The following is a 144,179-nucleotide window of genomic DNA, read 5'->3' on the forward strand; positions in this document are numbered from 1 at the left end:
GGCTGGTAGTCAGGATGCTCACAGAAGTGATTCAGTATGGTCATAAAATAAAGGAAGAAATGAAGGCTATACAAAGTGAAATAAAGGAAAATATATAGAAAACCAACAGTGAAAAGAAGGAAACTAGGACTCAAATTAATGATTTGGAACAAAAGGAAGAAATAAATATCCAAGTGGAACAGAATGAAGAACCAAGAATTCAAAAAAATGAGAAGAGCCTTAGGAGCCTTGGGACAACTTTAAACATTCCAACATCTGAATCATTGGGGTGCCAGAAGGAGAACAGGAAGAGCAAGAAATTAAAAACTTATTTGAAAAAATAATGAAGAGAAATTCCCCAATCTAGTGAAAGAACTAAACATGCAAGTCCAGGAAGCTCAGAGAGTCCCAAAGAGTTTGGATCTAAGAAGAAACACATCAAGGCACATCAAAATTATATTACCCAAGATTAAAGACAAGGACAGAATCTTTAAAACAGGAAGAGTAAAGGAGATGGTTACCTACAAAGAGTTCCCATAAAACTAGCAGCTGATTTCTCAAAACAGACCTTACAGGCAAGAAGGGGCTTGAAAGAAGTATTTGAAGTCATGAAAGGCAAGGACCTACATCCAAGATTACTCTACACAGCAAAGCTATCATTTAGAATGGAAGGGCAGATAAAGTGCTTCCCAGATAAGTTCAAGTTAAAGGAGTTCATCATTACCCAGCCCTTATTACATGAAATGTTAAAGGGATTTATCCAAGTAAAATAAAATAAAAAACTATGAACAGTAGAATGACAACAAACTCACAACTATCAACAACTGAACCTAAAAAAACAAAAACTAAGCAAAAAACTAGAATAGGAACAGAATCACAAAAATGGAGATCACTTGGAGGGTTATCTGTGGGGAAGGTGAAAGGGACAATGGGGGGAAAAGGTTCAGGGAATAAGAAGCATAATTGGTAGGCACAAAATGGACAAGGGGAGATTGAGAATATATAGGAAATGGAGAAGCCAAAGAACCATGTACAACCCATGGACATGAACTAAGGGGGAAAATGCTGGAGGGAGGAAGGGTGCAGGGTTGGGGGGGGGGGGAAGGGGGAGAAAAAGTGGGAAAATTGCAATAGCATAATCAATAAAATATACTTAAAAATAAATCATTGACAAAATAAAAAGACAACCCATTGAATGGCAGAACATATTCACTAATACATCTGATATGAGGTTAATATCCAAAATTTATAAAGAACTTACAAAACTCAACACCAAAAATACTAACATCACAATTAAAAAATGGGTGAAGGATCTGAATAGACACCTCTCCAAAGAGGACATACAGATGTCCAATAGATGTATGAAAAGATGCTCAACATCACTCATCATCAGAGAAATGCAAATTAAAACCACAATGAGATACCATCTCACACCTATTAGAATGTCTATCATCAATAAATAAACAAACAAGTGCTGGCAAGGATGTGGAGAAAAGGGGACCCGTTTGCAATGCTGGTGGGGATGCAGATTGATGCAGCCACTATGGAAAGCAGTATGGAATGTCCTCAAAAAATTAAAAATGGATCTGTCTTTTAACCCAGTGATTCCACTTCTGGGAGTATATCTGAAGGAACCCAAAACACTAATGCAAACACTAACACTACATAAGTTCATTGCATCATTATTTACAATCACTAATATATAGAAGCAGCCCAAGTATCCATCAGTAGAGGAGTGGATAAAACAGCTACCCACTAGTTTTGTACTTTTGGGACATTTACACAATGAAACACTACTTGGTCATAAAAAAGAAGAAAATTTTACCCTTTGCAACAGTATGGATGGACATGGAGAACATTATGCTAAGTAAAATAAGCCAGTCAAAGACAAACAGCATATGATTTCATTCACATGTGGAATCTCATGAAGACATTGAACTAACAAGGAAAATAGAGACAAACTCAGAGATCGAGGGTAGGATGACAGCTAAGGGTAAGGGGTAGAGGTATTGAGCAAAAAGGAAAAAGGACTCATGAACATGGACAACAAGGTGGTGATTGCTAGGGGAAGGAGGGTATAGGGGGAGTAAATGGTAATGTGAAAAATACAGTAAAAATAAATAAATAGCTTTTTCAATATTAAAAGAAACTGACATAGAACTAACCCTTTTTCCATTTCTGACAGCAATAACTTTATTTTTCATATCCAGGACTTCATTATTGACTGGACAACAATTCTTTGACTGCTGATAACACCAGATTTCCATTTTACTCTTACCAGTTCCTCAATCTGATATTTTCCCCACCCCTCTTCCCACTTTCATCCATCCTAAAAGACATAAAAGGCCTCAACATTACTCTCTGCTCACATTCCCCTGGCAGATGTACAAATTGCTATAAACCTTCTGAAGGACAGTCATGCCATATTGATTTAAACAAAATACCCATGTCTATGACTAAATACATCACACCTACCCTACTAGTTATCTATTCTAGAGAAACTCCAATATATGTAGACAAAGAGAATTGTCCAGAAATGTTTGATTAAAGCTTTCTTCATAACAGCAAAAACCTAAAAGAACCTATTAGCCTTGAGCTTGGGTAATATCAGTGAAGACGGTGAGCAGTGGATGAATTCAGCTTGGTTCAATGGGCATTGTTTACAAGATGTGCTGATTGATGAGCTAAGGGTGGGAGATAAAGTGCAGAGACCTGGATGTCTCAAACATTTTTGGCCTAAGAAACTTGAGAGAATGGACCTGCCATTTACTGAAATGAGAAAATCTGTTGTTGGAGTTGATTTGAGAGTGGTAGTGGCAAATGAGAGAAATTGGAAGCTAGTTTTTGAATGAATTAAGTGTGAGATGCCTATTAAAAATATTCATAAAAGTGTCAAGTAGGTAATTGGATATATGAGTCCGGAACTGAAAAGAGAAGTTTAAGCTAATGGCGTAAATTGTGGAGCCACCAACAAATAATATTTATAGACATGTGATTGAATGAGTTTATCTAGACAGTAAATGTAGAGAAGAATTTCAGAATTTAGAGAAGAGAAAGGTAATCTGAATCAAACAGGCTTGGAGAAAGAACAGCCAGGTAAGGTGGAAATCCAGGAAAGGTTATTATCTTGGAAGGCAAGTAAGGAGTGAAATACAGAAAGGAGCTAGCAACCATGTGAAATCTTGAAAAGGCTAAAATGGTGTTAAAGATTGTTCAAATTTAAAAGCATCAGGGGAAAGAAGGAGAAGAGTCATCAAGGAGCAGGTATAAAGGATCCATGGACAAAAACAACAGGGGATGGGGGATTGAGTGTGGGAGGTGGAGTAGGTAGGGCAGGGGAGAGTAATGGGGGGGGGAATGGGGGCAACTGTAATTGAACAACAATAAAAATTTTTTTGAGAAGTTCTATCATATATAAAGAATTTGAAAAATCTGAAGCATTTAGGAGTGGAACCAGTTAATCTGTGTAGTTCATGGCCTTAGAAACTCCCCTATTTGCAAAGCAAAGTGTGTTGCTGGAATTTTACTAGGGCACTTAAAAATTCATAATTTATTATTAAGAAAAGAAAGTTTTCCCTAGATTTTCATGCAATGGTAGGACTAGTTCAGCAACTATAGATTTAAGTTTCCAGTCATTGTTCAGAATGGTTACATAAGTGAAATTCTGATAGCTTGGAGCATGTCTGACACGTGTAAACCTGCTTTTTAGGTAGTTGGGCAAGCTCTCAGTATCAGGAGCTATAGTGTTTTTCAAAGACTTCCAGTTTACCTGAATTGCATATGGGTTTGCACATGTCAACAAGGAGTCAGTGTACGTGTGTGTTTCAGGGTTTTTGTTTTTTGTTGTCTTTTTTTTCATATTTTGGTCCTGCACCAACTACTTATTTGCTTATTGCCACAGGAGGAAATCGCAAAACTATATAGCTTAATGGTACTATAAACTTATATTACCCAACTATAACTCTGTTCTCGATGTTGCTCACAAATCCTTCTGGGTTTCCCAGGAAAGTTATTGTTTCTATTTTCTGCAGTCTCCATTTGATTCAAATCTTTAATCCCTTTATGCCTCCACTATTACTTCTCAAAAAAGTCACCGCATGCAAACTTCCTTCCTTATCAATTCTACATGCTTACTTGCATCCTTATTATCCTTTCTTCCTTCCCTCCTACATGTGGAAATGATATCACACTTCTACATAGGTATCCTCTGACAACTGTATTCTGGATGTCCCCTCACTCAGAAACCTCAGTTTACTGATTTTTACTTATCTTCCCTATATCTTCAATACTTTTCTCTTTATTGCTTTATTCTCATCAACATTTAAATACTTTAAGTTTCATTTTTCCATCCTGAAGAAAATTCTCTATTTTCTTCTAGCATTCATGCTGCTGACCTGAAGTCCAAATCTCAGTCCTTTTTAGGTGATTTGTTTTAGGTTCAGGAAGTTTTAGAATGGTCTTTCTTTTCTTTTTTTTTTAATGTTTTGTGTTCTGAAATTTCGTGAGGTTCTAAAACTTAGATAAGTGTATCCTAAGTACTGATGACTTTTTAAAATTATGGAAGTTTTCATCATTAAGAATACTTTACTTTCTTACGTTTCTTCTTTTTGGAACAGCTTTTAAAAAATATAACTGCAATATATTTTCACATCTTTTAGAGAGTGCTACGTATAATCATTTATAAGTTCTCTTCTATTTCCCAGTATATCTCTACTTTCTACAATGTTATTAATCTGTTCCCATTGGACTTCATAGTTTGTGCTGTATTTTTTTGAAATAACACATGACCCCTGTTTTTCTGTTCTGTTAATAGTGAAGGACAAGGTTTATCAGTTCTGTGCCCTCTGTAGGGCTGTCTGCTCTGACGGCCGGACTCCCACTTGATTGAGAGCCCTGGCTTTGAATTTGTGTTTGTCGGTGGAGTTTATCTCCTTATCAGTCAAGGTCCAATCAGGAGACAAAACCAGCCCACTTACTTTTAACAAAGAGTAATTAATATAAAGAACTATCAGACTTCCAAAAGGTGGAGGCGTAGGTGGATGCACCGTACTTCCACGCACAACCAAGATTAGAACAACAACAATTTAGAGGTAGAATAACACCTAGAACTGATAGAGAATTTATCTGAATGGAAGTCAGACAGCCAAGAAGTTGAAGTAGACCCGTACATCCAGACCAGTAAGAGGGGAGGAGACGAGCGTGCGGGTCGCAGCGCAGCGCGCAGAGTTCAGGGAGAGCTGGGTGCCTAAGCCAACCGGGAGCGAGTAAGCCATCTGGGGCGCACAGTGGGTGGACCCTGAGTATGAAAGCGCCAACTGGCGGACCCAGTGAGGCTGCGATTGTGGACCAGGGCAGAGCATGCAGCCCAGGATCCCAGGGAAGGGACAGAGATACCAGGACAGTGGGGCTGCCGCCATTGTTCCCTCCTGCCCCCACCCCCACATACAATGTCACAACCTAGCAACTGGGGTGCCTAGCCCCAGTGAACACCTAAGGCTCCACCCCTCACCATAACAAGAGCGACCAGACTGGGGGGGGGGGGGGGAAGGAGAGAGCGATGGCTCAAATAGAAGAACAAATCAGTGCCCCAGAACTCATCCTTTTGAGCGACCAAGAAATAGCTAACCTATCAGATGCACAGTTCAAAATACTGGTGATCAGGAAGTTCACAGAAATGATTGATTTTGGGTGCAAATTAGATGAAAAAATTCAGGTTACCATAAAAGAGATGAAGGAAGATGCACGGAGAACCAACAGTGATGAGTAGGAAACTGGGACTCAAAACAACAGAGTGGACCAGAAGGAAGAAAAAAGAAACCAAACAAACAGGAAATAATGAAGAAATAAGAATTCAAAAAAAACGAGGAGAAGCTTAGGAACCTCCAGGACATCTTTAAACATTCCAACATCCGAATTATAGGGGTACCAGAAGGGGAAGAGGTAGAGCAACAGATTGAAAACCTATTTGAACAAATAATAAAGGAGAACTTCCCCATTCTGGTAAAGGAAATAGACTTCCAGGAAATCCAGGAAGCTCAGAGAGCCCCAAAGAAGTTGGACTCAAGAAGAAACACACCAAGGCACATCATAATTACATTAGCCAAGGTGAAAATGAAGGAGAGAATCCTAGAAGCAGCAAGAGATAAGGGGACAGTCACCTACAAAGGAGTTCCCATCAGACTGTCAGCTGATTTCTCAAAAGAGACCTTATAGGCAAGAAGGGGCTGGAAAGAAGTATTCCAAGTCATGAAAGACAAGGACCTATATCCCAGATTACTCTATCCAGCAAAGTTTTCATTTAGAATGGAAGGGCAGATAAAGTGCTTCTCAGATAAGGTCAAGTTAAAGGACTTCATCATCACCAAGCCCTTATTTTATGAAATGTTGAAGGGACTTATCTAAGAAAAGAAGATAAAAAAAAACATGTATAGTAAAAGAACAGCAAACTCACAATTATGAACAACCACACCTAAAGCAAAACCAAAAGAAACTAAGCAAACAACTAGAACAGGAACAGAACCACAGAAATGGAGATCACATGGAGGGTTATCAGTGGGGGAGTGGGAGGAGGAGAGAGGGGGAAATGGTACAGAGAATAAGTAGCATACATTGTAGGTTGAAAATAGATAGGGGGAGGGTAAGGATAGTATGGGAAATGTAGAAGCTAAAGAACTTATAAGTATGACACATGGACATGAACTAAAGGGGGGAATGTGGGTGGGAGAGGGTGTACAGGGTAGAGGGGAGTGAAGGGGGAAAATGGGACAACTGTAATAGCATAATCAATAAAATATATTTTAAAATATAAAGAACTATTAACCAGGTATTAGGGAACTAAAAATGCAAAAAGAAAACATTGAGTCATCACAAAGGTAGTAACTTAAGTAAGTAATTTATGACACCTAAGTTTAGGGAGAAGGGAAGAAATTGACACTATTATGACTTTGAAGCTTGCAGGGCATATCCTGTGGCACTCAGAGTTATGCCTCTCACAAAAGAACACTGCTCATTTAGTACAGGTGCCTGAGGAGCTCAGAAGTTCCCAGGAGCTGGGATCCAGCCCCCTGAGAAGGAAGCACTCCTCACCTCGTTCTGGGGCTGTAGAAGCCAAAACCCAGTGTCCCTGAGGAGGGGACTCACCACAGATGGTGTCACAATCTGAGAGGACACAAGAAAGCTGATTCTGTAAGTGCTGGAAAAACTGCAAATGAAAACCAACAGCTACTACTGGATGAACTGCTGCTGTCCAGGTGAAGCAGTGCTGCAGCTGATGTCATCAGGAAGCCTTCTAGTCTGTCTCTAGTGGCCCCTATTGGCAGAGCCCAACAGGAAACACACCAACAAAGGAGAAGTTTGTAATGTCCCAGCCCTGGTATCACAAAAGGGAGCACAGTTGGGTGGGTTGAAGCCAAGAGATCATAGCTCAATAAGCTGGCTAGTTTAGAGAAGCTGCTCCTTAGCAACACTCATCCACCTTAATGCCAAAATAAAAGGACTTTGTTTTAGATTCCAACACTCACAGTAGGTAGCCTAGTCCTCTTTCAAGTGTAGTTCTGTTATTTTTACCCCTAGGTTATTGTCACAAGTGTCCTCTGTGTGTTCACAAGAAGGGGAGTGGTGGACTGTATGCAGGACATTGCAGTTCAGTATATCATTTTTAAAATACTAACCTCAATTATCATCTCTGTCCTATACACAATCCCATTCTTCACACCTGTTAATTCTGTGTGGCCCCTCTGAGATACAGATTGGTTTTCATTCCTGCTCACGCAAGGTACACCCACTTAGTTTGCTCTTTCGCCTTCAAGTGCTCTAGCCTACTGATGTCCTACACTTGCCGTTCTCAATTCCCTTATGATTTGTTTCCTTCAGTGTATTTCCATATCCATCTCTAGGGTCCAGGAGGGAGGACCAGTAAATGCATGTGCTCCATTTGTCATAGAGAATTGAAATCGAAACCAATGTCTTTTCAAGGGCATAAACACTGGACTGTTTCACAAAAATATTTGCTTATGGTTGCTTATGTTATTATTTGTCATTTAAATGAGGTCTATTAGGAAAAATTTGAAGTGCTTTTTAAATTCTGAAAATCAATATTATGTAATACAATATTATGGTAATAGGCAGGCTAAGTCATAAAAGACACTAAACCTAGTTCATCATTTTTGGTTTTTAGCTTTTAGCTTTGCAAATAAAAGCTAAGCATGGGTAAGTAGCTATGTTTATCAACAATCATTTGTATATTTGTATTTGAGGATTGTATCAAATGTTATCACCTAATTTTTTACTGAATTCCAATATGCAGCAAATCCTCAAATAACATCTTTTGTTCAATGTCGTTATAACTTTGATGAGAAAAAAAATCAATTCCCAGCCAGAACCACTGTCTGAGTGGAGAGTGTACCTTCTCCCCATGTTCGTGTGGCTTTTCTCTGGGCACTCCTCTTTCCTCCCACATCCCGAAGCTGTGCACATTAGGTTCATTGGAATGTCCGATTGCTCCAGTCTGTGTATGTGTGGGTGTCTGTGAGTGGCCCCTTGTAGAAGGGCATCCTATCCAGGGCTGTTGCCCACATCGCATCCTGAGCTGCTGGAATAGGCTCCCACCACCAGCAACCCTGAACTGGAATGAAAAGGTGGGAAAATAATGATTTTACTTGTTTTTTATTAATCTTTCTTAAATGTATATACAGTTCACATTTATTTCAATGTTAAATATTAGAAGTGTTTGGAGTCTTTGTTTACAAGTTTGGTGATATTTTTGTCATCAGAAATGTCAAGAAACATAATTCTTGTTTATATCAATTAGCTTATGGTGAAATTTGTTTTGTTATACATTGTTTCACTTAAAGTCCCAGTTTCCAAGAATCCATTGACAATGTAAAATGAGGACTCACTGTAATTTGAGCAAATGAGTCTAAATCAGAAAATGAAACTACTACCCATTAAATAGCTAATGGTCCCCTCAATTCAATACAGGAATACAGAAAGGAGGCAAAATTGAGCATGCAATTGTGTAACAGAATAAAGCACAAAATGTGTTCCTTTACCTGATTATGGCAGATAAGTCGTTTGGAATTTTTTCTGAAAACTAGCCACATAAATCTGACCATAATTTATTGAAACTGTTTGTTGATCTTTCTGTTATCTGGGCCCTTTAAAAAAGCTTTCAGGATATTTAATTGATCTGTAAGAGTAATATGGGAATGAAGGAATATCAATAGATAAATTTTTATGTAAATTATAAAATTCAGCCCACACCACTATAGTCTCAAAAATTTTAACTTATTTGTCTATGGTTACATAAAACTTCTATAAGTGGTTATTATTTCAATTTTGCCTTAATTAACCTACTTTTAAACATTAATTACAGCTTTATTCCCCCCCAAAATAGAATATATTTAAGCAACTGGGCATTACAATTTGCCATGTAAGAAGATAAATATCTGGTTCCAACTTTTCCCTAGCAAGACAAAGGCAAAAACTAATATTAAGAAGTAAATTTTATGATAAGCAATAATTAATGTAATAGAATTAGAAACCAATGATGATTTCTACTAAAGAAATAAGTATATTTTTGGTGAATTCTGTTAGAGTTATTTTAAAGTTCCTGAATCCATATACTAAACTACCTGATTTTGCATCCCAACTTTGCCAGTGCTAATTATGTGTCCTTAAGCAAATTATTTAACATCCTTCTGTTCAGTATCCTCATCTTTAAAATGAGGATTATAATACCTAAGTCATAAGATACTGTGATGGCTGCTTTAGGTAATAAGTGTAAGTAATTAAAACAATACTTGGGAGATGGTGAGTGCAAAATAAATATCAGATGACTATACTGCTGCTGCTGATGGTGATATTAAATTTCAACCCATTAAACATTACAGTTCTACATGGTATGTTAGAAGAGTCTTAGAAAGTTGGATATCTTTTTTGAATTTAACTGATATTAAAATGTTGAAAGAAGAGTTGACCATTGTGACTAAGTACTGTGCAGGCAGCCCTGACCACTCACTACGTCAGTCATAATCCAGGCTGGAAAATTGTTTGTTCCTCTGTTTTTTTTTGTTTCTTTGAGTCCTCCAAGAGCCTCCTCTTATTTAAACATTTAACTTGCCAATTTAGTTTGGGTAGAATGAAAAAAAGAACTGCAAAGAACACATTGTAGAAAAGTGAAATTTAAGATAAGATGGGTTGGTTGAATTATTTAAGAATTTCAAACCTCAAAATTTCACCTTTATATAAGTAAAGTGAGGATGTGAATTATACTGACCCTACTTTGGATATTAAAATTTTTTCAAGTTATCTGTCTAAAAGTAGCCATAAATTAAAACCAAATTTTACCTAGGAATGTTGGAAAATTGGTAATTTACTTGAAAATTTACAGATTGTAGCCCTGGCTGGCATAGCTCAGTGGATTGAGCAGGGCTGCGAACCAAAGTGTCGCAGGTTCAATTCCCAGTCAGGGTACATGCCTGGGTTGCAGGCCATGACCCCCAGCAACCGCACATTGATGTTTCTCTCTCTCTCTCCCCCTCCCTTCCCTCTCTAAAAATTAATAAATAAAGTTTTTTAAAAAAATTTACAGATTGTAAAGTACTTGTGTTTAGGGATTGGGTATTATTCATTCACTAAGTATCAAGTGCTCTAGGTAAATGGTTTTCCTGACATAGAGAGATAGTCTAAATGACATGGGTTCACAGAAAAGGGAAATCAACATGGACAGCTACAGCCAGAAAAGAGGAAAGATGAAGCTTGATTTGTTCTCTAAAGGATGGGTAAAATTTACTAGTTGTACATGGTGACTGAATTTGAGGTCTTAAGACCAGAATGAGCAACAGGTCTGAATAAGTATGAGGAAGAGTGAGAAGTCTAGGGAGAGTTTGGAATGGTGTAGAGAGAGGTAAGGTGATGAGCAGTTGCTGAGGTTCTGGATCTAATCTTACAGGCAAGTCAGAGGTTCTCCAACAAGGAAATAAGAAGAAATAAACCATTTAAGAATATTCACTTTACTAATTGGATAGGCAAGAAATTGAAGACAAAAAGTCTAAGAATGTGAATCTAATAAAAAGTGTGATATTTTATAGGCTTTGAATAAGATAGAAAGTTTGCTGGAGGAAATAAACAGTGATTAAATATATGCTATCACAAAGTAGGAAGAAAGAAATCATCGAGTTGTGAGCATGGTTGTTATTAACATAAGTGTGGCAGTGTAAGAGAGAGGGAAATTTTGTGAGTACAGATATTAAGTTTTTTTTTTGAATCAGTGCCTATGGAAATACAGATACACCATGGAGAAAGGATTTTTTTCTTATCCTTCTCAGCATAGAGCTTAGTGCTATAAACATAAAAAATACTTATATAATATTTATTAAATGAACTAATTAAAGATTTTTATTTGAATTGCAACACTCTGTCATTATATGTGTAACAGATTTTGTATCCTCAGTAAAAGGATTTTCCTTTTTATGAAATTGGGTGGCTTATAAAATGACACTGAGGAGTCATACATTTAATTCCATATTTTTTATTAGACTGAGCTTCTTCATCCATATTCTTTGTCTGAAGCAGTTTCTAGAGATATCACAATTTATATCTAAATGAAAGGTTCTAAGATTTCATTCTAATCATTTTATTTCTGACCATGGAAGAGTAACTGATAAGTACCGGACTCAACCAGCATCTATAACATTTTATTAAACAATTCGCTAAACAATTTATGATATGTCTTAATTGTCTAGACATAGAATTGTTGCAGTGACAGTTTTTTTATTGCAGCTTAGTTTCCTTATCAGAGTATGGTTTTTAATAATTATATCTTATTAAAAACTTCAGATGACATCATTGCAACCTTCTGTGAAAAGGTTGCAATGATGTCAGACAGCATATAGCATTTGAACTCCATTTAGTTTCCTGGAAAAGAAACTTTTTGTTCAGAAAGCATCCTGTTGTCTTTCCAACATGCTGATGTTATGTATTACTAGTAGTCTAACATTCCTGCAGTACGTGAGCCCTTTGATCTTCTTACAGGTACTTAGCTTTGTAGTGCCAAAGAATATACAAAAGAAAAAAGAAAAACAAACCCAAACTACAACCTAAAACCTGTTGCTGCACGTGAAGAAAACTGTTTAGACAGTTAAGATGTCATAAATTTTATTAGTTGAGTGGCAGAAATCTCTCAATGGTGCAAGTAGAGTGTCATGTGAACAAAAACTTCACAAAATTTTTTTGCTGATATTACAAAATTGATGAATTATGTTAATAATTTACCCAATTCATCTGAAATTAAAGGTTAAAGTGCAAAGTCATTAAACCACTGCTTTGAAAATTCTCTGATTAGACCATTCAGTCTGACCTTACGTAAGTGCTTAAGTATATAGGAATCACAGTATGATTCAGATCCGTGGATATTCCAGACAAATGATCTATGGCCACTGCTAACCCCCAGGCCACGGATGTCTTTCCGGATGATGATTTCTAGTGAAGTATAGTCCCGAATCTTTTAAGAGAATGATTCTTTCATTTTTGATTTGACAAAACATTTTCATTAATGCATACTTTCTCTCTGTAGTAATTCTTTGATCAATTGTTTTTATTTGCTCATTATTTGAGACAAATAGTACTTTCATTGGTCAAAATTTACCTCACATAAGTTCCAAATGCTGTTTTGTGAATCATCTGATGACTTTCTGTTCACCTTATTTGTCTTATTGAGGTGTACAAATTTCGGGCACTGATACACGTCTCAGATTATGGCTGTTACAGAACATCAAGGGGGGGCCTAAGGGCAATATACTATTACTGAAAGGAACCCCCCAGGCTCGTTAAGTCTGCCACCAGAGGAAAGACATCTCTCTATGCCAGAGATTTGTGAAAAGGAAAGGAAATGTTTATTTAATGCTATACAGACTTAAATTAGTGACCTAATGTCTTCATCAAAATCCCAAAGTCCCTTAAAACACCCGCAAACACACACAGTCCTTCCTTCCCTCTGCCCAGTCTGGGGTACCATATCTCAGGAAAAGAAATAGAAGTCCAAGGCTCAGGCAGACCCTGGTTCTTCCCAGTAATCAATCCATGTCAGCTGGGAGGCCTCCCTCGGTTCCCAGCACCATCAGCGGTGTCTCTGGGATCTCTGCTAAAGCAAGGTGGTGGTTCCCCCTACTAAAGCTGTGGGGGTCCCCACTCTGGCAAAGCTGCGAGGTTCTCTCTCCATTGCCCCAGCCACATAGTCCTCCCAGCACAATGGCTGCTGGAGTCTCCACTCTGGCAAAGCCACATGGTTCTCCTCTCAATGGCTGCCGAGTCTGGGTTTTTAAATCCCGGAGCCAATCTTCCTCTGAAGCCCCATTTCCGACTCCTCCTACAATCAGTTACACCTGCCTGCACTCATATCCTTCCAGGTTTGCTGGGCTGCCATCCTGAGATGGGCAGGTGTAGCCCCATGTCATGGAGCCAATCTTCTTCAAGCTCCCATGCAGGCACTGTAACTCAGGGGACCTGCCTCCCAGTTACATCTTGGTGGGGAAATTACTTCCATTCCCCTGGTTCAGAGTATGGCCACAGCTATTTAACATATCTATGCAACCAGTTAAAGGTTATAGATATGTTAAATGACCATACCAGAGGTTAGCTGTAAAGCTGTTGCTGTGCAAAACAGCTCTCAAAGGCCCTGCTCCATTTGTCCCTTCCCCCAACCCACACTTGCCCGGGGGGGGGGGGCGGAGCGGTATGGCGGGGGGTGGGGAGGACATCCTAATATTTCCTGAACACCTTGAGTTCTGGACCCCATTTCAAATGCCTTTTTGGGGCCCCCCTCTTGGCTGCACCCTGTTACATGTCTACTGTACTAGGGAGGGACAGTATGAAGAGAAATTCAGGTGGATAATGTAGCCACAGAACATATTCTTCTCTCTTCTCATTATAGAAAAGCAGCCCTACTTCAGGGTCAATATTTCAGTATAAACAACCCCTACAAAAATGAGGTCTCCTTCAATTGCCAATGGTCTTGATCAGCAACTTGACCTGTCAGTGATGCACGAGGTCTGCATCTTTGAAACAATTTCAGTAGAAATTCCTTTTTCCTCTTCTGTAAAGTTTTGATTGCTTTACCCACAGAGACTATAAAGTCAAATGTGAATATCTTGTAGCCTCCTCTATTTTTGAGAGCTTGTGTAAGATTGTTATTTCTCAAAATTAGTGTAAACTCATTATTTCTTCCTTAATATTTGTATAAGATTGTTATTATGCAATAAAATTCAAAGTAAAACAGAACCTAGGGGCTACTTCTAAGCAAGGTTATTGGTTTTGAATTCAATTTTTTTTCATTGAATTTAATTTCTTTGATAAATATAGAGCTATTCAGATTGTGTATTTCATGTTGTGTTAGTTTTGGTTGCTGAGTTTCTCAAATAATTTATCCAATTCATCTAAGTTTTAAAATATATTGACAGAAAGTTGATTGTACTGTTTTGATTATCCTTTTAATATTATGCAAGGATATACCTTTATTACTGATACTTCTAATTTGTGCTTTTTTTCTGTTTTAGTAAAAGTTCAGTCACAAAGCAAAACCACTAGGAGTATTATAGAATAAGTGATTTATTTTCTAGCACAGTTTCAGGGGATTGGAAAAATAAAAGTACTGAAAGTTCTATTAGTGCGTCAGAGAAAACTCCAGTTGTTCACCCTCCTAAAGAACAGCCTTTAACTGGAACATAATTAACAAAAGAAAAAAGCAAACAAAATATAACCAAAGTCATTGAAATTAAGAACAATCTAACAATAGCCAGAGGGGATGGTGGAGGGGACAGTGGGGAGAAGGGTTTTCAGGAACTACTATAAAGGACATATAGACAAAACCAAGGGGGAGGGTGGAAGCAAAGGAGGGAAGTAGGTTTGGAGGGGTAGCGGGAAGGGTGGGGAGAAAATATGGGCAACTGTAATTGGACAACAATAAAATAATTTAAATTAAAAAAAAAAAACAGAACTGCTATCATTAGAAAATTTGGAGCTGGCAAGGGAATTTAGTGAGTCAAGCACTTTCAGCTGCCAGATCTGATGAACTTCAGAAAGTAATTTCTTTTCTGCTTTCCAAATTTTGTGTGAAATTCTCATTTGGCAACTCTCACTCAAAGACATGTATGGAAATAAATTATGGGAATTTATGTCAAAGACTTCATTGTGTCACGCTAATTAAAGCATGAACATAAAACACTTAATGAGTGTTCTTCACACCTGGTAAGTGCCTCAATAATTGTAAGCAGTCATCGAGATCTCCTGTTGAACATACCTTTGACATAAGGATACTTCTGTAGGACAGGAGGAAGTGAATCAAGGTAAAGGAAACTAGGGAGAATGGGGACTCACAAGGTGACAGATGCTATAACGTCCTTGAATATCTAAGGATGTCGTATGCCAAGTGTTATAAGAGGACCTAGTACCACCTCATACCACCATCTGAATCTTTTCCTCAACACAGCGATTTCAGTCAGGGCTGCATAATACTTGAACTTCCACATAAAACAGGAATAGAAGAAAGCAGGGTATAATAGAAATTCTGAAAAGAGGGGAAAGTGAGTATAATCAAGAATGCTTCCACAATAGGGTTGAAAACATTACAAAACAAAAACATTTCAAAACTTATGCTGATAAACAAAAATAATGATGAATTAAGACTGGCTATTAAAATCCATGGACATGAGTCAGAATATAGTCAGTCTACATGCATATACAAGAGAAAAATGAGAGTAGATAATCTGCTTTAAGCTATTAATGAATGCTTATTTTTTTCAAAGGAACTAATGTAAAGGATCATAATAAATACAGTAGCTACACAGATTATTGAACAATATCTCATGTCACTGCAGCTTTTCTACACATCAACGAAGAAAGCCCCCTACAGGCATAGGGATAGTGAAAGTACTAACAAAGTTCCTCCACACCAGCAAGAAAATTGTGATAGAGATACTGTTCCGTCAACTGTTTTTTTGTTTTTGTTTTTTTTAATAAGTGAGTCAGTTTTGTATCACTTGCAATCTGCCCCTCAGGTCAAGATGGCTGTCGGCTAATGATTTTCAACATAATTTTTAATTGTTTTCATTTCCTTTGGGTATACAAATAGAAGTGGAATTGCTAAATCATATAGCCACTCTATTTTTAATTGTTTGAGGACCTCCATACTGTTTTTCATAGGGGCTGAACCAATTTACATCCCCAAATTCAGCAGCACTTTAAAAAGATCATACATCATGATTAAGTAGGAATTACCCCTGGGATGCAAGGGTGGTTTAACCTATACAAATCAGTTGTCTATTTTGATTTGTTTGTCTACCCTGTATCAACACTATTTTAATTAATATATCTTTATTATAAGTCTTGATGTTCAATAGGGCATAATGCTTAAAACTCCCCATATCAAATTTATGTTCATCTTATATTTCACAAAAAGTAATATATTTTAATAAAATTAGAGGTAAATTTAGTAAAAGTTCATACTGTTACACCACTGAGTCTTTCTACTTACAAGCATTCTATCTCTCTCAATTTACTTGAGTCTTTTATATATTCCATACATTTTCAGATAGTATATTTATATATAAAAGGTTTGCTTTCATTGTCTTTGGTTAGGTTTATTTCACATATGTGGTATATATGATTTAAGAGACTATATGATCTAATTACTACTTTATAGAAATCTCCTTTTCTGCATTGACCTGGTATATAAAATATTTCCTTAAAATGAAATAGCTTGGCTCAGATTCTCCTCTGAGATTACTTTTATTTGTTCTTAATCATCTTATTATGTATTCATTGAGTTTTATAGCTCTCATTTCAGCATTTTCAGAGAGAATATTGACTTTATAGGGAAGTATTTCTATTTTTTACCTACTTCATGTGGATATTTTTATGGTTTGTATTATTCATCTTCCTTTTGTTTGGCATGTCTCATCTTTTTTTTCTTGTTGGTTTCTTTCTGCTTAGTGCTCATTAAAATGTTATCCATTTTATTATTATTATATTATTATTATTCATGCTGTTAACATTTTCCCCACTTTTTCTCCCTTTCCCTACCTCCACCCAGCCCTACCTTCTCCCCTCCCAAGTCAATCCCCATATTGTCTGTGTCCATGGGTAGTGCATAAATATTTTTTTGGTTAACCCCTTCACCACTTTTCATCCTCTCCACCCCCTTCCTTTCCAGCAGTTCCCAGTCTGTTCTATGTAGCTAAGCTTCTGTTACTATTTTGTTCATTAGTCTATTGTGTTCATTTGATTCCATGTGCAAGTGAGATCATGTGGTATTTTTCTTTCCCTGACTGGCTTAATTCACTTAGCATAATTTTCTCCAAGTCCATCCATGCTATTGCAAAATGTAAGAGTTTCTTTTTTACTCTTGCATCATATTCCATTGTGTAAATTTACCATGGCTTTTCTGTCCACTCATCTACAATTTAGGCTGTTTCCAAATCTTGGCTATTGTAAATAGTGCTGCTATAAACACAGGGGTGAATATATATTTTTGTATTGGTGTGTCAGGACCCTTAGAGTGTATTCCCAGAAGTGGAACCACTGTCATCCATTCTTAATAGACAAATTATCTGTTAAGGGATAGTATAGACTAGGTGCTAAAGAACTAAAGTAAGCCAACATACTTGAATGGTGTTATAGACAATACTATCCTGTGGGTAATCTATACTCTCTGAGATCAGGTATTCTTCCTGGCTAGAAGTGAAATTTTATATGTTAAGAGTTTATATAAGAAAATTTTGCATTTCTCCCAAAAATCATCAACCAAAGAGCTATTGCACTTGTTATACTTTACTTTTCCACATTGAAAATCTACGTTTTGCACAGATGGCAGGGTTATCTGTATATATTTACAGATTCTGCCATTCTTTGGAGTCAAGTGTGACTCAACCATACTATTTCAGGCTCCCTACCCTCCCAGATCCTGATTTGCCAAACGACAGATTGTTGGTTCAGACCCTGAGAGGGGCTATGTTCAGGGGCCTCTGTACCTTACCCAAGACCTACATGACTTAAATTTTCTTTGTTTTTCTCTAATTTTCTGCTATTCCCAACTCTCCTGCATAATTTTGATAGTGTCTTATTGCTACTTAGGTTATAGTTTTATTTTCTAACTTTTTTCTAGTTGTTTTTATTAGTTATTTATTGAGATTACTGAGGTGCTAATTTTATCAGTATATAAGCTTTAAATGATGTCAAAAATGTTTCTCCTCAAAAATTATGAGGGAATAATGGATTTGGTACTGTATGTATGCTATAGGTTGCTATTTTAAGAGGAATATATTTTCTTATAATGTTAATTAAATCCTAAAATTTGCTTCATTTTTCATAAGTAATGGAGCCTTATTTTTATGGTGAAATACATTTTTGGGTTAAATATAAATACATGGTCATTTCTACTATGTTCAAGTGTGTAATATTCTTGACCCATTATCATACATATAACTTACCTTTTAAAACATTTGAAATGTATGAATATTAAGAAGTTTGGAGAGAAGGTGCTAATCCTGTAAAGAGAAAAAACCTCTGATTGCATGGTTGAAATCATTTTCAGGAATTTCTGTTTCTCTGATGGTACACACTTACCCTTATTAAAATGGTACCTGCACTCCCATATTTATAGCCACATTATTCACAATAGCCAAGATATGGAAACAACTTCAATGCCCATCATTGGATGATGGATAAATAAAATAAATAAGTAAATATGTATTTATAATTATTTATTATTGTTGTTTATAGAAGGCACCCAGCCAGGTAATGTGAAAAATAGAGGCATGTATTGAAGAAGATACAAGATACAAGAAACATTTTTCATTGGACAATGATGCCCCTGTCCCCTTCGAAGTAGGCACCTTGGGACCTCACGCAGTTTTCCCAAGGGCCATCAGCTGCCCCATCGTATTTTCCGGAATCTCACCAATAGCCTGAAATCTCTTCTCTTTCAAAGGTGATTTTAGTTTTGGGAAAATCCAGAAGTTTCAGGATGCCAGATCTAGACTGCAGGGGCACTGAAGCACCTGGGTAATTTGATGTTTTACCAAAAAAACTTTGCACCAGACCTGATACATCAGCGAGCAGGTTGTTGTGATGAAGCTTCCAATAACTTCCAAGCCCATGGCTGCAGTTTTCTGAGTCATCTGAATAGTTTTGTGGAAGAATGTTCAAACTTAATGCAAAGTTTGTTGCTCTACTTGCTCTGTCATTTTTAATACAACAGCCACACAGTATACATGCTCACTTAATGGCATCTACTACCCCCACTGACTAATACGGTGAAGTCATCATCGTTCATGCATATGCATTACAGTCTACTCTCCTTGGCTGCCAGGTTACACTGATGCTGCACAAACCATTCTCATTATATTAACAATGGCTAGACTGCATATATATATATATATATATATATATATATATACACACACACACACACACACACACACACACAAAATTGAATGTTAGTCAGCCATGAGAAAGAAGGAAATCTTGCCACTTGAGATAACATGAATAGACCTTCAGGGCATTATGTTCAATGAAATAAGTGAGGCAGAGAAAGACAAATAACATATGCTCATACTTATATGTGTAATCTAAAAAAGCCAAACTCACAGAAACAGAAAATAAAATGATGGTTATTAGGAGCTAAGGGTGGGGGAAGTGAGGAAATGTTGATCTAAGTATACAAACTGGCAATTAGAAGATAAATAGTTCTAGAAATCTAATGCACAGTATTGTGATAATGTAATAAACACTTCAAAGTTTCTCAAAGACTACTTCTTAAAAGTTCTCACACAAAAAAAGAAATGATAATTATGTGGGGTAATGGAGGTGTTCGCTTACACTACAGTGGTAACCATATTGTAATAAATACATCAAATCAACACATTGTATACCTTAAACTTACACAATGCTATATGTTAATTATTTATCAGTTTAAAAAATAAGACTCAAAAATCCCTAAATCATAAAAAGATCAATAAATCTATCTATAATAATATTTAAAATTTCTGTATGACAAATACCATAAATAAAACAAAAAAGCAAATCATTAACTATAACAATAGGTCATCTTTAAAAATATATAATCTTTATTATATTTTTCCATTACTATTCAGTCCCCTTATAACCTCTTCCCCCAGCAATCACCACACTGTTGCTCATGTCCATGAGTCCTTTTTCCCTTTTTGCTCAATCCCTCCACCTGCTAACCTCCCCTTCCCACTAGCTCTCTTCTGTTCTCCATCTATGAGTCTGTCTCTGTCTTGCTTGTTTGTTCAGTTTGTTCATTAGATTCCACATATGAGTGAAATCATATGGTGTTTATCTTCCTCCAACTGGATTATTTCACTTAGTATAATGTTCTCCAGGTCCATCCATACTGTCGCAAAGGGTAAAACTTTCTTTTTAAAGTTGAATAGTATTCCATTGTGTAAATGTCCCATAGTTGTTTTATCCACATATCTATTGATGGACAGTGTGCTGCTTCATTATCTTTTCGATTGCAAATAATACTGCAATATAACAATAGATCTTTAAAAATATATAACTGTCAAAAAATTAATATTAAATTACATTTTTTAAAAATTAAAATAATAAAAAGCAAACAATCTAAACAAAATGATCAACATATATAAAAATATAACTCACAATAGATAAAAACTAATGGCCAATTTTAAAAAAATTCCATATGATTTCACTCATATGTGGAATCTGTCAAACGAACTCAACTAACAAGCAAAATAGAGACAGACTAGAGAGAACAGGCTGACAGCTATGTAGCAGGGGTGGGGGTTAGGGTTATCTAGCAAAAAGGACATAGGATTCATGGACATGGACAACAATGTGGTGATTGTGGCAGGGGAAGGGGATTAAGGGAGACAACTTATAATGGGGAAAAATACAATAAAAATAAATTTTAAAAAACAAGCCCCCCCAAAACATTTTATATTCAAACTCAGTCATACAAATCATGACCACATTGAAATTTTATCCACACCAATCAGAATTGATGTAAATAAATACATCTAGTAACAGGTATCAAGAAAGAGAATCTCATATCCTGATGATGGAAGTATGAGTTGGTATAAGCCCTTTGGAGAATCATTTGGTTATGCTTATCAGAGATGATATGTGCATACCCTATGAAACAGAAACACCTCTTCTATGAATCAACTCAGAAAAAGTCTCATACAAAAACATATTTACTAGGACACTCATAGCAACACAGTTTCTAAGAGCCAAAAAATTGATAAATCTAACTGTCCTTCTAAGGGTAGAGAATAAATATTTTTTAAAATGAAAAAACTATGCAGTAGTTAAAATACACTAAATGGTTCTACATGTATCATCATAAGTAAAACTTTTAAAGTAATTTCATTTTAAAAAGTCAACTCACTGAAAGAATCAATATGATACTATTTTTAAAAGTCTTGATTCAAAAAACAGTCTATCTTGCTTATGAAGACAAGTATTGATAGTCATAGTTCAAAAACATGCAAGGACATAAAATGCAACAATATCAGGATAGAAACTAACTTGTAATGCATGGGCTTCTCCAAAGGCTGTATTGTTAATATTTAATTTATCAAAAATAAATGGAAATGGAAAATGTCAAATACTAACCGCTTATTTAAGTGTCAGAGATATATTCACTAATATATTAGTTTCTGTGTTTATGAACCTTGCTGTAGGTTCGTAATTTATTTATTCATTTGTGTTCACAGTTTAAAATAAGCATTAGAAAGATTGTGCAACAAAACTGTCAAAAATCTTGACCAAATAGATCTTTTGGGGATCAAAGAACTTAAAGAATATGTGTTGTTTTCTTTGATCTCTGAAAAGAGAGATATGCAGGCTTAGGAAAGAAATGCTAGATTAATGGAAGGGGATTACATATGACTTGATGTATCTCAAAAAGCAAATGCAATAAAAAAGCAAAGAAATGTGAATTTGTAAATCACTAAAATATAAAATGTATATATATTGGGAAGTCAGATAGAGGGATTAATTAATACATATGAAGTAACATTGCCCAACAGAAATACAATGTGATTTTAAATTTTCTAGTAGCCATATTAAAAAGTAAAAAGAAACTGGTCTGATAATTTTATTGATATATTTTACTTAGCCTAATACACCCCAAATATTATCACTTTATCATATAATCAATATGAAAATTTTGAATGAATGATTTCACTTTTTTTCTCTAAGTCTTTGAAATGGAATGTGCATTTTGCACTTAGAGCACACCACTAGCACCTCACTAGACACATTTCACACATAGCATGAGAATTATGATAACAACCAATAGGTGATCTAAAAAATAGAAACAAGAATTTGTCATGTTTTTACTTAGCTGTTGAGCTTTTGTATTAAATTCATGTGCTCGCTAAATAGTTACTCAATACAAAATGTGTGTGAGAAGTTTTCATTTATTTAAATTATGCTTTTGTTTTCTGTAAATGTTCTTTGACTTTTCTGGGATATTATTTAATTTGGGGGTGGTGGCATCAAATATTCAAGAACTAATGGAACCCAATGCATCATATGACATGGCCACCAGCCTGCAGTGACCGCGGAATGCTGCGGATGGCTCATCGAAACACGAGAACATACACAGGGACTTCCAAGTCCTGTGGGGAAATAGGGACCAAACGGCCACTCTCTCTAGTGGAGAGCACCCCAAGCCCCAGCCTGAGTAGGCTTTTATTAAGAATACAGACACAGTTTGTGGATTCCAGTCTGGCAGGGAAGATCAAAAAGGAATAGGTGTTTTCAAAGGGTCTGACAGAACTCCTGCTGGAATTCTGGGATGAGAGTTTGTGTTTTATCACTTAAAAGGACTACAGGACCTAAAAGGCTGGTCTCGTTTCCTGCCCGAGCCTAATATTCTAATTCAATAGCATCTTCCAGCAAGCAGATCTCACAGGATCTTGCATATTCTATGTCCCAGGCCTGATTACCCCAGGGGTCTGCTGTCTCTGGTCTGGGCTGCACCACCCCTGTTATTTCTGCAGGTCTGAGTCAGGCAGAGGAGACAAAGGCAGCCAGGAGACTTGGATTTCTCACAACTAAGAACAAGGACTCAGGCTTTGACAAAGCCGAAGGGGCAGGGGTCAATGTCGATCACCCCTTCATTTCCACAGTTCTGAGTCTCTTCCCTGAGGTCCCCTCATGATCATGCCTGTCTTAGATGATCCCCACCCCCCGTGGGAAATCTTACCCATCATTGGCTAACTGATCAAGCATAGGAGGCCAGGCACAGAATAGGCAGCATTCATGCTGGGGAAATAAGTTTTGTCTCCTTAGTGGCTCCTGGTCCAGAGGTCTCTCACTCAGCCTAAATTGTGGGGGGTTACAGCTTCCTGAGACCAGGCAGGGCAGACCCCAACAATCATAAACTACATTTACTACACTTAAAGTGGGTACATTTTATTACATGTTAATAATGTGTTTCTTGGAAAAAAGTGCTTTGTTTAAATACATGAAAAATAAAGGAAGAATTAATACCTTCAAAGTATTAATACATTTCTTTAACTTCTCTTGCGTTTGCAATCCCTTAGGCCTAGAATGTGTTTCTTCCACTTCCTTCTGGCTTTTACTCAAGTGCAATCTTCACATAAAGCAAGCCTTCCTTGGCTCCCTAATCCAAAATGCCAATTCTACCAACAAGTCCTATCCTCTGAGTCATCTTCATTTCTTTATTGCCTACTATTTTTATCTATCATGCTATATACTTTATGATTTATCTTTTATATTATCTATTATCCCTGATGAATATAACCTCTGTACGGGCAAAGGTATTATTTTCCAGCCTGTTTGGTTTACTGTTGTATCTCTAAAAACTAGAATGTGTCCTGTGTCTGACACAGAATGCATACTTGTTAAACTTGTGAATGAATTTGCATATTTATTCTATCACTCTATTTTAGGAATTCATTTATTCATTTAACAAACCTTAATTATCTCCCTCTTAAGCCTGGTACTAGGTTCTGAAGAATGGGAGCTTGAATGCAAATACAAAAATAATTTAAACCAGTAGTTGGCAATCTATAACTAGCTCACTGGCCAAATCCAGCCTGAAATCCAATTTTGTAAATAAAGTTTTATTGGCTCATAGTCACACTCAGTCATTTATATGTTACCCATGACTGCTTCTACACTGCAATAATAGAGCTGAGTAGTTGTGGTGGAGACCAATGGCCCTCAAGGCCGAAAATATCTGATGTTTGATCCTTTATAGAAAAAACATGATCAGGGCCCTGGAACGGGCAATACATCCCAACTTCTAAAGTCTTTCTCCTTGCAGATCAAAATTTTGAAGGCCTTGGTTACTATGACAGCATTTTTAGCAAATAAATATTGCCTTGGGTTTACTATGAAACCAATCTTTGAATATATCAAACTAGAAGTCACACACTTTCTCGATGACTATATTCTAAATAAGTGCATAGTCAAACACTTATCTAAAACTCAGCTAAGAGTGCATGCTAACAGTAAATTTTAATGATTTATAAAGTAATTATTCACCCAAATCATTTAATGTCATGATTCTATTTCTATAACATGACAAATAACTACAACATTCTGGGAGATAATTTTGTGGAGTCAAAAGAAGTTTAGTCTAATAAACAGTAGTGAAACAAATTTTTTTTTAAATGTATTTTTTTCCCAATTGCTGGCCACATTTGTTGTTTACATTTTTCTCTACCGAAACAAATTTTGGATGACTTCTTTATCAGAATTAAGTACATGTCACTGGTTGATCTGATCTTGGCTCTCCCTGGAGCCTCGCACTGCTGGAAAGCAAAGTTTTGTGCTGTTAAGAATATTTCTGTACAGGAATTTGAGGAATAAATTGCATTTGTAGTGTGATAAAGAAATCATCACTTTGAGTGTTTTCCTCCATCATGCAGCAGTTCTCATTTTGCTATTATTACTCTCTCCTTTGTATTGTGTGTATGTGCGTGTTTCTTAATGGGAAACTTAGAATGAATCACTTATTGCGCAACATACCTGCATGAATGAGCACAAGTTGACGTTGGCCAGTAGTCCCTAAAGAGTGAAAAAAACTACCCGGCATTCGTGGCAGTGGTGAATCAGCCAGTTAACTGGAGCTCTGACTAAACAATGATCTGAAACTTGCCCTGAGCATACACACACTCTTTTCACTCTAGAAAAATCCTTGTAAAAGGAACTTTTTTTTCCATTTTCAAAGAAAAGTTGTATTTTAAAAAAGTGAGAGAAGAAACACATTTATATCTACAGATGGTATGAATCATTCAGGTTTTCTTTTTATAAACAAGGGTAAAGAATAAGTCAATCACCAAAGTTAGGGAAATTTTGGTGTTTTGTTTTGTTTTTTTCTGTTAGTGAACAAGCCTTATTTCAAATCTTTTCAAAGACTCAGTTTTTGGAGAGGGTTTCTTAGAGAGCTGAAGAAAGGCTTTAAAAATTTAGAAGGACTCTTAGTTGTCCTGAGCTAAAACTGTTTAGTATTGTTCTTCAGGGGGAAAGGTGAAATAACAGTAGAAATAACAATATTACTAATAAAACTTTTAACGAAATACAGTAAAAGGTAGAATGGGCAAGTTAGCATTCTAATCCTCCTTATAAATTATTTTTTGTGTTCTTCTTTACTATTGGAAGATAAACGCTTTTGCTAAATGCTGCCTCATATGTACAGCATTTATCTTATAGTTTTAATTATGAGGTTGTAATTACCAATGAAAAATAATTTGTCAACCCAATGAAAAACTGAGCATAACTTATGCAAAATCTATCTTCCAAAACCCAAAGCTACCTGAATTTTCACTGTCAGAAATTCATTCTTTGTCATCTGATTTATCTTACAAACCTAATTAATAATGTTTCCCTCTAAGTTCCTTCTCCAGAATCATATTTCAGTTAATTGAAATCATCTACCCATTTAAGCTATAAACCTCTGTGTCTTTTTAAAAATAATTTCATCTTTACCATATACTGCACTTCAAACCTCTGTTATTTTTCTCTTCTCTCTCAATTGTCATTACCCAGTCATTCCAAGCCCCTTAACAATAATCAGGTGGGTAACCACCATCATCTCAGAACTGTTCTTACTCTTAGATTGTTTCTGTCCAATACGTCATGCTGCTTCCAGATTGTACCTACCCTGGACCTGAGCAGGACATCTTAACCTAAAGGAAAAAGAAAAACAAAACATAGCAAACAAACAAACAAACAAACAAACAAAAAAACAGATGGTTTCTGATGTTATATTCAGAATAACTATAAAAAACTCTTCCTGGAGTAGCTGATGTTGGAATAAAGATGGAAAGATCATTGGTTTTACATAGTTTTTCTAGTATTTATTAGTTGTCTAATCTTAGGGAAATTATTTTAACTCTCTGGACCCTAATTTCTTTTTTACATATTTTTTATTGATTATGCTATTACAGTTTTCCCAATTGTCCCCCTTTATCCACCCTCCACCCTGCCCCCCCAACCCACGAGCACCACCCCCTTAGTTCATGTCCATGGGTTGTACATGTAAGTTCTTTGAGTCCTCTGTTTCCTATACTGTCTATTTTATGCCTACTAATTATGCTGCTTCTTCCTGGTACCTTTTCTCCCCTATTCCTCCCTTCCCCCTCCCCACTGCAATCCCTCCATGTGATGTACATTTCTCTGATTCTGTTCCTGTTTTGGTTGTTTGTTTAGGTTTTGTTTTCATTGTTTTTCTTTTCTTTTAGGTTCATTTGATGATAGTTGTGAGATTGTTGTCATGTTACTATTCATAGTTTTGGTCTTTGTTTTCTTAGATATGTCCCTTTAACATTTCATATAATAATAGCTTGGTGAGGATGAACTCCTTCAACTTGACCTTATCTAGGAAGCACTTTATCTGCCCTTTCATTCTAAATGAAAGCTTTGCTGGATAGAGTAATCTTGGATGTAGGTCCTTGCCTTTCATGACTTCAAATACTTCTTTCCAGCCCCTTCTTGCCTGTAAGATTTCTTCTGAGAAATCAGCTGACAGTCTTATGAGAACTCCTTTGTACATTACTGTCTCCTTTTCTCTTGCTTCTTTTAGGATTCTTTCTTTGTCTTTAATCTTGAGTTACTTAATGATGATGTGCCTTGGTGTGTTCCTCTTTGAGTCCAACTTCTTTGGGACTCTCAGAGCTTCCTGGACTCCCTGGAAGTGTATTTCCTTCACCAGACTGGCAAAGTTTTCCTTTATTATTTTTTCAAATAAGTTTTCAATTTCTTGGTCTTTCTCTTCTCCTTCTGGCAAAACTATAATTCAGATATTGCAATGTTTCAAGCTGTCCTAGAGGTTTGTAAGATCCTCTTCACTTTTTGGAGTTCTTGTATCTTCCATTTGTTCTAGATGGATTTTTTTTTTTCCTTTTGTTCCAAATCATTGCTTTGAGTCCTGATTTCCTTCCTGTCACTGTTGGTTCCCTGAATATTTTGCTTTATTTCATTTTGGGTATTTTTCATTTGTTCTTTGTTGGGAACCGCCCTGACTGGTATCAGAAGCTGTAACCCCCACCTAGGCTAAGGCTGAGGGAATGCCCTTGGAACCGTAAGCCAGCAAGGAGACAAAAGCTTATCTCCCTGGCAGGAGCACTGCTGCATTCATAACTGAACCCCAAAGCTCGGTCAGTTAGCCAAAGACGGGTAAGATTCCCCAAGGGGGGAACGACCTAAGACAGGCACGATCACATGGGAGGCCCCCCCCAAAAAGGACTTTGGGGGCTACAGCAAAAGGGGGTGATGGACCCTTGCTCCTTGGCTTTGACATAGCCTGAGTTCTCATCGTCTGGGAAAAAATCTCCTTATGTCTTGGTTGCCTTAGTTCCCGTGCTCCACCTAAGCCTGAAACAATGACAGGGTGGTGCAGCTCTGTGCTGAAAAGGGCGGATTCCCCGGGTGATCAGGCCTAAGAAAGAATATGTAAATTACTGTGAAACCTGCTTTGTTTAGAATGCTCTCAGTTGAATGAGAAAGGTCCAAGGAGCAAGTTAGTTTGATTCTCAAAGTCTTACAGCTCTTTGACCTTGACTCAAAATAGACCCTCAGACGTCCTTGTTTTCTATGGTTCCTTACTTCCTCGTAATGAGTAATGTACTTTACCTGAATTATTATGCAAAATGAGCCCAATAAAAGCAGGTTTGGACGGTAAATCAGCGCTCTCCCCATTAGAGGGAGTGGCCATTCCTCCCCTACTTCTCCACAGAAACTAGTCTATCTCTGTGCATGTTTTTTCTCGCATATCGTCAAGCCATCTGCAGCGTTCCGTGATCACTGCTGGCCGGTGACCCACTCATCAGTTCTTTCATTTTTCAACCAAGCTCAATCAGTTCTGTGAGCATTTTGATTAGGAGGGCTTTAAATTCTCCATCAGATAGGTTGGCAATCTTCTCACTTAGTTCTCTCTCTGGAGTCTTGCTCTGTTCTTTCATTTGGGCCATATTTCTTTGTCTTGGTGCAGCTGATGGGTTGTAAGGTGGTGGGACCTTAGGTTTTCACCAGGGCAAGGCAACCCTCTTTGTTTCGCTATGGTGCTGCCTGTGGGGGAGCAGCCAGAGAGGCGACAGTACAGCTTGCCTGCTCATCTCTAGTGTACTTTCCAACGGACTCTTGAGTGAGACTGGGAGTTTCTCCCACCACAGCAACCACTATAGTCCATAGTCAGCTCTGAGTCTCAGTTTCATCTTCATTCAGCCCCATCCACCCAGTCTGCCCAGGTTCTTCTGAGTCAGCCCTTGCCATTCACCTTCTTACTGCTCTGATTGTTCTGGTTGATTTTTTCTTTAATTCCTTCATTATTGGAGTTCCGTGCAGTTTGATTTTCTGGCACTTCTGGTTGTTTATTGATTTTAGATTAGTTGCTATCTTCCTTTTGGTTGTGTGAGGAAGTAAAGGGTTTCTAGCTACACTTCCATCTTGGCTGGAGCTCCTGGACCCCAATTTCTTCAAAAAAGCTAGTAATACCTACTTACGAAAGTTGCTGTGATAGTAAAATGAGACCATTCACGTGAGACTATTTAGCAAAGCAGAAACTCCTATAATCAGCTTTTCTTCTTTCTTTTCTCAATATATCCTGGGACTGTGTTTTAGATTATCTGCTGTCATGTCCATCACCTTGCAATCCAAGCTCTAGGGTTCCAGTTTCTGGCAAACACACATGCATCTGAAGTCTCAGCTTTCTTCCCTCAGCCAACTTTTACTCATCCTTTAAGACCCAGTCCAGGTATAACCTCTACAGGGACATTTCCCTAAACCATTGGCATTCCCCAATCAAGAGAGTATTTTGTGTCCACCACACTGCTGATAGTATATTTCTGTGTTTTCACATGCTCTTTGTCAAGAGCTGTAAATGATGTGAATTTCTATTTACTCTCAAGCTATTAAGATAGCACATCCCAGTTTCATGCTGACAGAAGACAACAGAATCCTGGATTTTACTACAGCACAGCAGACAGCATGAGCTTTAAATCTGAGTTTGGTTCTTCTTGATCCCCAAATCCCATGGTGTTGATGCCGAGGGGGCCCAGGTAGACACAGAGAATGAGATAGAAACCTGGGCTTAGAAAACCTGAATCTGTTAATTGACTAAGAGTAAACCTGCCCATCTTTGCCCTAGAGGGAAATATTATCTTTATTACACTGCACAACAAACAAATCTGTTCTTTACTCTCTAAGGAAAAACTGACTCTATCTTCAAGACTTTCACTCTTCAACTGTCTATGAAAAGATAAAATAGTATGAAAGGGCAGTTAGTAGTGCACGCTAATTTTGCAGAAACATAGAACCACGGAGGAATTTTTCCCAACAATTTCATGGGAGTTTCCTCTTTGTTTCCAGGTTTGGTTTGGGAAGGGGGTGCATTGAACTGTGTCCTCTTCCCAGTAGAACCTCTGTGCTCATAAAATGAACATCTGCTGTCTATTTCAAAATAGAAAATATATAAAGAGAAGTAAATTAAAGTAAACATCCAAAGTGAGGTAAAGTGAGCCCAACTTCTGGGATAGTTCCTTATGTACATTTTTTTCTTTAACAAAGGTGATTATAAAATTATTTAACTACATACTTTTAGACTTTTGTAAATCTTATAATATAAATGAAGTCACAAATCCCTAAAAAGTTTATTTTTGGTTAAAAAAAGTACAGGTTTCAAAAAATTCAGCTGAAAACTATCAGTAGAAACTAGATCTTAATGGCTATCTACTGTGAACCTTTCCCCTTATCCACATCATCTTCAATCTCACATCAACCAGGAGAGAAAATTTCTGCATTCCACATTTTGGAATGAGTGGCTAAGTGGCTTACCCAAAGTGACAGAACTAAAAAGTAGATGGCATATATTTTTAACCCAGTCTTTTTGGTTCCAAAGTTTATAAGCTAAAACTTCTCATGAGAATCCTCTTCTGAATTTACTTTTCTCAATGACCACCAGCTAAGACTGCAGAACTGAGGGAGGTGGAGTTAATTCTGGAGATTGGCCTGGACTGTGTTCAAGGAGTGACTATATGGGAAAGACTAAGGGGAACCACCAAGCAGAGACGGAAAAGACCCTAAGTCACACTTCACCTGCCTTTCCACTCTGACTGACATCCATTCTAACTGTCAATAAGATGGATCACAATGTTCTCTTTTCATGTCATGGGAAGCTTGAAGTGGGCTTTCTCTGGCAGAAGAGACATGGCTACTTAAAAATGCAAACCAATTTTTCGGCACTATAAATATATTAGTATATCTATTTCTCAGATTATCATTGTCCATAAAGCCTCAGATGATTGCTTTTCATTACTCATCCAGTCAGCTCTCCTCTTACTCAACAAATATTTGTGTCAGGCTAATGAAGGGCCAAACAACTTTGAAGAATTAAGAGATGAATTACCTTAGTGGAAGGAATGTTTAACTTGGAAATACTTAATTTGGAAATTAAATGGAGCTTATTTGAATTCTTGCCTCTTCCACTTGTAAGACAAATTATCTAACTTCTCTGAGCCTCTATTTCATTTCATGAAAAGACAAAAATAATAATCCCTATTTCTAAGACTGTGTAAGGATAAAACCAAAGAAGTATGTCTGTTGCCTGAACCAAGAATGGTGTTCCCTTCCTTTCTCATTCAAATATTAAAAGGCTATGATGTAATATATGCTACTCCTGGAAGACTCATGGATATCATAGATAAAGAAAAATTGGTCTCAGATAACTCAAATCTTTAATTTTAGGTGAAGCTGATTGTGTCCCAGATACGGACTTTGGATCAGAAATGAAAAAGCTAATCTTCTGCTTAAAAATATTATCAAAAGAACATCAAATAATTATGTTCAGTGCTGTTTTCCAGAGGAAATACAAAGATTGGCTGGGGAATTTTAAAAGTTGAATTATTTGTTTGTTATTGCTGGTCAAGTGAGTGGACTACATAGAGATGTTCAGCAGACTGTCAAGTTGGCTAGTATTCAAAGAGAGAAAAACTTGTAGAAATTCTGTAAAAAGTAGATGATAAAAAAAAAACTGTGATCCTTGGCGAAACTAAGAAAAAAGCATATTTTATTGCAACTTTTCTTTGTCTATAAAGAATGGCAACTACAAGTATTCATGGTTATCTGAAAATAAGAGAGAGAGAGAGAGAGAGAGAGAGAGAGAGAGAGAGAGAGAGAGAGAGAGAGAGCAGAAAGCACTTGGGGATTTTCACTACAGACAGTGCCCAGCTCTTACAACTACTTCAGTAGCTGCTATACAGCTGGGTATTGAAAATGTTCAATATGTTATTGATTTTGATATACCTTCTGCTATTGATGAATGTGTTCCTTAAGTTCAATATACTGGTCATTGTGGGAACACTGGCTGGGCTATTTCTTTTCCTGATGCTGAATCAGATAATCATTTAGCACAGCTTCTAGTGAAATTATTGTCAGATGCTCAACAGGTTACCCCCGTATGGTTGGAACATATGTTCCACATATGTTCCACATATGTTCCTGGCTTGAGTAAGAGTACAAAAGGAAATGTGTTTGTGTAAGTTGATACTCAAGTGAATTATCAGGGAAAGAGCTCTTTAAACATGGAAGGTTTTCTTTACAAACTTCCAAACCAAGGTGATAAGGATTAAAGCTAAAACATTTAAATTCATAGCACAGTTTTTAGTGCAGAGAAGAAAATAATTGCAGCCTTGGCTGGTGTGGCTCAGTGGATTGAGCACTGGCCTGTGAACCAAAGGATCACTGGTTCTATTCCCGGTTAGGGCACATGCCTGGGTTGTGGGTCAGGTTCCCAGTAGGGGAGTATATGAGAGGCATCCATATATTGATGTGTCTCTCTCTCTCTTTCTCCCTCCCTTCCTTTCTGTCTAAAAATAAATAAAATCTTTAAAAAAATAGTTTGATTTTTGAGTTTTTCATGCAAGTGTGAAACCTGATATCTTATGTGTCCTGTCCTCTTGTTCCCATGTCTACCCCTGAAAAAATAAATCCTTACTGACTAGTTATGTGAGATCCTAAAAGTTATAGTGTTGCAGTTACTAATACAAATTGTGTTAATTGGAAAGATTAAAGTATTCTAATTATCTTACCAAAAAAAAGCACTTTAAGAAGTGCACTTACAGTTTGAATGGAGAGACTACCAGTCAAGATAGAGGCATAGGTAAATATAGCTTGCCTCCTCACACAACCACATCAAAATTACAACTACGCTATAGAACAACCATCACTCAGAACCATCAGAAATCAAGTTGAATGGAAGTCCAACAACTACGGAATTAAAGAAATCGCATCCATCCAGACTGGTAGGAGGGGTAGAGACGCAAAATAGGCTGGTTCCACATCCATGCGTGGTAGATAAAAATTTGGGAGGGATGTGTCAGGAGTGAGAGGTCCAAAGCCAACATAAGTTTCCCCAGGCTAGGGTTCCAGTGCTAGGAAGATAAGTCCCCATAACTTCTGGCTGCAAAATCCAGCAGGTATTGAGTCAGTGGAAGAAACTTCTGGACTCCAAGCAGTTCTTCTTAAAGACCCTGCACATGGACTTACTCAGACTCACTCCCTCTGAACTCTAGCACTGGCACAGAAGCTTGAAAGGCACCAGTGGCATATGGGGAGGAATTAAAGTGTCTGGAATCAAGCTAAGAGCTTGGGGGCAGCTTTCTCTGAGACAGAAAAGTGGGCAGAGGCCATTGCTACTTTTCTGAACTCTCCCCACACAGAGCCACAGAGCTTATAGGCGTGTGTCAGGTATAATACTCCATCAACCTGGCTAACAGTGTTTGCCCAGCCCTGGAGATCCTCTGAGGCTCCATCTCATGCAACTTATGGGCCCACCCAAGCTATTAATAGTAGCTTTTCCATATGAATGGCTGGTATTGGCTCATGCTTTACAAACTTCCTAAATCCTCTTAAATAAGCAACAGCTGGCCTCAGTGAATTCCCAGACCCTATACCTCTTGCTAAGTGGCCCCAGGCCTAGCACTAGCAACAGCAAGCCTAGGTCACAAATGTGATTTACCTGAGAACCTTCAAACCCAGCACAAGTAGTAGCCATCTGCAGATTGTTTTATAGCTCATGCAGGGTGGCCCTGGGCAGAACACAAGTGGGAGGTGCTTGACCTGCACCACCTGCAAAATCCCAGAGCCTGCATACCCAATGGACAGCTACAGGCTACAAATGAGCACCACCACCCTGCCCCTGCACTGCTGATCCTCTATGGAGAACAGAGGTTGGTGGTCAGTGGTCACAGCCAGTTCTTACAGCTGACCGGCCTGGGTAAATCCCTCCCATTGACCTGACAACAGCAATCGAGGCTCAACTACATGAGGAGGTTGCAGTCAGGCCACACAAAGGGTGCACCTTGAGTACCCAGTTTGGGTGACAGGGGAGTCTGTGCCATTGGACCCTATAGGACACCTACTCTATTAGGCCATGCTACCAAGACAGGGAGTCATAGCAGCTCTACCTAATGCAGAGTAACAAACACAGGGAGGCTGTCAAAATGAAGAGACAAAGAAACATGATCCAAATAAAAGTACAGGTCAAAAATTCAGAAAAAGAACTAAACAATATAGAAATCAGCAATCTATCAGTTGCAGAACTCAATATACTGGTTATAAGGATGTTCAAGGAACTTAATGAGGGCCTCAACAGAAAAAAAAATCTAGTCAGAAATGAAGGATACACTAATTGAAATGAAGAAAAGTTATAGGGAAAAAACAGTAGAGTGGATGAGGCTGAGACTCAAAGCAATGATCTGGAACATGAGGAAGCAGAAAACAACCAATCAGAACAACAAAAAGAAAAAAGAATCCAACAAAAATGAGGATAGTGTAAGCAACCTCTGGGACAACTTCAAGCATTCCAACATTTGCAAGGTGCCTAAAGGAGAAGAGGAAGAGCAAGAAACTGGAAACCTCTTTAAAAATAATGAAAAAACCTCCCCTAATTTGGTGAAGGAAATAGACATGCAAGTCTAGGAAGCCCAAACAAGATGGATGCAAAGAGGTCCACTCCAAGATACATCATAATTAAAATGCCAAAAGCTAAGGATAGACTCTTAAAAGCAGAAAGAGAAAAGCAGTTAGTTACCTACAGGAGAGCTCCCATAAGACTGTCAGCTGATTTCTCAAACAAAACTTTGCAGGCTAAAAGGGATTGGCGAGAAATATTCAAAGTCATGAAAAGCAGGGGGCTACAGCCAGAGCTCTACCTAGAGATAGCTTTGCTCTACCTGGCTCTACCTGGCAAAGTTATCATTTGGAATCAAAGGTCAGATAAAGAGCTTCCAAGACAAGAAAGGAGTTCATCATCACCAAGCCATTTTTATATGAAGTGTTAAAGGGATTTATTTAAGAAAAGTAAGAAAACCAAAACTATAAAGAATAAAGTGGCAATAAATGTATATTTATCAACAGTAGAATTAAAGAAACTAGGAAAACAAGAAGAACAGACATTGAATCATGGATACAACATGGAGAGTGTTTTGATAGATGGGAGGGGTTGTAGGGGAAGAGGTGAGGGGATTAAGAAATACAAATAGGTAGTTACCAAGTAGCCATGGAGATGTAAAGTACAGTACAGGAAATGTAGTAGCCAAAGAACTTACACACATGACCCATGGACATGAATAATGATGGGGGGATTACCTGAGGGAGAAGGGGGTGCTGAGTAGAGGGGGGACAATCAAAACAACTGTAATAGCATAATCAATAAAATATAACTTAAAAAGTAAAAGCAATGGGAAAAAGCTGACAGTTTACTAGGGGAGAGAATAAAGGATAAAGAATAACTAGAATAGATGACAAAATATTCTTCAGGCCATCAAATGGAAAAAAATTTTGGTGCAATAAGAATATAGAGCTTATTAAATTCCTGTGAGTCTGAGAATTTCATTAGTGTGTACATGCCCCTCCTAAATCAATAGTAATGACCTATGGACATGCCCTTCCCACCATCTGGTTTAATTGCTCCCTCTTGGTCTCTTCATTGACTGCAGCATAATGAGAGGAAGAGAGAGGAAGCAGTTGGATGGAAACAAGAATAGGCACAACTTAAAAGAATCAACCTTTGTTGCTCTTTCCAGAGAGGAAGTTATTTTCTTCAGTCTTCACCCAAATTTCTGCCCTGTGATTTTGCCCAGTGTATATGTGGTATTTGCTGGATTTTTCTGTTGAGTATCTTTCCTATTTGAGGAAGCAGAATTTTATTTTACTCTTTTATTTCAAAATAATTACAGCTTCATGAATAGTTGCAATATATCCTTAACCCAACACTCCCCAATGGGTCTATAATTATGATTATCAAAGCCAGAAATTTGGCATTGGCAAAATATATGTATAAAGGCATATTTTTGCTGTCCTTACTGCTTTTTCTTTAAATACTTGTTGTAAGACTGAGAAGTTCTTGTTGTGGTTAATCTCCAGGTTCGGCTGAGAGTGTGCAGGAGTCACAGTGATGCCAAGCATATTCTGTGCCAGTTTTTCTGTGAGCACAGATTTTCCAATATAAACATGTCCCCAAGATCAGGAATCCTTTCTATGTAAACTTTGTCAAGATAGTTGAAACACACACAGTGCAAGCAAACAAAAAGAAAAATGTGTTGCTTAGGAAAACCTCACAAGATATTTGGTAAGCTTCAATCTATTTTCATTGTTATCATAGCCAGAAACTATGGAATATAATAAAAAATATTTCATTTTACTTTATTTGACTACTTTAAGCTATCTTTGTGAAATCCTTTGCAATTAACAAATTGCTAATATACCCATTTTCTCATTTTATTTTCACAATTACATTGTGTTGAAAAGTATATATGTTTTTTTTTCTATTTAACGAATGTGAAATTGTGTGGCTTAGAGGCAGTATGGAAAGTAGGTGGAATGGGGGGAAGATATCTCATGCTGTAATAACATTTGTCCTACCCCAAATAAAAGCATTTACCAATTCTATTTTTATCTGAAAATAAAAGCAGTCTGGTTAAAAATTGAGTTAAAGTAAACCAACTCCCCCCACCCCACCATACCACCCCACTCTTCTCATGCTATAGTAGCAACTTTTGGTCTGCAAGTAACATTTTCAGACTCTAGGTGAAGACTAAGAAGTAATTAAGAAAGACCTCCAGATTGACAGTTTTCTCTGGACTGACTGGCTCATTAGCTGTTTCCCACAGATTTGCAGATCATTGACTGCTATCAGGTCCAACTGTTTTCTTGGATTGACTTAGTCATCAGCTGATTTCCCTAGAATGAGGGCTTTCCCTACCATCTGGTCAGCAATTGCTTTCACTAGACCAACTCTGTCATGGACTCTGTTCTCTTGACTGACTCAGTTATCACTATTCTTCCTGAAGTGACTCAGGCATCCATTGTGCTCCCCAGAGTAATTGTCATCAATGGGCTTCACTAGACTGAAGGAATTATTTCCTGTCATCTCATCAATAACTGATTAGAAGGATGGAGGGAAGGATGGAAGGAAGGAAGGAAGGAAGGAAGGAAGGAAGGCAGGCCTCTGTTATGGACTGAATGGCTATATGTCTTCAAAAGATTCATATATTGAAGCCCTAACCTGCAATGTAATGATATCTGGAGATGGGGTTTTGGGAGGTAATTAAGATCAGATGAGGTCATAAGGGTAAGGCCTTCTTGATGAGATTAGCATCCTTTTAAGAAGAGACACTAGAGAACTCTCACCTCTCCGCTACACCTGCCAGGTGAAGACTCAGCTAGAAGACACTATCTGCAAACCAAAAACAAAGCCCTTATAAGATAATCCTAGCCCTGGCTGGCATAGCTCAGGATTGAGCAGGGCTGCGAACCAAAGTGTCACAGGTTCAATCCCCAGTTAGGGTACATGCCTGGGTTGCAGGCCATGACCCCCAGCAACTGCACATTGATGTTTCTCTCTCTCTCTCTATCTCCCTCCCTTCCCTCTCTAAAAATAAATAAATAAAATCTTTTTAAAAAAGATAGTCCTTACTAGAATCCAACCATGCTGGCAACCTGTTCTCAGACTTACAGCCTCCAGAATGATGAGGAAATAAAGTTCTGTTGTTTATGTCACCATTCTACGATATTTTGTTGTGGCAGCCCAACTTGACTAAAATAATCTCTGAGGCTTTGGAATAGATGTCTCCAAATGTATATACTCTAAAGCCCAATTAAAACCTCATGGATTTACCTGCTTATTGATGTCCATGGTAGTCACAATGCTAAATATTTTTTGTTCCTTGAGTTTGGGATATTAGAACTGCTGGCTGATACCATAATACCAATTGAAATGACCCCCAAATTGCTGTCTTTAGAGAACAGCATTATAAATAACATGCTCTGAAGAAAATAAGAAAAATTAAACTACAGATTTAAGTTTTAGTTCTTAAAGCAGAAAGCATTCTTTACCTGAAAATTTGTTTATTTGAATGTTTTATCTCTTAATAATGTCAAATGAATAACTTGTTTTTATATTATTAGGTTCACATTGCTCAGCCTAACACGGACAATAGTGTCATGCTGGCCACAGGGGAAGGGGAGCAGGGACTGGTGGGGGGGCCAAAGAGGCAAAATTGGGGACATCTGCAATAGTGTCACACTAAAAATAAAGAAAAAAGAAAGAAAGAAAAGAAAATATAATTACATTTTATGACCCTGAAGTATTTCTTATTAAGATTTCAATTATGCCCTGGCTGGTGTAGCTCAGTGGATTGAGCGCGGGCTGGGAACCAAAGTGTCCCAGGTTCGATTCCCAGCCAGGGTACATGCCTGGGTTGCAGGCCATAACCCCCAGCAACCACACATTGATGTCTCTCTCTCTCTCTCTCTCTCTCTCTTTATCTCCTTCTCTTCCCTCTCTAAAAATAAATAAATAAAATATTTAAAAAAAAAGATTTCAATTATAACATAAAATAGATGCATCCATTTTTCAACATTAAACAAATTTTTTTCATGTTCCATCACATCAAACTAAAAAATATGCTTGAGATATTAGAAAAATAAAAATCTTAAGAAAATGGCCCTACCACTAATTTGTTGGTCTTAAGACTTAGTCTTTTTGCATTTCAGTTTTTGCATCTGTACAATAGGAGTAATAATAGTATCTATCTCACAGGGTTATCATGAGGAGTAAGTTAATTGTAAAGTAGGGCATGTAGAACCAAGTCTGGAGTGTGGAAAAGTGCTGGCGACATAGCAGCTATTTTGAGGTCCTCAGGTAACAACTGAGTGGGTAAAAGCTATAACTAAAGGTAAAGCCAGAAAGATAGAAAGAGCCTGGGTGCCTCATGGCCTGGTGAATCTCCCTACTAGTCTTGAACTTTCTATTATTTGATGAAAATAAACGCTCATTTGGTTGTTATTTACTTTAAATACTTGCAACTAAAACTAATCCTAACTAATACAAACAATTTAATCTATATATAATGTATATTAGAGTAAAATAACACAGGAAAACATAAATGTCTGTATAAAATGGACCAAATAAATGACCAGCAAACTTGGAAATGTGCTTACCCTCAAGAAAGAAATTAGGCATGAGAAGGAAAATGAAAGTATACATAAAAGGGGAAATGCTCTCATTTTGTTTATTCTATCTTGTACTTGAATCTTTTACAGTGAAGGTATTTATGTAATTTTAAACAAAAAATAGCATTTTTTTTCAATCCCTTTATTTTCATGTGTGTGAGGGTGCATTTTGTTTTTCAAGTTGTGTCAGGAAAAATAGATGAACAAGTTTGGAAATTTAGGCTGTAACCTTCAAATGATTTTAAAGGTAGCAACTCAAGCTAAAAACATTGCTTTAGTCTTCCTTGCCCACAAGTCATCACCATTAAAAATCCCCAATAAGCAAGCCCACTGTTACACTGAGCCACCTGCTCCTGTCTGCACTGCTCTGACCATCGTGATTATATTCGGAGTCATCTGTAGAAGATTGTAGGGTCTGGGAAAAGTCACTCTGTACTCCTCTACAACATTTTTAATGAGAATAAATATTTGTAAATCATTATCAAGAACTGTATTCAAGGATAAAGCCAAGCTAAATAACATAGTGTAAATAAGAGGACTGTACAGATATGAGTCCTGAGTTGTAGAGCCAAGCAGGCAGCCCCACATCTGAATTGGAACGCCATTCATCATTTTTGGGAGCATCGACATCTCTTTCTGTGAGGTTGCTGCAGCTAATTTTCTATAGCAACACAGGCTAAGAGCACAGTCAACTTTGGCTTAAAAGAAAATTGCTCTTTTTTCCACATCATGTTCATGTATTTAACAATTCAACAAACATATGTTGAATGCCTGTGATGTCCCAGGCACTGGACTAGGCTTTGTGTGAAAAGCATGGGACAAGGAGAAGAGGACACAATCTAATGACTGTCTAGACACATTCCTCCACTGATCTCTCTCACATGGGAAGCTGGCAAATTACTTGTTTGACAGGCATTCATGAGTGGGAAAAGAAGAGTGTGAAAAGAGCAAGCAGATATCAACAGTCAGAGGCCGGCTAAGAGTCAAAGCAGAATGATGAGTGTAAGTCATAGTAAATCCAAGACATTTGTTCTTCCAGCCACCTGTCTATTTCTGTTAGCACTAACCAAAAGTCTGCTTAGCACACGCATCATGGTGGCTGTTGTGGGGGGTACACAAATACAAAAATCATAGGTCCTCCCCTCAAGGGGCTTACAGACTAATGAGTAGAATGAGTATAATCTGATAATTCTGACATACATAAGCATGCATTAAATGCCATAACAGATGTTCAAGTCAAGGGCCAAGAACCTCGTGGGAGGGAGAGGAAACTTCTGGTGAGGCAATCTGAGAAGTCTTCATGGAATAAGTAGTTATTTGAAGAATCATTTTAACAGGCCCTAACAGGGATGGAGGAAGCAGAGAAAAGACATTTTTGGCTGTACCACTGGCAGAAACAAGGACATAAAATCAGCCAAGAAAAAATAGAGGCGCTCTATTTCCTAGGACCAGTGAATAGTCCACTGACCCAGAAATGGATATTCAAACAACTGCCAACAAATCTTAAGGGGGCTGAATCGATTATCTGTGGACCTGAGCCCTCCCACAGTATTGTCTTTATCTCACCCGGAACTTGGCTTTCTACACAAAATTTTATCTGTGAAATCAAGGCTCTATTCACTAAACATATTTTAAAGTCTGAAAACCACTGAGCTAGTGCATTGATTAATAATTTAAGGAATGATAGAAATGTCCTCAGGAGAAATTTTGGGCCAGATCTTAGAAGTCATTTAATGCTCAGGAGAATGCCTTTTATACAGAGAGTAATAGTGAGGTTTCTAGGAAATTTTTAAACAAGAAATTTAACCACTAAAAGAACCCCCTAAATATGAAGTGACTGTTGGGCACAGCATCAGGAGGGAGAAGAAACTGAGGCACAAAGATTAATCAGAAGGAAATGACAGCAGTTCAGGGAAAATACTCAGGGCCTGCATAAGGTTAGAGAAAGAAGAAAAGCCAGGAATTGTCATAGGATATTTTTGTTGGTAAGAGGCAGACTAATAATCAAGACCTCATTTAATACTTGCTTAATATTTATATTTGCTGGTGGTACACACATAATTTTAATGGACTTTTAGATTTATAGAAAATTTTCAAAGATAGTACAGAGAGATCCCATATACCCTACAACCAGTTTCCCTTATTAACATTTAACCTTTTTATAACTAATAAACCATTGTTGATATGTTATTATTAACTGAAGCCTATACAATATTCATATGCAGAATTGCAATAATAGTTTCCACATACTCTTCACCCAGTTCTCCCTAAGTTACACAGCCATAATACATTTATCAAACTAAGAAATTAACATTAGTATAATACTATTAACTAAACTATAGATTTTATTCTGATTTTGCCATTTTTCCCTACTAAGGTCCTTTTTCTGTGGTAGGATGCAACCCATGACTGCCCACTGCACTTAGTCACCATATCTCCTTCATCTCCTCTGAGCAGGAGAGTTTCTTGGCCTCTCCCTGTCATTCATACCCTTGACAATGTGGGGGAATCGCAGTCAGGTAGTTTGTAGTCTGTTCCTCACTTGGTGTTCGTCTGATGTTTTCCCAGGATTAAACCAGGGCAATGGGTTAAGAGGAAGACCACCTAACCCAAGAACTGAAGTTCTCCTCTCATTAAATCATTTCAAGGGTGCGTTGATATCTGTATGACGTGATATCATCAGATGATGTTAATTTTTACCATTTGATTAAGGTGGTTAGTACCCAGTTTCCTTCATTCTACAGTTATTATCTTTCCTTCTTCATATTACATTAATTTAAAAAGAGTCACTAAGTTCAACCTACCCTCAAGAAGAAGAAAACCAATTCTACTCCCTGGAGAGAACAACATGCAATAATTTGTGGGTGTTATTATAACCACATCAATATACTAACAAATATTTGAAGGAATATTTGGAGACCATGCAATATCCTCTTCCTTCTTAAAGTTGTGTTTACTAATATAGCATTCTCTAGTGGATCTTGCCTGTAGCAATTATTACTGTAGTGTTCTAATGGTGATTTTCTATTTCCCTCATATCTTTTGTATTTATTAACTGAAATTAATCTATAGGGAACATTTATCCCGTCTTCTTTATATAGTTTTCATTATTTATGAACTCAATTATTTATTTATATAAATATGGACTTAAGCATGTTTATTTTCTCTGGGTTATAACTTTATACTATTTGTATTTATTATGTTGCTCAAATTATTCCAGCTTTAGCCATTCCAGCTATTTTATATTGGCTCCTGCTACCTTTTGAAATGCTTCTATCCTCTTTTTTGGGGGGTCTTTTTCTCTGTTATTTTTAGCACTGCCTTACTTTTTGTTGCTATAAGATGCTTCAGAATTTTGTATTTTCCTTGCCCTAGACCTAGACTCAGCCATTTCCCCCAAGGGGTCGTGGTTCCTCTCATTGGAGTGTGGTATATAAAAACCAAGATTTGTACATTATATGTGTTTGTTGCTACTGAAGGGTCAGTCTTTCTAGACCCACTTTGTAGATAGACCTAAGAAATACATGTATGTATACTACCCCATATACACGTGCATATTTATGTTTATTTCTGTACTTGAATGTCTGTTTACCTGTTAAAATAAATGATACCACCAACTCTAATCCATCATCACAAGGTTCATTTTAGCCTTTCCCCTGCTCTCTCTAACTCATTTATAACTTCTTTCTCTGACAGTGAGAAGTCTGGTTCTCATTATCTACAATATATTATTTATTTCTTTGTTCATATGCAGTATACAAGCTTCAGATTTGCTATCACACAGGGCTATAAGAAACAAATTTACCAGCCTGAGTGCTGTGTTTGTGAATAGTTCTTTTTTGTCTTTAGACTTACATTACCCAATTAAAATGCTGTTTTCCACAGTTCTTTACATAAGCTCATTTTATTCCTGGTCTCTTCAGTGAATTTACATCATACATTTGTGGTACAGTTAAATTACAGTCTGGGTTCTCCAAATATCTGAGCTTCTCCCAACATTCTTATAGTTTTATAATTTATATACAGTAAAGCATACTCTTTATAGTGTACCATTCTATGAGTTTTTGCAGATGTATGATCTCCCACCTCCACAGTATCATACAGATAAATTTCACCACAATAAAAATCCCCTGAATGGTGGTGAAGCCAACCAAATGTTAAAAACCTCTAATAGCCCCAGCCTTTTTCTCGGGCATGGTTTTACTTGTAGCTTAGATCTCCCAGAGTTTTAGAGTAGCAAGCATGCTCCACAAGAGTAAAGGAAAACAAAAATGAAGAAAGAAAAGTATTTTATAGGAATAATGACCAAGTTTGCTAGAAGATGAACTAAAATTCAATTCAAATTGTTTGGTGTATATACACAGTGAATGAATCATCAGGGATAACGATTTTGATTGTTATCAGCTTTACAAATTAATGTGTCTGATTGAGCTCCAATAAAATGACTTACAAAATCAAACTCCTTAATTTTCCATTGTTTCCCAGGATTAATGCTGTGACTCAGCTCCTTATTATTTCACATGTAAACTATTAAAATAATTTCCTAAAACTGGTTTCCTTCAGACAAATGTCTCCTAAATGCAAATCTGCCCACATATAAATTTACCTTTTTTAAATCCAAATCTGATTATGTGTCTCCCTTAATTAAAAACTAGATGGCTAGTTAGCCATTAGGAAGACCCCCAAACTGCTTAGCATGGCACATACATGATCCACTGACCTTTCTAGCCAAGCCTGTGCTCTTCACAAACACACAAATGTCTTAGTCATTCCATGACTATCTGGCTTCTTCACACCTCTCTCACATTCTTCTCTCTTTGCAAACACTAGCACATTTTTCAAAACCTAATTAGATATCACCTCCTCTGGATTCGTTCACTTCTCAAAGGGAATTCAGTCTTCTTTTCTGTTTGATGTGCTCCCACTGCCCTTCATAGTGTATTGTATTGTGTAGTACTTATTTATATCTCTCTTTTTCATAAATTTGGAGCCCCATAAGAGAAGGATGCTGCCTTCACCATCCCTAAGACCTAGAATGTGCCTGGCTTATTAACGGCCATTTGGTAGCTATCTGTGGCATGAGTGAATGATTGACAAGCTAAAATATGAATTTAGAGAATCATACCAAAAAATAAAATGGCAGAGAGATGGAAGGCTTTCGCTGGCCTGTTAGTTTATTTTTTTCCCTAATGTTGCATGTTGAATTAGAATAGTAACAACTGGGTTTTTGTTTGTTCGTTTGTTTTCTTTAGGGGAGGGGAGACTAGAGAGACTTAAAAGAGGAAGAATATAGGGGAAGAATATAGGTGGAAGTGAAGTTCCACGATCCATGATCTTGGGAAAAACCATTTCATAAGGTCATCTGCTTCCAGAGCCTGAGGATTTAAAGTCACCTGTAGGGATAGTCTCCCAAGTGCCCTGGAAGGGATGATCCAGGCCTAGTTTGGTGAGACTCATGTGAACCCAAGGAGGCTCTGTCTTTTATTTTGATGGTAGTGTAGGTGGTTGGCAGTACTTCATAAGAGCCTTTACAGTGAGGTGACAGTGACTGCCTTTTTCCACAGACCTGAGGTATACCTCATCTCCTGGTGGAAAGGAATGGCAAGGCTTGTCAGTCAATGGGGGCCATGGCTTTTTTATCTGTTCATGATGTGCTTCAAGTGTACTAGTTAGTTCTTGCATACAACTGGTTACAGCAACAAGCTATCCAATTTAGTGCCTATAATGTTCACTCAATCCAGAAGTAGAAAGTTTAGATATGTCAGTAGGCATGGGATGACCAAATACTCTTTCAAAAGGGATTAATCTATGTCTACTATCTGGGGTATTCTGGATCTTTATAAGGCCAGGGGGTAATGCTTTTATTCATGTAAGTTCAGTTTCTTGATAGATTTTTTTTCCTAAAATCTGTTTCATTTCTAAATTTATGTATTCCATTAGAGGATGCTATGAAGTATGAAATTTTGATGAGTACCCCAGAGTTTTTGCATGCACGTAGCTTATTCCTGACGTAAAATCAATGTCTTGGGCTGATTCAGTCCATAAAGGAATGCCAAAACAAAGAATAATCTGTTGTTAATTTCTTTATCACTATTGTGGTATCAGCAGTAACAGGAGTTGGAGAGCATCCAGTCCATCTACAAAGCATGCAGACAATCACCAAACACTGGGAACAGCTGAAGGCTGGAGGCAAATATGTAAAACCCATTTGAGGTGCTATACATAGCAGTATGGGCCTTAGAGTAGTCCCTGCAGTACGTTGGTTTCCTCCAGAAATTTAGTGACAGTTTTATTAGTGTACTGGGAAATAACTTGGTCAGAAATTTTGTTGGTGCTAGGACAGAATCAACTATATTAATTCCTTTTATTATCCCCTACCTGCACATATGTCTCATCTGATGGGAGATAAATGCAAGCCAAAAGTCAAAAGAAAGGGGGCTACAGAAAGTCTGCTTGACCTGTTAAAAAATGAAATTCATTCAAATACATTTGAAGATCTAACTGGCTTTATCAATTCATTCATGAATTGGGCAATATCCCAAACAGAGACTAGAAAAGCACTATGAGGTGTTGTACAAAGTGGAAGTTTTTTTATAGGAGGAAGGGTGGGACAAGGAAGCTATTCACAAAAGAAAAGGAAAAATGAAAAAAGAGAAGGGAAGGGAAGGGAAGGGAAGGGAAGGGAAGGGAAGGGAAGGGAAGGAAGGGAAGGGAAGGAGGAAGGAAGGAAAGGAAAGGAAAGGAAAGGAAAGAAAGGAAAGGAAGAAAGGAAAGGAAAGGAAAGGAAAGGAAAGGAAAGGAAAGGAAAGGAAAGAAAGGAAAGGAAAGGAAAGGAAAGGAAAGGAAAGGAAAGGAAGGAAAGGAAAGGAAAAAAGATTGTTTTGGAAGTGGGACAGGTTTTCTTTGGGGGAAGAGAATAAAACAGTCTTTAGCATACAAATTGCCTCTTCTTTCTACGGGGGATTAGAGGGCCCACACAAGAGATTTTGCTAGTGCTTGACCAGAAAATTCTAGACCAATGATTAAAATTATGTTTCTGGGAGAGGTTGAAACTGAATTTAGGTCAGGTATTAAATGTAGGTTTGATATCATGGTCTTTTAGCAAAAATGATGCCATTTTGGGATTGTGGTCTTCTCTTTAATATGTCCAATGTATAATCTTTCTGGTAATTATTTGGCATCCTTTTGTTTTCATTTTGCCTTTCTTCAGATTGTAGGGTTTTGTTTCATAGTTAATAATACCAGTCAAGGATAAAGGGAGGTTTATAAATTGGGTAGAAAAAAGGATAAGGGAATCCACATTCAGCTGTATATTTACCAGCTCTGTCAGTCCCGTCCATTATTTTTATGGCAATACAGGTGAAAAGATTTGTCAAACTTAGGTAATTACCTCAAATTAGGTAAAATTTGAATAGAGCTGCGGATGTGGACAATGTTAATTTAAGACTTCAAAGACCTGCAATGCCTATGAGAAACATGTTCTGGGGTGCCATATGGGATAAGGGCATACAGAGGTCCAGGAAGAGCAGCAAAACTGGAAGTCCACTGGCAGCAATAGCCAGCTTCCCCTGAAAATTTACATAGCTGTTGTTTTGTTTGGGAGAAAGATGGACAAAACTGACTCAAGGTGTTTTAGGGTGAGCTTTTGAATGTCCTGAGATATCTCATGTCCTAAGTAGGTAATAGTTGTTTGCACACATTGAAGTTTAGATCAATGTCTTTATGACCTCATCCAGCAAATGCCTTGAGAAGAATGAGCTTGCCCACAAGAGCACCCTGTTTAGTCTGCCTCCAAAGTTGCTATATATCAGCAACATATAGAACAAGAACGGAGCCTTTGGGTAAATGCTACAGAGTCTGAATTGGTTTTATGGAGTTGGAAGAATATTGAGGGAGACTGTAAGTCTGTGCTAATTGTCTTCCTATTCAGGTCTTGAAGGACTGGATGAAGCAATCTGCTTTGTACAGTCTACCAAGTCAAATGTTAATCTCATCCAGAAACACTCCTACAGACAAATCCAGAATACTGTTGAAACAAAGTACCTGGGAACTCTGTGACCCAGTCAGGTCGACACGTTTAAAATTAACCTTCACAACATCTCATTATATCTTCTGTCCCTACTTCACCCCCAGGCCATGCATGTTTTCTATTTGCAAATTAAATAAATTACCATTAAAGATTTAAATTATTTCTACTAAATGTGAATTAGTTAATTTCATCCTTTAGTTCCAACACCTGTAGATCCCTTTGGAATCTAATGCTTTCGTGTATTATATTAGATCCCTTTTATAGTTTTGTATCATTGGAGTATGATTCTAAATATCAGAATTTTGCATCTCCTAAATCAATGATAAACATTTTTAGAAGCACAGAGCACAGAGCCTTGTAATGTCTGATGATATCTCTCAAACCATTAATGGACATTCTTTAAACTATAGTATCACTACAAATCCATAAGGGACTTATCTAAATCAGTAGTCTTCAATGAGTAGAGAAAGGGTGATGTTTATATGTAGCCCATGGGTGCATGCATGAATTTTAATGAGAAATGAAGGTATGTGTGAATTTTTTAAACCCCAAAGTAATTCTGATATATAAATTCAAATCCCAGTCCACCTCAATTTAATAAGACTAGCAAGCCCATGTTCAGAAAAAGGCAGATTCTTATACTTCGATGAAACTGTTAAACTATGTGAATTGATCATTTATACTATTAGAATACTCAATTTCTGTATCACAAATACTACTTGAGACATTTGTTCCATGGATGCAACATTCTACAAACTATGAGTTTTGTGAGCATTTAACTTTAAATAAATGTTCAATCACTTGTGCCTTTACAATATTAACATGGTTGTTAGGTTTCTGTATTTCCCAAGAACTAGACACAATATATTAGAGTGCCTAAATTTGGTGAACAGTTCAGACACTCCAGAGAAGAACTTATGCATTAAAAAAGAGGTCTGTTGGGCTGCAGAGTCTGCAAAGGGACTAGTACAGGAGGGAAATGAAGAGTGCCATGATCCATCCAGTGACTTTGTGTAAGAAAACAATGTGCCTGGCTCTAGAGCTTCTGAAATGGTTTGGGACAAGTGCAAGGTCACTATCACTTCTAGTGGAGAATTCTATACAGCCCCTCAAAACGCTTTTCATTTTATATGATAATATAAAATGATAGTTTTATATTATAGGAGAAAATGAAACTATTTGAGACTCAATTTAACTAAATTATGCACTTAATTTATAAACCAACAAACAATATTACATATTTATGTCATCATCTGGACATTGATTTTCAGAATTTGGAGACACACAATTTGAAGGCAAGAAATTCTCCCTCGTGATTTACCTTGTCTCCATCCCATTCCTCATCTTCAACCCACACACTAATGGGAGAATAAAATTCTTTCCTTGTCCAATTGAATTCCATCCACATCCACCAGAATGTAGGACAAAAGTCAAATACTGCTCTTCTTTGTGGATTTCAATTACACTAAAAAGAAGCTACCACCAAACTGGTGGTTCTTCCTGATGACCATGGGCAATATCTCTTAGATTTGGCAGTGGTGCAGTTTTAAGGCCCTTTCACTCAGACTTCCAAAGAGCACTGTATAACCATAGTTTCTCCTGTTTCCTATGTTGGTGCCTCTTCTGAGAGTTACTGTTAGACAGTTATAACTTTAGAACATTGTTATATTTAAAATGCTGTCAAATTTTTAATAAGTCTTCCCAAAGTTGTCCAAGCATCTACAAACCCATTCAATCCTCCACCATTTAACAATAAAAATATGGCATCTTTTACAGAAAAAAATACTAAAATTCACCTGAAATCACCAAGGACTCCAAGTAGTCAAAGCATCTTGAGAGCAGAGAACAAAGCTGGAGGCATCACATTTCTGATTTCAAACTATATTACAAAACTATAGTAATCAAAACAGTATAGGATCCTAGAAGAAAATCCATGCACATATAGTAAACTAACCTATTGCAAAGGTGTCATAAATACATAAAGGAGAAAGGATAGTCCCTTCAATAAAAGGTGTTGGGAAAGCTGGATATCTATATTTAGAATAAAATTGGGCCCTTATTTCACCCAATATACAAAAATAAACTCAAAATGGATTAAAAACTTAAAAATAAGACCTGAAACCATAAAACTCCTGAAAAAAAAAGAAGAAACTTCTCAACACTGGCCTTTCACTGTTTCTTGGCTATAGTACCAAAGTACAGACAGCAAAAGCAAAATAAACAACCTTATATACAATAAAGGAAACAACCAACAAAATAAAAAAGCAACTTATGAAATGGGAGAAAATATTTACAAATCATATATATGACAAGGGGTTAATATTCAAAATACATAAGAAATTTTTACAACTCAATAGCAGAAGAATAAAGAACCTGGTTAAAAGATAGGCAACCTAAACTGACATTTTTCCAAAGACCAAATGGCCAACAGGTACATGAAAATATTCTGAACATCACTAATCGCCAGACAAATGAAATAAAAACCATAATAATATATCACTTCATATCGGTTAGGATGGCTATTATCAAAAAACAAGTGATAAATATTGCCAAGTATGTGGAGAAAAAGGAACATGTTTACACTGTTAGTGGGAATGTAAATTGGTACAGTCATTATGAAAAGCAATATGGATATTACTCAAAATTAAAAATAGAACTATCATATGATCTAGCAATCCCACTAGAAGGTATTTGTCCAAAGGATATGAAATCAAGATCTCAAAGAGATGTCTGCACTGACATGTTAATTGCAGCATTAGTCACAATAGATGAGATATGGAAACAACCTGGTATCCATCAGCAGATGAGTGCAGAAAGAAGGCATAGTGTATCTGTGTGTGTATGTATATACATATATATATCATGGTATAGTCTCTGTATTTCATATATTTTAATGTTTAAGTGAGAGGTCAGACTGGAACACTCACTCCTGGAAAGGAGATGTTAATAAAAGCCCTCTGGAAAGCCCAGGAAAATCAGAAAGAAGATAGAAATGAAAAGATGGTTTTGTGAGTCCAAAAAATTAAAGTTTTTATAGTTATATTGTATAATCTGATAGAAAGAAGAAAAAGAAAACAAAGAAATTGAAACCAGAAATCACCAACTAAAAAATTTGTCCACTAAAAGTTAATATACAACAACATAAATAACTTCTTTTATTCTGGCTTCATTAATGTATAGTTAACAAATAAAAACAGTATATATTTAAAGTATGGATGTAATAGTTCTTTTTATATATTACATATACAATGGAATTTATTTGACCATTAAAAGAAGAAATCTTGCCATTTATGACAACATGGATAAACCTTGAGGACATTATACTAAGTGAAATAGGTCAGACAGAGAAAGATAAATACTGTATCATTTACTTATATGTGAAATTTAAAAACATTGAACTCGTAGAACCAGAAAGTAGAACAGTGGTTACCAGGAGATAGCAAGTGGAGAAAATGGGGATATGTTGGTGAAAGGGTACAAGCTTCCAGTTATCAGATGAATAATTTCTGGGAATCTGATTACAGCATAGTGAATACAGTTAATAATGTTTACTTTATACTTAAAACTTGTTATGAGAGTAGATCTTAAATGTTCTCCCCAACCCCTACCCTTAAATGATAACCATGTATGGTGATGAATGTTTTAATTTGCTTGATTATGCTAATCATTTTAGAATTTATACCTATATAAAGCATCACATCTATACCTTAAATATATATAATTTGTATTTGTCAATTATACCTCAATAACATCCAAATAAAATAAGTTATTTATGTTGTTGCTTATTAATTTTCAGTGGGCAAAATTTCTAGCTGGTGATTTCTGGCTTTAATTTCTTTGTTTTCCCAATTTTTTTCTAGCAGGTTATATAACCTATAAAAACTTCTTGGAATCAATAAAGCCATTTTTCAGCCCTGGCTGGGCAGCTCAGTTGGTTAGAGCAACATCCTGATATGCCAAAAAAGCCTTTTTCCATTTTTTTCTTCTTTTTGATTTTCTGGGATTGCCAGAGGGCTTTTATTAATTTTTTCTCTTGAATAGTGAGTGTTGGAGTCTTGCACTAAAAGGCATGCAAACAGAGAATACACCATGTAATAAATTGATTTCCTCTTATCTGACTTCTACGATCCATATTTAGGATAAATAGGAAAAGTGTGTGGAAAAGTCAACTTTGCCAAAAATGGTAATACACTTAGTGTTCATACTTAATAGAAGAAGAAGTAGCCTTCAGGTATTACTGTGGGATTGACCATATATGCCTTCTCATTTTGAAAATTACTCCTGCTTCCCTATCCATATGTCTACAGGAGTGGCAACCTAATGCCTTACCCTTGTTTTAACTGGTGATAGGGTATTGGTCTGGATCTTGCCATCTTATCCAAGTTGAGCCAGTAAGAACCTACTCTGAAATTTTGCAACTGCCTTTGAATTTGATCATATGTACTCCAAGTGTCAGTTTTCTTTCCAATTTCTTGTTACCTATGTCTATGTGTAAAGAGATTACCTCATATCTCCTCTTTCTGTGTCATCCACACAGCTGTCACATCACAGGTCACACTGTGGTCCACTCTGATACTCCCAGCTCCTCTGTAAGAAAACTTCACATCACTGCTGGTCCCCCCACTGTCTTCCAGGACATATTTACTTCAATAGCTTACAGCTCTCTGTGCACTGTAATAAGAAAGTTACTCTGTTTCAGGACTCATTTCCTCTACTGCCCATTCTTTAATTCCACAAAGTACTCTGACAAAAGGTTGAACAGCTATATCAGTTATTACAGAAGGAATGGAGCAACTAAAGGAAATTACAACACTAGAATGGAGAAAACTAAACTAAATAATTAATATGGCATCTACTGAAGTGTTTTGCAACACCATGTGAAAAAGTTGTCTGGTCCATGGGCTATAAAAAGATAATCACCCAGAAGTATGAATAATTTGATTATGTTTCATATGACTTCTTTTTGGTCAAATGTATTCTGGTAAGTTAAATGTGCTTAAACATGCCTTGTTGAATGTAAGTATTAATATGCCTCTGACTCACACTAAAGGAAAGGGCATATACATGGCAAAAGAAGGGTGGCAGGTTCCCCAGACGTGCAGAAACCCACTTGGGGCCATTCCCTCCATGTACCTGATGAAGTATGTGTCTGCTGGTCTGTGAAGCTCTGTGGGGCCATGGAATATGTGAGGATGGTCCCTGTACCCTGTACCTTGTACCCATGCTGATGCCACATTGTCTTGTTTCTTATCTAGACGTTAATTCTTTATGACTAAGTAGCTTTCTATGATGATACATTTGTTGACTGCTATCCTTTGTGTACATCATCTAAAAGAAAAGCAACCAAGAAGTTTGAAATGTGTAGAGTAGTGTGGAGGCACAAAAATAAATTTTCTTCTGCCATTCTCCATTCTTCCAATTGGACTAATAATCAAATTAACATGAGACAGTTTAACAGGAGAAATGACCAAATTTATTACATATATACACACAGTATTCCATCAGAATATGGGACCTAGGACAGATTAGGCATTTAAGTCTTATATGCCATCTTGAACTAAGCAGAAATGGGTGGGGAGTTGTGGTTTGTGACTTCAAATGCCAGAAAGGCAATTCACATGGAGATAGAAAAGTAAATGTTTGGTAAACAAATGTTTGCTGGGCTGGGTTATCTTTGACTATGGGACACAGAGGAGACTTGATTAAATAAGCCTTGTTGGTTCCTCCCTGACTATCACACCTCGTTCACATTTCATGACAGTCTTGTATGACCATAGCTCCTTCCTGCAGCAGGTCCTCCATTGAATTTCTTTTAAGCAGTTAGGGTCAAGGACAAAGATTCTTCCTGAGTCTTATATTTCTTGGCAATAACCTGCTTCAAATAATATCTCAAAAGACCTATTTGGGGTTAGCAAACTCTGCTTCCCCTCAAAAGCCACTCACAGATGTCCTGTATCATCAACCTCGTGCCCTTCTCTTCAGGTCTGTTCCTCTCTGTAATGCTGTGTGCCTTTTGGGAAACTATGCCCATGATGACAGGAAACTGTTCTGCTTTAGGATGCATCTTACTTCTCCCTGCAGTGTATTTTTATAGGTATGAGTCATTCAGTCTGAAATTACTACCCAGGGTTTCTAAAATCTTCTGCGCCAGAGGTTATCATAGAACTTGTCTGCTTAGTCTTTCAGTCTTCCTATTTCCAGAAGCTAGCAGTAGAAACACACACACAATACACACCCCTCCAAAGAATAAATATCAATTACTATAAAACAGTATAATCTCAACTGATAGGCAGAAGATAAATATTTTCCATACCAGCCACAGAATTTGCAAGGCCAGCATTTCACAATGAAATATTTAATATTCTTAGCATATCAGTGCTAACTCCTTCCTTTCATCCCCAACTTATACTTTCAACCTTACCCCAACAAACTGCTAGAACTTAAAAAGCAAATATCACTTATAGACAAAAGTAACAAAAAAATATGCTCTCTTTTCACGGAGCACCTGGTCCTGTTTAAGACAAGGCAGACATAGCCCTGGCTAGCGTAGCTCAGTGGATTGAGCTTGGGCTGCAAACCAAAACATCACAGGCTCGATTCCCAGTCAGGGCCCATGCCTGGGTTGCAGGCCAGGTCCCCAGTGGGGGCCACATGAGAGGCAACCGCACATTGATGTTTCTCTCTCCCTCCCTTACTATCTCTAAAAATAAATAAATAAATAAAATATTTTAAAAAAGAACAAGGCAGACATTTACTCCAGATTTATCACCTGCATAGGTACTGTAAGTGTCAACTCAAAATATTAGTATGATTGCTTTCTATGCATTTTGCTTCCCTTTTCACTCACTCTTACTGAAGAGCTAGTTTCTCTCCTCCAGGCTACAACAAACAGAAGCAAAGATAAATATAAGAAGAAGATTCAGAAATCTAGGCTTGCAGAGCCAGCTTTCTTGTTTGATGGAAAAAAATGAATTAGGAGTGATAGGACAGAAGCAAGGAGTAGATATAAGATGGAGCAGAGATGGAGGGGAGAAAAAAACCAGTAGTCTTTAAGGAGAGAAGGAGCACCTTTTGTCTCAAATACCAGGAAGCAGAATAGAAGGGATGATAATGACCAGTCACCTCCTGTTATCTCCCTAAGGACATCCCACAGTTCAACAGTTCTGAAAACTTCCTAGCCCCTGAACAGGACAAGAAACATTTGGAGATCTTGTGTGGGGAAGAAGACATGAAAGGAGCATCTTGCCACTGATCTGTGGGGAACAGAACATAACCAATTGGGGATATCTCTGTGTGGATCATTTGTAAATGTGTTGCCCTGGTATAGAGCAAAGCCAGTGCCGCTCCAAAAAGAAGAACCTAATATCTCAGCCACTTCTTTGCAACTAAAACCTAATATAAGAGAAACTTCAGGGTTTACCCCTGAAATATAATTTCCCAGAAGAAGAGATAGAACCAAGCAGTAGTTGATTTCAAAAGAAAGCTTAATAATTGGTTTCTGCTTTTTATTTATCTACTTTCCCAATTGCCTTTACCATCTGCCATTTTATAGGACTTAACTGCACTAATCAGTGTTTTAGGAGTTAATACCCATCTGCTACTTCCTTCCATCATTCTGCCTTTCCTGAGAATGCCCAGGGACACTTTCTTGTTCATTTGTCATGTTGAGAATGATTAACCCAAACAGAGTTTTGTGAGAACATTCCTAGCCCATCTGCACATTCACACCCCAAGAGCAGCAAAACCACATGGAATCTTCCCATTTTAAAAATACAAACTTGCACTTATCTATGACCTATGTAATATGTATATGCAATAAACAGGAGATAAGACAGCAAAGGTCAACCTTGTCAACACTGTTGAAAGGCTTGTTTCAACAATTTAATTTAATAGTGGTGAGTTCCTTGGAGGTCAAGGATTTACAATGAGCAACCTTTCTAGCTTTTCCAAAGAAGACATCTGAACTCCTTTATTTACCTCTTTTGTGTCATGTATTTTTCTCTACTACCTTTCCTTTTAATGTAGATCCATAAGGTTTATTATACTCTGTCAGCAATCTAAACATGATGTTTCTTCTTTGTTTTTATATATTTGGAGTGATGGCAAGAAAGTGAAAAGAACCCATTAGGTCTCCTGATTTTTTAATATGGGAAAGTAATAGGAAAGATGGCCGCACGTGGCATTATTGCCCTGTTGTTAAATGGGTATATGGGGAACCACAGTGCTCTCTGAGCCAGTAGGTACATCTTCTCCTCCTGAGTCTGCTATTGCCAGTTGTGAGGCCTCTAAAAAAGGGTGCAATATCTCTAGGCATCACAGAATCAAACACATTTTTAGCTGGGGGAATCACCAATCTCTCATTTTGTAATTGAGACCCAGAAGTCCAAGCACTAAACAAAAGGAGAATGAATTTGTTCACAAACACTTGAAGATAAGAGTGTATGACTCATTTTAAAAGCAAAATTATTGTCCTTCTGGAAGGAGTCCACTGCCTGAAGTTAGACTGGGTATGAGAGCCAATCTTTTCAGGTACAAAATGGGGATAACTGTATTGCTACATGTGGTGGTAGACACAAGAAAGGAATCTAATTCACTTATATGTTTAATTTTAGCTAGAAAATTAATATTCAAGTAAAATCTCCTGAAGGTAATGAGAACTTCTAGGTTTTGTGTGTCCATGAGAAAACTGAAACACCAATACAAATATCACAAATTTAGTAATTAGAATAAAATAAGAAAATGAACCATTAGAGAAAAGAGATAAAAAACAAGTCCAAGGTGATACGGAATTTTGATAGGCAGAAGCATAAAACTATCAATAAAACTAGAAGTAATATAAAAACTGAATCTGAAGTTTATAGATCCACAGGGAATTATGAAATGTGCATTTACTGTGTATTTAACAGGTGTCAAGCACTATGCTCTGCACTTTATGTTCCTCATTTAAAATACAAAGCAACCTAGAGTAATGTAGTGTTAATCTCACTTAATAAGTGAGAAACCTATAGTTCAGAGAAATAAAATGATTTGACTAAGATCAGGGCTAATTTATGTTATAGCCATTGTTCAACTTCAGATTCATCTGTCTGATTCAAAAGCCTGTGGGTTTTGTATCCTGACACTTTGCTGAATTCATTAATTGGCTCTAGTAGCTTTTTGGTGGAGTCTTATGGGTTTTCTATGTACAATAACATACCATCTGTGATTAGTGACAGTTTTACCTACTTCTTTCTAATTTGGATACCTTTTATTTCTTCCTGTTTGATTGCTATAGCTAGGACTTCCAGTACTATATTGACCAAGAGTGGTGAAAGTGGACAGCCTTGTCTTGTTCCTGATATTCAGAAATGGGTGGCATTTCTATACACCAATAATGAACTATCAGAAAGGGAAGCTAAGAAAACAATCCCATTTGCTACTGAAACAAAAAGATAATAATAAGGTACCTAGGGATAATTTAACCAAGGAGGTAAAAACTTGTACTTGGAACTGTAGGACATTGAAGAAAAAATTGAGGAAGATACAATCAAGTGGAAGCATATACTATATTCATAGATTGGAAGAATTAGCATCATTAAAATGTCCATAACACCCAAAGCAATCTATAGATTCAATGCAATTTCTATTAAATATCAATGGCATGTCCTTGTCAGTGAGGCTCAGTTAGTTGGAGCATCATCCTGTAGACCAAAAATGTAATGGTTTCAATTTCTGGTCAAGATTTCAGGTTTGATCCCTGGTTCAGGCTACCTTCAAGAGGCAACCAATCAATGTTTCTCTCTACAATGATCTCTCTCTCTCTCCCTCTCCTCCTTCCTCTCTCTTTAAAAGCAACGAAAAAAATATCCTTCAGTGGGGATTTAAAAAAATACCACTGGCATATTTCACAGATCTAGAACAAATAGTCCAAAAATATATATGAACCGTAAAGATCCTGAATAGCCTCAAAAACCTTGAGAAAAAAAAGAACAAAGTTGGAGGGATCACCATACCATACCAGATATCAAACTATACCACAAGGTCATTATAATAATGGTACTGGCTGAAAGACAGACATACAGATCAATGGAACAGAACAGAGAGCCAAGAAAGAAACCCACATCTACATGATCAATCAGTATTTGACCAAGGAAGTGAGAGCATACAATGGAATAAAGGCAGTATCTTCAATAAATAGTGTGGTTAAATTAGACAGGTACATGCAAAAAAATGAAACTAACCACCAATGACACCATACAGAAGAATAAATCCAAAATGGATAAAATACTTAAATGTAAGTCACATAATGATAAAAATCCTAGGAGAAAACAGGCAATAAAATCTCAGATATCTCTTATAGCAATGCTTTCACCATTATGTTTCCTAGTACAAGGAAAATAAAGGAAAAAAATAAACAAATGGGACTACATCAAACTAAAAAGCTTCTGCACAACAAAAGAAACCATCACAAAATGAAAAGGAACCCACTGTATGAGAGAACATATTCATCAATGATACTTCTGGTAATACATAAAGAACTATATATTACCAAAATATGTAAAGAACTTATACAACTCAATATTAGGAAGGCAAACAATCCAATTAGAAAATGGGCAATGGACCTGAACAGATACTTCTCCAAAGAAGACATACAGATGGCCAATAGCCACATGAAAAAATGCCCAACATCACTAATTATCAGAGAGGTGCAAATTAAAACCCCAATGAAATGAGATATCATATCACACATGTCAGAATGGCTACCATCAATAAATCAACAAACAACAAGAGTTGTTGAGGATGTGGAGAAAAGGGAATCCTTGTGCACTGCCAGTGGGAGTACAGGCTAGTGCAGCCACTATGGAAAACAGTATGAAGTTTCCTCAAATAACTAAAAATGGAGCTGACTTTTGACCCAGGGATCCAACTTCTGGTAAAATATCCTAAGAATTCAAACATACCAATTTAAAAGAATAAATGCACCCATGTGTTCACAGCACTGTTATTTACAATAGCTGAGATTTGGAAGCAGTCCAAGTGCCCATCAGTAGATTAGTGAGTAAAAAAGCTGTGATACATTTATACATGGACTACTACATGATCATGAAGAAGAAAGGAAACCTTACCCTTTGTGACAGCATGGATGGACCTGGAGAGTATTATGCTAAGTAAAATAAGCCAGTCAGAGAAAGACAAATACCATAGAATCTCACTTATAGGTGGAATCTAATGAACAAAGTAAACTGATGAAAAAAATAGAAACAGAGGCATGGACACATATAATAGACTGACAGCTGTTGGAGGGAAAGGGGGAGAGGAGGCTGGATGAAAGAAGGTGAAGGGATTAGCCAAAGAACATATATGTATAACCCACAGACACAACTGTTTGGTGATGGCCAGAAGGAAGAAGAGGTAGAGGCTTCATAGAGGCGGGCAAGGGGAAGAAATGGAGATATCTATAATAGTGTCAACAATAAAAATAAAAGAAAAAACCCCTTGTGGTTTCACTGTAGCTCTCTCTCATTCTCATCACCATTATCATGGTTTAAAGCCAGAGGGATTGGCAGACCTAAGAGAAACAAGACACTGTTTTGCTCCTTTAATTCCTTGTTGATATTCTATGGATGGAAGTGGCATGGCTCCTTTTTGTTTCAGAATATGTTAATATATTTATCTGATCTTTTCTTTTCCCTCTATTATCCATTTTCCTACAACTCACCCACATTTCTCTATTTTTTTCCTTATATTTCTCAACATCTCCCTCCAAAAATTACTTCTTCTTCTTCCTTCATTACTCATTCAAAGTTAAGTAGCTTAGACCTCATCCTGATTGGAGAGTCATTGAAAGGGCTTAAGCAAGGAGATGCTACAATTACCATATTTTACCATGTACAATGCACATATTTTGCCCAAATTTTTGAGGGAAAAATAAGGATGCGCATCATACATGGGTAGTACTAATTTGTAACCAGTATATAAAATTTCTTGCACCTTGTATCTGTAACTATTATGTAATTATTTGTTACATAAAATTTCTCATACCATAATATGTTCAAAAATAAATGCTAACTTCCTTTAGATTACAAAAACAAAATATTAATTAATTAAATAAAACATTCAATTAATTAATTAATTTAAACAAAATATTAATTGGCAATAATTAATCAGCTAATTAATTAAAACAAAATATTTTTTTCCTGAAAGTTTGGGGCAAAAATGTGAATGCACATTATACATGGGAGCACATTATGCATATTAGTAAAATTATTCTAAGTACAATAATCTGAACAGTGACCACAAGTGGAAAATTAGTAAAGAGGCATAAAGAGACATTTCTCCCCAGGCTTATCCTGACTGCAAATAAACTCTGAATGCTTGACCTTTCTATTCACCAGAGTAACAGCAGCTGTTATCCTGACTACTTGAGAACCAAAAATGTCTGTAGATCTTCAGTCTGTTTTCCTTGGTCAGTGTCAATTAAGTTCTTACACTCTTGTATTCTTATTTTCCTTTTTTATATGATTTCTTTTCAATGATCCAAAATCCAACTGTTCAACTCACTTCTCAATCTTCCTTTAGGAATTCCCTATTCCAAGATTAATAAACCCATAAATCTTCATATTCTTTGTTCATATTTTTTACAATGCTTATTTACTAAAATTTGATTTTTTTTCCTAGGGGAAATGGATTCCCAAAATGTATTCAGTTGTTTCCTATGTTTTAAGTACATCAACACCCTATAAAGATCCTCCTTGTTCTACACTGCCACTTCTGAACAACTACTACTCTCCTCACCTATTAAAACCTACCTGCTACCCTTCTCTTCACTGTCACAAATCAAAATCATTCTCACTCCCCTTATTTATTAAAAACATTGTCCTTTTTCCCATCCCTCAATCTTGTCATCACCCTGATGAATACACAGCAGATTCATCCCAAATCTTTGCTCCTTAGATTTCATCATCACCAAATCCCTTAAGGGTCCCTCTCAGCTCTGATTCAGGCATTCACATCTATGGCTACACCCTGGGCCTGATTTTTAAAATAATATTTTATTGATTATGCTATTACAGTTGTCCTGATTTTTCTCTCATTTGCCTCTCCAGCCAACACCCCATACTCCCTCAGACAATCTCCACACCATTGTTCATGTCCATGGGTCATGGGTACAAGTTCTTTGATTACTCCCTTTCCTGTATTGTACTTACACCCTTGTGGCTATTCTGTAAGTACATATTTGTGCTTCTTAATCCCTGCACCTCTTCACCCATTCTTCCCCACCCCCCTCCCATCTGGCAAACATCAAGATGTTCTCTAAACCCATGATTCTGTCTCTGTTCTTCTTGCTTGCTTAGCTTGTTTTTTTTTTTTATAGATTCACTTGATGATGAATATGTATTTTCTGTCATTTTGCTCATAGTTTTGACTTTCTTCTTTTACTTAAATAAGTCCCTTTAACATTTCATATAATAATGGCTTGGTGATGATAAACTTCTGTAGGTTTTTTCTTGCCTGGGAAGCTCTTTTTCTGCCCTTCGATTTTAAGTGATAGCTTTTCTGGGTAAAACAATCTTGGCTATAGGTCTCTGCTTTTCATGACTTTGAATATTCTTGCCAGCCCCTTCTTGCCTGCAAAGTTTCTTTGAGAAATCAGCTGACAGTCTTATGGGAAACTCCCCTGTAGGTAACTAACTTCTTTTCTCTTGCTGCTTTTAAGATTCTCTGTTTATCTTCAACTTTGGCATTTTAATTATAATGTGTCTTGGAGTGGACTTCCTTGAGTCCATCTTGTTTGGGGTTCTGTGCGCTTCTGAACTTGTATGTCTATTTCCTTCACTGAATTAGGGAAGTTTTCATTCATGACTTTTTCAAATAGATTTCCTATTTCTTGCTATTTCTCTCATCCTTCTACTAATCCTATGAAGCAAACATTGAATTGCTTAAGTTTTCCCCACAGGCTGTTTACACCATCCTTAATTTTTTAAATTATCTTTTCTTCTTCTTGTTCTACGTGATTGTTTCTTGCTTCCTTATGTTGCACATTATAGATTTGATTCTTGGCTTCATCACTCTACTGTTTTTTTCCCTGTAAATTGTTCTCTTATTTTCAATTAGTGTACCCCTTCACCTCTGATTTTTTTATGCTGCTGATGTCCCACAGTTCCTTGAGCATTCTTATAACCAGTGTTTTGAACTCTGCATCTTGATAGATTGCTTATCTCTATTTCATGTAGCTCTTTTTCTGAAGTGGTTTGATCTGTTCTTTAATTGGGGCCATGTTCTTTTGTCTTTTCATTTTGACAGCCTCCTTATGTTTGTTTCTACATATTAGGTAGAGCTGCTTTGACTTCTTGTGTGACTAGTTGTGGCTATGTCATAAGGTCCCCATAGCGTTCAGTGGCTCAGCCTCCTCTTACACTCAAAGACTGAGTACTCAAGGTTCACCCTTCCTGTGGGCTGAGTGCACCCTCCTATTGTAGATGAGTCTTGGTTGCTGTTGGCAGATCAATGGAACAGAACAGAGAGCCAAGAAAAGAAACCCACATCTACATGATCAATCAGTATTTGACAAGGAAGTAGGGGAAGGAGAGCATACAATGGAATAAAAGGCAGTATCTTCAATAAATAGTGTTGGTTAAATTAGACAGGTACATGCAAAAAAAAATGAAACTAAACCACCAACTGACACCATACAGAAGAATAAATCCAAAATGGATAAAATACTTAAATGTAAGTCACATAATGATAAAAATCCTAGGAGAAAACAGGCAAAAAATCTCAGATCTCTCTTATAGCAATGCTTTCACCATTATGTTTCCTAGTACAAGGAAAATAAAGGAAAAAAATAAACAAATGGGACTACATCAAACTAAAAAGCTTAAAGCAAAAGAAAAACCATAAAAAATGAAAAGGAACACTGTATGAGAGAAAACATCAATGATACTTCTGGTAATACATAAAGAACTATATATTACCAAAATATGTAAGAACTTATACAACTCAATATTAGGAAGGCAAACAATCCAATTAGAAAATGGGCAATGGACCTGAACAGATACTTCTCCAAGAAGACATACAGATGGCCAATAGCCACATGAAAAAATGCCCAACATCACTAATTATCAGAGAGGTGCAAATTAAAACCCCAATGAAATGAGATATCATATCACATGTCAGAATGGCTACCATCAATAAATCAACAAACAACAAGAGTTGTTGAGGATGTGGAGAAAAGGGAATCCTTGTGCACTGCCAGTGGGAGTACAGGCTAGTGCAGCCACTATGGAAAACAGTATGAAGTTTCCTCAAATAACTAAAAATGGAGCTGACTTTTGACCCAGGGATCCAACTTCTGGTAAAATATCCTAAGAATTCAAACATACCAATTTAAAAGAATAAATGCCACCCATGTGTTCACAGCACTGTTATTTACAATAGCTGAGATTTGGAAGCAGTCCAAGTGGCCCATCAGTAGATTAGTGAGTAAAAAAGCTGTGATACATTATACATGGACTACTACATGATCATGAAGAAGAAAGGAAACCTTACCCTTTGTGACAGCATGGATGGACCTGGAGAGTATTATGCTAAGTAAAATAAGCCAGTCAGAGAAAGACAAATACCATAGAATCTCACTTATAGGTGGAATCTAATGAACAAAGTAAACTGATGAAAAACAATATGAAACAGAGGCATGGACACATATAATAGACTGACAGCTGTTGGAGGGAAAGGGGGAGAGGAGGCTGGATGAAAGAAGGTGAAGGGATTAGCCAACGAACATATATGTATAACCCACAGACACAACTGTTTGGTGATGGCCAGAAGGAAGAAGAGGTTAGAGGCTTCCTAGAGGCGGGCAAAGGGGAAGAAATGGAGATATCTATAATAGTGTCAACAATAAAACTAAAAGAAAAAAACCCTCTGTGGTTTCACTGTAGCTCTCTCTCATTCTCACTCACCATTATCATGGTTTAAAGCCAGAGGGATTGGCAGACCTAAGAGAAACAAGACACTGTTTTGCTCCTTTAATTCCTTGTTGATTTCTATGGATGGAAGTGGCATGGCTCCTTTTTGTTTTCAGAATATGTAATAATTTATCTGATCTTTTCTTTTTCCCTCTATTATCCATTTTCCTACACTCACCCACATTTCTCTATTTTTTTCCTATATTTCTCAACATCTCCCTCAAAAAATTACTTCTTCTGTCTTCCTTCATTACTCATTCAAAGTTAGTAGCTTAGACCTCATCCTGATTGGAGAGTCATTGAAAGGGCTTAAGCAAAGGAGATGTACAATTACCATATTTTACCAGTACAATGCACATATTTTGCCCAAATTTTTGAGGGAAAAATAAGGATGCGCATCCTACATGGGTAGTACTAATTTGTAACAGTATATAAAATTTCTTGCACCTTGTATCTGTAACTATTATGTAATTATTGTTTACATAAAATTTCTCATACCATAAATGTTCAAAAATAAAATGCTAACTGCCTTTAGATTACAAAAACCAAAATATTAATTAATTAAAATAAAAACATTCAATTAATTAATTAATTAAACAAAATATTAATTGGCAATAATTAATCAGCTAATTAATTAAAACAAAATATTTTTTTTCCTGAAAGTTTGGGGCAAAAATGTGAATGCACATTATACATGGGAGCACATTATGCATATTAGTAAAATTATTCTAAGTACAATAATCTGAACAGTGACCACAAGTGGAAAATTAGTAAAGAGGCATAAAGAGACATTTCTCCCCAGGCTTATCCTGACTGCAAATAAACTCTGAATGCTTGACCTTTCTATTCACCAGAGTAACAGCAGCTGTTTATCCTGACTACTTGAGAACCAAAAATGTCTGTAGATCTTCAGTCTGTTTTCCTTGGTCAGTGTCAATTAAGTTCTTACACTCTTGTATTCTTATTTTCCTTTTTTATATGATTTCTTTTCAATGATCCAAATCCAACTGTTCAACTCACTTCTCAATCTTCCTTTAGGAATTCCCTATTCCAAGATTAATAAACCCATAAATCTTCATATTCTTTGTTCATATTTTTTACAATGCTTATTTACTAAAATTTGATTTTTTTTCCTAGGGGAAATGGATTCCCAAAATGTATTCAGTTGTTTCCTATGTTTTAAGTACATCAACACCCTATAAAGATCCTCCTTGTTCTACACTGCCACTTCTGAACAACTACTACTCTCCTCACCTATTAAAACCTACCTGCTACCCCTTCTCTTCACTGTCACAAATCAAAATCATTCTCACTCCCCTTTATTTATTAAAAACATTGTCCTTTTTCCCATCCCTCAATCTTGTCATCACCCTGATGAATACACAGCAGATTCATCCCAAATCTTTGCTCCTTAGATTTCATCATCACCAAATCCCTTAAGGGTCCCTCTCAGCTCTGATTCAGGCATTCACATCTATGGCTACACCCTGGGCCTGATTTTTTAAAATAATATTTTATTGATTATGCTATTACAGTTGTCCTGATTTTTCTCTCATTTGCCTCTCCAGCCAACACCCCATACTCCCTCAGACAATCTCCACACCATTGTTCATGTCCATGGGTCATGGGTACAAGTTCTTTGATTACTCCCTTTCCTGTATTGTACTTTACACCCTTGTGGCTATTCTGTAAGTACATATTTGTGCTTCTTAATCCCTGCACCTCTTCACCCATTCTTCCCCACCCCCCTCCCATCTGGCAAACATCAAGATGTTCTCTAAACCCATGATTCTGTCTCTGTTCTTCTTGCTTGCTTAGCTTGTTTTTTTTTTTTATAGATTCACTTGATGATGAATATGTATTTTCTGTCATTTTGCTCATAGTTTTGACTTTCTTCTTTTACTTAAATAAGTCCCTTTAACATTTCATATAATAATGGCTTGGTGATGATAAACTTCTGTAGGTTTTTTCTTGCCTGGGAAGCTCTTTTTCTGCCCTTCGATTTTAAGTGATAGCTTTTCTGGGTAAAACAATCTTGGCTATAGGTCTCTGCTTTTCATGACTTTGAATATTTCTTGCCAGCCCCTTCTTGCCTGCAAAGTTTCTTTGAGAAATCAGCTGACAGTCTTATGGGAACTCCCCTGTAGGTAACTAACTTCTTTTCTCTTGCTGCTTTTAAGATTCTCTGTTTATCTTCAAACTTTGGCATTTTAATTATAATGTGTCTTGGAGTGGACTTCCTTGAGTCCATCTTGTTTGGGGTTCTGTGCGCTTCCTGAACTTGTATGTCTATTTCCTTCACTGAATTAGGGAAGTTTTCATTCATGACTTTTTCAAATAGATTTCCTATTTCTTGCTATTTCTCTCATCCTTCTACTAATCCTATGAAGCAAACATTGAATTGCTTAAAGTTTTCCCACAGGCTGTTTACACCATCCTTAATTTTTTAAATTATCTTTTCTTCTTCTTGTTCTACGTGATTGTTTCTTGCTTCCTTATGTTGCACATTATAGATTTGATTCTTGGCTTCATCCACTCTACTGTTTTTTCCCTGTAAATTGTTCTTTATTTCAATTAGTGTACCCTTCACCTCTGATTTTTTATGCTGCTGATGTCCTCACAAGTTCCTTGAGCATTCTTATAACCAGTGTTTTGAACTCTGCATCTGATAGATTGCTTATCTCTATTTCATGTAGCTCTTTTTCTGGAGTTTGATCTGTTCTTTCATTTGGGGCCATGTTTCTTTGTCTTTTCATTTTGACAGCCTCCTTATGTTTGTTTCTACATATTAGGTAGAGCTGCTTTGACTTTGTGACTAGTGTGGCCTAATGTCATAAGTGTCCCATAGCGTTCAGTGGCTCAGCCTCCTCTTACACTCAAGCTGAGTACTCAAGGTTCACCCTTCCTGTGGGCTGAGTGCACCCTCCTATTGTAGATGAGTCTTGGTTGCTGTTGGCAGATCAATGGGAGGGATTAACCCAGGCCACTCAGCTGCAAGGATTCGTTGTAACCACTTACCACCAATCTCGACCCCCCCATGGAGAGTTATCCGTGCAGGGGGAGGATGGTGGTGCTCTGCATGTTCTGTAGCTGTCCACTGACGCTAGTGTTTCCCAGGTGGTTCAGGGCAAGATAAGCCCCTACCAGTGTCAAAACAGTTTTTGAACTTGTTAGTTTTGATGCCTTTTAATGCTTCTGCTGGTTTTTGTTTCACCTGTTCCCCATCAGCAAAATGTTTCCCTTTGAGGGCTTTTTCATCTAGGGAAAGAAAAAAAGTTGCTCGTGGTAAGATTGGATGAATAGGGAGGGTGGGGGCATGGGGTCATGACATTTTTGGACACGAACCTGCTGAACACTCAGAGTGATGTAGAGGTGTGCATATAAATTACTCATCATGAAGTGGGCAAACATGTTGAGTTTTTCAAAAAAAAATTCATTGAAGCTGAATGCAGCCCCTCAAAATAATGCCAGATAGTACACTAATACAACTGGGTTCCTAGAACACTCAACAATTGGAGAAACCTGCACTACAAGAGGCCCAGCTTCCAGAACATAATTGCAATTTTGGGGGAGTCCCATCATTAAATACAATGATGTATCATGCCTAGTCATTAAGATCTTCATTCTATGAATTCCTCTAATTTTTCCTATCAGTTATTATTCTCTTCCCTCACCATTCTCCCTGGAATGATTGAATTACATACACCAGATGACCAAATGTGAAGGAAAATGTGTGTAAATTTGAAACAGGGTTTACTTGACTAGAAGATAACAAGTGATTTAACAGTAACACATTCAATTTCTCCCCATCAAATGTTCAAAAATTTGGTCCATGAACTCTGCTGCCTTTTTTTCCTGCACCATGTAAGCATTGTACATTTCCAGTTATACACTGGATCCCATCCATTTTGCCTTCCAAAAACTCAATGCTTGTAATTATGTCTTTTCACTTTGCCTCATCAATATTTATCTCTTCACTATATCAGTCTCACCCACAAGCACAAATGATTGTCCATCTTTTACCTTTAAACATTTTTCATTGTTTTTCAAATATGCTTGTTTCCATTTTCCCTCCACCACCCCCTCCTGTCCCACCCATCCCCGGTTCCCATACTCGAGCCTACCCCTTTGGCTTTGTTCATGTGTCCTTTATACATGTTCCTCAATGGACCTTCCCCTATTTCCCCCCATTATCCCTCTCTTTTTTAAGTTTATTTATTTTTAGAGAGTGAGGAAGGAGGGGATAAATGGAGGAAAACATTGATGTGCAAGAGACATATCAATCAGTTACCTCTCACATGCCCCCAACTGAGGACCTGGCCTGCAACCCAAGCATGTGCCCTAACCAGGAATCAAACCAATGACCCTTTGATTTATAGTTTGGTACTCAATCCACTGAGCCATACCAGCCAGGGCTTAAACATTTCCTTAACACTTAATGCAGTAGACTTTCTCTATCTTGAGACACTTTCTTCTCTTGTCATCACCTACATTTCCTATGTGTACATACCCACTCCTGTTTCCACAGATTTGCATAGCAGGTTTTTCTTGCCTAGAATTTTCTTGTTGCAGTCTGCTTATGTAAAGCCTACCAGGCCCAGATCATCTCTTCCTTCCTTTGTAATACCTTCCATACCTCATGCAGTCTATAGTGAGTTTTCACATTTTATCAAATAATTGATACTTAGCATATTTATCATGTAAAATATTACTCCCTAATTTGTCTGTCTTCATATTAAGATCCCATTTTGACAATCATAATAATTATTATATACAAAGCCCAGCACAAAGTATGCCTCTTATTTATTACAAAATCATGAGCATACAATTCTGTAACATAACAATATCTCACTCAAGCACACTATATAACATGCTAAGTAAAATGTTCACATTAAAAGTATAAATTATTACACCTATATTATTACCTTACCAACCAGACTCAAGCAAACTTTACTTCTGCTGGACCCTGTATATTTATAATGATGACAATGCCTTTACCTAGAGCTTTGATTGGTAAGTAATGATTAGCTATTGACCCCCTGTCCTACCAATTAAAGATAAAATTAGCAAGATGGTGGTGTAGGCAAACATGGCTCATCTCCTTGCACAAACACTTAAAAATTACAACTAAACTATAGAACAACCAAGATTCAGAACTATTAGAGTTTGAGCTGGATGGAAGCCCTACAACTACAGAATTAAAGAAGAAACCATATCAAGACTGGTAAGAGGGATGGAGAAATGGAATGGTCCGGTCCCACACCCTCAGGTGGTAGATAAAAATCAGGCAGGATATCTCAGGAGTGAGGGGTCCCATCCACACACCAGGCCCCTGAAGCCAGGATTCTAGTGCCAAGAAGATAAGTCTCTACAACTTCTGGCTGTAAAAACCAGTGGGATTGAGGCTGTGGAATCCCAGGCAGTTCCTCTTAAAGGTCCTGCACATAGACTTACTGGACTCACTTCCTCTGTGCTCCAGTGAAGGGGAAGCATAATGAAAGGCATCAAAAATATATGGGGAGGAATTGAATTGTCTGGTAGCAGGGTGAGAACTGGGGGACAGCTTTCTCTCAGACAAAAGTGCTGGCAGAGGCCACTGTTCCTTTGATGAGCCCTCCCTGCTCACAGAGCCAGAAAGCAGGTACCATATCTGAGACTCCATCAACCTGGTTCACACTGTTTGCCATGCCCTGGTGATTCCCTGAGGCTCTGCCACACCTAACTTTCAGGCCTATTCAAGTTGTTTACAGTAGTTTTTTCATAGTAATGGCTTATCTTGGCCCACACTTCAGATTTTCCTAAATTCTATCAAATCTTTCCTGCCTGTTTAGTACCACCCTTGAGGAATTTTACCCGTCATTGGCTGACTAGTCATCTGCCTGGGGCCACCAGGGTGAAGTAAAGCGGGCAGAGGTGGTACTTTCCGGGAAGATAAACTTTTTCTCCTTAGTGGCTTATGGTTTCAAGGTCTTTTACTCAGCCTTAGCCATGGGGGGGTTACAACATCTGAAACCAGGCAGGGTGGTTCCCCAACAGTCTGGTATTGGCATAAGAACAGATACATAGACCAATGGAACAGAATAAAAGCCCCAGAAATAAATCCATGTCAATTTGGTCAGTTAATATTTGATAAAGGGGGCAGGAACATAAAATAGAGTAAAAATAGCCTCTTCGATAAATGGTGTTGGAAGGAATACTGTGTGCATTACTATTACCATGTACAGTATTTTGCATCTAAAATTAAAACAAACCTAAAAAGTCTCTGCCTCATCAGTACCAAATTCAATTATTAAAAGATATTAATATAGGAAACAACTTTCTCTTCAAACATCATGGCCTTTAACAGTGTTTCAAATCAGTAAATTGGCTAAGGGCTAATTTTTTTATTCTGCAAATTTTCTATTAATTTTATTTTATTTTATTTAAATATTTTATTTATTTATTTTAGAGAAAGGGGAAGGGAGGGAGAAAGAGAGGGAGTGAAACATCAATGTGCAGTTGCTTCTAGCACACCCCATACTGGGGATATGGCCTGCAACCCAGGCACGTGCCCTGACTGGGAATCAAACCAGCGATGCTTTGGTTCACAGGCCTGAACTCAATCCACTGAGCTACACCAGTCAGGGAAATTTTCTGTTAATTTTAGTGTCTGACTTAACTACTTTCCAAAAACCTGACAAACAGCAATAATTTGTAGGGATTTAGAAGAGGCTGGTGGGTATATTGTATTATGAGTTCCCAGCTGATGACATGACTCCCCTTGTTTGGGAAAATTTCCCTTACATTCCATCTAAGTAGTTCCAGTAACAGGTTTTTATCCTATAATCCCACCAACCATGGGAGCTAAGCTAGGTCCATCAGAGTCCTATGACTCTTAAAAACCAGAACTAAAGAAAGCGTCTTATCCTTTTTGGTAATTGATTGTTGTGTCGCTGATGGCCACAGTTCCAGACACTAGAAACAAGCTGTCCAAGAGTAATTTCCACTCAGAGAGAGAAACAGAGACAAAAGAGAGAAACTTATGAGCCCCAAGACAACTGCTGCTATTCCCACTATCCACATAAATCAGCTAGAACATTGCTCTTTTATTTGGGGTGGGGTGAGGCGGTGTCTAAGCTAGTTTGAGTTGAGTCTAAATACTTGCAGCCAAAAGAAAAGAAAACAATTACCAGAAAATGTTTTAAATCATAATTGCAACTTATTTGAAGATGTGAGTTGAATCTTTCATATATTTTTATTATTATTGTCACTCAATGAAAGACCAGGCACAGAGTAATTGCTTTTCTAAAAATAGATGACTGCTAGTGGGGAGATGACTAAGGGTGGGAAGTTTAAGGGTGGGGAGTTTAAAGGTCAGAGGAATTGAGCAAAAAGGAAAAAGGACTCATGGACATGGACAACAGTGTGGTGATTGCGGGGTGGGGGACAGGGGCTATAACGGGACACAATGGTAATGGAAAAAATACAATAAAGATTAGATTTTTAAAAATACTTGTTTGTTTTCACTAAAAAGAATGACTCTAATCATTGCAGGCCACAAGGCAGATTAGTGCAGACTCGGAGGGAGATGGGACATTTTTCATCAGAGGGAAGATAGAGCATTCAATTCATTCTGCACGAGCAAAGTTTTAGTTGTATAATGCCAGATCTCACTAAATACTTATGTTCTCAAATCACTGTCCTCTAAATAAAAGGCTCCGGAGTGTTATTAAATTGGTATAAACTTTCTCTTTGACAAAAACTAGGTGATATCACAATGTCTATTAATTTGAGTACAGCTATTTAAGTCTTATTTAAAAACTTGGGATATATGGTAAACAAATAAGGCTGTTGTATGATTCCTGTAAGTAGGAATACATAATCTGATGAACTAATGACCAGGAAATATTCTCACAAGACCAAATCCTGAAAAGGTCAGTGAACACTGGCCAAAATGTGTTTACAGAGACCATTTATGAACAGGATTTAACTCCAGATCAACATCCTCATGACCTGACTTTTATTTGTTCCTCATTTCAAAGGCTTGTATCCAGCACTTGGTTTCCTGCCTCGTCGCCAAAGGCATGCTGATTTTCCAAAAGGTAAATATTAATATAGCCTAACAAACACAGATGCTCTGCAGAATGCAGAGAGCTAAGAGTTAGACATTACTAATTTGTAAATTTGATAAGAACTTCCAGAGCTACTTCAAAAGACATAGTCCCAAACTTATAACACATAAGGCCAAACAGGAGAGACAAGAATACATCAGCTACCAGGAAAAAAAGTATAAAAGTGTACAGATGAAAAGAAGGGGTGGGAGATTGTGTTGATAGGCAAGACAGTGCGCTGTATAGTCATGCATCGCATAATGATGTTTCCATCAACAATGGGCCACATCACGATGGTCCCATAAGATTATAATGGAGGTGACAAGTCCCTATCACCTAGTGAGATCATACCTATTTTAACAGGTTGCACAACAAATCATTCATGTGTCTGTGGTGATGCTGGTGTAAACAAACCTACTTCACTGCTAGTTATTTGTATAAAAGTATAGCCATAGCACACACAATTATGTTCCCTGCATAGTACTTGATAATGATAATAAATGAGTATGCTACTTATTTATGTATTTACTATACTACATTTTTAATCATTGTTTTACAGTGTACTCTTTCTACTTATAAAGTTTGCCGCAAAACAGTATGCTGTGTTACACCAGTGACAGCTTCACATATCTCATACTTAACATACTTCTTTCATTGTATCATTTTTTCTTGTAGTTGATTTAATCTCATGTCATAATGTAAATTTAATGTAAAATAAGTGTACAGTGTCTATAGTAGTGCACAGCAACATTCCAGGTCTCCACATTCACGCACCATTTGCTCACTGACCTACCCAGAGCAACTCTCACTCTTGTAATCTCCGTTTATAGGAAGTGCCCTACACAGGTACACCATGTTGTATCTTTTATACCATATTTTTATTCTGCTTCATCTATGTTTAGGTAATACAAACACTATTGTATAAAATTGCCCACAGAGTTCAGTACATTAACATACTGTACAGGTTTGTAGCCTGGGAGCAAGAGGCTACACCATATACCCTAGTTGTGTAGCAGGCTATGCCATCTAGATTTGTGTAAGTGCACTCTGTGATGTTCATACAAATATGAAATCACCTATCACTGTCATTATGACAATATAATAATAGCAGCTAGAATTTTTTATTTTTAAAATATTTTATTAATTATGCTATTACAGTTATACTAATTTTTTCCCCTTTGCCCCCCCTCCACCCAGCATCCCCTACTCTCTCAGGCAAGCCCTTCACCATTGTTCATGTCTGTGGGTCATGTGTATAAATTCTTTGGCTACACATTTCCTATCCTGTACTTTACATCCCCATGGATATTCTGTAACTACCTATTTGTACTTCTTTTTTTTTTTATTTCATTTTAATTGTTGTTGCAGTACAATTTTCTATCTTTTACTCCCATTCCAACCCACCCAGCCCTCCCTCCTCCCTCCCATTTCCACCCACCCCTAGTTTTTATCCATGCATCCTTTACACTTGTTCCTGTAAAGCCTTCCCCCTTTCCCCTGATATTCCCTTGAAATTCCCTCTCTTCTTCTCTCTTAACACTGTTAGTCTGTTCTCTATTTCAGTGTCTTTGGTTATATTTCGCTTGTTTCTTTGTTTTGTTGTTTAGGTTCTTCTTAAAGGTGAGATCATATGGCATTTGTCTTTCACTGCCTGGCTTATTTCGCTTAGCATAATGCTTTCCAGTTACATCCATGCTGTTGCAAAAGGTAGGAGCTCCTTCTTTCTTTCTGCTGCATAGAATTCCATTGTGTAAATGTACCACAGTTTTTTGATCCATTCATTTACTGATGGGCACTTAGGTTGCTTCCATCACTTGGCTATTGTAAATTGTGCTGCTATGAACATTGCGGTGCATAGATTTGTTTGGATTGGTGTTTCAGGGTTCTTAGGATATAATCCTAGCAGTGAAATTGCTGGGTTAAAAGGCAGATCCATTTTTAGTTTTCTGAGGAAATTCCATACTGTTTTCCATAGTGGTTGTACCAGTCTGCAATCCCACCAACAGTGCCCTAGAGTCCCTTTTTCTCCACAACCTCTCCAACACTTGTTTGTTGCTTTGTTTATGATGGTCATTCTGATTGGTGTGAAGTGGTATCCCATTGTGGTTTTAATTTACATCTCTCTGATAGCTAGCGATATTGAGCATCTTTTCATGTGTCTCTGGATCCTCTGTATGTCTTCCTTGGAGAAATGTCTGTTCAAGTCTGTTGCCCATGTTTTAATTGGGTTGCTTGTCTTCTTAGAATGGAGTCGTGTAAGTTCTTCATGTATTTTGGAGATTAAACCCTTGTCTGAGGTATCATTGGCAAATATGTTTTCCCATACAGTTGGTTCTCTTTTTATTTTAATACTGCCTATTTGTACTTCTTAATCCGCTTACCTTTTCATCCATTCTCCCCCTCCACTGTCCCATCTGGCAACAATCTGGTAACTTACTTCTTTTCTCTTGCTGCTTTTAAGAGTCTCTCTTTATCTTTAAACTTTGACCTTTTAATTATAATGTGTCTTAGAGTAGGCCTCTTTGCATCCATCATAATTAGGATTCTCTGTGCCTCCTGAGCTTGCATGTCTATATCCTTCACCAAATTAGGACATTTTTTTCACTATTTTTTTTTCACATAGATTTCCAATTTCTTGATCTTTCTCTTTCTCCAGCACCCCTATGATGTGAATGTTGAACCTCCTGAAGTCATTTATACTATCCTCATTCATTTGTTTGGGTTCTTTTTTCTTCTTGTTGTTCTACATGGTTGTTTTTGTTTTTGTTTTTTTGCTTCCTTATGTTGCAAACCATTGATTTGATTCTTGGCTTCATCCAGTCTACTGTTCTTTCTCTGTAAGTTGTTCTTTATTTCAATTAGTGTATCCATCATCTCTAACTGGATCTTTTGTATGCTCATAAGGTCCTCACTATTTCCTTGAGCATCTGTATAACCAGTGTTTTGAACTCTGCATGTAAATGATTGCTAATCTCTATTTCATTTAGTTCTTGTTTTGGAGTTTTGATCTGTTCTTTCATTTGGGCCATGCTTCTTTGTCTCCTCATTTTGACAGCCTCCCTGTGTTTGTTTCTATGTATTAGATAGAGCTGCTTTGACTTTGTATCTTGGTAGTGTGGCCTAATATAGTAGGTGTCTTATATGGTCCAGTGGCACAGCCTCCCCTAACACTCAAGCTGAGTACTCAAGGTGCACCCTTCCTGTGGGCTGAGTGTACTGTCTTGTTGTAGTTGAGCCTTGGTTGATGTTGACAGACCAATGGGTGGGATTTACCCAGACCCGTCAGCTGCAAGGACTGGCTGTGACCACTGACCACCACCCTCCGCCCTCTGTGGAGGATCGGCTCTGCAGAAGCAGGGTTGTGGTGCCCTGACATGTTCTAGAGCTGCCCACTGGGTGTGCTGACTCTGGGGGTTTCCTGGGTGGTACAGCCCAAGGTCAACCCCCATCTTTGTTTTGCTGGTGGCACCCTGCCAGAGCTGTAAAGCAATCTGAGATGGCTGCCCCTTGTGCTGGGTTTGAAGATTCCCAGGCAAAGCCAAGCTGTGACTCTAGGCTGGCTGCTGCTAGTGCTGGGTCTGGGGCTCACTGAGGCCAGCTGTTATTTGTTTGATATGATTTAAGAAGTTGTGCAGGGTGAATCAATACTAGCCATTCATATGGAAAAGTGGATTGGGTGGGCCCATGAGTTCAGTTGGGCAAAGTCTCTGGGGATCTCCAAGGAGGGACAAACAGTATTAGCCAGATTGATCAAGTCTCAGATATGACACTAGCTTAGCAGTTCTGTGGGGAGAGAGTTCAGCAAAGGGACAATAGTCTCTGCTTGCCTTGATGCCAGACACTTCAGTTTTTCCCTGTATACCACTGGTACTTTTCAAGCTGCCACCCTGGTGCTGGACCTCAGAGGGAGTGGGTCTGAGTAGGTAAGTGTGTGTGTGGGTTCTTTAAGGGAAACTGCTTGAGGCTCCAGCAGCTTCTTCTACTGAATCATTCCCCACTGGTTTTTTCAACCAGAAGTTGTGGGGATTTACTTTCCTGGTACTGTAACCCTGGGCTGGGGGGCCTGGTGTGGGTCTGGGACTCCCTGCCCCTGAGATATCCCTCCAGAATTTTTAGCCATGTTGGTGTTGGACCAGTCCATTCCAGCTTCGCATCACTCCTACAGCCTGGTTGGATGCAGTTTATTTAATTCTATAGTTGTCAGACTTCCATTCAACTCAACTTCTGATGTTCTTTAGTGACAGAACATCAGTGATGTTTCTGATGTTCTATATTTTACCTGTAATTTTCATGTGATTATGCGAAGAGGTAAGCCATGTGTGCATACACTGCCATCTTGACCATAAGCTCTTGCAGCTATAATTTTTTAAGCAAGTAGTCCATGGCAAGTGTTATGTATATGTCAACAACCTTACATATACATAAAATTTCCCCCATAGAGCAGAGAAGACAGCTGAAGGTTGATAAGGTTAAGTGGTTTTCCAGAGGCCATGTGATATAAGTGGCAGAGCTGAGATTCAATCCGGATACGTGCCCAACTTTCAGTCAGTGTTTTAATTAAACACTGTTCTTATTTCCTGCCCTTGGAGAAAACCACTTCACTCTCTTTTCCTGCCCCTCTGGGAGCCACCATTCCATTTCAGATCTATCTAATTCAGAGGGTAGGTGCTTTCTATTCAACATGCTCTATGTTCCCTAAATAAGCACAGATCCCTTCTACTCTATCTACAGACACATTTCATCAAAATAGAATGGAATGGGTTAAAAAAAAGAGTTTGAGTCATTGGTTTAGTCTTAGTTCTCATACTCTCATCCCACTATTATACATTCACAAGCATATACAAATACATGGCGATATCCATCACATCGGAAGTGGCAGGACAACTTTTTGCATAGGAAGACATTTACATATGGAACAGCTCATTCAGCAGCAGTTACTGGTGTCTCTGTCAGAGCACAATGACTTGTGACCTCAGACCAATGGTCCTTCAAAGTCAAAAGTTTGGTTCTCACTAAATATGAAGGACTACACTATAGTTAGTGTATATACCTGTTTCCCTCCTTGACAAATGCCTCTCCTAACAGGTGTCCATCCCCCAATGCCTAATACAACTAACTGGTATCCATCACCTCAGTGCCTAAGACAGTACAGACAGAGGGTGCCTGATACATAGGTGGGAAATAGGTTAAAGAAGTCAAGATTTATTTAAACTTTTTTGAGCCTATGCTTTACAGTGCCAACAGGAAACAAACAGTCCACTCCAGGAGCTGAAGTAAAAAGAGCTTATTAGGCAACCAGGAACTTGTACCAGTGGGAAGCAGCTACAACTCTTAGTACTGAGGGCAAGGAGAGGAATGATATTACCAGAACCTAGTGAGAATTGGAGCCAAGAAAGAGACCCATACAAAGTATGAGGTACACCTTACCTGCATCTCCCATCATTCAAACCTGAGCAGAAGCCAGAAAGTAAAGGAGTCTAGTGATGCCCTCCACAGGGGTCAGGATTTCAGGGCTCAGAGCAGAGAAGAAAACAGACTGTATCTAAGGAAGTCAACAATGGAGGCCCATGGGAGCAATGTCAACATACTCATTATGCTTTCATTGGGAGGTAGGTCCTTATTTTATTGCCTAGTGCATAAGAAGTAGTACAAAAGATATTTTCATGAAATAATAAAATTTTAGACTTTATATTATCAGGTTGAAGACTCCTAACTTTTTTCTACTATGCCCAGATAAACCTGTCTACAAAATTGGGTATTAAAAATAACAAATATGGGCCAGCAAGAGTGTAGAGTCCATGGCGAAGGACACCACTTTTGCTCACCTACATTACTCTCCCTTTTGTAGAAGATGGTTTTCCTTCTGAAGGAAAACAGAGAATAGTGTGGAAATGGATATGCAGTGGGGAAGAAGTTTCTAGTCAGAAAGAACGTTTTAAGATATGTAAGCAGTTGACAACATAATATGAATCTAATGGCACTAAAAATCTCCCCAATTGGCCTGATACCTAACTGACATTCCTCTCACCTATTCTCTTTTTAAGATCCTCTTAACCACAACTTAATGATGTCAAAAACAAGGTATCAAATGCCATTTAATGAACATGATCAATTAGCTGCTAATATGTAGGGACCCAGCAGAAAAGCATATTTGAATAGAGTGGGATTTTGAACAAGCCTATTTTGATAAGGTAGGAAGCTCAGGTGAGTATACCCAAGAGAAGATACATAGCATAAATATCATGTATGCAGTGCATTGAAAAGCAACTTATATGAAAATCTTTATCATCTTTTTTTCAGAAGGTATTTCCTAAATCAAGTCAGAGTTTTCTCACCTGTTATCACTTAAAAATGGATTCTGCTGACCCGAAAAATCCATTGAAGTCATTTTTTAAATGCTAACGAGTCATCAGCTAAAAATCTCTGTTCCCATACCTTTGCCAATGATACTGTTTATCCATGAAGTTAGAACTGTTTATCGGTGGCCTATGGGAAATTCCACAAATCACACTCCTGAGCCAGGCTGCTGGTTAGGGGTTTCTACCCCAGTGTTTAATCAGAGTTTTGTCTAGACACAGCAAGGTTGAGAGAGCTGTCTGAACTGGACTGCACCTCAGGGGATGCCCTCTCCTCCCTTCCTCTTCTCCAACTGACCTGCCAAGATAACGCATCTTAGTCACCATGGGCCTTCCTGCCTTAACACCATCAACTGGGTCCTTACCAAGGGCAAGGGTGTTGCTTCTGGTAGGTGATTTCTGTTCATGACATCTGAAAATTCATGTTTATCAAATCTGAAAAATTTTGGCCCTGGAAAGCACATACACTCTGCCCTACATTAAGATGATATACTGGTAATAGGTTCCAATGGCTAGACCAAGGCAAAACCCATACTGCTGTAGCAAACAAGGAGTGGGACAGCAATGTCTGATAATAGGTTCTGGACAAGTATCTCTGAGGGACCACAGCAATTGTCCTGATTCTCCATATCCTTGGGGTGCTTTTGTTGAGAATTATGTGTGGAGAAAGTGGGGAGGTTGCCAGACTTCTTCCAATTCACCTTTTACCTATAGGTTGACACCAGTAATGGCAATGAGAAGAGCAAAAACACAGCTGAGCTGTCTCCTGTCCACACTCTGTCTGCCCAGCACAAGGATCATCAAACCCAACTGAACACACTTCCAATGTATACAACCAGCAGCTAGGAAGGTACAGTTACTGCTCTATTTCAAGTCACTCTGCTTCTGTGCATGCAAGTTAACATTTCGTTACCTTCCATCAAACTATAAATTCATATTTACTTTCCTTCCACCCAACCAAATCCTCAAAGCTCAATAGCAGTTCTTCCTAGTCTTGGAAACACCATATATGTATTTGTTGAACAGGGCACTAAGGCTTTACATATTTCTGTTATATTTTAGGAAAGAAAAAAATAAGGTAAGTATTCAACAACAAAAGCAAAAAGAAAGACAAAAATGGAAAATAAATGTGTAACACGATACAATATCCTTTTGTGCAGGTTCCAAAAACATGTTTTATTCACCCTGACTCATAAATCCTTCTATAAGGGAAATGAGTAAAGCCCTAATAGATATGATTTCTGGAGCCAATATTTACTTTGACTACTGTCCAAGCAGTCAACATAGAAATATGAAAATAAAACTGGGAAATTCTCCAGAGAGCAAAAACTAGAAAATCAAAATACATATTCAATAAACCTAAACATAATATCCTGGTTTACAATACACATAAAAGAAGAGTTCCCATAAAATCATTGAAAAACTGAAACTTTAGGGGCTGTATAATTTTCTTTAAATATTCAAGTGCTATTATGTAACAGAAAACATAGCCTTAATGTTTTCTGGTGCACCCATAGTGTCTGCTGGGTATATAGTGGTATCTCACTGTTGTTTTAATTTGAACCCCTGTGATGGCATGATGTAGAACATGCTTTCACATGCTTACTCGCCATCTATACATCTTCTTTGTCACCATGCATGTTAAAGTCTTTGGTTCATTTTTTAATCAGGTTGTTTCTTTTTGCTTTTGGGGAGATTTTTTAAGTATATTTTTAGTAGGAAATATGTTTGTGCCTTTAACCACATCATGATAAACTGTCATGTAGTAAGAGCATCCTATTTACCTGTTATTTGTTGATTCTAATTGCTAAAATATGGAGAAAAGTTGGGCCAAAATCTTGGTGTCACTGCCGAATCTGTTTTTTAATCTCATACCCAACATCCAATCAAATAGCCAATTAATTCAACTGACTCATTCATCAAAATACATCCAGTATCTGTCCACTTCCTGCCCTGTCAATTATTTTAACCTTCATCCAAGTCATCACCATCTCTAACTTGGCTTGTGTAAAGTAGGAGACTTTGGGATTGGTCGCCATGTGTCCCCCCTTGCCCCCATGTTATATATTCTCAAAATGGAAGCCACAGAAAGCCTCTTAAATAAAAACTGTGTTATTTACTTCTTGGCCCAGAACTATTCCAGTTTGCTTTTTCATACAACAGTGCCTGGCACACATATAGGCACTCAAAAAATTTGCTGATTAAATCTTTTTATAGGCTTACCAGAAGATTCTATGACATGAATTTAAAAAAAAGCACTGATCTATGAAAAGAAAGGGTTGCTTAGTATAAAGAAATCTGGGGTTAGATAGATGGTTTACTCTGTTAAGGGATTAAAGGCTTACAAACATTTGAGTGTCATTACACAAAAACTATATAAAATACAATGCTTATTTATTCATCTTTATAATATACTTTCTCTGGTTTTATTTCATACTATTGTTTGTCTTATACAGTAACATGATTTTCTTTTTTATATATTTCTTCTTCTCTGAAACCCTTTTTTTAATACTGGAAAGGAAGGTATATTCATTTAGAAAACTGAAGACCGAAAGGACTGAGGAAAGATCTGAAAGCTTAGATATCCTGAGGAAGGAGGATCCAAAGGTGAGTCATTCGGCTATAAAGAAAAGTTTGGGGTAAACTGACAATACCGAAATGTCGAAAGCAGATTTAGTTAAATTATTGTGTCAGTGATACATATACTCAAGCTGGTAACTGTACTATGGCTATATAGGATAATATTTTAATACTTACTGAAATATGCCCATTTAGGGATAAATGCCCATGATGTCTGCAACTTACTCTCAAATATTGTCTAGGTTTAGCATTTTTGTACATTGCGTCTGATGTTCATAGCTATAAGCAATTGAAACGGGCATAGAACCACACAGTTCTGATGCCCATGAGCTGCAGTAAGAGTCCCAACGAGCAGAATGGTTTGACACACGTATCATGTCCAGTGAGCAGAGGGAGACACAGAAGAATTTTTCCATGTCATCTATAATCTGTGAGATAGATACTTCTAAATAACTGAGTATTCATTTTCCCTTTATTTCTTAGAAGTTGAAGTGTAAGTTTCAATTGAACATTTGATAGAAGGTTTTCCATGCTCCATGGAAACTGACTAGATTTGTCTGAAAGCACCAAAGGTATATTTTCTGGATACCCCTGGAAATACTGAAAAACTTGTGGAAGATTTTGGGAAGATACTAAAGCAGTTAAGAGTTGTGCTTTTAATGTTACCCCTTTTCATATCTCTAGAGTGAAGCCTGGAGAAATTCAGCTTGTACCATAATAATTAAAATTAAATAATCAGACCCTTGGATGTGACAGATCCTTTTCATATTATCTGAGATAGGTATTTTTAATTGACTCTGAGAATTTATTCTTCCTTTATTTTTTTTAAAGATTTTATTTATTTATTTTTACAGAGAGGAGAAAGAAGGGAGAAAGGAAGGGAAAGAATCATCAGTTTGTGGTTGCCTCTCATGTGCCCACTACTGGGAGCCCAGCCTGCACCCCAGGCATGTGCCCTGACTGGGAATTGAACTAGTGACCTTTTGGTTCACAGGCTGGCACTCAATCCACTGAGCCACAGCAGCCAGGGCATATTTCTTAGTAATTGAAGTGTGAATCTCAATTAAACACTTGATATATATATATACACATACATATACATATACAATATTATATATATCTATAAAATTTGCAATCCCCCCTTGCAGTTAGATTTAGCTGTATGACTAACATTTGGCCAATAAAATGGAAGTGGTAATGTGTGTGAATCTTCCAGAAAGTCTCCTTAAAACAATAAGAATATGATGGTTAGTGCTTCAGCTGCCATTTGGGGCCATGATGCAACATGTGCAGAAAGGCCAGAGTAGCATGGCTGAAAGAGCTGAGGTTTCTGATTGATGTGGTACTGCTCTACTAGTCCTGTGCTTCCTACATCCAGACTTCCAGAGAAAGAAACTACTGATTATTTAGGATTTCTGTTATTTGCCACTAAATCTAACGCTAACTAATACTTTTATTTTTCACAACCACAAAGTTTTCACTTATTTGGTCTGCTTGGTCCTATATGAGAAACCACAGGAAATCTGACCAAGATTCTGCTCTAGGGTAAAGTTTTGCAGGCAGAGCTGTATCATACTAGGCAGCGCATTTGCCCCAAATTGTCCTTGGGTCAACAGATTCACTGGAGTCTCACTGGAGGTTAGATTATTCTAATCAGTTTCATGTATTTCAATCCATTGATTTTTTTTTTTTCAGTTTCTAAAGTAGAATAGTTTGATTGCTTCCTTAGGGAAACATAACAACAATAGCCTGGCCTCCATTCACAAATATTTGTGAGGGTATGATTAGGTATTAATAGTGACTGGAGTTCATAGCTATTTTCCAATCCCTCCTTACAGTTAGATTTAGCCATGTAACTAATATTTGCCCATGTTGGCATGAGTGGTAAATACTAAGGACAGAGTTATCAGACTTGCTGTAAATTGTGGTACTCTCTACCAAAGTAAACAGTGTCCCATTTCTGGTCCCATTCATGTAGAAGTTTGGGAAGATCAGATGCCTTGGAATTGTAGTGCCTGCCTAAGGAAACAGCAGCCATCATTAGGAGAAATAAGACTGGAAGAACCAAAATGGAAATGGGGTTATCAACTAAAGGCCAATAGCAAGCTTTTTCTGGTTGCCTCCAGATTCCAGTTTTCTCAGGAAGGTTGTATCTGGCTGAACACTTGAATTTGTTTTATATTTTAGCGATCTACCCTTTTTCAGTCATAAAATAAATAAGGGAAGTCAGAGTCTACATTCCTTCTGAATTACTTCTATTTAAACATCACTGGTGAAGGTGTTAATTCAATATTTGAGTTAAGCTAAAACAGTGTAATTCCGACTCACCAGATTATGACTTGGTATAGGAGAATTTAAATAACCCTGGGGTAGCCCAGCAGAAAATAAATTTCTAATACTGACAATTGAAGGCAAAGTACTTCTGAGAATTAAAATGCATTGTTCTTGGAAGGGATATCTTCACTTGTCAATGCAGGTGATTAGGAGATCTACCCGAATAGAAACCAAGAGCACAGCACTTGCCATAGCTGATACATTTTCCTTTTGTTTCTCATATTCCCTAGTTAATGTCTCACACAGGAATACCAATGGCCAAATTGGAGACTGAAAGGGGAGTTTGAGAAGGATCGGCACCATTATCCCCCTGGACCAGTTCTGTTTCTCCACTTACCTCCAGGAGCCCCTACGTTCCCAGAAATCAGGAACTGCTCCATAGTTTTGTCTTGATGGGGTTGTATTGCTCCAGACTTTCATATCTGGATAGCTTCTGTATCAGTACTGTGCACCATGTGAGCTTTACCCACGCAAGAAGACCTTCTTCAATAAAGAAATAAAAAATAATAATGCCAATAATATACTTGGAAAGAGGTGAATCCATCTCAAAAAACTCATTTGGTCCTCTGTGTCCATATAATGTTAGCACAACTCTGTAATTCAAGTATATTTTTCCCCATAATCTTCAATGGTCAAGTTAGTTCTCATCAGATCCAAGTTTTCTGGAATTAAAATTAGTCCTGCAGCCCTGGCTGGTATAGTTCAGTGGATTGAGCATCAGCTTTCGAACCAAAGGATCATCAGTGCAATTACCAGTCCAGGGCACATGCCTGGGTTGCAGGCCAGGTCCCCAGTAGGGGGAGTGCAATAGGCAACCACACATGATGTGTCTTTCCCTCTCTCCAAATAAATAAATAAAATCTTTAAAAAGTTAGTCTTGCAATTCATAAAATTATTGGTCATTGTTTTTCTGAAATGTACTTAGATTTAGGACCTATGATCTCCAAAATCACAATTATGGGATTGACCAGAATTGTGATTTGTGAACACATCTAAAGAGAAAGGCTAGGAGAGTTATTAGGCCAAGCTTTTTATTTTTTAATTCAGAGAGATAAGTATATATTTTAAAACTTTAAAACAAAAATTTAAAAATAAGATTTAAACATTACAGTGATATTTTAAAATATGCAATTTAAATATTACTATTTAATGTTTTAGTACAGAAATAATTTTGCCCCTAAGATTTTTCACTTCCTTATCCTGATATTCTCTCTGCTTTTTATGATTCAGAATTTGGACTGTTCATGTAAACAGTCTACCATGACCTTGGTTCTGGTTGTAGCACTTCAGTAGTTTCTATGGTCCCGGAGTGTATCATTATTCTAGTGCTGCCTTAATATCCTTTGTAATCGTATTAATTCAAAAGTAGGCTTATTAAGGATTTGAAGTGCTGGTATTACAAAACAAATTTACCATATCCAGACCCATTATCTCCACTCAGACTAGGTGACTGACATGTAACTAGAGCAAGAAATGAACTAATCAGTCTTTCTTGTTATTATTCTCTGCAGCAGTCCTATCTCAATCAAAAGCTATATGGAGAAGACAATTGAAATCAAAATATGGCTGATTGAGAAAACTTGTTCTGTTAACCTGGATAGCAGTGTAGAAATCCTCTTTACTGACTTCTTTGACTCCTTTTACAGTTTTCCAAGGCTGAGATTTCCCAAATATGAGCCATTATAATCTCCATTTACTTACTTTCCACATATATAAAGTACTAGAGTCCCCCAGTGCATCCTACTCTTAAGGAGCCACATTATGAGGGTTTCCTTACTAAGATTCCCTAGTACCCTAGTAACACATTCTTTAGAAGTCTGCCTGTCCATTAAAGTTAGTCCTTGATAGTTATGTTCCAGAGAGTCTCTGGTTTAAGAGAGGCAGACAAATTTCCACGGATACAACCTGCTTGCTGCTTCTACCCCATAGGGTGTTTTGTTTATCTCATTTTATATCCAAGGTGATTAACAGTAATTGTATCTCAGGACAACACATAAAGGCATCAAGAGGCAGACTTCTGTTATTATCTATCAGAGGTATACTAAGATAATTAGCATTTAAAAATCATCATGAGAAAGCACAGAATGTTAAAGCAAAAGAACATTGCATGTACTAATCCCAAACTCTAATTATAGCATATATACATCATCCTTATCTTAAGGAAATAAAATCCATGTTTTCTCAATCCATGTTTTCTCAATTATGTCTTAGACATGTGCTCAGAGTTGGAGGAAGAATTGTAACATGCCAGTGGCGAAAAAAATCCCCTTGGCTTCCTGAGACAGGGAAGTAAGTTCCCCTAGGCTGCTGGGGCCCTAATTCCTCACCATTTCTCCACTACAAAACCTGAACCAAGTGATAAATAGAACAGAGGCCATATGTGAGTTTCAATCCATTTTCTCCTATATTGTTTACAAAGCTGAATTGGAGGGTGTAGCGTGGATCTCTAGTCAACATGAAGACCTCCTACAATTTTCTCTCAAGTGTGGATCTCCAGATCCACACACAGGAAGAAGTGAAACTACCCAGTATCTTGAGCACAATCAGATGTCAAGACTCAAAGGAGACAAATAGTCTACCCTGTCTCAACCCAGGAATGAAAAAAGACATCCACCAGGCCGTACCGTGATTTTCAGCATACTAACTCTATCCAAAGGAAATCAGGTTCTTGTCAAGATGGGGTGCTTGTATTGAAGGAGAAGCAGTAATGAAGAGAGTAGAGAAAGAAATCAGAGCATTTCACCAATATTGCCTCCTTTGGGGGCACTCAGGTGGAAATTTTCTGCCATCTATTGGAAATGTGAGATATGGAACACTGAACCATTTTTTCCTAATAAAATAAGAACAAAGTAGATCATCACAAGACAAAGAGTTAAGAAAGTGGTGTATCAAGTAGTTTTAGATTCAACCTGTGAGGAGCACAGTACACAAAGGTCAGTCCTGTTAGATGTTGGCAGCAGCCTATTGGCTTCAAAGGAAGGTTGTAAATGGGTGACCATTGCTATATCTGAGCAAAAGAAGTCTTGTTGGTGGTGTTTGGGGGTTTTGGGTTTTTTCCCAAACATAGTATAGTTTATTTTGCTGTAGTTGTTGCTGTTTGAATTTGAATTGCTTTGGGCAAGGCATGATTCTCCACTGCTTCTGTCACCCTCATTTCTTATTATTTACACCAGGTGCCCACACCACCAATATGTATACTTACAAATTTCTTTAGGCATTCGAGTTGGTAACCCTTTACCTTGAATACGGCATACTCCAATGACAGAAACTTTCACTCAGTTGTGCAATAAAACTTGTTCACTTACAGATTAAAGGGTTCTATTACTCAACATTTAAGATTTAATCTTAATATTATTCATAACTCAATGTGTGGTTTCATTTCATGTGGTAGACACTGTTTCATTTAAAGAAGGCCTAACCTGGCTTCTTCTCTGAGAAAAATGATACTCGGTACTCCCTGCCCATTATCAGTGCTATGAAATCACACTGGTAAATTATTTACAAGGAGTAACTATTGTTTCCTTCCTGTTATTGCAAAGGAAAAGTCAGTTATTCGAGACTTAAAAATCACCTTTCTTAGTCATGAAATGCTGTTACTCACACAGGATATGCTAGTCAAACCCTTCTTTCAACAAACATTTTATGCATGATTATTAGTTTGGGGGCACTATGATCAGCAATAGGTAATTTTTATAGATGTTATTCTTTTAATTGTAGACATTTGTCAGTGTCTACCAAAATTTAAAATGAAAGTGTTGTTCACCCTACTAGTTGATATGCAAAAATAATAAGTGAAAGGAATGATGGAACAATATTAAAAGCATAATTATTCCAGGTGTCATACTAATTCACTTTTCTAATTTTGATTCTGGTTACAATCTTATTAGTGATAAAAGGAAAGAAATTACACTAAAATGCCCTTTAATTGGGGCATGAAAAGAACCCATTTTTGTTAAATACGCACCTTGGGAGAGTAGCTATTTGTAAAGATCATGTGGTGGACTTTGAGAGCTAGGGCAGGGATGCTCAGGGTAGAGAAACATCTTTGCCACAAAATGCTAAGTACAAAATCCCATACAAAATTGTTTAAATAATGTGCAGCATAGTAGCTATAGGTAACAATACTGTATTGTATACTTAAAAGTTGCTAAAAGAATAGATCTCAGAAGGTCTCACAAGGAAAAAAATGTGTAAATATGCATGATGATGGATGCTAACTAGACTTGTTATGGTGATGATATAGCTATATAAATATTAAATCATCATGTTGTATACCTGAAATCAACACTGCCTAATGTCGTATGTCAATTATATTTCAATTTTAAAATTAATAAAACAAGGAAGACATTTATTATAGGGATATGTGAGTTTTGGATAGATCCGCAAAACAGAAAACACCAGCCACTGACTTAGTCTTTCCATCTCTCTTCATAGTATTTACTTCTTTTTCTCTTTGCACTAGTTTGATCCTTAACTTTCCCTACAAATTGATTTTGGGGGGTATTTCCCCAAGCATGTACTTTCTTAGTTCAAGTTCTACCAGAAACTCTTGCTTCCAATACTCTTTTTCCTCCAAAACACACTCTTTGGTTCATTTGAGTCATGGGTCTGCACCTGTCTGTGAGTCTTTGATCAGGACAGTGAGTTTCTGCAGCACAAACATGGCTGCAACTGAAACAGGGAACTCCTCAGCAAAGAGCCCTCTTGAAGGGGAGCCCACCTATCCTCACATTGAAACATGCCCACAGTAAATGTTTTGTGCAAATATACCATTTTGTGTCTATCAATTCTGTATCTTTAATGAAAATATATTATTCCATAATTAATACACAAGACCCAGATTCAAGGTTTATTAGATAAAAATATTTTATTTCAAAATATACTTAAAATATTTTAACAAAAGTTATACTGAAGCATTTGAGTGACACTCTTAATTTTCCTTTCATGGTATCACTTCTTCCCATCCTGGTTCTCAGTAAATCTATAGAGGAAAATATCACATACAAAACACCTCCCATCAAAAAAATTAATTTACAGCTGCAATATGTTACATTTTCTGTAACATAATTCCATGGTTTCTTACCTAATATAATTATGTAAGAATATGTAAATAAAGCCAGAAATAAAGGAGGAGAAATAACAACACCAAAGAAATACAAAAGATTGTAAAAAAATATTATGGACAACTATATGCCAATAAACTGGACAACCTGAATGAAACTGATAAATCCCTAAAAACATACAACCTCTGAAAACTAAATCAAGAAGAATCAGAAAATCTGAAAATACAGATTACACCTAGTGATATTAAAGCAGTAATCAAAAAAAAAAAAAACTCCTAAAAAAACAAAAGCTCAAACCAGAGGCCTTTGCAGGTGAATTTTACCAAACATTTCAAGAAGAAAAAATACCTCTCCTTCTCAAAAGATTTCAAAAAAGTCAAGAGAAGGAAGTCTCCCAAGCTTATTTTATGAGGCCAGCATTATCACAATTCCAAAACCAAATGAAGACACTACAAAAAAATGAATTTATAGACCAGTATTCCTGATGAACATGGAGGCTAAAATCTTCAATAAATATTAGCAAACCAAATAGAGCAATGCATCAGAAAGATCATACACCATGATCAAGTGGATTTATTCTGGGTATGCAAGGTTGGTACAACATTCACAAAGCAATAAATGTGATTCACCACATAAACAAAATGAAGGATAAAAATCACATAATCATATCAAGAGATGCAGAAAAAGCATTTGATAAAATCCAGCACCCATTTATGATAAAAAAATCTCAGCAAAGTGGGAGTGAATGGAACACAACTAAACATAATAAAAACCATATATGGCATTCCCACTGCTAGCATCATAGTCAATGGACAAAAACCACAAGCTGTTCCCCTTAAGATGGGGAACAAGACAGCACTGTTCAACATAGTATTGGAAGTCCTAGCCACAGTAATCAAACAAGAAGAAATAAAAGGCATCCAAATTGGAAAGAAAGAAGTAAAACTGTCTTTATTTGCAGATGACATGAGAAGATACATAGAGAATATTGAAGATTCCTCCCAAAATCTACAAAAACTGATAAATGAATTCAGCAAGTAGCAGTATACATAATTAATATCCAGAAATCAGTTGCATTTTATATGCCAATAGTGAACTAACAGAAAGGGAAATTAAGAAAACAATCCTACTTATAATTGTTTCAAAAAGAATAAAATAACTAGGAATAAACCTAACCAAGGATCTAAAAGACCTGTACTCAGAAAATTATAAAATACTGAAGAAAGAAATTGAAGAAGTGGAAGCACATACCATGTTCATGGATATGAAGAGTTAAAGTCATTAAAATGTCCATACTACCTAAAGCAACCTATGGATTCAACACAATCCCTACCAAGATTCCAATGACATATTTCACAGAACTAAAACAAATATTTCAAAAATTTATGTGGAACCACAAAAGCCAACAGTTAACCTGAGAAAGAAGAACAAAGTTTCGGGAATCAGGCTACCTAATATCAAACTATACTACAAAACCATAGAATTCAAAACAGCATGGTACTGGCATGAAAACAAGCACATAGATCAATGGAACAGAATAGAAATCCCAGAAATAAACTCATACTTTTATAGTCAGTTAATATTCAACAGAGGAAGCAAGTGCTTACAATGGGCTGAAGATCATTTATTTAATAAATGGTATTGTAAAATTTGGACAGATATGTGCAGAAAAATGAAACTAGACCACCTTCTTACATCACACACAAGAATAAATTCAAAACAGATTAAAGACTTAAACATTAGATCAGAAACCATAAAAATCTTAAAACATAGGCAGCAAATCTTGGACATTGCTCACAGCAATCTTTTATCAGATATATTTTTCCAGGCAAGGAAAGCATAAGAAAAAATAAACAAATGGGACTATATCAAACTAAAAAGTTTGCACAGCAAAGGAAAACATCAACAAAATAAAAAGACAACCCACAGAATGGGAGAACACATTTGCCAATATATCTGAGAAAAGGTTAATTGACAAAATTCTTAAAGAATGTACAAAACTCAACACCAAAAAACAAATTAAAAAATGGGCAAAGGACCTAAATAGACACTTCTTGAAAGAGGACATATGAATGGCCAACAGACATATGAAAAAATGCTCAATGTCACTAATTATCAGAGAAATGCAAATTAAAACCACAATGAGATATCATCCCACACCTGTTATAATGACTATCATCAATAAATCAACAAACCAGTGATGGTGAGAATATGAAGAAAGGAGGACCCTTTTGCACTATTGGTAGGAATGCAGGTTGGAAAACAGTATGGAAATAGCTCAAAAAATTAAAAATGAATATGCCTTTTGACCCAGGGATCCCACATCTGGGACAATATCTGAGGGAACCAAAAACACTAATTCAAAAGAACATAAGCACCCCTTGTTCATTGGAGCATTATTTACAGTCACCACTATATGGAAGCAACCCAAGGGTCCATCTGTAGATGAGTGCATAAAACAACTATGGGACAGTTACACAATGGAATACTACTCAGCCATAAAAAAGAAAATTCTACCCTTCACAGCAGTGTGGATAGACCTGGAGAACATTATGCTAAGTGAAATAAGTCACTCAGAGAAAGGCGAATATCATATGATTTCACTCATATGTAGAATCTAATGAACAAACTGAACTAACAAGCAAAAAAGAGACAGACTCATAGATGGAGAGCAGGATGACAGCTATGGAGGTATGGTAGGGGGTAGAGGGATTGAGCACAAAGGAAAAAAGGAGTAATGAACATGGATAACAGTGTAGGGATTGAAAGGGGAAGGGATATAAGACTAAATGTTAATGGGAAAAATACAATATGAATGAATGAATGAATAAATAAATAAATAAATAAATAGCTTTAAAATATAGCTGAAATATATTACATTGCCTGTACTATATTTCCATGATGTTTTACCTCATATAATTATGTATGAATATGTAAATTTTATTTCAGGTAAAATAAATTGTCTCTTTCACGCTTCCACATCTACAGTATAGATAGTAGGGTATTTTAAAACATCCTGAATATCAGGTTTAGGAAAAACAATGGACTAAATTCCTGGAGGCTGAAAATTAATGTCTTACCTTCTTTATTTGTTATTTTAATGAGAAAAGCAAATAAGGCCTTGGCAAAGCATGTGTTAAGATTGTTGTACAGCAAGTAGATGGAATTTTTCAAGAAGTATTAGCAAGCATTCTATGGCTATGTTGTTAGAAACCTTTTTTCATTTCTGAAATTTAAAATTCACAATTTTAAATTTTATTGATTTAAAATTCACATATGAGTTTATATTGGTTTTTTAGTTGTATAACATAGTGATTTCATATATATTTATATGTATTATGAAATAATTACCACCAAATGTTTAGTTACTATCCAATACCTCATATGTACTTACCAATGTTTTCTTCTTAGTGATAAGAACTCTATTCTTTAGCAACTTTCAAATATACAATATAGTATTGTTAACTATAGTCACCATGCTGTACACTACATCTCCAAAACTTACTTATCTTATAACTGGAAGTTCGCGCCTTTTGACTTTTTTCATTCACTTCACCATCCATCTCTAACAACAACCAATCCATTCTCTGTTTCTATGAGTTCAAGAAATTTCTCTTCTTTTAATGAAGGCAGATATAAATATCCTCACATTTTTCTAAACTTAGTGACACATTCTGATTTTGCATTACTATGACACTTTTAGGAAGCTTTAACTCTAGTTTCAATAAAATTAAGTGGATAGCAAGAGTGAAATATCTTTTTTGAAACTGCAATTCCAAAATGTAACCTTAGGACTGGGAGCACCTATACCTTAAAATTCTGGATTAAGTAGACTTCCATAGCACTATATTATGGTCCTTCCTTACCTAGGGCTCTTATCTTTAAGGGCTCTTATGGTTCCCTTACCTTCCACACCCTCACATGTTCTGGTGTTCAGAATGTTGACCTTAACATGCAATTAAAACTTTATCAGTGTTCACACATATACACTCACCTACCCACCACACCCAAACACAGATACACTCACACACCCACTCTGCATGCACAATCACTCACATTAATCATTTCTCGATGAGTAAATTTTACTGAAGAGATAAAAATAGAAAATTTGATCATATAAAGAAGGCAAACAACCTTAAAATCTATATACAGTCTTCCTCTTTTTCCATATTACTCTTTTATAACTTAGCTCCCACTTCTGGAGGTTCCACTCAGTTACACCTCCCAGAGAGAAGCTATCTTTATCCCACCCTCCCCCATCCTCCACCACCATCTCTCTCTCATCTCACTCCTCCTTTCATCATTCTGCTCCAATCATGTCTTCTGGTTTTCCCAGGGAGCTCTAAATTCTTCTTCCTGCTGAACAGAACACCTTTTCTTTGACCTTAAATTCTGGTGACATTTGAGTTCCTTGAGGGACTTATCTTCTATCCCAAGCACATATCAAAGCATTTTTCCAAATAAATGAATTCTGTTTGCTGGTGTGAAGGTAATAACATTTCACTTTTTTTTCTTTCTCTCTCTCCCTTCACTCTCTCTATCTCACCTCTGCCCATGTACACCCCACTTCATTTTGTTATATTCAGAGAAAGGAGACACAGTGCCTTTATGAGACATAGGCTGGGATCCTAAGTCAATCAGAAAAATTTGCATAAACCCAGAAGGGTTGACTTAAATTATGTACAAATTAATCAGTAAACAAAGTTTTCCCTTCAAGAATTATTTTTAAGTGTGTTTTTCTTTAAGGAATAAAAGGTTTTCCCCTTCTGATTGGGTGAAATAAGCTAAGAGACTCCCAGAACTAAGTGAAACTGATATGATCTGGCTGTAATTACTTATTTTTCAATGATTACCATGAGTTCCATGAGCAGAAAAGTTAGAGGCTTACTAACTTTAAAAGTTAGAAGCAAGCAAAAAACTCAATGAAAAGAACTCATAGAGTAGCATACAGCTACCACTTTGTAGTATTTTAATTTCAAAATCCAAGAGATAATATTTACTACAAATTTATTTTGAAGGATAAATTGTTATAAAACCATAAAATCTAATATAAATATAAGACTAACCACATCTATGAGAAGTCCAATTTTCATACCACAAATATATACTCAAAGATCACCTATAGTATATACTTTGGGGGGAAACTATGAAACAGAACCACTGGGTTCTATTGCCTGTCATCAGAAAAAACCTTGAATGCCAGAGTTTTATGAAAAGGAAAGGAACTTTTTATTCAAAAGTTATACAGGATTAAAATAGTGGTGGAATATTTCTGTTAAATCCCACTCCTTTAAAAACAAAAGAAACACCCACAAACATACACAGTCCTGTCTCCCCTTTTGTTAAATCAGGCTAGTTTCAGAATATGCTAAAGGGATAAAAAAAAATTCCTATAGCTCAGCTAGGCAGATTCCCATTTGGCTTTTCCCACACTTCTGTGCTTGGCTAGGCTGCTGCTCTTAATCTAAAACCTCATGGCCCCTCTTCATGGTGGGCTGGTGGGAGTCCTTCTGCATCCTTTCAAACCATGAGGCCCAGTCAGCATAACTGCCCTATGCTAGAGTTTAAATCCTGGTGCAGATCTTCCTCTGTAACCCCATTTCCAACACCTCCCACAATCAGCTACACCTGCCAGTACTCTGGCCTCTTCTGCCTTCCTCTGGCTGCCATTGTTCCCCTGTGACAGAGGAACCCTCTCCAAGCTGCTCCTGCAGGCACAGTAACTGCGGTACTGCCTCAGGGCTGTATCACTAGTTAGAGTCAGGCCCAACTCCCCAGCTATTAGCATTACTAAAACATTGGCCAAGTGCTTTAGATATGCAAAGTGACTCTCCATGACTCTTTTTGCAAGCCACAGAGAATCTTCAAATTCCTGAGTGAAAGAAGGAACCAAGACTGAAGCAGAAACAAGAGGCAGAGGAAAACACAGCCCAGATTTCTACTTCTTGGTTGCAATAGAGTGTTTCCTGTTCTAGGGTTCCTTGCTCTATTTACCCCCTAGGTAGCTGTCTCATAATTTCCATTTTTCTGGCTTAAACTAACTTGGGCAAGCCTTGATTACTGACCTGGACACCCTCATTCTCCTGCTCATAGTGCACTTTTTTTCAGGTCCAGTACCCAGAAGGAAATAAAACCCCTAAATTTTACCTATACATGAAAGCATTTTTCATGCCCTCAAACTTTATAATTAGAAATGAAGGCACATATTCTATTCATATTCTGTCTGAAAATTTGATACAGTTTATGGCAAACAGCTGACCCTTAAAAACATTTTTTTTGAATGAGTGAAATTGAATACATTCTTATCAAATTTATAGATAATCCCATGGAGAAAATTCTGTTTGAAACAATGGGAAGTAAGATCTGAAGTTTAGCTAACCTCATAACTCAAACAAAGAAAAGGAAACTTTCAGACAATTTTGTCTTGTTACTCCCTCCACTGGATCTACAAACCAAATGGAATCTGTACCCAACTTCTCTGACCTGCCTCCTGATTCAAAGAAAAATATATCCTCACTATTATAAAACTCCTAACTTCCACTTCTCCTCTGGATCTCTAAAAAGTCCTACCTTTGTAACAGGGTGCAGCCAAGAGGGGGGCCCCAAATAGGGATTTGGAATGGGGTCCAGAACTCAAGGAATCTAGGAAATATTAGAAAGACATAAGATGTCCGCACCTCTTCCCCCACAGGTGTGAGTTGGGGGAAGGGACATGCAGGGATGTTTTGAACAGCCACAGCTTTACAGCTAATTCATGGCATGGTCATTTAACTTATCTATAACCTTTGGCTGGTTGCTTAGATGTGTTAAATAGCTGTAGCCACACTCTGAGCCAGGGGGATGGAAGGAACTCCCCCGAAGATGGAACTGGGGTAGCAGGTCCCCCGAGTTACAGCACCTGCATGGGAGCTTGGAGAAGATTGGTTCCATGACATGGGGCCACCCCTGCCCAGACTCACGATGGCAGCCCAGTAAACCTGGAATAATACAGGAATGCTGGCAGGTGTAACTGACTGTAGGAGGAGTTGGAAATGGGGGAACAGAGGAAGATTGGCATGCGGATTTAAATCCAGACATGGCAGCCATTAGGGAGAGAGCCACGTGCTTCTGGCAGAGTGGGGACCTCCACAGCTTCAGTAGGGGGAACCACCATGCAGCTTTAGCAGAGAATCACCACTTGGCTTTGGCAGAGTGGTGAACTCCCTCCCTGCAGCTTTGCAGGGAGATCCACGCGGTTTTGCCAGAGTGCAGACCCTCACAGCTTGAGTAGAGAGAGCCACAGGGTTTTGTCAGAGTAGGGACCCCAGCAGCTCTGGTAGAAGAGGACCACATGGCTTTGGGGTGCTCCCTTTGGCTGCTCTACCTGGGAAGCAGGAGAAACTTTGCCTGGAAGAAGGGTGAAAGAACTCTTGCCAGTAGGCCATGAGAAGGTGCCACATGGCTTTGGATTAATTGGAAATTCTGCCTGGACTGCAACACAGCTGACGGTGTCAGGAGCCTGGATTCTGGATGTTTGCTTCTTTTCCTGAGTTACAGTACCCTGAATTAGGGCAGGGGGAGAAGGAAGCACTGTGGGTGGCTGTGGGTATCCTAAAGGAGAGTATCCTAAAGGACTTTGATATTTTAACGAAGACGTTAGGTCACTACTTTAAGTCTGTCTAGCATTAAATAAACATTTCCTTTCCTTTTCACAAATATCTGGCATTGAGAGATGTCTTTCCTATAAGGCGGCAGACATAATGAACCTGAGGGATTCCTTTCGGTAATAGTATATTGGTGTGTGTCCCCCTTGGCCTTTGTGTTCTGTAACGCTTTCTCTCTGAAGCTGTCCACTCCTTAATCAACCTTTAATTTTATCCGCTTTACTGGATCATTATCACCAACATGCAAAGACTTCCTTTTAACACACATGTGTATTCACATACATTAATATGGCCTCATATCTTTTCCAGCTACTGACCTATTTCTCAGTTTTCTTCATGGAAAACAATATAACATGTTCTATGCTCTGCTTACTTTCTCACACAAATTGCATAAACCATTGTAATAGAGATCCCAACCTTACTGCTCTCTGAAGCTATTCATCAAAATCACCAACGACCTCTATGTTGCTAAACCCAAAGGATGATATTTTACATTTAGTCCTTATTTACACAGCTTCCTACAAGTAACTAATTTAGTTGATCAATCCCCCTTCAGATTCTGTGACAACACACCATTGGTATTTTCCCCACATCAGTGGCAACCCCAAGCCAGATCCTTTACTGGGCCATCTCATCTACCTGGCCTCTAAATATGAGATTGCATTAGTACCAAGTTCAAGGGCTCTTTTTTTATTAGCCTATGAAGAAAGGGATCTAATTTGTCTTGTTTAGTGCCTACTGACAACACCCATGAAAAAGCATTGAATAAATGAATGAATTAGTGCCACTCCCTCATACCTCCTTCTATCTGTTGCTTTTGTCATTAGTTCTGAGCACAACTGGTTCTGTGTATTAAATAAAAAAAGAAACAATGCTGGTCTGTGCACTACATAAGAAAGAGACAATGATTTTTGAAATTATGGTTCTAGTGAATGTTCACTATATTTTAGAGAATGTGAAAAACAATACCCTAAGCTCTGACATCCGTATTTACAATGACTGCCATTAGGACTTTAGGGTAGCAGTCATCATCATTAAAGGTATCCAGAGCTGGAGTAGAGAAATGTATTGAGCGGTTATGACAGTTGGGGAACTTGTTTCTAGGAATAATTGAGACTTCCCCGTGGCAAGACCTGAAATATTTGACAGAAATTTTGAAAGAAATGCTAGGATATCAGCAATCTCTATAGTAAAGAATAGAAATAGACAACACTGCTGATATTGTGACCATTCCTACCTCTCTATTAGTGTGACCTGAGAAATACAAGTGATGTGTCTGTCATGTAGGTACTCCATTATCTGAACACATTTGAGAATCTCTGCCGTGAAGTACTGCTCTGTTTGGTTTTTGGCCTGCAGTACTCTCCAGAAGGTTGAGCTCTGGATAAAATGAACTCTAATAAGACTAGAGGCATCTATGTGCATCCTACTATTTGTGGGAGAGCTAAGGACAGTAAAATAATAATCCCTAAAATAGGTTATTTAAACATGGATTAGCAGAGACATTGACATGAATGCTTCCTGAGTCATAAGGGCACAAAAAAGGCAGACCCGGTCCTATTCTCTTCCTACCTGATTGACCTTCAACTTCTCCTCATGACACTGTATGTACTCTACATCCACAGTCCCCAACATTTTGGCACTGGGGACCAGTTTCACGGAAGACAGTTTTTCCACTGACAGGGTCTGCGGGGGAGGGGACAAGAGGTGGTGCTCAGGCATTTCCTAACAGGCCATGGACAGGTACAGTCCCAAAGCGGGAGTTGGGGACACCTGCTCTAGATTACCTGTGCACATAAGTGTTCATGTTGTTGAGCTTAGAAACTATCTTTGAGATGCTAATGTATTTATCAGGCAATATAAGACCTTGCATAATTCAATTCTCTCATTTTCCTTGAAACTAAATTAACTCTAAAAACCTATCAGATCTTTGACAATAATAAATATTTAGACACCAAATTTGTGCTTTCACAGTTGTTGGTGCTATTTAAAAGGACCTGAAAACTTAAAAGTAAAATATTTACACTCTAGTTTTTCTTACAAATGACAAAGTATAACTCCGTACCTCTGAAGTATTTTAAGATGCAGAAAGATTGATTATCAAAGGCACTTGACTTTTCAGAACAGAGTTTAAAAGGATAGTTGAATATTTGAGTTTGAGATGCCAAAATTGACCTCTCTATTGATAATGTCTATATTTTAACAGCCTACCACCCACCACTATCTTCACCTCTCTCAACTCACAAGGAAAAAAGGGAGCAGGAAAAATAGGAAATAGATATTGGGAAGGACTAGTGGAAGACTGGATACACTCCCTAAAAACAGTATATTTTTAACATTCAAAGGGGCAATGAAAGAAGTGAAAGTGAAAGAAGAGGGAGAAAAAGGGAGAACATAAGAAAATCAACAAGAAAGATGAAGAGAAAACACGCAGGTAAAAAAGAAAAGAGGGTAGAATGCTGGGAAGAGTAATGAGAGCAGACCAAGAAAAGGAAAGAAAGGGAGATAAAGAAGCAGATGGCACCTCAGAGCCCCTAGTGTCAAACATCAGCAAGAGTAAAAGTATAGAATTCCATTTGTGTCTGTGTGGGTCCAAGGGCAGTGAGAAATGTGAGCTAGTAAAGTTATACTTACCACAGTTTTATTTGGGAACTCATACTCTATCATGTATATTTCAGTTTATGATCTTAATCATCGACATGAAGAGACAAAATAAACCATTGCACATTTCCAGGAAACCATTCTGACCAAAACACTTTGAAAAAGAATAGCTTCCATCAGGGACCATAAATTTAAAACGAAGAAAATTAGTTTGTATTACATTATTTGGTATGCAACTTTCAAAATTTGGTCTGCTGTCTGAAGAAAGTCACTTGTCTGCAGTAAAAGAACAAAGACATGTAGGTGGTCAACATTTTTCATTAATTTAAATGTATGTCAATTAAAGCACAGTCCATAGTTTCAGAATATGCCCTTCCAACAATGTTTAGTGTTAACTTCCCGTTCTTTTGGAAATGGATAATGAAAATAGAGCAATAGTTATTCATTCTGTGTGTTTATTTCCTTATTTTAATATACCTCCATGAACTTGTACCTCCATAACTGCCCTTCAGAGGGCAGTTAGGGTGTCAGTCGTTCACTCCCACACCCTGTTGATTAATTTTAAACCTTAATCTGGGAAGTGAAAGTCTGTTGTTTTACTCAAATAGCAATACAGAAAGTGAATAAAATTGTCTCCAAATTCTTTGTGACAAATAGCAAAATAGAATATATTCCACTAAAATGGGTAATACAAGTCATCAATAAGTTTTGTCATGTAGTGAAATATCAATCACAAATCAGTGTTGGAAGATACTTTAACAGTTAATTAATTCTCCAAAATCAAGACAGACAGAATTGTTTGTATAAGATTCTCCAGGAAAGATGATCTGTCCACCATTACAATTTAGAAAATTCTATTAGATTCTTGATCAGAAAACCAAAGTTCAAGTTCTGATTCATTTCAATCATTTTCTATTACAATTACAATAAAATACATTCTGCCATAGCTTATTAGACCTCTCTTCATCTAGACCCTACACTTTACCCTCATTTGCTATTGTATGAACATTTATTCCTTTTTCTGTCCTGTTAGCCCACCATGGGCCTTTGTGACAATTGTTAAGACTGCCCAGAGCTCTTTTCATCCAACACAGTAGAGGCCTCTACTCAACAAGCAAGCCTCAGCTCAAATACTTCTTTCACTGGTTGCCTTCCTGACCTCCCACATAATATATCCCCACAACCTCATTCACATTAAATCTCATTATCTTGTTGAATTCCCTTTAACAGCCTATCACTATCTGAATATATTTTATTCATTTAGTTTCTTTATTTATCTTCAGTCTCCCCTAGTAGAATGTGAAATTCATGAGGCAATGATGTCTAGTCTCAAAATCTATAACAATGTTTGGTCCATATTAAGTGCTGAGGAAATACTGATTTGATGACCAAATGAATGAAAAAATTAACCATAATCAATCACAATTAAACATTGAACAATAATTACCTATTATCATTGTAAAATAATAATGTCCATGGAATTGAGTTTTAAATATAGAATAAATGAAAATTTTAAGCAGAATTGAAATAAAAAATTAAAGTTAAAATCACTCCTTCCCCATACTTTACACCAGTTCTTTCCTTGCTGTTGGCCATTCTTTAATGTTTTCTCTTTTTGATGTTCCTTTTGATTACCTTCTTAAATCTAAATAATATTCTTATTACTGTATTCACTGATTTTTTTAACTTCTGTCAATATCTATTGATTCTCTGCTACAAAGGATTTGAAATTTCTTATAATATTTCCTTGTCCCTGCCATTTGTTTTACATGTTTGTAAATATTTTTCCTATTGATCACACTTATAACTATATATACTATATAAAAACCTTAATTTTGTGTTGTTCTAACTTCAAAAAACAACTACTAACTATATTATGTAATATGATGAACGTATGAGGGGGGACTGCCTAAAAAAAGGAATTGTCTTCTGGAGGGTGGGCCCCTTGTAGTAAAGGCTTCCCCCACTTGGTGAGTGTTCTAGGAACCCATCTATAGCAGTGTACCAGCTGGTGTTGTTGAGAGAGGTTACATTTGGCTTCAGTGAATTTTTCTGAAGACTCTTGCAACAGATTTGCCATTTCATGACAGATGATTTATGGGCACACCTGTGCAGTCAAAAACAGCGTGACTCCTGTGTGCTATCCTCTCTATTCACAAGATCTTGCCGCAAGCAACTTTTGATTTGTTTGTTTCTCCAAATGAAAAATGTCCTAAAAGGGAAACATTTTGCTGATGTGGAAGAGGTGAAACCAAAAACAGCAGAAGCACTAAAAGGCATCAAAATCAATGCATTCAAAAACTATCTTGAGCAGTGGAAAATAGTCTTGATAGATGTATTACATTGAATGGAGAGTACTTTGAAGGTGACTGAAGTTGAAACATGTAAGAATAAATACACAATTTTTTATAAATAAATTCTGGGGTTTTTTTGAGTCTCCCTTCATATATATATATGTAAGAAGTATATATACTTCTTTCCATGTATATCTACTTCTTCCTGGCACTTCCAAAATACTGTCATCTATAATATTTTTAATAGTGTTGGGTTTTCTAATATTTTCATTCTGTAATATAGTCGTAACTTTTTGTACTCTTTGATCATACATTGATTTGGGAAATCAAAAGTAAATAAACCACATTAAGAATATTATGATAGGAACTGCATTATTTGTTGCAACCCTATACAATATAATTGAGTCTGAGAAAAGGATGCATATGTACTATTTCATGAAAACAGCTCCACTTGAAAGGGAATGTTCCACATGAAAAGCTCAAATGGATTATCTCTACCCCATCCATCATGCCTTACTTTGATTTTTCTCATATTTGGATATTGGCTATATTTTTGGTTTGGCTTTCATTTTCCTTGACTGAAAAAAATGACTTCTGTTAAATAACTAAGATATTTCAAAACATTATGCATACTATTTGTGGAAAGCTTTGGTAGGTACAGACTTGACTACAACTGACAATATAACATTTCTTTTTTATTGCAATCCTACTGCTTTTTGTATTCTATATTTATTTGTTTCTGATTCCTTCTTTGTTTTGGAGAGTATTTCCACAAGGATGTTTTTTGGGGGTAAGAAGCATGGGGTTAAATTTTGAATGCATGCATGTCTGAAAAAACTTTTCTGCTTTCACACTTGATTGATAATTGCTTTAATTTTAGATGTTTTTGATTCAAAATCATTTTCTGTCATAACTTTGAGGGAATCCACTGTCTTCAAAGAGCCAAAGGATGAGTCCACAGCCTGAAGAAATGTCTGATAGCAGCTCTACTCCCCTGCCTTCGTAGGGAACTGGGTTCCCTTGTTGTTTTTGTTTCTCACGGAACATGTTAGGTTCTTTCTTTATCCTCGTGTTCTAAAATGTATGAAGGTGTGCTCGGGGTGTGTTTCGTTGTAATTGTCATTTTTCTTTTCCTCCCATTCAACACTTTGTGGCCTCATTCATTAAATTCTTTAAACTCATCTTTCTTTGGCACTGGGAATTTTTTGCTACTTCTTTGACCTTATTTGTTGCTTTCATTTTGTAATTTTTCATTCCCAATATATTATTTTAACCTTCTGTCTTCTAGATTACTCTCCTAGAGCCCTCAATATTTTCTCTTATTTTCTGCCTTTTCATATATGTTGTTAATCTTAAACAAATCGTCTGATATTTCTTCAGCAAAGTGGATTTTTTTCAGGATCATAAAAGAACTGCAATTCAGCATATGCAGTCTAATAGTAAACCACATGCAAATCCAGAGAAACAAAAGAGTTGAAACTAAGGAGTGGAGCACTGTGGGACATAAAGTGTCTCAAAACAGAGTGACTGTTCATTGGCTGAGCTATGGCAGTCTCCCATCGGCTGAGCTACTACTGGACAGGGAGGAATCTTCCTTCTGCTGTGGTAGTAAAAGGTATCACTTCCTGTTGCTGAGTCAAGGTACCCTTTTCTGTTGGGATAAATAGCGTATGTTGAGTGACACATTAATGAGAGTTCTCTCTTCTAGCCTCCTGACTCCATTTTAAATGAGGGCTCTTTTACCTATTTTTACATTGATCCCTTTTTGATCAAGATCATTTTCCAAAAGGATTGCTTATCAATAGTCAGATTTTTCCTGATTCAGTGCCCTTTTGTCCCTTGATGCTGGGAAGAACTTTTCCTGATGTCATGTCCCACGTCAGAGAGAAAGTGCACAAATTTGAAATCTACTGCAATCACATCTGAGTCACAGGAAGGGCTAGGAGGGAGATTTCTCAAGCATTTCCCACTTAAAGTCTGTATCTTAGGATAGTGAATATGGAGAAGGTACACTCAGAACTAAAAGAATTAAGTTCTTTAAGAAGACAATGCAGGATAAAACATGAAGCAATTAAACATTTTACTATCTCAAAAGAAACTGTTTGAAGTAAAATGTCTTATGAATAATGCAGCTTATAGTTTGCAAATTCAGAGAATGAATCCAGTTATTTAATAGTCTGGATGAAAAAGAGACTTCTGTGAGTTTTAAACCTCCTAAATGCCTGGTCTGAGCACCTTGGGAAAGCTGTCTCATCAGGTGTCATCTGCTTCAGTTTCAGAAAGTCTTCACCTTCATGTCATTAGATGGCGCGCAGGTCCACTCAGTTGCTCTCTTTACATGTCTTTTATGAACCCCAGAGTCTGTTCCCTGGAGTTTGGTACCACCAGGGCTGGTTAGCAGCCCCTCTCAGGGGCTCAGGAGTCTTCAAGCTGAAGACTCTTGCTAGAGGTGACTTTTTCAGTAGACAAAATGTCCAGGTGGCAAAGTGTGTTGCTTAAGGTCATCTCCATGGAGCTGTGTAGAGATTCCTGTACCAGAACATGGTTAATGTTGATAGAAGCAGTTAGGCCTTTAAAACACTGAAGTACACTTACTTTTATCAGCTGCAGACCGAAAGAGGCAGGGGCCAGGGGCTTCGGCTACCCTGTGACTTTGTCAATGGGTGAGTTTATGAGTTCCAAAGAGGGCAGATCTGAAATTTAGAAGGACCAATGGCAATGGTTTTGGTCAAGGCACTTGGAGGGTTTTTACAAACACTGCCTACTGAGTCTTAATGCCATTATTAGTGCATTGAACTAAATGTGTGAGGACTAGGGGTGGTAAATGCAGTGAAAGCATTGTAGAACTGGCCAAATAGTGCAGGCTTGTTGAAACACCTGATTGGTAGAATGAGTTCCCTGATCACCATGGAGCTCGAGAGAGGTTCCCCTGGGAGGAACACTCTTCTGCAAAAGGACTTTAACCACAGAAGAGGCAGCAGCTTGTCTACACCAGAAATTTTCATTCCAGTGAGAAAACATACAGACCATGACCAGAACATATTGGATATCCCTGAGATAGAGAAGCCATATGAAATCCACTTGTGAAACTGTCGCAATCACCGCCTGGCAGTGACTGCAGAATGCTGCAGATGGCTCGTCGAAACACAAGAAAAACATACACAGAGACAACCAGGTCCTGTGGGGAAATAGGGACAGAATGACCACTGTCTCTAGCGGAGAGCGTCAAGGCCACCCTCCCTAGGGGAGAGCACCTCGTTCTCTAGCCCGAGCAGGCTTTTATTGGGTTCGTTTGCATAAGAATTCAGGTAAAGCTCATTACTCATTGCCAGGAAGTAAGGATCAAATAACAAGGAATTCTGAGGGCCTATTGTGAGTCAGGGTCAAAGAGCTGTAAAACTTTAAGGAACAAATTTACTTCTTTCCTGGACCTTTAGCATTCAACTGAGAGCATTCTAACCTAAGCAGGTTTCACAGGGCTTTACATATTCTTTCTTAGGCCTGATCACCCGGGGAACCCGCCCTTTCCAGCACAGGGCTGCACCACCCTGTCATTGTTTCAGGCTTAGGTGGAGCAAGGGAAGTAAGGCAGCCAAGAGATTAGCATATTCTCTCACAGACGATGAGGACTCGGGCTATGTCAAAGCCGAGGGGCGAGGATCCATCACCCCCTTTTGCTGTAGCCCCCAAAGTCCTTCCTTGGGGGCCTCCCATGTGATTGTGCCTGTCTTAGATCATTCCCCCCGTGAGGAATCTTACCCGTCATTGGCTAACTGACCAAGCATTGGGAGCCAGGCAGGGTGAAGTAAAGGGAGCAGAAGTGGTGCTCCTGTCAGGGAGATAAGCTTTTGTCTCCTTGCTGGCTTACAGTCCAAGGTCGTTCCCTCAGCCTTAGCCTTGGCAGGGGTTGCAGCTTCTGATACCAGGCAGGGCGGTTCCCAACATCAAACCTCAGATGGTCCATTAGGCAATTTTAAAATGTCTGGAAGTAGTGTGAAGAGGTTTTGGACAAGTGAGGTAGGTTATTTATTTTCATGGTATTATTATTATGTCCTCACCAATATTAATTCATGAATACTATCATTTTGTCAGAGGATCAATGGGTTAATGCATGTACAACATTAAGAATGAGAATTTTACAGTCTTTGATGGGACTGAGTTCTTATTTGGCCCAAACAAGAGCTTTCTCTTTTCATTAAACCGACAATTGTTGGATTTCTAATCTTGTTTCTGAGGCCAATTGTTGGGATTCTCTAACCACTTTTTCTAAGTTACCACATGGGAAAACACCCCTTAGTATGACAGAGGTTTAACTGCTGTTGGTTTCTTTAAGGGCAGCACTCCTTGTGGAAGTATTAGCACGTTGATAATTTCCTTTAGTGTCTAGCAATCCATGCTGAGAATGCACTGGGATTTTAATAACAGTTGAAATATCAGGTAAAAAGTATAGCACCTAATCATTTCTGAACACACTGGCCTTTTAAAATTTTATCTCTGCTGGAAGTAAGGAAGCAATGTTGCTTCCAGGCATTCCAAAACCATGAGCTACTCAAAAAGCATATCTACTATTCATATAAATATTGACAGTTTTACCCTGAGCTAGGGTGCAGGCCTGCGTGCGCATGTATAATTCAGCTTGTTGGCCTGTAGTAGCCAAAGGCAAAAGTGCCACTTTACATCAAAGGGTGTTGATATTAAATAATATCAATGTTTGCACTATATTTGCCATTGTCACCTTTTAAATACAAACCATCAGTGAACCATGAGAAGTTGGCATTACTTAAAAGACTATCCTTCAGATCATCACAAGGGATCAAAAGGTGATATGTCAGTATTAAGCAGTCAGAAGAGGATTCATCAGTAATCAAGGAGAGAAAAGCAGCAGGGTTAAGATTATCATGACATGATTGAGTTATATGAGGAAGAGTTAACAAAACAATTTCATAGGAGGAAAAGCAGCTGACTGAAAAATGTTGAATGTGATGAGAATTCAAAAGGACTTTTACTGTATAGGGTACAGAGGTGGTTAAAGCAGACCCCACAATGATTTCCTCAGTGGCTTCAACCAAAAAGGCAGTAACAGTGATAATTCCAAGGCAAGGGAGATATTCCCAGGCCACAGAGTTCATTTGTTGGCTATAATACAAAGGTGTGATGGTGGTCCTCCAGGTTTTGGTTAAGTTCCCCAAGGGCATTCCCTTCCTTTTTGGTTACAAAAAGGAAGAAGAAACTCTAATTGGGGTCCCAAAAGCATGTGGGCTCATTAGGCTCTCTTTTAAGGCTTTAAAGCAGGGGTGTCCAACCCACGGCCCCTGGCCCAGGATGGCTATGAATGAGGCCCAACACAAAATCACAAATGTACTTAAAACGTTACTTAGTTTTATTACTTAGATATGTACATTTTCTATATTAGTGATCATAAACCTGGGACCTGCTCAATGACTTTAAAAGATTACCGAAAGGGCCACTGCATAATTAAGATTATTATATGAGGACTTTTTTGCTTATCTCCGGTCGTGTTTATCATGAAAATTATGCGTGGGTTGTTGTTTTTGGGGGTTTGGGTTTTTTTGCTCACCAGTTTTAATTAGTGTGTGCATATTTAATGTATGACCCAAGGCAACTCTTCTTCTTCCAGTGTGGCCCAGAGATGCCAAAAGTTTGGACACCCCTGCTTTAAAGGCTATGTCCTTGAAAGGAGGTCGAGGTGGGCCTCAAAGTATTCAGATATCTGGTACTCCATTTTTCAGAAGCTTTTTTCTAGAGCAAATGTTTAAATATTCTGACAAAAAAAATGCCAGGATAGTTTCACTTGGAATAGTTTGAATTCAAAATGCAAGCTGAAAGTGTAACAGTACAATCCTAGTAGGAGCAGTCCAGTGCCAAAAGAAACCAATCAAAGGCCAAAGAGCACAGTTCTGGTGGACCACCCAGGTTCCAAAAGGAATCAGACCACAGACCAGTACAGTTCCAGTGGATCAGCCTGACTTCAAGAGTCAGGATGAAGTGCTGAGTACTCACGGACAAAACAAGGCCTCAATCAGAAATGCCTTAAGTTAGATCCCAAATAGAGCCTGGAGAGCTTTAACACAAAGCAGAAGCTCAGATCCAGGAGAAAGACTTGCCCCCAAATTCCAGGGTTGAGGAGGACTCAGTAAACTCAGTAGGTTATGTGCACTTGTTTATTCATCAATTTTAGAGTTGTTCTGGGGTCTTCTCTAGATTGCTAAATAAGACAACCAAATAATGTTGACCTTAAACAAATAGATAACTAGATATTTCCAAAGAAAAAAATGTTTTATTTGGAAACAGCAAAGAACTGCAATTCAGGACAAGTGGTGTAGAGGCTGGTGAACCACATACAAGTACAGAGATACAAGAAGATAAATGCTTTTTTGTAAACAGAGTCCTTTGGAGGAAACTGAAAGTTCACAGTACAGTGAGTTTTCATTGGCTGAGCTATGGCAGCCTTCCTTTGGCTGGGCTGTTACTAGATAAGAAGGAACCTTTTCTTCCTTCCGCTGAGGTAGGAAAGTAGTATCACTTCCATTCACAAATGCAAGATATCATCTCTTCCTGTTGAAGTAAGTGGTGTACATTGAGTGACAGGTGTAATCTGAAATCCTTTTTCTCACTCCTAAAAGTACCATCTTTTATGAAATACAGATAACTGCAGCAAGATTTTCCAGGGGGCTGGGCAGGTTGCCAGTCACATTTCAGCTAGTGCTGCTGCTTTCTGTGCAGGAGTGGGTGTGGGGGCTTGGAGCCCAGCCACATGGTCACTGGGGAACCAGCCAGTCTCAGGAATTCAGGCTCCCTGATGACCAGGCTAGCCAGGGAAAGGGAAAGAGTGCGCGCCTGGGCACATTGTGTTTTAAAGATTCAGCCCAGAAATCGCTGCATGAGGGAATATGGCTTTTTAACCAAAGCATGTTAATATCTGCCACGTTTGCCTTTTCCCTTCTTCTGGCTGCCATCTGGTGCAAGGGGGCAGAAGTCTTGAACTCCATTTGCTGTATAAGCTCCCTTCTGCTGAGCCTTGAGCTGCTTAGCTGCCTTGGGGAATCTCTGTTCCTTGGTAGCTCCTCCCTTCAATTCCCCCTTGGGGTTTTCCCTCCACCCTCTGCCTTCTCCAAGAGATCTAGCCTGACCCCTCTGTTAAGAGATGGCATTTAAACATATTTAAAATCTAATGGACATTTTATTTTTATCACTCTGAGCTTTGATTCTTTGATTTTTAAATGAGGAGGAAGGACTGAGTATGGATTTGTCATATGCATACTTTTTAGCTGCAGAGCCTGTGTGGGCTCTTCCTCCAAAGTAGCATTGCTTGAGAATGTGGACCAAAAAGCGGGACTCTGTAATAAATCTAATCATAACCAGGCTGGTCATGGTGGGTAGTCATGGCCCAGGCATATAACTTCTTTAGTAAAAGGCCTATTTTTGCCTAGAGCAAGCCCTAGCCATTTTTCTTGTGCATCTAGATTAACATGCCTTTCAAATGCCAGAGTAATCTTCTTTTTCAGACCCCTGGGAGATGTAACCACCCTCAAGGGAGCACATAGTCTCATTGACTGTCCTGTAAATTTAATCATAGAGATTTCTGTGACTTGGTTTCTTTTATCTTTATGTAATCTTTCTCCTTTTTCCTTCTTAATTCTAAATATATATTAAAAAGAGAGAGAAAAAGAGGAAAATGTTACCCTTTGCAACAGCAAAGGATGGACCTGGAGAACATTATGCTATGTGAAATAAGACAGTCAGAGAAAGGCAAACACCATATGATCTCACTCATATGTGCGCTCTAATGAACAAACTGAGCAACCAGAACAGAGACAGACTCATAGATAGAGCACAGGCTGATAGCTTGGGTCAGGGGAGTGCTGTTAGGGAGAGGAGGGATCCAAAAAAAAGAAAAGACTCATGGACATGGACAATAAAATGGTGATTGGGGAAGAAGGGTGGAGGTCAAAGATGGTATCAGAGGAATAAATGGTAATTGAAACAGTGCAATTAAAAAACCCATCAAAACACTTAAAAGTGAAAAGAAACTACAAAACTCTGATTCCTGGGAGAATCTGAGATCTTGCTGTAACAGGGTGCATTCAAGGGGGCTACCAAATGGGGATTTCTAATGGAGACCAGAACTCAGGGTGTCCAGGAAATATTAGAAAAATATATATATGATGTCCTCACCCCCATAGGTCTGAGCTGGGGGATGGGACACATGGAGCAGGGCCATTGAGAGTTGTTTTGAATAGTAACAGCTTTGAAGCTAACCTCTGGCATGGTCATTTAACATATCTATAACCTTTAACTGGTTTCATATTAAATAGTTGTGGCCATGCTTTGAGCCAGGGGGATGGAAGTGACTTCCACCCAAGATGTAACTGGGAGGCAACTCCCCCTGGTTACAGCGCCTGCGTGAGAGCTTGGAGAAGATTGGTTCCACACCATGGGGCCACACCTGCCCGGACTTTTTATGGCAGCCCAGTAAAGCTGGAAGAATACGCGAATGCTGGCAGGTATAACTGGCTGTAGGAGGAGTCGGAAATGGTGATGCAGAAGATTGGCACTAGGATTTAAACTCAGGTGCAGCAGTCATGCTGGGGCTTTTTGGGATCACACAGCTTTGAGGAAAGTTGGGGCTGTGCAGCTTTAGGGTGTGCCCTTTTTGCTATGTGGCTTAGGAAGCAGGAGAGACTTTGCCTGGAAGAAAAGGAGTGAAAGGATTCTTGCTGGTGGTCCATGAGAAAGTGCCACATGGTTTTGGATTAACTGGAGATTGTTGCAGAAACACAGCAGATGGTGCTGGAACCGACGGCCTGCCTGAACCATGGACTTCTACTTCTTTTCCTGAGATATGGTACCCTGGGCTGGGCACGGAGGAGAAGGAAGGACTGTGCGTTTGTGGGTATTCTAAAGCACGTTAGTATTTTTAATGAAGATATTAAGTCATTACTCTAAGTCTGTATAACTTTTTAAATAAATAATCCCTTTCCTTTTCACCAATCTCTGGCTTTGAGAGGTCTTTCCCTGGTGGTGGGCAAGGAGAACATAGTATGGGGGGCAGGGGGCCCAGAGCACAGGGGTGGGTCCATACAGTAACAGTATATCATTCACCACCCCCCCCCAGGTCTGTTCTGTAACATTGCTCCCCAGTATGTTGTCAATTTGGCTCCAATAAATGCTTTAAAAAATTCTCTACAGGTTGGATGTTCTAATATTGACAAGAATAATCCTCCTCAGCTCAGTGTCCTGCCACCTAGACCCACTGGAGTGGTAATGTAACTTCCACAGCTCTATGGATAAGGCAGCCCTGCTCCTTTAGTTTTGTGTGGTGACAACCTTTCACGTGAGTTGCGGGGAGTGGCCCGGCCCACAGGGGTGAGCCCCTGTGGCTCAGCAGGAGCCCTGTGCTCTTGACCAAGGAAGAAACAGCCCTGCCCCTGGGCTGGCAGTGGCAGCCTGTGATCTCTGCAGTGCCTTCAGCGGCATTTTTCCCTTCACTTGAAGAATAGCACCCATTCACAGCTGAATAGCTCTGTGGTCTGGACCCATAGAATCCTAGAAGTCTCACAGCCTTTCTTCATTCCGCCCCTCTTCTCTGCTTAAGTTCAAACTGGCAGTGCCTCTGCTGGTATATTCCCATGCCTGCTCCTGGCTTTTGCTGGAATGACTAACTCCACGAGCTGCACTCATGATTTCTTTATCAACTGATTAGTGTTCTCTTCAGAACATGCTTTATCTGTTTTTGCAATGTGGAAAGGTGGAGAATTTCCCAAACATTAATGTTCTGCTTCCTTTTTATTTAACAATTCTTTCTTTGATTCATATTTCTCCTCTCAGATTTTATGGTAAATCAGTAAGGAGGACCCAAGCCACACTGAGATCAGAGGGCAACCGAGTTCAGGGCTTATGCTGCCTGTCACCACTCAGCCAAAAAGCAAAGACAGAGATTGGATTATAATTTTGCTTTCATTAATAACAGAGGTCAGCAATCTTAGAAGGGGGCGGGTAAAAGCTCACATTTCCTCGAGCTTTCAGAAACACTGGGGTCTGGGAGGGGGAACTCCGAAATGGAACACAGATGTGCTCTTTCTCTTGAGGTGAAAGGAGGGGAGTCTCTCAGATTCTTCCCAAGCTCTCTCCCTTTAGTGTTATCTCTCCATTTGCATTAGCATTCCTCTCTGATTGGGGAGGAGAGGCTCTCAAGTTTCCTCAGTGGTAGCCACCAGAGGGGTGTGGGGAGGGGGATAATGGTGGAAAGAAGGGGAAGGGACTAGTCAAGGAACATGTATGAATGACCCACGGACATGGACAAGGGTGTGGGGATTGACTTTGGGAAAGTGGGGTAGGCTGGGCAAAGGAGGGCAAAGGAGGAAAATTTGGGACAAATGTAATAGAATAACAATAAAAAAATGAAAATATGTATGTATATATTTTAAAAAGTGTCCTTAGTTAGGAGAAATGAGGTCTTGCAATTTACCAGCTGGCTGTAAGTTGCTCAAACTGTTTGGCCCTATTTAATTTTTTTCTCAGTTTCCCCATTCCACTTGCCCATCAATTTTCTTAGCTTCTTACTATCCTGTGGCAACACCTTCAATACTTTGCTTAGAAATATTCCCTGCTTACATCGTGTTTCATCATTCACAAGTCGTACCTTCCACAAAGCAGTTGAATACAATTCAGCCAAGTTCTTTGCCACTTTTAAAAAAGGATTGCCTTTCCTCCACTTTCCAATAACCTTTTCCTCATTCCTCCTGGAGACTTTGTTGTTACCAGATGCCAATGTAACAAACGTCCAAACATGTAGCAATTTTTATTAGTTTATTTGCACCAAAATAACCATTGCTGGGAAGTAAAACCTCAATAGATTGAAAAAATACTCAGGCAAATGGCAGTTTTGCACCTCATTTTATACATCACAATCAAAAGTGAAGATGTAAGTGGGTTACATGAAATCCATTGGTGATAGATTGGGAAGACAGGCAGGAGATAGAAAACATTGTGGGGGGCAGACCTCTGAGATAGGATAAAAAGGTAAAATGATAGACACATACTTACTTTACATAAATACATACAGGATAGTTAACAGTCAACAGTTAACATGGTAACAGAAACAGTGAGGGGATTTGTGGTGTCTGGTGGTGGTTCTGCCCCAGAAGTTTGGAAAAGGGAAGTTACCTTGACATTCCAAAAGTATGTTACATCATAGATGCAAAAAGACAATAAACAGGCTCAATTAAGGTACAGGTTGATTTTTTTTCAGGTGAGATTCTACCCTAGGACAAGGACTGCTTGTCATGACCTACTTTTAGTTAGAAAGTTTTTAACTTCATTTAATCTGATGTGATTACTTTAGGTCTCTGAATTTGTAAGGCTGTCAAGCAGGCCTCCCCTAAGCTTGTCTGGTGTGCTGTGTGGCTCCTTTTGGTCTACACAGACTAAAGGGGTCTGTTTGTCTGCAGCCATCAAAGCCCTATCAAGTGCAAATAGGAGTTTGCAGCCAAGAAAGTAATGGTTTATTAATTGAGGAGATGGCTCTAAGCCCAAAGTCACAGTTAAATAAGAGTGCAAAGACCTGGCTCCCAGATGGCTTCCAGAAGATGGGTCATATAGAGGAAAATTCATTCATCAAGGTAGCTAAAGGAATTGGGGTCATGGTCTCTACTGATAGGCTGGGACCAGGGTAGAGAGTGCTTAATCACTCTGTCAGATCCAATGTCAGCCAAGGCATCATTCTGTCTGTTTCCTGATGGCGCTGTCCATGGGGCCTAGGGCTGAAACACAAACAAAAGTCAGGAGAAACTGTTCTTGTGGCCAACAGACCTGAGGGTTTGTTCTTAAAATACTTTGATGCTGACCAGAATCTGATGTCCTAAGGGCTTAATGATTAAGAAAGGGAGATGGACAAACAGAAAAGAGAGCCATATTAAAGAAATGGAGTTTCTGCACAATTAAATCACCAGAATGATCTTTAAAGTCCACATTTCTACAGTCTCTTCATAGAAATCTCATATTTTTCTAATTAATACATGCATCAAAATACTTCTAACCTTTCTACCTGTGACCTAATTTCAAAAATGCTTCCACATTTTTATATATTTGTTTCAGAAGCACCCCACTTTTAGCACCAAAATAGGTCTTAGTTAGCTGGGGCTACCATAACAAATTATAATAGAAAGGGAAATTTAAACAACAGAAACATTTTTTTCACACTTCTGAAGACTAGAAGTCTAAGATTTGGATGCCCGCTGATTCCATTCCTGGTGAGAACTCTCTTTCTGACTCGTAGACAACTACCTTTTTGCTTTGCCCTCACTTAGTAGAGAGAAATAGAGAGAGGGGACTCTCCGGTTATGTCTCTTTTTATAAAGATACTGATTCCCTCTAATCAGGGCCCTATTCTTCTGGCCTCATTTAACCTTACTTGTTTCCTCACTCAGAATACAGTCACACTGTAGATTAAGGCTTCAACATAGGAATTTTGGATACAAATATTAAATCCATAGAAGGCACGCACAGGTCTATCAAATAGGCCATCAAAATCAGTGTTTGCTCTTTGTTCATTTCATACTGGTATAGTCACAGCCTGCATTTAGTAAATACTAGGTAATTAAAACAACATAAAAGAGAATAAGTTAGATTCCTTCTTCAAAAACAGATCAGAGAAGGAAACAATAATTACAATAAAAAGACAGTATTTTTTTTCCTTAAGAAAAGTGGACCTAGTGTGTCATGAGGCATGAAAAATTCAGTAGACAGAATTAGGACAGGCTTTGTGAACAAGATCATGGTTAAATAAGAATTGAGATTTCAGAAGGAAAAATTTCAGGGAACGGCTCAAAATGAGGGAAGTGTAGACATAGTCAGAAAACAGCAAGTAGTCAAATACTGTGAGATATTGGATGCATAAGAATGGGTGTGAGCAATAAGTATAGTGCTGGGAACTGTCCTGCCTGGTTTCAGAAGCTGTAATCCCCGATGGCTAAAGCTGAGTAAAGGACTTTGGGACCATATGCCACTTAGGAGGCAAAGTTTATCTTCCTTGTAGGGTAACCATCTCTCCCCCCTTTCTCTTCACCCTGCTTGGCCCCAGGTAGATGACTTGTTAGCCAATGATGGGTAAGATTCCTCAAAAGAGGGATGACCTAAGACAGGCATGGTAACAAAGGGGCACCCAGGGAAGGACTTGGGGAACTATAGAAAAAGAGGGTAATGGACCCTCACCCCTTGGCTTTGACATAGCCTGAGTCCTCATTTTGTCTGCAAGAAGTCTCCTAATCTCTTGGCTGCCTTACTTCCCCTGCCTGACTTAAGCCTGAAACAATGCTGGAGATGGGTATGGCCTGGTGCTGGAAAGAACGAGTTCCTTAGGGCGATCAGGCCTAAGAAAGAATACATAAAATCATATGAAACCTACTTTGTTAATACCCTCCATTTAAATGGTAAGGGTCCAAGGAAGAAGTGAGTTTGTTCCCCAAAGTTTTATGGCCATTTATCTATCTCATCCTGACTCAGAATAAGCTCTCAGAGTTCTTTGAATATTATCTATTGTTTAATCATTTCTGCCTGACAATGACTGATGAGCTTTACGTATACACCCTATATTCCTGTGCAAATTGAACCCAATAAAAGCTTGTCAAGGCAAGGGTCGAGGTGCTCTCCCCTTGAGAGATAAGCTGTGTTGTCCCTTTTCCTCCACAGCACTCGGTAGTCCATGTGAATTTGTCTCATCTCATCCATAACACTGTGAACTCCAGGAGCCACGATCCACATCAGTATAGAAAGGAGGTAGGTAACATGTTAAGAAGGTTTTAAATATTAGAATGAGAAATTCATAATTTGTTGAGTTGGCAATGGGAAACTATTGAAAATTTCTACAGGAGAATAATGTGACCAGAATTAGTGTTTATACTTCATGATTTAACCTAAACAAAAATAGGAGTACATCTGCCAATTTTAATTTATCAAAGAGCAATGAAGAAGGTTGTAATTAAAAGTCTTTGCAATAAAGCTCATCTTACACTCACCTATATCTCAAGTTCTATAAGGTTATCACATAAATATAAAAACTGAAAGAAACCTAACCCACCCTCACTATTACTATTCTGCATTGTATTCTAGCATTTAAAGCAGTGCCTGTCGCATAGTAAAATGCAACATAGATGTCTTGAATAAATAAATGAATACTATGAAACATTTACATAAAACCTTAGTTATTCCTTAAAATCAAATGCAACTGTTACAGACTGACTCAAATAGCTTTATTTTATAATTTTAGAAACCAGTCAAAGAATATTGAAGTTATGTGACATCAATAAAAATGATCTCTTAGTATGCCAGTCTATACTGCTAATTTTATTTATTTTACTATTTATTAGTTCCCTCAAAGGCACCATATTGGCAGATAAAAATAATTTATTCCCTGCTTTGGCATGAAAGTTTATCTGGTGTAATTAATTTAGAAATAATACTTTCCACTATAAAGGTTGCTGGAAATGGTTCCTAAAATCAGCCTCCCTGCAATAACATGGAACCATTATTTCTAAATATAAATATTACAATAAATACACAATGGCCACAGGAGAGGATTGGTAATAATAGTCCATTATGAGTACCCAGACTGGGAGAACTGGGGGGTTTACCACAGGAAATTAGGGCACTGACTCCTTCCCACCCTTTAGATCTGTGGGTGCAGAACCCTGCTCCACTCATCTTATTTCTCCCCTGTCACTCTCTTACTAACTGGAAGCAGACTGACTCCAAACAATTTTGGATCCCAAACAAAGAGCAAAAATGGAGACCTATATATTATATGTCTGAGTATTTAAAAATTATAAATCAGAATAAAAAACTTCTTAAATGAAATGTCATGTTTTCCTATGTTGAAAATATATCTTCATAATAATGTGACATTTTAGGTTGTATATTAGAAATCCAGATTTTCTTATTGAGATTTATTGAGATACAGCTACACAGAAAGAACCAGCTTCCAGCCCCTCTGCCCAGGGCACCCTTTTTCCTTCCCCCACATCCTGTCCTAGCCTGAACCACAAGGGGCTTTTTGATCATGCATGTGGTCACGTAGCTTTTATACCTGAAATTGGTTGAGCTACTTACCCCATCTCTAACAGTCATATCTAGGTTACCCCTAAAGCCAAGGGATGTACACACTAACAGAACAGTTCAGCACTCAAAAAGATGGATGAGACAAGAGAACTATGCAAGCCCAAAAAGTAAATTTGAGCCATCTAGATGAAAAATCCTGGGGATCCACATCCCCTTTATGTGTTTTACAAGAGCATGCATGGGCTACAAATGTATACTTCACACTGGATCCATAGACTCCAAGTCCTATGGGCTTGGGCATGGCTGGAAATGACTCAGAATTGTGCTCCCTTCAGCGTACAGCCAAGGGCAGTGGCCTCTTGCCCAAGCTTAGGAGTGGTATCACCTGAAAGATACCTCAAACTTCAGAAAATACCTAAGTGAAAGGTAAAGGAAAACTGGTGATGTACCTATGAATTATAAGGGTTGTGATGCCCACAATTTAATCACTATAAGGGGGAAGCACAAAAGGGGCACCCTTGCAATAGTACATTCTGTAATTAAGTATTACATAGACTCAATTTGAACTACCATATAGATGGAATAGAAAGAAGATCCAACAAAAAGTAGAGAAAGATATACTAGGTAAAAATTTTACTATTAACTAGTGAAATAATAAAAACTGTGCCCATTAAACACAATCTCCAATTGCAGATTTAAGCCAAGGATTCAATTCCCATTCCAGAGTAGTAAGATCTGGCTGAGTGTGACTATATTTCACCTTTTTATCCAAGGATACAAAATTTTTTTAAAGTAGTAATGTAAAGTGAAAGCAACTACAGTATATCCTGGAAGGTTTCTGAAGATGCGTTATACCAGAATCTAGAACAAAATTTTGGAACTTGACTGAAATCCTAGAAAGATTGTAAAAGATCTAGCCTCTATAAATTGACAGAAGATATAAAGGAAAAAAATATTGAAATTAAAAGGTAACAGAAAAATAAAATAGAAATTAAAATTTTGAAAGAAAAGGTAATAGAATGAGATGAAAAAGGAGATGAATGTAATAAGAAGGATTTCAGGAAATCTAAGACTATAATATAACAGCTAAGCTACATTGGAGGCAGTCAAGAGTAAAGTTAAAATTTTGGACAACTGAATCATTAAACATGAGAAACTTGTTAAGACAGAAGAAAAATGAAAAGAAATAAAGACAATAAACTAAAATATTAGGTTATTCTACTCAATAACTCCTACTGCAAACTGAATATATGTGGTAGATTACCTAGATTTTATTCAGAAGAATGGAAATGGTAAAACTGTATTCAGAGCAAAATTCAGAGCATTAATAATAGTTTTTATTTTTTACTTTTTTGTATTTGTTATAAAGTGCGAATTTTATTTTTTATTGTTGTTCAAGTACAGTTTTATGTCTTTTCTCCCTGCCCCTCCCCACCACCACAGCCCTTCCCTCCTCCCTCCCCTATTTCCATCCCTTGTTGTTATTGTTCATGTGTCCTTTATAGTTGTTCCTCCAAACCCTTCACCCTTTTCCCCTATAATCCCTTCCCCTCTCCCCTCTGCTCACTGTCAGCCTGTTCTCTATTTCAGTGTCTTTGGTTATATTTTGCTTGCTTGTTCCTTTCATTCATTAGGTTCCTGTTAAAGGTGAGATCATATGGCATCTGTCTTTCACTGCCTGGCTTATTTCACTTAGCATAATGCTTTCCAGTTCCATCCATGCTGTTGCAAAGGGTAGGAGCTCCTTCTTTCTTTCTTTCTGCTTCATAGAATTCCATTGTGTAAATGTACCACAGTTTTTTGATCCATTCATTTACTGATGGGCATCTAGGTTGATTTCAGCACTTGGCTATTGTAAATTGTGCTGCTACGAACATTGGGGTGCATAGGTTCATTTGGATTAGTGTTTCAGGGTTCTTAGGATATAATCCTAGCAGTGGAATTGCTGGGTCAAAAGGCAGATCCATTTTTAGTTTTCTGAGGAAATTCCATACTGTTTTCCATAGCGGTTGTACCAGTCTGCAATCCCACCAACAATGCCCTAGGGTCCCCTTTTCTCCACAACCTCTCCAACACTTGTTTGTTGCTTTGTTTATAATGGCCATTTTGACTGGTGTAAAGTGGTATCTCACTGCGGTTTTAATTGCATCTTTCTGATAGCTAGCAATACTGAGCATCTTTTCTTATGTCTCTGGATCTTCTGTATGTCCTCCTTGGAGAAATGTCTGTTCAAGTCCTTTGCCCATTTTTTAATTGGGTTGCTTGTCTTCTTAGAGTCGAGTCATGTGAGTTATTTATATATTTTGGAGATCCAACCCTTGTCTGAGGTATCATTGGCAAATATGTTTTCCCATACAGTTGGTTCTCTTTTCATTTTAATACTCTTTTATTTAGCCATGCAGAAGCTTTTATTTTGATGAGATCCCATTTGTTTATTCTTTCCTTTATGTCCCTGGCTCTGGGGGACATATCAGTGAAAATATTACTGCGTGGAATATCTGACATTTTCCTGCCTGTGTTCTCCTCTGGGACTTTAATAGTGACATGGCTTATATTTAAGTCTTTTATCCACCTAGAATTTATTTTTGTGTGTGGTGTAAGTTGGTACTCGAGTTTCATTTTTTTGCACGTAGCTGTCCAGTTCTCCCAACACCATTTGTTTAAGGGGCTGTTTCTACTACATTTTATGTTGCTGCCCCCTTTGTCAAATATTAATTGACTGTAGACACTTGGGTTTATTTCTGGGCTCTCTGTTCTGTTCCATTGGTCCATGTGCCTGTTGTTATGCCAGTACCAGGCTGTTTTGATTACAGTGGCCTTGTAATACAGTTTGGTATCAGGTATTGTGATCCCTTGCACTTTGCTTTTCTTTCTCAAAATTGCAGCAGCTATTCGGGGTCATTTATGGTTACATATAAATATTTGAAGTGCTTGTTCTATGTCGGTGAAATAAGCCATTGTTACTTTAATAGGTCTTTCACTGAATCTACAAATTGCTTTGGGTAGTATGGACATTTTGATGATGTTAATTCTTCCAATCCATAAACACGGTGTATGTTTCCATTTGTTTGTGTCTTCCTTGATTTCTTTCTTCAGTGTTGTGTGGTTTTCTGCATACAAGTCTTTTACCTCCTTGGTTAGATTTATCCCTAAGTATTTTATTTTTCTTGTTACTATATCAAATGGGATATTTTTTCTGATTTCTCCTTCTGTTGTTTCATTGTTGGTATACAAAAATGCCTTTGATTTCTGGATATTGACTTTGTATCCTGCTGTTTTGCCAAATTCATTTATTGGGTCAAGCAGTTTTTTGGCAGAGTCTATAGGATTTTCTATGTACACTATGTACACTATGTACACTATGTACACTGTGTGTACACTATGTACACATTGTTTGTCATCTGCAAACAATGACAGGTTTGTTCCCTCCTTTCTGATTTGGATGCCTTTTATTTTCTTTTCTTGTCTGATCTCTGTGGCTAATATTTCCAATACTATGTAGAACAGAAGTGGTGAAAGTGGACAACCTTGTCTTGCTCCTGATCTTAGTGGGGAAGCTTTTAGTTTTTGCCCATTGAGTGTGATGTTGGCTGTAGGTCTCTCATATATGGCCTTTATTGTGTTGAGGAATGCTCCCTCTATTTCCACTTTGCTGAGTGTTTTTATGATAAATGGGTGCTGTACCTTATCACATGCTTTTTCTGAATCTCTTGATATGATCATGTGATTTTTGTCTTTGCTCTTGTTTATGTGGTGTATTACGTTTACTGATTTGAGAATATTGAACCATCCTTGCATCCCGGGGATGAATCCCACTTTGTCATGGTGTATGACCTTTTTAATGTATTGTTGGATGTGTTTTGCCAATATTTTGTTGAGGATTTTAGTGTCTGTGTTCATCAGCGATACTGGCCTGAAGTTTTCTTTCTTTGTTGTGTCTTTATCTGGTTTTGGGATTAGGATGATGCTGGCTTCATAAAAAGAGTTTGGGAGCCTTCCATCTTGGATTTTTTTTTAATAGTCTGTGAAGGATAGGGGTTAGCTCTTCCTTAAATGTTTTGTAGAATTCTCCTGTGAAACCATCCAGACCTGGACTTTTGTGTGTCGGGAGCTTTTTGATTAGTGCTTCAATTTCATCTGCTGTTATTTGTCTGTTCAGGCTTTCTGCTTCTTATTCATTGAGTTTTGGAAGGTTATATTTATCTGGAAATTTTTCCATTTCACCTAGGTTTTCAAGTTTCTTGGCATACAGTTCTTCATAGCAGTTTCTTACAATCCTTTGTATTTCCGTGGTATCAGTTGTAATCTCTCCTCTTTCATTTCTGATTGTATTTACTTGGGTCCTTTATCTTTTTTGTTGATGAGCCTACTTAAAGGCTTGTTGATTTTATTTATCTTTTCAAAGAAACAGCTCCTGGATTTATTGATCCTTAGAACTGTGCTTTTAGTCTCTATGTCATCTATTCTGCTCTGGTCTTGGTTATTTCCTTCCTTCTGCTTGCTCTGGGCTGTCTTTGTTGTTTTTCCTCGAGTTCTTGTAGACGTAGGGTTAGGTTGTTTGTTTGAAATGTTTCTATCTTTTTTAGGTAGGCCTGTATCACTATGAACTTCCCTCTCAGGACTGCCTTGGCTGTGTCCCGTAAGTTTTGGGTTGTTGTGAGTTCATTTTCATTTGTTTCCAGGAACCTTTTTGATTTCTTCCCTTATTTCATTCTTGACCCATTCATTATTTAATAGCATGCTATTCAATCTCCATGATTTTGAGTGTTTCGGGTTTCTTCCCTTGGGGTTGGTTTCTGGTTTCAGTCCCTTGTGGTCAGAGAAAATGCTTGATATGATTCCAATTTTCTTGAATTTGTTGATGCTTACTTTGTGTCCTATCATGTGGTCTATCTTTGAAAATGTTCCATGTGCATTTGAAAAGAATGTGTACTTTGCTTCTTTGGGATGAAGGGCTCTATATATACCAGTTAAGTCCATTTCCTCTAGGGCATTGTTCAATGCCATGATATCTTTGTTGATATTTTGTTTGGAAGATCTGTCCATTTTTGACAGTGGGGTGTTAAAATCCCCTACTATAACTTTGTTGCTGTCAATATCTTTCTTGAAGTCCTCTAAGATTTTCTTTATGTATTTGGGTGCTCCTATGTTGGGTGCATATATATTTACAATGTTTATGTCTTCTTGGTGAATTCTTCCCTTGAGTATTATGAAGTGACCTTCTGGGTCTCTCTTTATGGTCCATTTTTGGAAGTCTATTTTGTCTGATATGAGTATTGCTACCCTGCCTTTTTTTCCCTGTCCGTTTGCTTGAAATATTTGTTTCCAGCCCTTCTCTTTCAGCTTGTGTAGGTCTTTTGTTCTGAGGTGGGTCTCTTGAAGGCAGCATATGTGGGGGTCATGCTTTCTTATCCATTCAGCTATTCTATGTCTTTTGATTGGAACATTTAATCCACTTAAGTTTAAGGTTATTATTGATAGGTGCTTATTCATTGCCATTTTTGTATCTGTGTTCCTCTCTCTCTCTCTCTCTCTCTCTCTCTCTCTCTCTCTCCCTCTCTCTTTTCCTTCCTTTCCTTAAAGCAGTCCCTTTAGTGTCTCTTGCAGAGCTGGTTTGGTGGAGGTGTGTTCTTTTCGACTTCTTTTGTCTGGGAAGCTCCTTATTTGGCCTTCCATCTTGATTGAGAGCCTTGCTGGGTAAAGTAGCCTTGATTGCAGGCCCCTGGTTCTCATTACTTGGAATATTTCTAGCCATTCTCTTCTGGCTTGGAGCATTTCCATTGAGAAGTCAGCTACTGCCTTATCAGTGCTCCCTTGTATGCTATTTCCTGTTTCTCCCTTGCTGCCTTTAAGAGTCTCTGTCTTGGAATTTTGCCGTTTTAATTATTATGTGTCTTGAAGTGGGCCTCTTTGGGTTCCTCTTGATGGGGACTCTCCCTGTTTCCTGGATTTTTGTGACTTTTTCTCTCATCAGTTTAGGGAAGTTTCCCATCATTACTTCTTCAAACAGGTTTTCTATCCCTTGCTCCTCTTCTTCTTCTGGCATCCCTATTACCCAGATATTATTATATTTCATGTTGTCTTACAGCTGCCTTACCAGCGCTTTGTTCTTTCTGAGTCTCTTCCTTCTCTTCCTCCTTCAGGGTGCTTTTTTCTACCTTGTCCTCCATCTCACTGATTCAATCCTGTGCTTCATCCAGACTGGTTGTAATTCCTTCCAATGTGTTTTTTATTTGTGACATTTTATTGTTCATTTCTTCTTGGTTTTTGTTTATAGTTTCTATTTTCTTTTTCATGCTGATGTAGTTCTCCCTCAGTTCCTTGTAGTTGTCTGTGAGTTGCTTGAGCATCTTTATAACCATTATTTTGAATTCTATATCTGATAGTTTGGTTATCTCCACTTCATTTAACTCTTTTAGTGGGGGGTCTTCCATTCCTTTTGATTGCATGTTCTTTTTTTTGTCTCCCCATTTTAGATGACTCTTTTTGTTTGTTTCTGCACTTCCTGATGTTTTGTTTTGCTAGCAGTCTTTGTAAAATGAACTTCTATGTTAGGAATTTTGTGAGGTTCAGTGGTGTGGTCTCTTTGAAATCCTTGTCTAGACACTCTAGGTTTGCCCTTCCCTCTGTTTGTGTGGGCTCTCTTGTTGTGCTTGGTTTTTTTCCTTTTTGGTGGTTCCTTTGTTGGTAGTTTTTCTCCTCTAGCAGGTGTACTGATGTTCACAGCTCCCACCTATTCTTGTATGTGATCAGTGGCAGGGTGTAGGCAAAATGGATTAGGACAGCGAGAGAGTATTTGACGAGATTTAAAATACCAGCAAGTAGAGAAGAGATAGGAGATTCTTTGGATAAGCATAGTATTAACTGTGATATTTCCCCCAACTAGCCACTTTTTATAAAAGGTGAAAGAGAGTAAGACCCTTGTTAGAGGGAAGGATGACTGTGAGCTGAATGCAGAACACAGAGCACTTGTGCAAGGTTACATGATGAGATATAGTGAGTAAATGATAGAAAGTAAGAATAGTGTGAGAAAGAATAGAGTTAACCACAACAATGATAATGCTCAGCATTGAAGTGAAGTGGGTTAAGATCAGGGAGCATTGCTGTGTAGTATGCACAATTGTGTGGAACAACAATTATTTACAATAGTACTGGAACAACAATAATATGACAAGAAATATATGATTTGGATAACCAGAATAGAAGGTACCTGATCAAGAGTCCTGTGTTACTGGAACGTGAGTGAAGTGAAAAAAGGAAAATTAAAATACAATAAAAAGAGAATAAAGAAAACCAGTCAAAAAATGCGATTAAACAGAAATAAAATGAGGAAAACTAAACATAAGGTAGAGAAATAAAAAAATACTAATAATGGAGAAGAAAGGTGGTGTCGGGGTAGGAGGAAGCAGATTCCACTTTCCCCTACACATGGGAGAAAGTCCTGGCCGATCTACTAGAGTAAAAGAACAAGCAACCAACATACCTCAACATATATGAAAATAAGGGACCAAGAATTGTGGCAGAACCTAAAAATCAGACAGTGAGAGGAGTGCTGCAAGATGGTAGGGTCCCAGGGACCAGCTCGGGGTCCGGGAAGGCTGCAGCCCCAAGTCCAGCATCCGGTGCTGGGTTTGCCATGGAGTCCTTGGGAGAGAGCCGGAGCAACTGCTCCCTCTCCAGCCAAACAAAGTCTGAGTGGCACCGGGAGGAACCCAGTTACTAGCAAACACACAGGGGCTGTGAGCACCCTCAGAGTCTGTGGACACCGGCGGGGTTGGGTCGCACAATGGGCCCTGACCCCCATAGCCACCAGTCTGGCTGGAGAGCTGGGCTGCGAGAGAGGCCAGGCCACTGTATGGAGAAGCAGGCTTGAGTAGGAGGAATTTCTCAAGAGGAAGGCGTGAAAAGACAGACACTATTTGGGGAATTCTCCTACAGCAATGACTCCGGCCTCCCTGCCATGCAGCTGGGCAGCAATCCCGAGGTTGCACAGAAGGTTGTGCTTGTACAGAGGACCCTGCACACCCCTGTAGCACTGAGAAGGGTGAGGCAGTCTGGCCGAGGGAGTGCACATTGGAGCGCACCCCCATACCCCAGCCCACAGCAGTAACCCTGGGGAAAAGCCTGGTTCCCACACCCAGGGGGCTGGGGAGAGGTGCCGCGATAACTCCCCAATAGTGTGCATGGCTGACTGAGTGCAGATCGGGAAGGAAGAAAAGCCATACCAATCAGTCCTCAGCCTGCCACAGCCAGCAAGACCAGAAAATCCAGTTTGATCACTTTGAAACCAAGAGGCTTTTTAATTTTATTCTATTTTTTAGCAATTTTAAATTTTTAAATTTTTATTATTTTTATTCTCTTTCAATTTATTTTTCCTCTATTTCCTGCTTTCTTGTTTTATTCCTTTCTTTCCTCCAATTTTATCTCTTCTTCCTTCCTTTGTCTACCTTTTTTATAAATACCTACAAGTGAGAAAAAACCCTGTGAAGACCAGAGTTGAACCCAAAGAGGGGGCATTACAACAGCTGTGACAGTGAGACGAATTTCACTCTGCTATTACAGAAAACCTGCAAGTTATTGCATATTTGTATTATTATTATTTTTCCATTATTCTTACATCTTTTTTAAATAGTATTTTTGTATTCCTCTTCTTTCTGTGTAGTCTGCTTTGCTAGGCTGGTTATATTGTATCACTTGACAGGTTTCCCCTGATATCTCTTTCATAGTGTATTGCTAATTTACTGTCTTTCACTTCACCTGTGTCCCATTAGCACACTACTCAAGGTTCTTTACTCCCTATTCTTGTTATCTAGATCTCATATATTCTTTCATATGATTGTTGCTCTAATATTATTGTAAATAATTGCTATTCCATGCAATTGTAAATACTTCACAACACCCCTCCCAGGTCTTAGCCCACTTCACAATTTCCTGAACTCTATTACTGTAGTGGTTAACTCTGTTCTTTCACACACTATACCTATTTACTATCCTTTACTCTCAACTTACCTCAGAATCTGACCTCCCACAAGCTCACTGCTTTCTAGATCCAACTCACAATCCTTCCTTCCCCAACAAGAGTCTTATCTTCTTTCCATCCTTTCTAAAAATCAGCTAGCTGGGTGGAAGATCAGGGTCAACACTATACATAGACAAAGGATCACCTATCTCTTCTCTACTGGCTGCTACTGTAAATATCATAGAGTACTCTCTTACTGTCTTAAACCATTTTGTCTTCCCCCTTCAACTGATCACAAAAAAGAGTAGGTGGAAGTGGTGAACACCAGGATACCCACTGGAAGAGGAAACCCAACAACAAAGGAACCACTAACAGATAACAACAGAAGAAGGTGAAGGAGGGAGTGGAAACCACACAAACCTCAATCCAGGACCTACCTGGAAATACAACTAAACAGTAGAGACACTACCCAGTACAAACAACTGAACAAGAGCAAGAGAGAATCCTCAAAACCTTGTACACATGGAAGAACCAGCTTCAATACAACCTGCCGTCACCAGCACAACAAAATACAAGAGGTGGTGGACAGAGCGACCTTCATTTAACCAGCTGGTGGGAAGGAACCACCAAAAAAAGACCCAACAACAATCAAAACCCAAAGACAAACACAGCCAACTTAAATGACAGTCCAAGACCAGTGAGCTCGAGAGATAAAAGAAACTGCACCACTAAAACTCACTGCTATTCTACCACAGAAGTTCACATCATTAACCCAGGGAGCCAGAACAGATCAATTTAAGAAGCTGAGGCGAACAAGAAGAGTACCACAAACAATAGGAAGCAAAGAAACAATCCCCAAATGAAAGGAAAGGAGGAAGCCTCAGAAAGAATGCTAAATGAAATAGAGGCAACTCAACCATCAGATATTGAGTTCAAAGCAATGAATGATTGTCAGGAAACTCAATGAGCTCACAATGAGCTACCAGAAACTACAGGGAAGCTACAATGAACTCACTGAAAACTATATCAACATGAAAAAGGAAATGGAAACTATCAAAAAGGGCTCAGAGGAAATGAAGAATACAATTTCTGAACTGAAGAACACAGTAGAAGGAAGGAAAAGCAGGATTGATGTAGCAGAAGATTGGATCAGCAAGCCAGAAGACAAAGTGGAAGAAAACACCCAGAAGGAGCAAGAAAAGGAAAAGAGGCTCAAAAGGAATGAAGAGGGATTAAGAGAAATGCAAGACAGTATGAAACATAATGGTATCCGAAAAATAGAGATGCCAGAAGGAGAAGAAGAGGAGCAAGGGATAGAAAACCTGTTTGAAGAAGTAATGATGGGAAACTTCCCTAAACTGATGAGAGAAAAAGTCACAAAAATCCAGGAAACAGGGAGAGTCCCCATCAAGAGGAACCCAAAGAGGCCCACTTCAAGACACATAATAATTAAAACGGCAAAATTCCAAGACAGAGACTCTTAAAGGCAGCAAGGGAGAAACAGGAAATAGCATACAAGGGAGCACTGATAAGGCAGTAGCTGACTTCTCAATGGAAATGCTCCAAACCAGAAGAGAATGGCTAGAAATATTCCAAGTAATGAGAACCAGGGGCCTGCAATCAAGGCTACTTTACCCAGCAAGGCTCTCAATCAAGATGGAAGGCCAAATAAGGAGCTTCCCAGACAAAAGAAGTCGAAAAGAACACACCTCCACCAAACCAGCTCTGCAAGAGACACTAAAGGGACTGCTTTAAGGAAAGGAAGGAAAAGAGAGAGGGAGAGAGAGAGAGAGAGAGAGAGAGAGAGGGAGGAACACAGATACAAAAATGGCAATGAATAAGCACCTATCAATAATAACCTTAAACTTAAGTGGATTAAATGTTCCAATCAAAAGACATAGAATAGCTGAATGGATAAGAAAGCATGACCCCCACATATGCTGCCTTCAAGAGACCCACCTCAGAACAAAAGACCTACACAAGCTGAAAGAGAAGGGCTGGAAACAAATATTTCAAGCAAACGGACAGGGAAAAAAAGGCAGGGTAGCAATACTCATATCAGACAAAATAGACTTCCAAAAATGGACCATAAAGAGAGACCCAGAAGGTCACTTCATAATACTCAAGGGAAGAATTCACCAAGAAGACATAAACATTGTAAATATATATGCACCCAACATAGGAGCACCCAAATACATAAAGAAAATCTTAGAGGACTTCAAGAAAGATATTGACAGCAACAAAGTTATAGTAGGGGATTTTAACACCCCACTGTCAAAAATGGACAGATCTTCCAAACAAAATATCAACAAAGATATCATGGCATTGAACAATGCCCTAGAGGAAATGGACTTAACTGGTATATATAGAGCCCTTCATCCCAAAGAAGCAAAGTACACATTCTTTTCAAATGCACATGGAACATTTTCAAAGATAGACCACATGATAGGACACAAAGTAAGCGTCAACAAATTCAAGAAAATTGGAATCATATCAAGCATTTTCTCTGACCACAAGGGACTGAAACCAGAAACCAACCCCAAGGGAAGAAACCCGAAACACTCAAAATCATGGAGATTGAATAGCATGCTATTAAATAATGAATGGGTCAAGAATGAAATAAGGGAAGAAATCAAAAAGGTTCCTGGAAACAAATGAAAATGAACTCACAACAACCCAAAACTTACGGGACACAGCCAAGGCAGTCCTGAGAGGGAAGTTCATAGTGATACAGGCCTACCTAAAAAAGATAGAAACATTTCAAACAAACAACCTAACCCTACGTCTACAAGAACTCGAGGAAAAACAACAAAGACAGCCCAGAGCAAGCAGAAGGAAGGAAATAACCAAGACCAGAGCAGAATAGATGACATAGAGACTAAAAGCACAGTTCTAAGGATCAATAAATCCAGGAGCTGTTTCTTTGAAAAGATAAATAAAATCAACAAGCCTTTAAGTAGGCTCATCAACAAAAAAAGATAAAGGACCCAAGTAAATACAATCAGAAATGAAAGAGGAGAGATTACAACTGATACCACGGAAATACAAAGGATTGTAAGAAACTGCTATGAAGAACTGTATGCCAAGAAACTTGAAAACCTAGGTGAAATGGAAAAATTTCCAGATAAATATAACCTTCCAAAACTCAATGAATAAGAAGCAGAAAGCCTGAACAGACAAATAACAGCAGATGAAATTGAAGCACTAATCAAAAAGCTCCCGACACACAAAAGTCCAGGTCTGGATGGTTTCACAGGAGAATTCTACAAAACATTTAAGGAAGAGCTAACCCCTATCCTTCACAGACTATTAAAAAAAAACCCAAGATGGAAGGCTCCCAAACTCTTTTTATGAAGCCAGCATCATCCTAATCCCAAAACCAGATAAAGACACAACAAAGAAAGAAAACTTCAGGCCAGTATCGCTGATGAACACAGACACTAAAATCCTCAACAAAATATTGGCAAAACACATCCAACAATACATTAAAAAGGTCATACACCATGACAAAGTGGGATTCATCCCCGGGATGCAAGGATGGTTCAATATTCTCAAATCAGTAAACGTAATACACCACATAAACAAGAGCAAAGACAAAAATCACATGATCATATCAAGAGATTCAGAAAAAGCATGTGATAAGGTACAGCACCCATTTATCATAAAAACACTCAGCAAAGTGGAAATAGAGGGAGCATTCCTCAACACAATAAAGGCCATATATGAGAGACCTACAGCCAACATCACACTCAATGGGCAAAAACTAAAAGCTTCCCCACTAAGATCAGGAGCAAGACAAGGTTGTCCACTTTCACCACTTCTGTTCTACATAGTATTGGAAATATTAGCCACAGACATCAGACAAGAAAAGAAAATAAAAGGCATCCAAATCAGAAAGGAGGGAACAAACCTGTCATTGTTTGCAGATGACAAACAATGTGTACATAGTGTACACACAGTGTACATAGTGTACATAGTGTACATAGTGTACATAGAAAATCCTATAGACTCTGCCAAAAAACTGCTTGACCCAATAAATGAATTTGGCAAAACAGCAGGATACAAAGTCAATATCCAGAAATCAAAGGCATTTTTGTATACCAACAATGAAACAACAGAAGGAGAAATCAGAAAAAATATCCCATTTGATATAGTAACAAGAAAAATAAAATACTTAGGGATAAATCTAACCAAGGAGGTAAAAGACTTGTATGCAGAAAACCACACAACACTGAAGAAAGAAATCAAGGAAGACACAAACAAATGGAAACATACACCGTGTTTATGGATTGGAAGAATTAACATCATCAAAATGTCCATACTACCCAAAGCAATTTGTAGATTCAGTGAAAGACCTATTAAAGTAACAATGGCTTATTTCACCGACATAGAACAAGCACTTCAAATATTTATATGTAACCATAAATGACCCCGAATAGCTGCTGCAATTTTGAGAAAGAAAAGCAAAGTGCAAGGGATCACAATACCTGATACCAAACTGTATTACAAGGCCACTGTAATCAAAACAGCCTGGTACTGGCATAACAACAGGCACATGGACCAATGGAACAGAACAGAGAGCCCAGAAATAAACCCAAGTGTCTACAGTCAATTAATATTTGACAAAGGGGGCAGCAACATAAAATGTAGTAGAAACAGCCCCTTAAACAAATGGTGTTGGGAGAACTGGACAGCTACGTGCAAAAAAATGAAACTCGAGTACCAACTTACACCACACACAAAAATAAATTCTAGGTGGATAAAAGACTTAAATATAAGCCATGTCACTATTAAAGTCCCAGAGGAGAACACAGGCAGGAAAATGTCAGATATTCCACGCAGTAATATTTTCACTGATATGTCCCCCAGAGCCAGGGACATAAAGGAAAGAATAAACAAATGGGATCTCATCAAAATAAAAGCTTCTGCATGGCTAAATAAAAGAGTATTAAAATGAAAAGAGAACCAACTGTATGGGAAAACATATTTGCCAATGATACCTCAGACAAGGGTTGGATCTCCAAAATATATAAATAACTCACATGACTCGACTCTAAGAAGACAAGCAACCCAATTAAAAAATGGGCAAAGGACTTGAACAGACATTTCTCCAAGGAGGACATACAGAAGATCCAGAGACATAAGAAAAGATGCTCAGTATTGCTAGCTATCAGAAAGATGCAATTAAAACCGCAGTGAGATACCACTTTACACCAGTCAAAATGGCCATTATAAACAAAGCAACAAACAAGTGTTGGAGAGGTTGTGGAGAAAAGGGGACCCTAGGGCATTGTTGGTGGGATTGCAGACTGGTACAACCGCTATGGAAAACAGTATGGAATTTCCTCAGAAAACTAAAAATGGATCTGCCTTTTGACCCAGCAATTCCACTGCTAGGATTATATCCTAAGAACCCTGAAACACTAATCCAAATGAACCTATGCACCCCAATGTTCGTAGCAGCACAATTTACAATAGCCAAGTGCTGAAATCAACCTAGATGCCCATCAGTAAATGAATGGATCAAAAAACTGTGGTACATTTACACAATGGAATTCTATGAAGCAGAAAGAAAGAAAGAAGGAGCTCCTACCCTTTGCAACAGCATGGATGGAACTGGAAAGCATTATGCTAAGTGAAATAAGCCAGGCAGTGAAAGACAGATGCCATATGATCTCACCTTTAACAGGAACCTAATGAATGAAAGGAACAAGCAAGCAAAATATAACCAAAGACACTGAAATAGAGAACAGACTGACTGTGTTCAGAGGGGAGAGGATCGGGAATTTCAGGGAATTTCAGGGGAAAAGGGGAATGCCTTACAAGAACAACTATAAAGGACACATGGACAAAAAACTTGGGGTGGGTGGGAATGGGAGGGAGGAGGGGAGGTCTAGGTGGGTGGACTGGAATGGGAGTAAAAGATAGAAAATTTTACTGTAAGAACAATTAAAATAAAATTTTAAAAATACTAATAAAATAAAAGTGGTAAAAATATTGGAAATATAATAATACTACACATAAACAATAAAATGCCAGCTCTACAGGAAAGCAGAGTGACATTTGGCTCAGATTTTCGGTGTTAGCCTTATGCTCCCCTTTTTGATCAGCCTCTGGACCCTTTGTAACTCCATGACTTATTGTCTCACTTGGGGGAAGAAAAAGAAAGGGAGAAAAAAGAGAGGATCCAAAAAAGAAACAAAAAAGATACTAATAAGCCTCCTGCTGACTTTAAACCCAGTCAGTGAGTTCTGCTGGTATTCCTAGACGCCACAGAAAAGCAGCGGGGCTTCACTTTTCTCCCTTCCTATGGTTTTGAGAAGATGGAGACCAGGTCTGCGTCACAATATTTACACTTTCCCGGCCTCAGTCCCAAGTCCTCCGTGAGCCGCCGGCTCAAATCAGACACTCAGCTGCTCACAGCGTGAGTCAGTCTCCAGTGCGCTAGCCTCTGCTGGAAAGTTTCTGACAAAGCAGCTGCCCACCATTCTTAACAAGTCTTGGCTTTTCACGCAGCCCAACTTTCCAACCAGCCTGGAGACTATCTAAGTCAGGGTCCAACGTGGCCCAACTCCTCCCTTCTCCAGGTGTCGCCCGGCACCCCAATTTCTCTGGTGCCTGTGTCCACAGTCCCAGTGGATGTGTACTACCTTTGCGTGGCTCCCGCTTTGTCTCTATTCCCCTCAGTAACTTCTAGCATCCAGGTCCCTTCTGGTGCTGGGCTTCCCTTCCTGCTCTGGTAGGGGAGGGAGCTGGTGCTCTAGCTCTCCTTCCCGTATCCTGCGGCAGGCACCATGTTGGGCCAGGGCTGCAGGGGCCACACGGGCTGACGCTGCAGTAGCCATGGTCCCTGCGCAGATTCCAGGGACCTTACCATCCCAGCACAACCTCCTCACTGACTGATTTTCAATGTCTTCTGCAATTTTTTGCCTCCCAACTTCATATAAGCTGGGATTCTGTTGGTTATTCACTCTTTTCCTCAGATCAGCTAGGTGTTCCAGCTGGGCACAGGGAGAACTAGGTCTACTCCTGCCTACCTCACCGTCATCTTCTCGATCTTAATAATAGTTTTTAAACACAGTGAATATAAATAAACAAAGAAGTGAACTTTGAGAGTTATAGCTAGGTAAGGAAATATAAAATGTACCTACAAAAAAAAGAAATAACTAAGAATTAAACTTTAAAATTAACACTAAATTACAAAACAGAGTAGAATAAGTATATAAACTTATGGACTTGTTCCTTTAGGGAAAAATACACAATATGAAATGATACGAGTAACCCCCCAAAAACAGGACAAAAGCGCAAATATATAATAATTAGAATAAAAAACACAATAATGATAAAAATAACATTTACTTATGGCTATGTTCCAGAAAGTTAAATGATTGACAATCATTAATAATTTAATCAACTATACAGGTAGATATTATTTGTATTCCTATTTTCAGATAAGTAAACAAGCCTCAGACCCTTAAGAGACTGTTCAAGCCATCAAACAAGCAAATGGTATGCCAATCCTAAAATCCTGCAGAACCGTAGCCTGCTATCCCAGCCATTCCAGGGACAAACACCAACTTAGATAAAATTAAATTATCAGAAAATACTGTATGCCACTCTACTGAAAAAAACTGACTTCAATGAAAAGGATACATTTCTAAGATAATGTAGATAAAAATTCAGTAAAGAGATCATCTGAATTAAAAAACTGATTTAAAGCCAGTACTCCAAAAACTCTGAATCCTGTTTGCAGACAATGCTGTCTGATTCTGCCTTGGGTTTATTCCTTCCCAGGAAGCCAAGGTAGGCACTGCACACCAGGGACTGAAAATCCTGGCTCAGGAAATAACAAAGGTCTTTTCTGTTTCCCAGCCAAAGAGACTGAAAGTCAAGAAAGATGGGGAGAAATGTACTTTAAATGATTTATAGCTATTTCACTTATTTTCCCTTGAAGCGATAAATAACTGTTCCCCGCTGCTAATAATTTATCAACCTGTTTGTTATTACTGTGCATTATGTTCCATGCAACACAGCATCTTTGAGCTTTCTTTTTGCATTTCTCTACTGCAATTGAACTCGGTGAGGAGCAATACCAATGGACCACTAGCATGAAGAAGGAATAGCGGAACCTGCTGCTGAATACCACCACCTGAATGCAGAATCCCCTGATGAGGAACAAAGGAATGTAAAGCTGGCTTCTTTAGGGTGAATTAATGTGGTGACAAAAGTAAGACAGAGCATCTAGATTACCAAGCACTGCCTGCTAATGATGACCTTTGTCACTAAGAAGCCCAGAACAAGAGAAAATTATTTCCAGCATAATATAGCCTTCTCACCCACGCACCCACCCTCTATCTCCTAAACACAGCAGATGTGCATCAGTGGGAGAGGGTCTCTGAAAATGTCCCTATTGTTTGGGTTTTCACTGAAATGTGGCCTAGTTTGTTTCCCTTAAAAGGCAGAGGAACCTGGGATGCTGTCCCATTCAGTGTCATAATGACATGAGCTGTGACTCATTAAAATCACTGTTCCTCCAGTCATGAGGTCTATGACATGGAACTTGATTCATCTGCTCCCAAGGCTTGGACTCACAGTCAATAACCATACAATGATACTGCGAACACTCATACTCATATTTGAAGCATTTTTTAATTTCCATTTTTCATTTGTTCATTAGAAAAAAAGAGTAGGAAATTTTTTTCTTCATTTCTACTACAAATAGATCACTGATATGTAAAACTCTTAGCTATCTCACTTTTCCTCTCCATAAAATAGAACATTTCTAAATTTTGACTTGTACTACACTGGACCTGTATGAATTCCAATCATAAAAATAAACCGCCAGACACTTTTCAGATACAGATGGATGAGGCAAAGTCTATGTATCTAATTCAGCAGCCTCTTCCTTTTCTCTTATGAATTCATTTGAATGACTGATGTCAAAAGCAGACCTACCAAGGCAAAACCTAAAACTTTGTGAATGAGTGCTCCACATGAGTGCTAAATAGTCACACCTCAGCATAGCACGTGCACATGGGCCCTGTAATCCACCTTCTCTGCCCAGGGTTTGACAGCAAAATTCTCTGCCAGAAGAATCCACCTACTCTGAAGACAAGAGGGTTCTGGAATTGGTCCTAGCAAGATGCTGTTGCAGTGAGAAATGGGGCAAGCACAGCACTGAAATCCCTCTTTGTCCTATGAAACCAGTAAATCTAGTTGTGAAGACAAGTCCACTTGAGTTGTGGAGGGAAATGTTCTCCAGCTAAAAGTCCCTGAGGGCTCAGTAAACATTTTTGTATTAATAACAGTTTACAGATGGAGTATTTTGACTTAGAAATTTTAAGCTATCTTTTAGTACATATATAATGAAGAATGCTGTGTGAAATGAAAAGTAATATAAAAAAAGGAAATGTAGTCCACATAAGGGTCATTTGGATAATTATTTCATCTCTTTGCATCCAGAATTGTGAAATGGAGTCTTCCCTCACTTCTTCTGTAATAAATCATTAACAAAAAGTAAAAAATAAAATAAAATATCTTCAACAGCTAGATCATCCCCATCCTATTTATTTTTCAGAACAGAAAAAAAGATGAAAAAGCACCATTTGTATGAAACCAACACAATTAGCTAGCTGATAACATAGCTGATACTACAAGTACCACAAAGTGGAAAATAAAATTAAAAGTTAATTGTAAAAATTGACATTAAATTAACAGAAAAGTATTAGTAAATTGATACTGACACAAAGCTTTCCAACAGGAAATGTCTGAAAATTGTTCACAGGAGTGCTGCAGATATATATATAGTCTGTTGGGAAAAGTCCAGCCATTGTTAATATACCTAGAACCATTTGTGAACCATCGATGTAACCTGGCAGGCAAGGAGAGTGGACTGGAATACACATATGTGAACAATGACAACTTCACTGTACTAGTCAGTGGGGGTGGTAGACGCCACTGAGTGAGCATGTGTACTGTGTGGCCGTTGCATTCAAAATGACTGAGTGAGTAGAGCAACAAATCTGCATCGATTTTTGCATTAAGCTTGAACATTCCTCTGCAGAAACTATTTGGATGATTAAGAAGGCCACAGCTGCGGGAAATTGGTGATTGGCAGATTCATCACGACATGAGCGCCCGCTCATACATCACATCTCGTGCAGAGTTTTTTGGCAAGACATCAAATTACCCAGGTGACTCAGCCCCCCAATAGCCAACATTTGGTGCTCTGCAACTGCTGACTTTTTCCAAAACTAAAATCACTTTTGAAAAGGAAGAAATTTCAGACCATCTGTGAGATTCAGGAAAATACAATAGGGCAGCTGATGGTAATTGGGAGAACTGTGTGAGGTCCCAAGGTGTCTACTTTGAAGGGGACTGAGATGTCATTGTCCTATGTACAATGTTACTTGTATCTTCCTCAATAAATGTCTATATTTTTCATTTTACATGACTGGGTACTTTCTGGATACACACACACACACACACACACACACTGGGGAGTAATGGTTGTTATCAGTCCATGAAACAGCAAGAGAAAGTCTGAGCCCAACACCTTTTGCCTCAGACAGTGACAATCATGTTGGTAGGTAAGAAAATTTGAGTTAGGCCTGGTATAAAGATGAAGGATGAAGGAAGTCATAGGGGGTTTTCCTGGCAGAAAAATAAATAGGAAATAAAATTTTAAATAAACAGTAAATCAGAAAACAAACAGAATAGGAGAGAGTGGCAACAGAGCAGTCCCCACAGATGAAAGTAAGATGAGAGAGAGCAAGGCCTAGCATTTGCTGTTCTGCTGCAACCTACGGAGCATTGCCAAGGAGATACTACTGCCAGCACATCAATGTTGACCTCGACTTCAGCAGCCAGGAGTATGAGACAGGACCATAAAGGCAAAACAGAGAGATCCTGGGGGTGTGGGAGGGGGAATCTCCAAGCTGTGAGCCCAATGTGTTTGTGGCTCAGCTTCCCCTCAAAGTGCTTTAACCTAGTACATTGCTCACCTCATTCACTGCCAACCTAGTACATTGACAAACACTACATTTTTCAATGAAATAAAAGGCAAATGTTTACTTTGAAATGTATTCTGCACTGTTGAAATAGAAAAACTTTTATGTGTATAAAGTTTAGAATTGAATTATTTACCTGTATGAATAATTTTTTTAATTTTTAATTTTTTCAATTATACTTTGCATTTGATATTATTCTGTATTAGTTTCAGGTGTACAGCATAGTGGTTAAGCAATCATGTACTTAACAAAGTGTATCCCCCGATATTCCCAGTACCCATGAAGTTTGTCATTGATGACAATCTACAAGAATTGAAGGAGAATATCACCAAACCTTCACAAGGAAGTTGTGTGCAACCATTTCAAGCATAAATCCTGATACATACTTACAAAAAGAAGTTATGTCTGTAGGAGCAAGATAAACTTTCTCAACAAAAATATGGAAAATATTCCTTTACAAGTTGGAAATTTTATTCAAATTTAGTGATTAAAATCTTCCCCAATGCATTATATTTTATTTTCCTTATAATATAAAAAAATGTAAAGATTTTTTGGTCATATTCCCTGCAGACAGTCCTAAACTCCTTCCAGTTTACCTCACACACTGGAGGCAGTCCCATGGAAGAGATGGCTATCAACCATGTGACTAGCAGGAGAAGGCTGTACAGAGAAGTTAGAAAATTACAACTATCTATACTTTGAGAAAATCCCTGAAGGGATTCTAGAATTCACTCAATCTGAGAGAAAAGAATGCTCTAAAGTTAGAAATATGACAGAGTAACTACCATCTCCACTATACAGTTATAATAACATTATATTATGTTTATTTGCCAGATAAATAAGTAACTCATCAAAATTTTATGTATATATTACTATTTTCTGCCTTAGACTGGCAAAGATGAAAAAGGATTATCATCATAATTTGGGATCTTTGTGACAAAACCACCACTGATACAGACCCCAGCTCGTGGGGTCCACGTCATTATGGATGAAAATGAGACATTCACATGGATTACCAAATCCGGTGGAGGAAAAGGGACAGCATAGCTTTTCTCTCAAGGGGAGCAAAAGCCTTGGCCCTTGCTTCAATGAGCTTTTATTGTCTTACTGGGCACATTACAAGAAGGTCCTCATTAACTATGCACAGGCTCACTTTAGGTGGTTACATTCTACAGAAAACAAAGGAGAGGATGCTGGTAATCACATCACAGAAGAGGGATATTTGCAAATGAAAAGGCAAAAGTAGTTGGACCAGTTACTCTCATCCTTGGAAGGTTTAGCATGGATTTTAGGAAGTTGCTTTGCAGCAAATGTCCTCAATTCAGGGTGAGGGAGTTTTAGGAAGAAGCAAGATGCATAGCGGCCTAAGTACATTGCAGACCTAATTCCCCATGGGAGAACCTATCCGTGGGCATGGGTCCTGTGCATCTCCCAGTGGGAGCTGGACCCATGCCACGCAGAGCAGCCTCCCACACACCACCATGACACACTTCTGGGTACTACCTAGAATTCCTAAGAATTCAACTGAAAATAATAATTGTGTAAGTGCACTGACATATATGTTTAACATTGTTCAACAATTTTATAATAACTAAATTCTGGAAAAAAAACCCTCAATGTCCAACAACCTGTTAAATGAAATACACCCATAACATTAAAACACTCTATAGTTATTAAGAGAGATTTATTAGGTGTGTTCTTATTAATATGTAATAAAACAACCCCAAACTTAATGGCTTAAGACAGCAATGACATTTATCTACAATTTGTGCAGGGTTTAGCAAGAACTGCTTCTCTCTTCTCTCCGAGAGCTCCATTTAAGCTATGGTAGCTTAAATGTTGGGGACCGAACTTATCAGGAGTCTGGTGATTCATTCTCTCTCTGTCTCTCTCTCTGTCTCCCTCTTTGTCTCTCTCTCTAACTCTGCATGGTCTCTCCAACATGACTGCTTCAGGTCGCCAGCCTTTTCACTTGTCATGGCTCCCAAAGTAAGTGCATTTTCCAAAAAGTCACCTTTTATAAACTAGCCTCAGAGTAAAATAGCATCACTCTGCCATGTTCTATTATCTGTTAGAATCTAATCACTATGGCAGCCACATTCAAGGGGTAAAAGAATTAAACTCCAAATTTAAATGGGATAAGACTATCAACAAATTTACAAATATACATTTTTAAATTATTTTTTAAAGATTTTATTTATTTATTTTTAGAGAGGGAAGGAAGGGAAAAAGAGAGAGAGAAACATCAATGTGTGGTTGCTGGGGGCCATGGCCTGCAACCCAAGCATGTGCCCTGACTAGAAATTGAACCTGCAACACTTTGGTTCGCAGCCTGAGCTCAATCCACTGAGCTCTGCCAGCCAGGGCTAATATATTTTTAAATATCTCCATGATTCATACTTACTTTTAAAAATCTTTATATGAGTAAAAATGTTACAAAATATGCATACATATTAATCATTTGCTATGTATATTTGAATGTGCAAATATCTAGTAGGCTAAGTATAATCTCAAGGTTATGCACCAAAGAATTGGCAATCTTTTTATGTGGGTAGAGGGTTAAAATGGCAAGTCCATTTATTTAGATTGTTCTGTTATTCTAACAAATATATGGCACTGTACAATTTAGAAGCAATACACAAATAATATTTTGTGAAGCACTTTTCCCAGAAAAATATGTTTTATATATCAAGAAAGAGGTAAAATTTTTGTTAAATACTAAATTGCTTAGCCAGCCTCTAGAGGTAGGTAGACAACTCTGCTTCATTTTTACTATGGAGCTTCTACTTAAGTTTTAAGCCATGCAAAATATGCCAGCTCTTCTTCAACTAATGATTTGGACAACAAATATGCATTCAATCACTGCAGGGAACAGAGTGGTATCCTAAAGTTTCAACGTACATAGAAAACTTTACGTGGTGAAATATCCTTGATATACTTTAAGAGAAATAGAGAAAAGAAGTAATAAGGACAAAAGAGACATCTTTTTTAAAAGATAGAAGTAGCAGGTATTCCCACATTATTAATTAGATTCTCTGCTCTAATTTCTTCCAAATTTACCTTTGTGCTAATCACTAATATTTTTGGTGGAGAGAGGAAACAAAGTATTAAATATAAATGCTTATGCAAACTTCTAGCAAATGTTACACAGTATGAATTTTCCAGTGCCAAAGGGTTTGTTCCAGGAGATGACCTTATTCAGAACCAATGTGCAAACCTCACACCTGTACCAGGAGAACTGACTAGCTGGGAAAGTTTGTTTCAGGTGACTTTCCCTAACCTCTTTGACTGTACTTTTTTTCCCATGGTTCTTCTCCTATGAGCCCTCAGTGCAGTGTTCACACGTTATGTATTTATAGACCATGATCTTCATCTAGACTGTATTTTTTAGTGCCTGCCCTATTTTGGAATCTTCCCAGCCCCATTCTTCCTTCCCGTCACTTTCAATAAGCATTAGTTGTCATGTGAGTCAGTTTCCTCAGGGTCTTTTTCTTAGTGACACAGGTAAACATAAACTCAGCATCTGTAATCATCAAGGGGAATTCTTTAACTCCTCACTTACATCTTCATATATTCAACCAGTATTCAAACCCCAACTATTTTCCATGTTTACTTATTTTTAAAATATTTTAATTAATTTATTTATTTTTAGAGATAGGGGAAAGGAGGGAGAAAGACAGGGAGAGAAACATCAATGTGTGGTTGCCTCTCATGTGGCCCCCACTGGGGACCTGGCCTACAATCCAGGCATATGCCCTGACTGGGAATCAAACTGGTGACTCCCTGGTTAGCAGCTCATGCTCAATCCACTGAGCCACACCAGCCAGGGCTATTTTCCATGTTTAGAAATGAAGACATAGAGCTGAAGGAGCCTGATAGGCAAACATAATTATAATGCAATTAAGCTGGCATTAAGAGACAACTATTAATAAACATTTATGATAAAACAGGGACTAGCTATTCCTTTTGGCAGAGGTTTTATTATTTTTTTATTATTTTATTTTTGAAAGATTTTTATTTATTTATTTTTAGAGAGAGAGAGGGAGGGAGGGAGGGAGGGAGAGAGAAATCAATGTGCGGTTGCTGGGGGTCATGTCCTGCAACCCAGTCATGTGCCCTGACTGGGAATTGAACCTGCTATGCCTGGGTCGCAGCCCATGCTCAATCCACTGAGCTATGCCAGCCAGGGCTGGCAGAAGTTTTAAATATTTCATGCAGAAAATAATTGAAGTGAGACTGGAAGGATAATTTCTTTTAATTTATTATTTCTATTATAGTTGTGTTTTGAAATTCTGAAGAAATAATAAAGTGGACAAAGATATGTAAGGATGAGAAAACTAGTATAGAAGCATGAAAAAGTGTGGCAAAAATCAATTCATTACCAGTATTCCTATGTAGCCTAAAGGAATAAATGGCAATCCTAAGAGGAGTGTATGGTAAAGTAGGCTAGAGCCAATGGTATGAAGTGGGATATTACAGGTTTATTAACAGAATAATGGTATTAAAGGATATGTTTTTAATCTATTTAGTAAGTAAAGAAATTTGGATATTGAATGCATTGTGGTAGACAAATTGGAGGTGATAGTTCCCAAGTCAGAGAGAAAATACAAGAGGATGAAGTGATAATTTGAGTAAAAGGTGATGGCAGCCTGAAACAAGGCAGTAAGTACAGTGGGCATAGGTTTAAAACTCAAATTCAAGAAAACTAACAATGAATTACATGTATAGTAGGTGAGGATGAGATAAGAATTGAATATCTTCAGTCTCTGTGTTGAGCAATTGAGGAAAATTAACATTTATGATATAAGAATCCATAAAAAAGAACAGATTCAGAAGGAATGAAAAGAGTTCATTTTGGATCATGCTGACTTTGAGATGTTCAACAGACATTCACACTGAGAGAGCTGACATACTATTGGAAAGGTAGGTCAATCACTCAGGAGAAAAGTCAAAAAGGAGTACTCCTTTGGGCACTGATAATTAGGCAGTAGATGGAACTCTGGAACTGGATGAAATCACACCACAAAAAATTGAGAAGTCCAAGAAAAATGATAGGGAACACCAATATCTACGAGTGGAAGGAGAAGGGCAAATCAATGAAACATACAGACCTGAAAGTCAGGAGGTATTCTAGGAGAGTGTGTAGCTAGAGTATCAAGGAGAAGAGAATGTCAAGAAGAGAATGGCCAGCAGGTTAGAGTGCTCAATGGCAGATCAAGTGTGATAAGAAAAGAAGTCTTTGGATTTGGCAACATGAAATCAAAACACTATGGTGACAGTCATTTTTTAAAGAAATATTAATAGAAGCCAGAGAACAGTGGTTGAGAGGTGAATAGGAACTAAAGAAGTTGAAAAGAAAAATGTGATTACTAGTTCAAGATATTTAGTGAAGGTAGGATCACAAGGAATGCTTTTATGATATTAAGACTAAAGTTTTCTCATCTTTAAAAAAGGCAATGGAAAGGGGGATATTGAAATCAGAGAAAGGAGATTTAATTGACTGATAAAGATCTTGGAAGAACTAGAAGATTCAAGAGTTTGGGGATAAAAGACTTGAGGGGACAGAGACAAGAAAATGATACCAGTTAAGGAGTGAAATATACAAAAGAATGGGACTTATGAATATTTTGGAATATCCACTTAGGGGAAAAATAGGGAAGTGACTAGGAGCAGTCACAAGATTTCTAAAAAAGAACAGAGTTGAAATTCATAAACATGACATGTCACTCACCTACACACTGTGGGGTTTTCTTTTGCTGGCAAAGTCCTCAGGCTTTAGAGCAAGAAACAGAAAAATAAATCATTTCTGGGAGCCAGCACTGGGTGTAGCAGAACACTGAAGAGAGAAGAAATTAAGAGTGCTAATAGTAGCCCTGGCTGGCGTAGCTCAGTGGATTGAGCACGGGCTGGGAACCAAAGTGTCCCAGGTTCGATTCCCAGCCAGGGTACATGCCTGGGTTGCAGGCCATAACCCCCAGCAACTGCACATTGATGTTTCTCTCTCTCTCTCTCTATCTCCCTCCCTTCCCTCTCTAAAAATAAATAAATAAAATCTTTTAAAAAATTTAAAAAAATTAAAAAAAAGAGTGCTAATAGTTTTAATTGAAGTTATGCATAATGGTGAATGGGTAGTCAGCTTGAGGTGACAATGATGTCCAGTCAAAAAGGAAGAAAGTGTTGGGAGGCTTGGAGATTCTGAGAACTCAAGAGTTCAATCGGTTTCATTGGAGACTTACTTACTATTCATTTACTACATCCTGAACTTTGTGCAAGGCACTGAGAAAAGACCAGGACCACTCCAGAGCTTTGTTGTTCTAGGAGGAGAAATAAACATAATTTAATGCCAAGATAAAAATATGTTTGGACTGCAAGTTGGGAACAAATTAGAGAGTTCTTTATCTACCTAGGGAAAAATGAACAGGAAGGTATTTTGGTGGAGATAAAAAGATGAAAAAATGTGGACAGCAGTTTGTGGTTGTATAGTTTATGTCTCCATGAGGAACTTGAGTAAATTTACAGATGAGATTCCAGGCAGCCTGTTAGGAGGATTATTTCAGGTTAGGATCTTTGATATTGTACCATGAAGCTCTAGTTTAAAGGCTCATTTTACTACCTGTTTCTGATGGCCATGCCAATATTTTACTAAAGTATCAAAGGAAAAGAATGACAGCTAACAATTGTTAGTATTTACTGTGTGGCAGTGTTTGGAGAGCTATACATATATTAGCTCCCTTAGTGTTCATAATATCTTCACAGTACTATTATTCTTACACTTATATTGCCAATCAGGAAACTGAGGAATGAAGAGATTAAGTAATTTTCTCCTGTTTACATGGCGGTACAGCCAAGATTCCATCCCAGATAATTTGATCACAAGAACCTGATATAGTTGCCTCACAACTCATCACATTGAAATCTGGAATCAGTAAAGAAAGATAGTTCCAAAAATGAATTTCCAGGTACTACAATTTTGATGGAACTGAGTTTGAAATTGTTCACTGGTCTCCCATTGTGATATCTTTGGAAGCAAGGAGGAAAATCCTTTATTATAACCCTCCCTAAGTGGTGTAAGGGAGGAATAATAGCTAATTGCTAATTTGCTTTCCAAAAAGGATGATTTCTATTAACTTCAGTTGACTTTGTTTTGGTGAGTGAGGTTTGCAAGTATAACCTAGATAGCAAGAGAAAGCTGAATTCTGGCTGCCACCCATAATCTTCTTGTTCACTCCTCTCTCCTTAGTCAGCTGTCAGCCTGCCCTCTAAGTAAATATTGAATGGTTTAACATTATCAGTTTGATGAGGTGTCAAATAATTAGCCTTGCTGGGAAGCCTATATATTTCAGCTAAGTCCAGTCTCCATCAATGGCCACAGCTCACCACTGGGCACTTGGTCAGCAGAAGCTGAGTGTTCAGTTAACAGAACAACTTTCATAAAATGCATTCACATTGATCATCTGTCCCTGCACCAGACCTCTGTGGTGACGCTCTGGGCCAAGAGACAGGCACCGTCTATCTGCCCAAAGCTAACTCACTTTAGGGCTCTGGACTAGAGAAATAGGACAAGAAACCAGCTGTGGTATGCCCACACTAACCTTCTCAGTCTTCAACTCTCACCTCATTCCTGGGCAGAGTAGCTGGCCCACTACCTTCGGTTCTCTATGAACCCAAAGAAAACACCTGCTGCCAGAAAATATCAAAATCCATAACTGATAACAGCACAGTAATCCCCACTCACCTGAATCCTCAACCCAGCTGTGCTTGAAAAAGAATCAGCATGGGTAAATGGCTGTTGTTTGGGAATTTCTGGGTGTGGGGAGAAAGCAGACATTCTCAGAGCCTTACATTTTTCTCGTGTTCTTACCCCCCGCCCTGCTCTCTTCTCTTGGGAATGCTGGAGAGGGCACCAGGGAGGCACACACCTGTTTACCCTCCCACTTCTCCAGCCTTGGGAAATTCTCTCCTCTTGCATATTCTCTCTGCCAGTCACATTTCATTTGGAAGCAGTACTTAATTAACTGTTTACTTTTCTATGGAACGGCTAGCATTCATAGGTATTGTAGATCATGCATGTTTTACAACATTTTCCAATCAATGATACAGTGAAATAGAAAAAGGAAGTTGGAATACAATTCTAAATTACATGGAGATTCCCAAGCACCATATATAGAAACAAATTTATATCCAAAGGTAAACCTATTGACAGAGCCATTATTATATGCTTTCAGGGCATTTAATTTTTTAAATTATGATTTTACATAAGATGATAATTTGTTTTTCTATTTTCATCTCTAATCTTCTCTCTGCCCTTCATTTTAGGCCAAGGTTTCTGGACCACACTACTGAGAAAGAACTAAAACAAGAATAGTAAAACCATCATTTTTTTCCCCTTTGGTTTTCTTGAAAGATTTAAGGAAATCATTAGTTTGTAAGTTTTCTTAACTTTTCCTGATATAAAACTTGAGGTATTATGATAGTAAATATATTTTGTAAATACTATGGTCTCATTGTAATAAGAAAGATCCCTTTTATTTTCCTGACTTGAGAAGAATTTCCTAATTGGTAAAGGGCACTACTGTTACATATGCTGGCAAGAGTTAGGACATGTCTCCTAGCAATGGAACCTGGATAACAATATAGTGACTACAGGAAAAGACATTTTGGCTGGGTCACATCATGGACACACCCAAATAACTAAATGGCATAATTTTGATAAATTACATAGTTCAGTTTTTACTACCCCGTGGAAAAAAAATTATTTTCTTCATGCTAAAAAGAGACTACAGTCTTTCACTCAGATCACTGGGAAAAAATTATTCTTTCAATTATGAAAACTTTGGTAAGAAACCAGAGGAAAAATTGTTTCATTAAATTCAAATATTTTCAGCGATTTATTTTAAACTGAGTAATGTCTTTTTGAAATTTCCAAATTAGAGGACACATATTTTGAAGAAAGAAAGGATGAAGTAATAATATTAGGAATTTCCCTGTGTTGACAGGAGAGACCTGGTTCTTCTTGCCAATGCATGTAAAGAATTACAAATCAGGAAATCTATTAGCATGCAATCAGGGTTTATTAGTGATCCATTCCCATGAAACAGAATGGGCCCAGCTAATGTGGGAGTGGGAGGGAAAGGCATAGGTCCAGGAGGCAAAAGGGCTGTCTAAGGCTAAGGTGGCAAGCTCCTGGGTG

This window comes from Phyllostomus discolor, chromosome 3 (genome assembly GCF_004126475.2).
Source record: "Phyllostomus discolor isolate MPI-MPIP mPhyDis1 chromosome 3, mPhyDis1.pri.v3, whole genome shotgun sequence".
Lineage (NCBI taxonomy): Eukaryota > Metazoa > Chordata > Mammalia > Chiroptera > Phyllostomidae > Phyllostomus > Phyllostomus discolor.